Raw genomic sequence first — 120,000 nt, 5'->3', positions numbered from 1 at the left:
TTTCAAATTCAGCAAAAAAACATGTGACATATATATATATATATATATATATGTCTCACATGTTTAAGCTGAATTTGATATGTGTGTGTGTGTGTGTGTGTGTTTTCGTAGATTTTCACGGGTACAGGTATGACGGTCTTGGTATATTCGGGTTTCTTCCCGTGTAGGATTTTGGAAATTTCTGGCGACGTTTCGATGAGGTCTCACTCATCATCTTCAGGCTGGTGTTTCTGTCCTTGTTCTCAGGCGAACACAACGCCTGAGAACAAGGACAGAAACACCAGCCTGAAGATGATGAGTGAGACCTCATCGAAACGTCGCCAGAAATTTCCAAATCCTACACGGGAAGAAACCCGAATATACCAAGACCGTCATACATATACATATACATATACATATACATATACATATACATATACATATACATATACATATACATATACATATACATATACATATACATATACATATACATATACAGTATACATATACATATACATATACATATACATATACAGTATACATATACATATACATATACATATACATATACATATACATATACATATACATATACATATACATACATACATACAGTGATCCCTCGTTTTTCGCGGAGGATGCATTCCAAGACCACCCGTGAAAAACAAATTTCCGTGAAGTAGAGGAAATATACTTTTTATGTATTTAACAAGTATTTGGACTTTTAAAACCCACCCCTTTGCATTAAACAGTCATTCTATAATGTTTCTCAGCTGGAACTACACGTGATATCCTACCAGTTTCCTTAATAGAGTACAGTAGTACTGTAGAAGAATTTTATCCATTTTTAATGGATTTAAACCCGCTTTGAAAAGCAAATCCATGAAAGATGAACCATGAAGTAGCGAGGGATTACTGTATATCTATCTATCTCTTTCTCCCTCTCTTTCTTTCTCTTTCTCCATCCATCCATCCATCTATGCTGCCCCTTATGAACATAGGAAGAACGGCTGCAGGAACTGGGCCTGGCTAGTTGAATGAAAAGAAGGACCAGGGGAGACATGATAGCAGCCTTCCAATATCTCAGGGGTTGCCACAAAGAAGAGGGAGTCAACCCATTCTCCAAAGCACCTGAGAACAAGAAGTAATGGGTGGGAAATTAAACAAGGAGAGAAGCAACTTACAACTAAGGAGAAATTTCCTGACAGTTTGCACACTTAATCCATGGAACTGCTTGCCTCCAGACGTTGTGAATGCCCCAACACTGGAAGTTTTTAAGCAGATGTTGGATAACCATCTGTCTGAAGTAGTGTAAGGTTTCCTGCCTAAGCAGGGTGGGTTGGACTAGAGGACCTCCAAGGTCCCTTCCATCTCTGTTGTTGTTGTTGTTGTTATTGTTGTTGTTATATCATCATCATCATCATCACCATCATCATCATTATTATTAAATACAACGTTTCTGGTGCAAATTTCACTCATGTTGACCCATTGATTTATTCCAGGGGAGGGGGGTCTTGGTGCCCTCATTGTTTCTTTGGCCGAGAAAAACCATCTGACCTCTTTTCCCGGCCCAGCTGAGAAATCAGCAAACAGTTCAGAGGGTTGTTGTCTGCGACATAGCAGTGAGTTAACACCCGTCCCCGATGATGCCGGGCACCTGATTAGCCTTAATCAGACAGATCCGGCCGACAGCCGGGTAAACAAGCATGGAGGAGGCCTATTGTCCAATTAGCAGGGGCTTCCCATGGACTGAAGCAACAGCACCCGTTACCGAGCTGAAAATAGCACTTTAGAGTTATTGCAGATTTATATACCATTTCAAAGGGCTTTTACGGCCCTCTCTAAGCGGTTTACAGAGAATCCGCCTCTTGCCCCCAACAATTTCGGTCCCCATTTGACCCACCAACGAAGGAAGGGGGGGAGGAGGGGGGAGGGAGGAAGGAAGGAAGGAGGGAGGGAGGAAAGAAAGAATAGCAATAGCATTTAGATTTATATACCTCTTCATAGTGCTTTGACAGCCCCCTCTAAGTGGTTTACAGAATCAGCCTCTTGCCCCCCACAATCTGGGTCCCCATTTTATGAAGGAAGGAAGGGAGGGAGGGAGGGAAGAATAGCAATAGCATTTAGACTTATATACCGCTTCCTAGTGCTTTTGCAGCCCTCCCTAAGCGGTTTACAGAATCAACGCCTTGCCCCCAACAATCTGGGTCCACATTTTACCCCACCAAGGAGCCTGAAATACTAAGGTAGGTAGGTAGGTAGATAGATAGATAGATAGATAGATAGATAGATAGATAGATAGATAGATAGTAGATAGATAGATAGATAGGATAGATAGATAGATAGATAGATAGATAGATAGATAGATAGAATAGATAGATAGATAGATAGATAGATAGATAGATATGGAGGGAAGGAGGAGAGAAATGATGGATGGATGGATGGATAAATAGAGAGACAGAGGGAAGGAGGGAGGGAAGGAGAGAGATGGAGGGAGGGGGAGAGAGTGGTGAAGTAGAGCCATAGCCATAGCACTGAGCCTTAGATTCTCCTTCACAGGTCTTTACTCTCTAAGCCGTTGAGATAGCCAGGCAGGTCGACAGCTGGCCAAAGAAGCCCAGAGGAGGAAGGAGGCCAAGGGTCTAATTAGTGGGGCTTCCCAAAGGCCAAACCAACGGCATCTGTTACCAGAGCTGGGGAGTGCAAACAAACAAACAAAAAAGCAGCAATTTGACAGCCATTAACACGGATGGATCGAAAGGTGGAAGGGGGTACCACATTTTTGGCTTGCAAGGATGGCAGCGAAGGCTGGTCCCTGTAATTGAAACACGCCTGGTATACACATAGATCCATCCTAAGATAAAATACAGGAAACAGTATCAGGGCAGGCTAGATGGACCAGGAGGTCTTTTTCTGCCGTCAATCTTCTATGTTTCTAGGTTTCTAATTGGGGGTGGGTGGGGAGGAGGATGACAGAACATAGAATCACAGGGTGGGAAAGGACTTCGGAGGTCTTCTATCTATCTATCTATCTATCTATCTATCTATCTATCTATCTATCTATCTATCTATCTATTTGTCCAATACACAATACAAATGGAAGAGAATAGACATGAAGTAATATAAAGATAATATGTAAAAATAGAGGAGAAAAGATATATGAAAGGAAGAAAATATATATGATATATAAGATAAAGGAAAGACAATTGGACAGGGGACGAAAGGCACCCTAGTGCACTTATGCACGCCCCTTACTGACCTCTAAGGAACCTGGAGAGGTCAATTGTGGAGAGTCTAAGGGAGAAATGTTGGGGGTTGGGAGTTGAAACTATTGAGTCCGGTAATGAGTTCCACGCTTTGACAACTCGATTGCTAAAGTCATATTTTTTACAGTCAAGTTTGGAGCGGTTAATATTAAGTTTGAATCTGTTGCGTGCTCTTGTGTTGTTGCGGTTGAAGCTGAAGTAGTCATTGACCGGTAGGACGTTGCAGCATATGATCTTGTGGGCAATACTTAGATCATGTTTAAGGCGTCGTAGTTCTAAGCTTTCTAGACCCAGGATTGTCAGTCTATTTTCGTATTCTACTCCAAGTCCAATTTCAAAAAAGCTAATTATGAACTCACAGACACCAACCTCTCAACTCTTGACTGGCAAACTCTATTCTCTGGCTGTAACACTGCCAATGACCTCGGCAGTGGTCCCTCTTTGCTCAAAGTCAAAAGAACTATCAGACTGCACGCCCCCCCCCCCGACATCGCTCCCCCCTCGCCCCCCCAAGGGGGGCTCAGCCCACTATTTGAGAAACACTGATTTAGCGACAGTTCAAAGTTATGATGTTGAAAAAAGGGACTTATGACCGTGACTCAAACTCACATTGGCTACCGATCAGTTTCCAGTCACAATTCAAAGTGTTGGTCATTACCTTTAAAGCCCTACATGGCTTTGGACCAGACTACCTCCGGAACCGCCTGCTAATGCACGAATCCCAGCGACTGATAAGGTCCCACAGAGTTGGCCTTCTCAGAGTCCCGTCGACTAAACAATGTTGTTTGGCGGGCCCCAGGGAAGAGCCTTCTCTGTGGCGGCCCCGGCCCTCTGGAACCAACTCCCCCTGGAGATTAGAATTGCCCCCATCCTCCCTGTCTTTCGTAAACTACTCAAGACTCATTTATACCGCCAGACATGGGGGAGTTGAGAAATTCCTTCCCCCTAGGCCATTACAAGTTATGCATCGTATGTCTGTGTGTATGTTTGGTTTTATAATAAGGGTTTTTAGTTGTTTTATTATTGGGTTGTCACATGCTGTTTTTATCATTGTTGTTAGCCGTCCCGAGTCTACAGAGAGGGGCGGCATACAAATCCAATAAATAATAATAATAATAATAATAATAATAATAATAATAATAATAATAATAATAATTATTATTATTATTATTATTATTATTATTATTATTATTATTATTATTACCATTGTGACATCCCTGTGTTCACACCATTTACACTCGTATGCTGGGCAACCGACTCATATTTATGATGCTTGCAACGATTCCTTTTCGCGACCTTCTGACAAGCAAAGGGGCCGGATTTGTTTAACGACCGTGTCCATCAGTGATTCACTTAACAACGTAGTAAACCAGGGCCGTAAAATGGGAGGGAAATCCACTTAACCGTCTCGATTAGGGACAGAAATGTTAGGTCGTAATTTGAGGACTATCCGTGCTTAGTACTATTTCCTAAGTCTGCACTACTATTGCTGCTAGTTTTTTTCTCATCATCCCTATCATTCATCCCCTCCCACTTATAACGGTATGACTGTAACTTGTTGCTTGTATCCTTAAGATTTTTTATTAATATTGTTTCTTCATTGCTTATTAGGCCCCTATGACAATCGTTAAGTGTTGTGCCACATGATTCTTGACAAATGTCTCTTTCTTCTTTTATGTATACTGAGAGCATACGCACCAAGACAAATTCCCTGTGTGTCCAATCACACTTGGCCAATAAAGAATTCTGTTCTGTTCTATTCCATTCCATTCCAATGTATATTTTCTTTTATGTACACTGAGAGCATCTGCACCAAAGACAAATTCCTTGTGTGTCCAATCACACTTGGCCAATATCCTTAAGATTTTTTATTAATATTGATTGTTTCTTCGCTGCTTATTTGACCCCTATGACAATCATTAAGTGTTGTGCCACATGATTCTTGACAAATGTATCTTTCTTCTTTTATGTACGCTGAGAGCATCTGCACCAAGACAAATTCCTTGTGTGTCCAATCACACTGGCCAATAAAATTCTATTCTATTCTATTCTATTCCATTCCATTCCATTCCAATGTATATTTTCTTTTATGTACACTGAGAGCATCTGCACCAAAGACAAATTCAATTCAATTCAATTCAATTTATTAGATTTGTATGCCGAAGACACGGGGCGGCTCACAACAACAATAAAAACAGTATAACAATGGAACAAATCTAATAATAAAATTACATTAAAAAACCCCAACAATTTAAAAACCATACAACAATTCCTTGTGTGTCCAATCACACTTGGCCAAGAAAGAATTCAATTCGATTCTATGTTTTGCTCTCTGCAAGGGTGCTAAGTTTACGTCTGGTCCCTTGTGCATGGGTACCAGCCTCAATGGAGCCTCCAGCCCGAAGCCCGCTCTACCTTAAGCTGAGCTCTTGCCGAAGAGACCTTGCATCACTCTCCACGGTCTTGCAACAATTTTTTTATTTTTTTTGCAAGCCAGGCAATTCGATCCGGCCCGAAAACCCCGCAGCCTGTCCCTGGGAACGGTTGGCACGGAGTCAAGCATGCCGTTTCCCCTGGCGACATTGCCGTCACCAGCGGAGCAGGACACCCTTGTAACCTTTCTGCTCTTTCCAGGGGAGGTGGAGGTGGTGGGGGGGCATTGAGAAAGCCTCTCCTTGTCCCCCCCCTTCCTGGGGGGGGGAAACCCGATCTCCGGGCTTAAATTGAGGGCCAGGTTTGATGCCAGGCCGGCTGGGTGAGAATTGCAAAACAGGATTCTCCCTTACCTGCAATCCACGGTGCCAATGCTGCCCCCGAGACGCACATCTCACCTTGCCTGGAGACAGAAGGGGCAGGGGCTTCTGTCCAACGGCCATCGGTGGGCCAGGAATGGGGGGAATCTCCCCCCCCCCCCAAAGCCGGATTTGAAGATCCGAGGAGGTGTAAGCAACAAGTCAGCAACTCCGCCGCAGACCGGCCATGCCAGCCAGGCTAAATAAAGCTACCACCTCCTTCTGCCAGCACATTGCTCAGCTAGAGGCATCTGGGGTCCGGCTTGGTTGTGCCCTCAATGAACACAACACCCGGGATATTTGGCACCCGGTGTTGGTCATATGGAGCCCGGGCGATGCCAAAGGGCAGGGGGGAAAAACACAGCCTGTATCAAGAGGCTGGCCTGCAAAAGGCCTTGTCAACAGTAGCGCTTGGAAGCTGGGTTCAGGACTGGGGAAGTGGGGTTCAAGCCTTCGAAACCCCAGTAATGAGGGTCTTTCCAGCCATTAAAGACACGCATGGGCTTTTAAAAACTGTTTTAATTGCTAGTTTCACATCGTTCTATACTGTTTTTTTTAAAGGGGGTTTTATATGGTATTTTGATTTGCATTGGGCTGTGAGCCGCTCCGAGTTTGTCTCTTGCTGGCTTTCTATCCGTTTTAGATAGAATTCTTTATTGGCCAGGGGTGATTGGGCACACAAGGAATTTGTCTTTGGTGCAGATGCTCCCAGTGGACATAAAAAAAAGAGACATTAGAATAGAATAGAGTAGGAGTAGAGTAGAGTAGAATAGAATTCTTTATTGGTCAAATGTGATTGGACACACAAGGAATTTGTCTTTGGTGCAGATGCTCTCAGTGTACATAAAAAAGAGACATTAGAATAGAGTAGAGTAGAGTAGGAGTAGATTAGGAGTAGAATAGAGTAGAATGGAATAGAATTCTTTACTGGTCAAATGTGATTGGAACACAAGGAATTTGTCTTTGGTGCAGATGCTCCCAGTGTACATAAAAGAAAATATAGATTTGTCAGAATAGAATAGAGTAGAGTAGGAGTAGAGTAGAATTCTTTACTGGCCAAGTGTGATTGGACACATAAGGAATTTGCCTTTGGTGAAGATGCTCTCAGTGGACATAAAAAAAAGAGACATTAGAATAGAATACAGTAGGAGTAGAGTAGAGTAGAGTAGAATAGAATTCTTTATTGGCCTACTGTGATTGGACACACAAGGAATTTGTCTTTGGTGCAGATGCTCTCAGTGTACATAAAAAAAGAAACATTAGAATAGAATAGAATAGAGTAGGAGTAGAGTAGGAGTAGAGTAGAATAGAATTCTTTATTGGCCTACTGTAATTGGACACACAAGGAATTTGTCTTTGGTGCAGATGCTCTCAGTGTACATAAAAAAAGAGACATTAGAATAGAATAGAGTAGGAGTAGAGTAGGAGTAGAATAGAGTAGAGTAGAATAGAATTCTTTACTGGGCAAGTGTGATTGGACACACAAGGAATTTGTCTTTGGTGCAGATGCTCTCAGTGTACATAAAAAAGAGTCATTAGAATAGAATAGAGTAGGAGTAGAGTAGGAGTAGAATAGAGTAGAGTAGAATAGAATTCTTTACTGGGCAAGTGTGATTGGACACACAAGGAATTTGTCTTTGGTGCAGATGCTCTCAGTGGACGTAAAAGAAAATATACATTAGAAGAGAATACAATAATGAATTGAATGGAATGGAGCAGAGTAGAGTAGAATTATTTATTGGCCAAGCGTGATTGCACACACATGGAATTTGTTTTTGGTGCCTATGCTGTCAGTGTCCATAAAAGAGACATTTGTCAAAAATCATTAGGTAAAAAACACTTAATGATTGTCATAGAGGTCAAATAAGCAATGAAGAAACAATTAATATTAATAAAAATCTTAATAATACAAGCAACGTTAGTCATAAGTGGGAGGAAATGGGTGATAGGAATGAGAAAAAACTAGTAGTAATAGAAGTGTAGACTTAGTAAATAGTTTGACAGTGTTGAGGGGATTATCTGTTTAGCAGAGTGATGGCGTTCGGGGGAAAACTGTTCTTGTGTCTAGTTGTCTTGGTGTGCAATGCTCTGTAGCAACGTTTTGAGAGTAGGAGTTGAAATCCCGCAGACATGGAAGCTTTCAGAAATTGTTACTATTCCGAAGATGGGTCGAGATTTAAGAGAGCCTGGGTCTTACCGTCCGATCAGTTTGGCAAATCAGGATTATAAAATATTTATGAAAATACTGGCAAATAGATTAGAAAATATTTTACCAAAAATAATTGAAGAGGATCAATATGGATTCGTGAAGGGAAGGAAAATAAGTGAACCAATTAGAAATGTAATGAATGTGATGCACCATGCTACCGCTACTAAAAGGAAATTGGGAATTTTGAAATTAGATGTTTATAAAGCGTTCGATAAAGTTAACCATAGTTATTTATATAAATTATGTAACGAATTAAATATGGGGGGAAAATTTTGTGAAACTATAAAAGAGATTTAAATATACAATGGACAATCACTAAGGAAATGGCAGTACTAGTAAAAAGCAATGCGATTGGGAGAATTTAGAGAAATAAAAAAAGCAGCAATAGAAAGCACTCAGGCAGTAATAGTTTTGGGTTGGAAGGATGCGACAAAATGGACAATGCAAAATTGGTATAGGTACATGGTGGACCATATTCAATTTGAAATTATGGAAAAAAGGATAAATTTGGATAAGGGAACTGAGTTGGGACAGCTGATGGGACGGTGGGACAAGGTAAGACGATATATGACGAGCAGAATCAGAGACCAAGCTACAAGAAATAAATTGGAATCACTCTATAATATGTAAACAGATATATTGCTCTTGGGTTAAGTGGATTATACAAGAAATACCCCCAAATTTGGTGGTGGGGAATGTGTGTATGTCAGGGTGGTGGGCACAATTCACTACGCACTGTTTTATGTTGTGTGATTTTAAATTGTTAAAAATCAATAAAAAATATATATATATTTTTTTTAAAGAGAGAGTAGGAGTTGAAACAGTTTATGTCCAGGGTGCGAGGGGTCAGTCAATATTTTCCCCACCCTCTTTTTGACTCGTGCAGTCTACAGATCCTCAACGGAAGACAGATTGGCAGCTATTGTTTTTTCTGCAGTTCTGATTCTCCTCTGAAGTCTGGGTCGGTCTTGTTGGGTTGCAGAACCGAACCAGAGGTGCAGGTGACAGACTCAATGATTCCTCTGTAAAACTGGATCAGCAGCTCCTTGGTTTCAGCGGCATATCAGTCCAAATAATCAATAATCAATAAAGCTAGGGTTGTGGAGGAAAAGAAATGGGTGGAGGGAAGGGAGCTCGACCGGAATGGAAGGGAGAAGTTCGGTGACACACACACACACACACACACACACACACACACAGACACACACATATATAAAAAGAAACAGGAGGGTAAAAGGTATTTATAGGCGGGCAGGTGTCAGTTTCTCGATCTTGCACAACTCTTAAATTAATTGGTGGACTTCAACTCCCAGAATTCCCCAGCCAGCCAGAGGACTGGGCTTAGTAGACAATTGATAGAGGCAGTCCTCAAGTTATGATCATCGTAGCCACCAAATTTCTATTCACTCAGTGAGACGGTTAAAGTGAGTTTTGTGCCCCAGGTTGCAATCTTTCTAGCCGTAGACGTTAAGTAAATCGCTGATATGGTTTAAGTTAGGAACACGGTCGTTAAGTGAATTGGGATTCCTATGACACTGTGACCGTTGTAAATACAGGATGGTTGCCAAGCGTGCAAATTTGGATCCCGTGACCACAGGATGCTGCAATGGTCACTAAATGCGAAAATGGCACTTAAGGCTTATATAGCCGGGGTGGCGCAGCAGGTGGAATGCTGTAGTGCAGGCCACTGAAGCTGACTGTAGATCTGCAGGTCAGCGGTTCAAATCTCATCACTCAAGGCTCCAGGTTGACTCAGCCTTCCAACCTTCCGAGGTGGGTCAAATGAGGACCCGGATTGTGGGGACAATAGGCTGGCTCTGTTTAAAAAGTGCTAACATGTTGTAAGCCGCCCTGAGTCTAAGGAGAAGGGCGGCATAAAAATCGAATAAATTATTAATTTGTTTATTTATTTGATTTTTATGCCACCCTTCTCCTTAGACTCAGGGCGGCTTACAACATGTTAGCAACAGCACTTTTTTAACAGAGCCAGGCTATTGCCCCCACAATCTGGGTCCTCATTTGACCCACCTGGGAAGGATGGAAGGCTGAGTCAACCTTGAACCTTGAGCTTTAGGGAGTGTCCCCTCGTCCTAGTATTGTGGGATAGAGAAGAGAATTTTTCTCTATCCACCTTTTCTATCCCATGCAGGATTTTATACACTTCGATCAAGTCCGGTCTTCAATGCTGTCTTTCAAGGCTGAAGAGACCAAGGCGTTGCAACCTGGTTTCATAAGGGAGGGGCTCCATTTCCTGGATCATTCTTGTTGCCCCTTTTTTGCATCTTTCCCAGTTCCATTCTCTCCTTCTTGAGGTGCGGTGACCAGAACTGTATACAGGACTCCAAGTGTGGTCTCACCATCGATTTGCACAGGGGCAATACAACACTTAACGACTTATTTTCGATTCCCTTCCTAATCATGCCAAGCATGGAATTTGCTTTTTTTTTACTGCTGCTGCGCACTGGGTTGACATCTTCATTGAGCTGCCCACCAAAACCCCAAGATCCCTTTCTTGGGTTGTCTCGGAAAGTTTGGTCCTCATCAGTTGGCAGATATAATTGGGGTTCTTTGCCCCGATATGCATAACTTTGCAGTTGTTTAGGTTAAAATGCATTTGCCACTTTGTTGCCCACTCCCTCAATTTCAAGAGATCTTTCTGGAGCTCCCGACAATCAGTTTTCACTACCTGGAACAATTCAGGGATCAACACCTGGAATGCACTAACTGACTCTATGGTTTCTTCTCCCAAATCCCAAAATCTTTAACCTTAGACCAGGGGTCCTCAAACTTGGCAACTTTAAGACTTGTGGATTTCAACTCCCAGGATCCTCCAGCCAGCATAGCATAGCTGGCTGGAGAATTCTGGGAGTTGAAGTCCACAAGTCTTAAAAGTTTTCAAAGTTTGAAGACCCCTGAAATTTTAAAAACATGGCTCCTAATCAGCAATGTGGGCGCAAACTTCGAGCGCTGTCAAAGCAATTTGGTAATCCACAGCCAAGCGAAGCTGTTTACAAATAGGTTGGGGAGGGCAGCAGTGGCATGGGGTATGTCCCCCAGGAGGATAGAAGAATATAACAGCTGCCGCCCCCCAATGGTCAAAAAAAATCTTTCCAATATGCAATTTAATCTTTATTTTTTATTTAATGCAGATAAATACAAAGGTTCGTCCAAAGGTAGGATTAAAAAGATAAAACTAGGGTGCCTTTTTTGGAAGGGAGGACTTCGGGGGGGGGGGACGGACAACAAATCTCGAGGCCCTGAGCCACAGAGTTTAAAAAATGTGGTTTCTGTTACGTGAACTAAAACGTCGAAGCTGAGGAGGCCCCCCCCCCCCCTCGCTTCTCTGTGGCTTTTGCGATCGGACTGGCATCGAGGCATCGGGACTCAACGCTGAAACCTGTCGGAGAAATTAGGAGACCGTGGCACGGTCAACGGGTGGTCGCTGGCCTTGATTTCCACGTTGGAGTATTGGCGGATGGGGTTGGCCTTGTGCACCTGGAAGGGGAAAGAGAGGAAAGTGGGGTGAGTGTGAGGTTGCAAGTGCAGCTTTGCCTCCTCCGGAAACAGAGGCTTGCTCAAGACAAAGACAAGACAAATGGAACAGGTCCAAAGACGGTCTACAAGAATGGTGGAAGGTCTTAAGCATAAAACGTATCAGGAAAGACTTAATGAACTCAATCTGTAGAGTCTGGAGGACAGAAGGAAAAGGGGGGACATGATCGAAACATTTAAATATATTAAAGGGTTAAATAAGGTCCAGGAGGGAAGTGTTTTTAATAGGAAAGTGAACACAAGGACAAGGGGACACAATCTGAAGTTAGTTGGGGGAAAGATCAAAAGCAACATGAGAAAATATTATTTTACTGAAATAGTAGTAGATGTTTGGAACAAACTTCCAGCAGACATGGTTGGTAAATCCACAGGAACTGGATTCAAACATGCCTGGGATAAATATAGATATACAGTGGTACCTCGAGATACGAGTTTAATTCGTTCCTGACCTGGGCTCTTAAGTCGAGCAGCTCTTATCTCGAACGACTTTTCCCCATAGGAATTAATGTAAATAATTTTAATTGGTTCCAGCCCTCAAAAAACTCACAAAGTTAGTCTAAATTATGCAGAAAGACAAGTTTTTAATGAAGAAATGTACATGTACATATAAATGAATAATGAAGTTTCTTTCACTTAACTTGTAAACTTTCTTAAACTTTTAAATTTACATATGTTCAACTTCTCTGCCACCCAATCCTGTAGGACAGAGGTCCCCAACCCTTTTTGCACCAGGGACCGGCTTTAAGCGATCAAGAGAGGAATGGGATAAATGAATGGACGGAGGGTGGGAAGGAAGGAAGGAAAGAAAGAGGGAAGGGACAGGAACAGAGGAAGGAAGCAAGGAAACTTATGAAAGGGGAGAGTAAGAGAGGAATGAGTGAAGGGAGGGAGGGAGGGAAGAAGGTGGGAAGGAGAAAGAAAAGAAGAAATAGAGGAAGGGAAGGGAAAAGAGAGAAAGAAAAAGAGCTAACTTCCGCGTTCAGCTTCAGGAGACAGCTGCGAAGCCGCGCGCGTGTTTTAAAAAGTTGCAGCCGGCCTGGGGGGCTCGGGGGGTGCTGGCAAGCCCCCCAGGCTGGCTGCAAGCACCCCCCGAGCCCCCCAGGCCGGCTGCAACCTTTTAAAACACGCGCGCCGCTTCGCAGCTGTCTCCTGAAGCCGAACGCGGAAGTTAGCGTTCGGCTTCAGGAGACAGCTCCTTGGCGCTTGTATCTCGAATTTGGGCTTGTAAGTAGAACAAAAATATCTCTCCCCTCCCAGCTCTTATCTCGAGTTGCTCTTAAGTAGAGCAGCTCTTATGTCGGGGTTCCACTGTATTGTATTGGCAGTTCTGTGTTAGCAAATATTTCAAAAGAAAAGGATTTAGGGGTAGTGATTTCTGACAGTCTCAAAATGGGTGAACAGTGCAGTCAGGAGGCAGGGAAAGCAAGTAGGATGCTTGGCTGCATAGCTAGAGGTATAACAAGCAGGAAGAGGGAGATTATGATCCCGCTATATAGAATGCTGGTGAGACCACATTTGGAATACTGTGTTCAGTTCTGGAGACCTCACCTACAAAAAGATATTGACAAAATTGAACGGGTCCAAAGACGGGCTACAAGAATGGTGGAAGGCCTTAAGCATAAAACGTATCAGGAAAGACTCAATGAACTCAATCTGTCTAGTCTGGAGGACAGAAGGAAAAGAGGGAACATGATCGAAACATTTAAATATGTCAAAGGGTTAAATAAGGTCCAGGAGGGAAGTGTTTTTAATAGGAAAGTGAACTCAAGAACAAGGGGACACAATCTGAGGTTAGTTGGGGGAAAGATCAAAAGCAACGTGAGAAAATATTATTTCACTGAAAGAGTAGTAGATCCTTGGAACAAACTTCCAGCAGACGTGGTAGATAAATCCACAGTCACTGAATTTAAACATGCCTGGGATAAACATATATCCATCCTAAGATAAAATACTGGAAATAGTATAAGGGCAGACTAGATGGACCAGGAGGTCTTTTTCTGCCGTCAATCTTCTTATGTTTCTATTTAGTGACCGCTTCAAGTTATGACAGTGCTGAAAAAAATGATGGATGACCATTTTTTTCATGGTTATGACCGTTGCAGCATCTCCATAATCAGGTGATCAAAATTCAGACCCATGGAAATTGGTGTCTACTTATGACCACTGCAGGTCCCGTGATCTCTTCTGCAAACCTCCTGATGAGCGAAGTCAACGGGGAGGGAAGATTCGCTTTAACAACCGGGAGACCAACACTTCTGTGGCTAAGCGAGACAATTGTTCAAGGAGCTTTTCCTCATTTTACTACCTTGTCCTTGTGGCAGTGGTTAATAAGTCGGTCGTTAAGTGAATCCAGCTCTCCCCCACTGACTTTCGCTTGTCAGAAAGTCGCCCGTGACCTTCTTTCGATCACGTGACCGATGAGGGGATGCTGCACCGTTCATCAGTCCCTGCTGTTTTTTTTTAGTGCCTTCATTACTTTGGTCACTAAACAAACCGTTGTAAGATGAGGACTCTCCGTAATTGGGGAAATTGTGGAAAATTCCACTTTCTGTTTTGGAGTTGGGTCAGCTGAGAACAGGTTTGTGAGTGCTGCTCCCAAGGGGGAAAAAAATTGGGAGCGAGGAAGGCTGGAAGGGTCCGGTTGTCCATCCCTTACAAAGCAGGGAAGGGCCCCTACCATTTCTTCGCGAAGCTTGGCCATCTCCTCCTTCGCCCGCTCCTCCTCCAGCCGCCGGGTGGCCTCCTGCAGCCGGGCGTTCTCGGCCTCCCGCTCGGCCTGCCTCTTCTCGAATTCCTGACGCTCCCGGGCCCGTCGCTCGGTGGCCAGTTCGAATTGATCGGGCGCTGCCAGAACCAGAAAAAAACATATATGTTAAGACATATAAAAGTACATCAAATGAATGTTGGAAGTGTAAAAGTAAAGAGAGGGGACTTCGTTTTAATCAGCTTTGGTGGACATGTGATAAAGCAAAAAAAATAAAATAATTCGGAGTACGATTCATATTTTAATGCAGGCGATTTTGAAATCACCTCAAGGCTCGGTTACTGCGATGTGCTCTACATGGGGCTACCTGTAAAGAACATTCGGACACTGCAGTTAATCCAAAATGCAGCTGCACGAGCCGTCATGGGTCTACCAAGATATAGCGATGTATCACCATCACTCTATGAGCTGCATTGGGAGTGATGTGCCGGTGCCTGGAGGCTGTTGGGGCCTCGATGGGTGTCAACAAACTCAAACTTAACCCAGACAAGGCGGAGTGGCTGTGGGTCTTGCTTCCCAAGGACAATCCCATCTGTCCATCCATCACCCTGGGGGGGGGGAACTACTGACCCCCTCAGAGAGGGTGCGCAACTTGGGCGTCCTCCTCGACCCACAGCTCACATTAGAGAACCATCTTTCAGCTGTGGCGAGGGGGGCGTTTGCCCAGGTTCGCCTGGTGCACCAGTTGCGGCCCTATTTGGACCGGGACTCACTGCTCACAGTCACTCATGCCCTCATCACCTCGAGGCTCGACTACTGTAACGCTCTCTACATGGGGCTACCTTTGAAAAGTGTTCGGAAACTTCAGATCGTGCAGAATGCAGCTAAGAGAGCAATCATGGGGTTTTCTAAATACGCCCATGTTACACCAACACTCCGCAGTCTACATTGGTTGCCGATCAGTTTCCAGTCACAATTCACAGTGTTGGTTATGACCTATAAAGCCCTTCATGGCACCGGACCAGATTATCTCAGGGACCGCCTTCTGCCGCACGAATCCCAGCAACCAGTTAGGTCCCAAAGAGTGGGTCTTCTCCGGGTCCCATCAACTAAACAATGCCGCTTGGCGGGACCCAGGGGAAGAGCCTTCTCTGTGGCGGCCCCGGCCCTCTGGAACCAACTCCCCCCAGAGATTAGAATTGCCCCCATCCTCTTTGCCTTTTGTAAGCTCCTTAAAACCCACCTTTGCCATCAGGCATGGGGGAAGTGAGATGCTCTTTCCCCCTAGGCCTTTACAATTTTATGCATGTTATGTCTGTATGTATGTTTGGTTTTTATATTAATGGGTTTTTAATCGTTTTTAGTATTGGATTATTATTGTACACTGTCTTATTATTGCTGTTAGCCGCCCCGAGTCTCCGGAGAGGGGCGGCATACAAATCCAATAAATAAATAAATAAATTGGCTACCGATAGGTCTCCAGACACAATTTAAAGTGTTGCTTATGACCTATAAAGCCCTACATGGACCAGATTACTTATGGGACCGTCTCCTGCTGAATGTATCCCAGCAGCCGGTCAGATCCCAGAGTCGGCCTTCTCCAGGTCCGATCAGCAAAGGAATGCCAACTGCCGGGGCTGAGGGGAAGGGCCTTCTCTGTGGCGGCTCCGGTCCTGTAGAATCAACTCCCCCCCAGAGATTTACACTGTCCCAACCCTCCTGGCCTTCCAAAAGGTTTTAAAAATACACCTTTGCCGGCAGGCCTGGAGCCGTTGAGCATGAACATTCTGCTCTGGCTGATAGTGTGGTTGTGGTATCGGATATATTTTGGTTGAACATGGGTTTTTTTTAATGTTTGGGGTTTTTTAAATGTTGTAATTTTTCTGATCTTGTACACCGCCCTAAGCCAACTGGAGAAGGGCGGCCTATAAATGTATAAATAAATGAGAGATGCAAATGAAACCATAACTTTTCCCTTGGGAAAAATAATTCGGAAAATTTGCTTTGCTTTATATGTTGACAACAGTAACCCTCTGCTAAACAACTAATTCCCACAATGCTATCCTACAAACTATTTAATAAGGCTGCATTAACATTTTTCTTCTCATCCTTCCTATCACCTCACTCCTCACACTTACATGACTATAACTTTGTTGCCTATGCGACTTATATTGTTTTATTTCATTTCCTAATATGATTTGATTGCTTATTTAGTATCCTACGGCTACTACAAAGTGTTGCATCTTATGATTCTTGATGATTTTTTTTTTAATGTACACGGAGAGCTTATGCACCGAAGACAAATTCCTTGTCTGACCAATCATACTTGGACCATAAAGAATTCTATTCCTATTCCATTTAATCTATTCTATTCTCTACTCTATTATTATTCTATTCTCTATTCTGCTGTGTTCCATTCGATTGTGTTCCATTCTATTCTATTCTATTATTATTATATTATATTCTCTGTTCTATTCTATTCTCCAATTCTGTTCCACTCCATTTATTCTGTCCCTTATTCTATTCTTATTATTATTCTATTCCATCCCATATTTTCTATTCTATTCTATAGCATTCCATTCCAAATGTTAAACTTGAAAAACCTTCAGGCCACACCTGAAGACCCCTCACCTAAGAGCAGCTTGCTGTCCTTCCTGGGAACGAAAGGCTCCTGGTGCAAGACTTGGCTGGGCTGCGCTTTGAAGACGGCGGCTTCTTTCTGGCGCCTCATCTCCTCTTTCAGCTGGGGAGAGTTAGGGGAGAAGAAAGGTTCAAAGGAGACATCCAACGGAAAGAAAAACCGAGGCAGTCCTCGGATGACAACCGCGATGCTGCTGTTAAAGATAGCAACACAGTTGGTAAGTGAATCATGGCTAATAATAAGCCCAACTGACTGACTTGGCCTGACGGAAGGACACAAAAGGGACACGGATGTCATATTTTGGGGAAAACAGGGTATGTATGTATGTATGAATGTATGTATGTATGTATGCGGTTGTCTGTATGTATCTGTCTGTCTCCATCCATCTGTCTGTCTGTCTGTCTGTATGTATGTATGTATGTTATCTCCGGAAAGGGGCGGCATACAAATCCAATAAATAATAATAATAATAATAATAATAATAATAATAATAATAATAATAATCTATCATCTCTCTATCTCTCTCATCTCTCTCTATATATATCTATCTCATCTATCATATCTCTCTCTCTATATATATAAATCTATCTATAAATCTACCCATCCATCCATCCATCCTCTCTCTCTCTCCACCATCCAAACCCATGATGGCCAGGAAAGCTGGGGGTTCAGCCCCCTGAAAAAACGTCCTTCAAGCCCAACCGGACCAGGCCGTCCCAACCCGGCTGCTCTCCCTTACCTGCTGCTGCCACATCTCCTGCCGGGCAGCTCCGCGGGCGTCGATGGCTAGTTGGAAGGGCTCTGGCTTCGTGGCGCTCTTAATCTTCTTCTCGGGCAGATTGATGTGGTCAAAGTGAAGCAGCGGGTGGGCTTTGAACTTGGGCACCTGCAGGCAGGAATCGAGAAGGAGGCTCAGCAGAAGCACCTCACCGAGGACTAGGAGCATAGGCTTTCCAAGCAGAGGGAAGACCTGCCGGAGTGCAAGGCCAGGGAGCGTCGCCTGGAGGCTCAGCGGGCTGAGATGGCCAGCCAGTTCCAGGCCGTGAGGCGGTCCCACTGGAACAAGGCCCTCTGGCTCTTCGCCACCAGCGGTGCTTCCCTCCATCCCTCGCCCAAAGCCCCCCCACCATGAGAATGAAGCAGACCCCGGGTCGGAATTTCTGTCCCCCTCCGACCCCCAGAAAAAGGCCCCAAAGGGGGAGATTCTCTGCAGCAACACAAGCGTTCATTGCACTTATCCTGCCCAGTACAGTGGTGCCTCTACTTACAAACTCAATTCGTTCCGTGACCAGGTTCTTAAGTAGAAAAGTTTGTAAGAAGAAGCAATTTTTCCCATAGGAATCAATGTAAAAGTAAATCATGCGTGCGATTGGGGAAACCACAGGGAGGGTGGAGGCCCTGTTTCCTCCCAGAAGATTCCAAGAGAGGCCCCACGGAGGCTTCCCCCCGCCTTTTCCGGCCCTGTTTCCTCCCAGGAGATTCCTAGAGAGGCCCCACAAAGGCTTCCCCCTGCCTTTTCCGGCCCTGTTTCCTCCCAGGAGATTCCTAGAGAGGCCCCACGGAGGCTTCTCCCTGCCTTTTCCAGCCCTGTGTCCTCCCAGGAGATTCCTAGAGAGGCCCCACGGAGGCTTCCCCCCGCCTTTTCTGGCCCTGTTTCCTCCCAGGAGATTCCTAGAGAGGCCCCATGGAGGCTTCTCCCTGCCTTTCCCGGTTACAGTTTCAGAGACTCGGGTTTGTAAGTGGAAAATGGTTCTTGAGAAGAGCTAAAAAAAATCTTGGAACACCCGGTTCTTATCTAGAAAAGTTCGTAAGTAGAGGTTTTCTTAGGTAGAAAAAACATTGTAGTTTGTAGTTTATGGCACATTTTGTGCAATGCAAAGAAACACAAATACATCTTCTGCGGGCCACCAAAATTTTCTCGCAGACTACCAGTGGACCACAGACCCCCAGTTGGTGACTGCTATTCTAGTCCAACCCCATTCCACCCCTTGCCCTGAAGTGGGACCAAAAAGGTTTGTAGTGCAATTTATTATCTGACAGCCAGAAACCACTAGGAAAAACAGGCGCCGCCTTGGCTGATAAGGGCGTCCGGATTGGTGCTCGCTTATCGCCTGACATTTTGGGAAACCGGCAGCAACGTCCAGGGAGCCAAGACCTCTCTGCAGTGCAAGTGTTGAAAGAGCCAGAGGAAGCGGAGGGGTCAAGGCTGGGAGAGAATGAGCCTCTTTCGAGAATGCCAGCCGGAGAGACGGTCTTCCTCTGACTTGTCAAATGTCACTTGCAGACCTTTGGCGTCGGGTGCAAATAGCCCGAGTGCTTTTGTGGCCCAAGAGAAAAGAGGCATCCCTTACTGTAAATGTGAGAGAATCCAGCGTGACGTTAGGGCCGCCGTTGGGGGCAGAGGGAGCCCGGGAGAAGCGCTCGTAAGAGTCAGGCTGCAATGCCACAGTTGTCCCCAAAAGTGCTTTTTTCAAGAGGCAACTGGGCTTTCTTGGTTTTTCCTTGAAGACGTTTTGCTTCTCACCCCAGAAGCTTCTTCACCTCTGACTGGAGGGTGGGGAATGGAAGGATTTATACTCCCTGCAGAGAGCTGGTTATTTGCATCCTTTTAGAGCAGTGGTTCTCAACTTGGGAGTCGAACAACCATTTCGCAGGAGTCACCTAAGACCCGGGGAAAAGACAAATTTCCCACGGAGTTAGGAACTAAAGCTTCTATTCTGACAATCCAACCAGTCAGGTGTTTACAGGGCGGGTGTCCCTCTGACCTTCCTGCCAATCAGCTTAAAGCTCTGTTGGGAGAATTGGCGCTAGACTTATGGTTGGGGGTCACCACAACATGAGGAACTGTATTAAGGGGCCGCGGCATTAGAAAGGTTGAGAACTGCTGTTTTAGAGCAATGATAGCAAACCTTTTTTGGCTCAGGTGTTAAGAGTGAGCCCAGGTCCATGCGATAGCAAGCATATGGTTGCCCACCCTCATAATGCTGCAATGCTCTCTACATGAGGCTACCTTTGAAGAGTTTTCGGAAACTTCAAATTGTCCAAAATGTAGCCACACAAGCGGTTATGGGCCTTCCAAGGTATACCCATAATTCTCCAGCACTCTGCGGTCTGCATTGGCTGTCAATTGGTTTCCAGATGCAATTTAAAGTGTTGGTTATGACCTATAAAGCCCTACATGGCATCAGATCAAGGTTGACTCAGCCTTCCGTCCTTCTGAGGTGGGTAAGATGAGGCCCCAGATTGTTGGGGGCAAGAGGCTGATTCTGTAAACCCCTTAGAGAGGGTTGTAAAAGAACTGTGAAGCAGTATATAAGTCTAAATCAGTGTTTCCCAACCGTGGCAACTTGAAGATATCTGGACTTCAACTCCCAGAATTCCCCAGGCAGTGTTCGCTGGCTGGGGAATTCTGGGAGTTGAAGTCCAAATATCTTCAAGTTGCCACGGTTGGGAAACACTGGTCTAAATGCTATTGCTATTACTTCCTTCCTTCCCTCCCTCCCTCACTTCCTTCCATGGTGGGTCAAATGAGGACCCAGATTGTTGGGGGCAAGAGGTTGAGTCTGTGCACCGCTTAGAGAAGCTGGAAATGCATTATGAAGCGGAATATAAGTCTAAGTGCTGTTGCTATTGCTATCACAAAGGAAGAAGCCCTTTCAATGGCCCCTACCTCCTCCTTCTGCAGCTCTTCGATTTTCTTCTCTTTCTGAAGCAGCCGCTCCTTGTCGCGGGCGTCAAAAGAGAACGGGCAGCTTTCCACCAGCCTCAGCTCTGCGGACTTGGGTTTGAAGGGCACGCCTGGGTGGGGCATCGGCTTCGCTTTAATCACATGGGACGCTTCCTCCACCTGCGAGAGATATCGGCCTCAGCAGCTCGCAAAGGGGGAAAAAGGGAGAGAATCCCAGCCCCCCGTTGAGGGAGGGCCAGGGACACCAGTCTTGGCATGGGCAGGTTCATTGCTGGCATCAGTGTCAGGCCCAATACAGCTAGTCCTCAATTTATGGCCGAATTTACTTGAAGGTTGTTTTCAATTAACACCACCCACCCCTCCCAAATTTTACGATCTTTTTAGCTGGGATCTTGTGGTTACTTGACATCTTCATTGAGCTGTCCACCAAAATCCCAAGATCCCTTTTTTGGGTTGTCTCAGAAACCTTGCTCCCCATCAGTTGGTAGGTATAATTATAACTATATAACATCATCAGTGTAAAAGAGTGTAGTGGTGTTTGGTGTTTGTGGAGAGGAAGAAAGGAAGAAAAGAGGGAAGGAAGGAAGGGAAGGGAGGAAGAAAGGAAGGAAGAAGGAGGAGAAAGAGGAGGGTTCTGTGATCCTTGGTGCTCTCTGAGCTTGGTTGCTTTCTCGCAGACCTTTCATAACCCAACTAAGGATCATGATCAGTTCTAGAAGGGAGGGGGATTTGTTAAGAGAGGGAGTGAAAACCACTGTTTTCAGTGCCAATAGCAGCCCGGGGAAGCTGCACAAAACCTCCTCAGCCCAGGAAGATCAACCAGGGCCTCCAGAACCAGCCTGGAGGGAGGAGGCCAGCAGGTCAACCATGAGTGGAGATCCCCTGGCGTGCCCACCATCCCTCCCGATGCCCAACCGATACCTTTTCTTTCTCTTCCTCTCTAATCAGGACGCTCACTTTGTTTTTCAAGGCAAAAGCTGGAGACTTGGGAATCGTGATGGGAAGCGGCTTCTTCTCTGGAACACCCTGCAAGAGAGGAAGTCGGTCAGAGCTGCACTCTCGGACGCTAGCCAGCCCAACCAGCTAACCAGCCTAACCAACCCAGCCAGCCAGCCACAGACTAATAGATACGGAGTTGAAGTCTTCCATGAAACACAGCAGCAGCAGGAAGTCTTGCAAAATATATATTTACTTCTTATTTACACTATTCTCTGTATTCTACCTTACTATAAATACACACTAGTATTATTATTATTGTTTATTATTATTATTTATTGGATTTGTATGCCGCCCCTCTCCGTAGACTTCGTAGACTCGGGGCGGCTAACAACAGTAACAAAAAAACCAGCATGTAAATCCAATACTAAAACAACTAAAAAACCCTTATAGTAAAACCAAACATCCATACGTATCTCACCAGTATCTCACTAAAACTATCTCAATTACAGTAACTCACAGGAACCAACAGATCAATACAGCAATACAGCAACAGGAACATCAGAGAGCAGAGCACAGAGAACAGTATAAAAGCTCTTGCATATTTATACATTTATCGCCCAATCAGATTGCTGCCTGAGAATGACTCAGCATTCTCTTTGTAGTCCTTCCTTCTGCATTGTGATATTACCACAGTATATTGCTTAATTCTGACATTGTGGGAAGTCCACAGGATAGAGAAGACAACTACTAGGGATAGGGCCCCACTAAGCGCATCCGATTCCTCGACGGAAACCAGTCTCTCAGCACAAAAGGAGACGGGACAGGCAGAGCTTTCTACAATCAAGCACTGACCGCTCCAATTTAAGCCTCTATCAGACGAATACCAGACTTTTTCGACGCTTATGATGCACCTTCCTCCCCCTGCCCCCCAAAAGAGGCTGAAAATTTGGGTGCATCTACTCCAAGTGTAGCTTTTTCAAAACTTTTATTTCCGGCCCTAACAAGGCGCTAATGATCTTCCCTGCTTGCAGGCTTGCTTTCATTGCTATTTCCTCCGAAAAAGTTTTTGTTTTTAAGCCCTAACCAGGTGATAAAATGATGTGCTGAAGCTAACCAGACTAAGGACACAGCCAGATGAATACTTGGTGGGTGGATTTTTTCTTAAGAACATATATAAGAACCTAAGAAGAGCCAAGCTGAATCGGGCCAAAGCCCATCCAGTCCAGCATTCTGTGTGGGCCCCCAATTGTCCATGGGGATCTTGAGCAGAAAGAGAAGGCAAGGCCCTCCCTTTCCCTCGACCCCCAACAAATGGGACCCAAGGGAACCCTGCCTGCCTCAACCCACATAGAGGCGGCACATGGACATCCATTTCAATAACCACCAATACACTTGGCATCCATGAATCTGTCTAATCCTGCCTTGAAGCTCTCCAGACTGACAGCTGTCACGACATCTTCTGGAAGGGAATTCCATAAACTAATTATCCATTATCACCCTATTTTCCTCCCCCAAAACTAAGGTGTGTCTTACTCCAAAAAATACATTATTCTGTTCTTCTTGGAACCAAATCACTTGGCCGTCTGGGTGGAGGTGGGGAGGGTGTTTTTACACACACACACACACACGGCTCTAGGGAAGCTTTTGGAGTCTGGGGAGGGTGGAACACGAGCCTAGTGGGCCCACCAGAAGTTAGGGAACAAGCCTTTTCCAGCCTGCAGGGGGGCGGGGAAAGCTGTTTTCACCCTCCCCAGGCATTGAATTATGGGTGTGAGCACCAGTGCATGAGCGCATGCTATTTCGGCACCCGAGGAAAAAAAGGTTCGCCATCACTGGTCTAAGGGCATCCCATGGTCAGAGGACACTGCAACAGCCATGAGATCGTTGCTGATTGTCCGAATTTTGAACACCTGACCGTCAGCCTTGTCACGCTGAATATTGCCAGCCTCAGAGACATTTAGTAATTAAATAGTTAACTTGTGTATTAAGATCCTCCTATTTTGATGTAATATCCTGCCACTTCATTTCCTTCTATATGCCTGTCTCCATATTTCCTTTGTTCTCTCTGTTTTAGCTTCCATGATGTGAAGACGTATATTTTGATTTGTCCATTGAGACATGTTGTTTTTTTACTTTTGTAATAAAAGAACTCTTGTTTTGAACAAATGACTGGGGATCTAGTCCATTGCCTCCGCGGGGTTAATATCTTAACGGACTTTAATCACTTACAAACCGCAACAAGCCTCACACAGTCACAGGTGTGAAAAACAGACAGAAGTCATTTTTTTCAGGGTCATTGTGAGCTTCGGTCACTAAACAAATGAGTTATTAAATTGAGGTCTACCTGTTTCTAACAATATTTTTTTTGCGAGAAAGGTGGGAAGCAAAACCACGCAATTACCACCACGTCCTCCAAGATCCGGGTCGGGCAGGGCCTGGAATGGAACTCAAAGTGCTCCTCCTCTTCATGGACCTTCTTGGTCTCTCGCTCCTGGATCCGCTTCTCGATTTCCAGGTTGAAGCCGATGGGCTTGGTCACCTCTTTCACCTGGGGCTTCTTGGGCAGGAGGGGGCCGCCCTCCAAGATGCGGTAGTTGAGCTCCTGAGCTTTGAACCGGTACCTGTTGGGACAGACAGACGGGAGGAGCGGGCAGTGAGGCTCTCCAGGGTAAAGTCATCTGCTCTAAGGTTCAGGGTGTTAAGTGTTGAGGAGTGTGCAGAGTAACCTCTTAGTAATCAAAGATACACGTGGACAGGGGAAACCTGGGTTTTTTTCAGATATCCAATTGATAGACCAGCGGTTCAAGAAATAATTCAGTAATACAGTCCAGATACTGATAATTCAGTAATATAATCCAGTTTATAAAATATTATTCACTTTGGTATATATCCTAGTCAAGAACAATCCTAGTCATACACAATTACATCAGTCAATAACGCTCTATACATATACAAACCTACAAGCCTTACTTGTTTAGCTTACAAGTACATTAAACCATCATTTGAAACATAGAAACATAGAAGTCTGACGGCAGAAAAAGACCTCCTGGTCCATCTAGTCTGCCCTTATACTATTTTCTGTATTTTATCTTACAATGGATCTATGTTTATCCCAGGCATGTTTAAATTCAGTTCCTGTGGATTTACCAACCATCTACTACTCTTTCAGTAAAATAATATTTTCTCAGGTTGCTTTTGATCTTTCCCCCAACTAACTTCAGATTGTGTCCCCTTGTTCTTGGGTTCACTTTCCTATTAAAAACACTTCCCTCCTGGACCCTATTTAACCCTTTAACATATTTAAATGTTTCGATCATGTCCCCCCTTTTCCTTCTGTCCTCCAGACTATACAGATGGAGTTCATGAAGTCTTTCCTGATACATTTTATGCTTGAGACCTTCCACCATTCTTGTAGACCATCTTTGGACCCCTTCAATTTTATCAATATCTTTTTGTTGGTGATAATTCAGTAATACAATCCAGTATATAAAATATTATTCACTTTGGTAGATATCCTAGTCAAGAACAATCCTAGTCATGCACAATTACATCAGTCAATAACGCTCTATACACATACAAACCTACAAGCCTTACTTGTTCAGCTTACAAGTACATTAAACCATCATGTGAACACACTGTTCTACAGCTTAGTCACAAAGACAAACTAGCTGAGAATAGCTGAGAGAGGGAGTGAGAGAGAGATACACCAGTTTAAACTGTTGTTTCCTGCAGCCTTTTAGCTGCCTCTCCTGTTCTTAAGTAGAGTACGGAGAGTTGCCAATTGGCTCCCAGTCTCCGAGGAGAGTAAGTTCGGGTGATCCTCTAGGCAAGGATCGACAGGATTCAGCGAACCCCCAAATACCCCCCCCGGCTGCCCGCCTCCCAACCTCTCCCAGGAGTCTCCATGGGGCCCGTTCATCATTCCAGGTAAGTGCAGGGGCTGTGCGGAGAGTCTGGCAGGGCAAATAACGGGCCTAATGGAGGTTCCGGAAGTCCAGAAACAGTCTTGTGTCCAGTCTCTGGAGCCCAGGGGAAGCAGTTTTCACCCTCCTGGAAGCTCAAGGAAAACCTCCAGAGCCTGGCAAGGGCGAAAACTAGGGTGGACTACAAGACCTCCAAGGTGGACTAGAAAACCTCCAAGGCGGACTACAAGACCTCCAAGACCTCCAGGGTGGACTACAAGACCTCCAAGACCTCCAAGGTGGACTACAAGACCTCCAGGGTGGACTAAAAGACCTACAAGACCTCCAGGGTGGACTAAAAGACCTACAAGGACTGCCAGCCATATTCTGATTAAATACACTGCTCAAAAAAATAAAGGGAACCCTCCAAGAACCCATCCTAGATCTGAATGAATGAAATATTCTCATTGAATACTTTGTTCTGTACAAAGTTGAATGTGCACCACAGCAGGTGAAGCTGATTGTCAGTGTTGCTTCCTAAGTGGACAGTTGGATTCCACAGAAGTTTGATTGACTTGGAGTTACATTGTATTGTTTAATTTACTCAATTAAATAATTTATTTTTTTTAAAAAAAGAAACTCACTGCTGGAGCTTTGCAATTTCCTCGTTTTCCAGCTCAGCTGTGCTCTTGCAGGTGACCGGTCTCAAGCGGCTCTTGGTTTCCAGGCGGGGAGTTCTGGGGTTGGTCAGCCGGGGTTTCAAAGGCCTGCTTGGACCTGTTGCCAAATGGAGGCGAGAGAGACCATAGCAAGGTTGCCCAGCAGCATTTAAAAGGCGGAAGGGGGAGACTAAACGTTGCGAGTATTACACATACATAGTACAGTGATCCCTCGATTTTCGTGATCTTCGCGAAACGCTACACCACGGTTTTTCAAAAAATATTAATTAAAAAATACTCCACGGTTTTTCCCATCCGATGACGTCATACGTCATCACCAAGAGTCACTTCTCTCTCCCTTTCTCTTCCTTTTTCTTTATCCTTTCTACCTCTTACTCTTTCTTTCTCTCCCTTCTTCATTCAATTTTCTCTCCCTCCCTTTCTCTTTCCTTTCTCTCCCTCCCTCCCTGTGCCTGCCCTGCACCACCCAACAGGGACGGACAGCCCCCGATCGTCGGTTCGTGCCCCCCCCCCCCCCACAGAGGGAGATCGGGCTGCGAGGGTAGTGGATCCGCGTCCCCAGCCACCGGCTTGGATTCCCCTACCGGCGGCATTGGGCTGCCCTGCATCGCTCACGCGCTCGACTGCGGTGGCTGCTTTGGCGGGGAAGGAGGAGTTTGGGGAGAAGATGAAGGCAGCGGGCAGCAGCTGAGGCGAAGCGAGGCGAGGAGCGGCGAATCCACCTCCCCAGATCGGGCTGGTGGGGGCGGCAGCCACCGGAGGGAGATCGGGCTGGTGGGGGCGGCGAATGCACCTCCCCAGCCGGGCAGCGGCCGGCCGAGTGAACGGGAGAGCGGCGAGTGAGTGAGCGGCCGGCCGGGCAGGCGAGCGGGTGCTGGGGGGGCGGGGGCAACCGACATTCAAAGCAATCTGTCGGCTTCCGAACTTTCGTCGCTCCCCGGCTCCACCATCTGCGCATGCGCGTCCATGGAAAAAGGGCGCGCATGCGCAGATGGTTTTTTTACTTCCGCACCACTATACCGCGGAAAATCGATTATCGCGAGAGGTCTTGGAACGTAACCCTCGCGATAATCGAGGGATCACTGTATGGGGGAAGGAAATTGATTCAAAGTTTATTGATTTATGAATTCAATTTATTCCCCAAAACAGGACTGTGCCCCAAATGCGAGGATGAATTGAAAGACAGTGTTGTCAACCTTTTCTAATGCCGCGACCCCTTAATACAATTCCTCATGTTGTGGTGACCCCCAACCATAGGTCTGCTGCCAATTCTCCCAACAGAGCTTTAAGCTAATTGGCAGGAACATCAGAGGCACACCCCCATTCAAATGCCTGATTGGTCAGATTGTAAAAGTATGTTCCAAGGCGCCAGAATAGAAGCTTTAGTTCCTAACACCATGGAAAATTTGTCTTTTCCCGGGGTCTTAGGCGACCCCTGTGAAACCGTCGTTCGACCCCCAAAGGGGTCCCAACTCCCAGGTTGAGAACCCCTGGATTAAACTAAGTTCATTCAAACGGTGTTTTTTGATACGTTCGTAACCAGGGACAAAACAGAGTTGAAGTCCACAAGTTGCCAAGCTTGGGGACTTCTGCAATAGATCAAGAATAACACAAGGGTGGCTGGCTGAGGAATTATGGGAGTTGAAGTACACAGGTTTCCAGCTTTGGAGACCCCCTGCGTTAATTCAATTCAATTCAATTCATTAGATTTGTATGCCGCCCCTCTCCGAAGACTCGGGGCGGCTCACAATAATAAAAACAATATTCCAGCGAAAACAAATCTAATATTAAAAAGCACATAAAACCCTATCATATTTTAAAAAGCAAACAACATATACATACATAAACATAATTTTTTTTTTTTTTTAAACCCTCCAGTTCCCCATCAGACATTTCAAGATGCCCTGCCAACCATCCCAGCCATTTCGCCCCCGTCCAAAAGGGAAGGAAGCTGAACCAGGCACGGGTTCAAAGCTCAAACGCTTCCCAAACCATTCAGAAGCTTTGGCCCTGATTGACGGAGCAAGCCACCCTCACCTGGACTTGCGTCACGGCCCACGACGGAGGCCGCAGAAACGAGACCCCCCTTGCCCTTACCTTCTCCCTCCTCCTTCCGTTTCCGCAGATGGTACCTCTCAGGGGTTCGTTTCTGAAAGTTTTCCACCTGTTGGGCCAGCGGGACGTATTGGGCGGGGGCCTCGTCCAGTTTCCGTTTGTTCCCGCTGGAGAGCTTGAAGGGCTTCGGGATGGTGGGTCCCTTGGACGCCCGGGACTGCAAAAAAGGAGCGTTGCATTGTAATTGCTCGATCAAATGGATTTTCCGATTGGAATCAAAGCAGGCGCTGGCCCGCTTCGATTAGATCAGCCTGTCAATCATCCCCCTTCCTCCTGCTCGAGGCAAGTGAAATTTAAGCCAGCTGTAATTCCGGAGAAGGCTGAAGAATTATCAGGGGACGAGAGGCCGGAGGGGGTTGGGATGAAACATAGAAACATAGAAGACTGACGGCAGAAAAAGACCTCATTGTCCATCTACTCTGCCCTGATACTATTTCCTGTATTTTATCTTACATTTGGAATACTGTGTTCAGTTCTGGAGACCTCACCTACAAAAAGAGATTGATCAAATTGAAGGGGTCCAAAGACAGGCTACAAAAATGGTGGAAGGTCTTAAGCATAAAACTTATCAGGAAATACTCATGAACTCCATCTGTATAGTCTGGAGGACAGAAAGGAAAGGGGGGACATGATCGAAACATTTAAATATGTTAAAGGGTTAAATAAGGTCCAGGAGGGAAGTGTTTTTAATAGGAAAGTGAACACAAGAACAAGGGGGCACAATCTGAGGTGAGTTGGGGGAAAGATTAGAAGTAACGTGATAAAGATAAAATACAGGAAATAGTATAAGGACTAGACTAGATGGACAATGAGGTCTTTTTCTGCTATCAATCTGCTATGTTTCTATGTTTCACCATCACTGTGGTAGGGAGTTGGGCGGCATACAAATGAAACTAATAAACAAACAAACTGCAGTGATTCACTGGCAAGAAGCTTCACAAAAAGAGCCAAAAAATGGAGAATGATTGGTGGTAGACCCAGCTGACTCTGTAAAGAAATGAAGAGTGTAAAGAAATGAAGAACAACAGAAAAGAAAAAAAGAATCAAATTAATGTCTAAGAAAAAGAAAGAATAGTTGAAAACAGAATTGTAATATATTAAGCTGATTGACTTTCTGCTCATTATCTGTTTTGTTTTGTTTTTCATTATTAAAATAAAATAAAAAAAATAAAAAAAATACAAGATGGGTGCAAAACAGAATATTGATTTAAGAACAATTAATAAAAATGTATAATTGTGTATATTGCTGATATATTCTAAGGCAGTGTTTCCCAACCTTGGCAACTTGAAGATACCTGGACTTCGCTGGCTGGGGAATTCTGGGAGTTGAAGTCCAAATATCTTCAAGTTGCCAAGGTTGGGAAACACTGTTCTAAGGTATAGGCATTAGTATATATATAAAAATTGGGGAGGATGTTTTTTCAAAAAATTAACCAATGTCTCACTCAGTAACGTAAATTTTGGGCTCAGTTGCGGTCGCTAAGCGCCCAAGTAATTCAGTTAACAACTTTGTTGCCTCTGCAATGTGTGCAGCTCTGACCAAGTGGACTCCCAACCCATCCTCCCTAGCCGCAGGCACTCACCGGAGATGGCGGGTGTTTCCTGAGGGCGCCAATGAAATCCACCTCCTTATATTCCGTGGCCGGCTGGCTTTCGCCGTGTTGCTTGAGCCGCTCATCGGTATGGAAGTGGAGATTCATGGGTTTGGTGATGTGGCTGCTTGTCTTCGTGGGTTGCCCTGACCAGGAAAAAAAGAGAGATCGGAGAAGTCAGCCAGGCCGCAAATTCAAAGGCAAAGGAAGTCCTTGGTGGCCTGTGGAGCCTGGCTCTTTTCTTCCAGATATTTTGTGATCCAGGTAGGGTGCATCATCAGTGCTGGAATGGAGGGAGGTTTGAGGAGGAAGGACTGTCGGGTCCTTGGGGAGTCTAACAGAACAACAAAGTTGGAAGGGACCTTGTAGGTCACCTAGTCCAGTGGTCCCCAACGTTTTTTCCACCAGGGACCAGTTTCAGCAAGACAATTTTTCTATGGCCCGGTGAGGGGGGAAAGGGGTGTGGTTGGGGGCGGGATTAAGCATGGGGGGTGCTGGTCCTCCCCACCGCTCTTTCCCGCCATTGCCCTGTGGCCGGCAGAACCTGCCTCCCAAGCCCTCTTGCCCAGCGGGAGCTAAGCGCTGGAGAGAGGGGGTCAGGCTGGCCCTCCTGCCTCCCCCCAGCCAAAAACGCAAAAGCGCCCCGCCGCAGAAGCCAAAAGAGGCTTGAGCCTCTCGGTCCTTCCCGCCCCTCTGTCCCGTCCATCGTCCTGTGGCCGGCAGAACCTGCCTCCCGAGGCCTCTTGCCCGGCGGGAGGCGAAGCGCTGGAGGGAGGGGGTGGCAGCATGAGGGCCGGTAGCTGCTGACTCCACGGACCGGTGCAACATGCCCCGCGGCCCGGTACTGGTCCGCGGCCCGGTGGTTGGGGACCCCTGACCTAGTCCAACCCCCTGCTCAAGCAGGAGACCTGGCTCTGCCGGCAGGCCTGGGGGCCACAATAATTTTTTAAAAAAAATTTTTTAATAAAAGTTTTTATTTACAAAGATACAATAAATACATTTAATTACAATTAACAATATAGACATGTCAAAATACAGGGGGGAAAGGAATACGAGAAATGGGTAGTTGGAGATTAAAACAATAATCATGTCGAATAACAGCTTAATCCTGGCTGAAACATATTTTGATTGGTATATATAATGGTATTATTGATTAGATTAAGGTTTTTTTTATTAGAAACATAGAGGATTGACGGCAGAAAAAGACCTCCTGGCCCATCTATTCTTCCCTTATACTATTTCCTGTATTTTATCTTAGGATGGATATATGTTTATCCCAGGGATGTTTACATTCAGTTCCTGTGGATTGACCAACCACGTCTGCTGGAAGTTTGTTCCAAGCACCTACTATTCTTTCAGTCAAATAATATTTTCTCACCTTGCTTCGGATCTTTCCCCCAACTAACCTCAGATTGTGCCCCCCTGTTCTTGAGTTCACTCTCCTATTAAAAACACTTCCCTCCTGGACCTTATTTACCCCTTTAACATATTTAAATGTTTTGATCAAGTCCCCCTTTCCCTTCTGTCCTCCAGACTATACAGATTGAGTTCATGAAGTCTTTCCTGATACGTTTTATGCTTAAGACCTTCCACCATTCTTGTAGCCCGTCTTTGGGCCCGTTCAATTTTGTCAATATCTTTTTTTACGTGAGGTCTCCAGAACTGAGCACAGCATTCGAAATGTAGTCTCACCAGCACTTTATACAGTGGGATCACAATCTCCCTCTTCCTGCTTGTTATACCTCTAGCTATGCAGCCAAGCATTCTACTTGCTTTACCTACAGCCTGACTGCACGGTTCACCCATTTGGAGACTGTCAGAAATCACTACCCCTGAATCCTTCTCTTCTGAAGTTTTTGCTAACACAGAACTGCCAATACAATACTGCCTTCAGAGATCCTCATTATCTCCACCCTACCGGTCTTCCAGAAAGCTGTTAAGACCTGGCTTTTCTGGAAGGTCTGAAATTAGGCTGATTGCAAGTATGTATGTTTTTTATATACTGCTCAAACAAAAATAAAGAGCACATCCTAGATCTGAATGAATGAAATATTCTCATTTAATACTTTGTTCTGTACAAAGTTGAATGTGCACAACAGCAGGTGAAATGGATTGTCAATCAGTGTTACTTCCTAAGTGGACAGTTTGATTGCACAGAAGTTGGATTTACTTGGAGTTCTATTATTATTATTATTATTATTATTACATGCATTGTGCTTGTTTATTCCCAAATTTAGTTCATTGATGAAATCAAGTAAGATACGAACAAGTAGCTCCTTTTAGGACCAAGGTGAGATACAGTATTTAGATTGAGTTTTCCATGTAAATTAACAGGTACCTAGTAGTTAAGAATTTATTTTACAATACACTCTATAACTCTCCTTTTCTCAGTTTTATAGAAAAATAATAGATGTTCCAGCTACGATTTGCTGATCTAAAGACCAAGATCTTCCCCTGAAAAATATGTTTCGATCATACTAAATTTCTTAGCTTCTTTAAAATAAGTAACTTTTTTCTCTCTTGGTAGCAGCAAAATAGATATCTAGCAGCTTAATATAACCCATTGCTTTGAATAAACCAGTGATTTCATCACAAAATGCTGTCCTCAAAAGAAAGGAGCGGCAAGCAAGCATTAATCTGGGACACAATCTGAAGTTAGTTGGGGGAAAGATCAAAGGCAACATGAGAAAATATTATTTTACTGAAAGAGTAGTAGATCCTTGGAACAAACTTCCAGCAGACGTGGTTGGTAAATCCACAGTAACTGAATGTAAACATGCCTGGGATAAACATATATCCATTCTAAGATAAAATACAGAAAATAGTATAAGGGCAGACTAGATGGACCATGAGGTCTTTTTCTGCCGTCAGTCTTCTATGTTTCTATTAATGCAAAACATGGAATGATTGGATTGAATTTATGGCACTTAATAAAAGATTGCCTTGTTTCTGCAAATTTGAGCAGTTCAAATTTGAGCTGCTCAAATTTATTATTATTATTATTATTATTATTATTATTATTATTATTATTATTATTATATTTATTAGAAATATAATTAAAAGAAACAAACAAACAGTCTTGTCTTAACGCAGAAGCTTCTTAACATTCTCTCCGAAGCGTCTCTCAGAGGAAACGTTCTCACGGCCCCCACCAAGAAGTCACCTGGTCCAGCAATGGCCACTTTGAGAGACTCCTCATTCTTCCTCCGCAGTTCCACCACCTCCTGTTGCAACTGCTGCATCTTCTCCAGTTCCAGCTGCTCAGTGGATTTCCCTTTGATGGAGGGACCTCGCATCCTGCAGACGAAAACACGGCGGTGCCTTTAAATGAATGAGCTGCCGAGAGCTAGACTGTATTCCAAAGCCCTCCCCCCCTACCCCCCATAACAGAAGATCATCACGAAGGATGCCCTCTTCCTCTTACCCGTAGCTGACGGGGGAATTCTGGGAGTTGTATTCTTTCCAGATGTATGTTGCTGAGGTTGAGAGACATTGGGATAGACCCAGGGGAGGAGCCTTGTCTGTGGCGGCCCCGACCCTTTGGAACCAACTCCCCCCAGATATCAGAGTTGCCCCCACCCTCCTAGCCTTTCGCAAGCTCCTTAAAACCCACCTCTGTCGTCAGGCATGGGGGAATTGACACTCTCCCTCCCCCTAGGCTTATAAAATTTATGCATGGTATGCTAGTATGTATGATTGGTTTCTAAATTGGGGTTTTAAATTAACTTAAATATTAGATTTGTTTACATTGTATTATTATTGCTGTGAGCTGCCCCGAGTCTGCGGAGAGGAGCGGCATACAAATCTGATAAATAAATAAATAAATAAAATAGAGACCAGGGGTCTGCAAACTTCATCTCCAATTTTGAGACTTGACAACTTTAAGACGTCAACTCCCAGAATTCAATTTTACGAATTCCAGGCTTCGACTCCCAAAATTCCCCTGCCAGCCAACCATGAATTACGGTCACGCAGGCTGGCAATTCCAGGAGCTGTACAAGTAGCCCTTGATGTACGACCAAGATTAAGCTCTCAACGTTCCCGTTGCTAAGCAAGACAGTTGTTAAATGAGTTTTGTCCCATTTTACCACCTTTTCTTGCTGCGAGAAAGTGAATCGCTGCAGATCCTAAGCTAGTAACATGGCTAGGTTCCCCATCGATTGTGCTGGGCAGAATATTGCAAAAGAGGATCACATGACCACAGGATACTGTGTAGGTCATAAATTTGAGTCAGTTGCCTAGGTATCTGAATTGACACTGTGGATGTACTGCGTAGGTCGTAAGTGTGAAAATCTGCACTTTTTTCCAGTGGTCCAAATGGTCACTAAACAAATTGTAAATCAAGGACTATCCATTGTCCAACACACAGTGCTAAAGCCCACTGCAACAATATCGCCAAAAAGCCTCTAGAGTTGTTAACCTGATCCTATGCAGCTTCTGCTCAGGCAATCTCACTCTACTCACAAGAGCCTACAAAACTTTTGCCAGACCCATCCTAGACTACTGCTCATCTGTCTGGAACCCATACCACATCTCAGACATCAACACCCTTGAAAATGTCCAAAGATATTCCACCAGAAGAGCCCTTCACTCCTCCACTCGAAACAGAATATCCTACGAATATAGACTAACAATCCTGGGCCTTGAAAGCCTAGAACTACAGCGCCTAAAACACAATTTGAGTATTACCCACAAGATCATATGCTGCAATGTCCTACCAGTCAATGACTACTTCAGCTTCAACCGCAATAACACAAGAACACGCAACAGATTCAAACTTAATACGAACCGCTCCAAACTTGACTGTAAAAAATATGATTTCAACAATCGAGTTATCGAAGCGTGGAACTCATTGCCGGACTCAATTGTGTCAACCCCAAACCCCCAACACTTCTCCCTTAGACTCCCCACGATTGACCTCTCCAGGTTCCTAAGAGGCCAGTAAGGGACGTACATAAGTGCACTGGTGTGTCTTTCGTCCCCTGTCCAATTGTCTTTCCTTTCTTTCACTTATCATATATATTCTCTTCCTTTCATATATCTTCTCCTCTAAGTCCACTTTCACCCTCTTTTATATTATCACATGTCTATTTTTCTTCCTATGTATTTGTGTATTGGACAAATGAATAAATAAACCCTTAGAAGACACCAAATTGGGGAAATCTTCTTTTGGAGGTCCTGAACCACACCAGAAATAAATAAAGGTAGTCCTCCACTTACGACTACAATTGAGGCTAAAACTTAGTTGCCAGCGGAAACAATTGTTTAACGGAGTTTTGCCCCCTTTTACGACGTTTCTTGCCGTTGTTAAGTGAATCACAGCAGTTGCTGAACAGGTCAAACTGTCGTCCAATGAATCTGGCTTCCCCATCTAAACTGGCTTGGCAGAACATCACAAAGGGGGATCACAAGACCTCCCTCGGGATGCTACAATTGTCATAAATACTATTTCTATTCCTACTAGATTTTTCTCATCAATTCCTATCACCCATTTCCTCCCACTTAGGACTGTATGGATTTACGTTAATATTGATAGTTTCCTATTGTGACTCCTTATTTGACCCCTATGACAATCATTAAGTGTTGGACCACATGATTCTTGACAAATGTATCTTTTTTTTTATGTACATTGAGAGCATCTGCACCAATGACAAATTCCTTGTGTGTCCAATCACACTTGGCCAATAAAGAATTCTATTCTACTCTATTCTAAACACGAGTCAATTGCCCAGTGGCCAAATTTGGATCATATGACCGTATAGAGATGCCACAACAGTCGTTAAGCATGGAAAAAACCCTGGTTCCTAAGCGGCTTTTTTTTCAGCAGTGTGGTCAACCCTGAATGGCCGCTCAAGTGAAGCATCATGAGCCAAGTGTGAGATAGAGACACTGGCCGGCCATGTGCTAGAATGGAGAATGTATTGGCACTGTGGGAATTTAGGAGGGGGGGTTGCATGAGGGGGAGGAATACTAGCCACAACAAATTGCTTCTAGATATTCAAAGTCATCCTTTGTTCAACACCTGCCCGGAAGTCGATGGGAGGATCGCGGACGTTGGCAGAACCAGAGTGGTCCATGTGATGAACTTGTGGGTGTGGGAACAAGGGAATGAACTTTAAATTGGGTGGAGAAACCCACGGGACTTTAGATTCGGGTTTCTCCAGTTTGTGCCAACGTGGCTCTGTTAATGAATTGGAAATTTGAGGAAAGCCAAGCCTCGGACCTGGATTCATTTCTCGGATGCTATTTGGAACGCTGACACCGAGGCCTCCCTGTACAGCTTTTCAAATGGATTTCACAAACTTCTTGGCAGATGATAAGCCCTTTTAATTACAACCAGCCTCCCGTGTTATGTGCCTCAACATGCATGCACACAAACACCAAGATCCTGGGGAGCAAAAGAGGAGAAAGAAGAAAGGAAGAGGGGGGGAGAGAGGGAAGGAGGAAGGAAAGATGGAGAAGGAGGAAGGAAGGAAGGAAGAGGAGGGAGGGAGGAGAAGGAAGAGGGAGGAAGGAAGGAGAGAGGGAGGGAGGGAGGAGAGAGGGATGGAGAAAGGAAAGGAGAAAGGAAGGAGAAGGAGAAGAGAAAGGAAGGAAGGAGAAACATAGAGAAGAATAAGGAGGGAGGGAGGAGGGAGGAGGAGGAGAAGAAGAAAAGGGAAGGAAGGAGAAGGAGGAAGGAAGGAGAAGAAAGAAGAAGGAAGGAAGGAAGGAGGGAGGAGGACAAGAAAGAGAAAGGAAGGAAGGAAGGAGAAGAATGAGGAGGGAGGAAGGAAGGAGGAGGAGAAGAAGGAGAAAAGGGAAGGAAGGAGAAGAAGGAGAAGGCCTCTAAACCCAGTCACCTACTTGTGTGCATCAGTTGTGACAGGGTCTTGTGCGTTCTCTTGCAGGACATTTCCATTCGGATCAATTTCCCCCAGATTTTCCCGATGATTAGACCTGGGTTTGGATGAGTGGGATGGAAGAGAGAGAGAAAAGGATGGAGGTTGCACGGAGAGAGAAAAAGCAAAGAAAAGAGTAATGGGTCAAGGACAGGCCTTCGACTCCCCACCGTGTGCCTCCTTAACGAAAAAGTGCTTCCTTGAACCCCAAACACCGGCACCTGGAGGTGGATCCTGAAGATCGGCCTTACCTCAAACCTTGGGCCACTTCGCGGGGCCTAAACGCCGTGGCACGCCTGGCAGAGCTAGAGAGGGAACAAGGCGCTCACTCACCTTTTTCACAGACATTGGTCTGCCCGAGAACGAAGCTGTGGCACATTCTTTAGATCAGGGCTCTCCTAACCTTGGTCGCTTTAAGAGTTGTGGACTTCAACTCCCAGAATTCCTCAGACAGCTTTTCCGACTGTGTAATTCTGAGAGTTGAAGTCCACCAGTCTTAAAGTTGTAAGGAAGATGGGGGTTCCCTAGTTGGAGACTGAAAAGTCTGCGAGAAAAAGCTCACAGCCTGCCCCCAGTCCCCAAGGACCCCAGAATCCTCCCCCACTCCAAACCTTCCTCCTTTCTAGCAGTGATGATGCTATCAGTAACTGAATGTAAACCTGCCTGGGATAAACATAGATCCATCTAAGATAAAATACAGGAAATAGTATAAGGGCAGACCAGATGGACTAGGAGGTCTTTTTCTGCTGTCAGACTTCTATGTTTCTATGTTTCTCTAGATGGGTCATGAAAGGTCTAAAAACATCCAAGCTCAGTTAGTACCAAGAACCCCACAGACCACCTTCTCCTCCACCTCCTTTTCCCTTTTCCCCACTCTGCACGCCCTCCTCCCTTCTAGCACTGATCATGCTACCTAGATGGGTCATGAAACGTTTGCAAGCTCGGAAACCACATTTCAACGTTGAGCTACCAACATTCTCCTTGATCGGAAGCTTCACTTTATCGGACAGAGCAATCCAGTGCATAAGGTATTGTCACCTATTCCAGTTTCCCAACCTTGGCCACTTGAAGATATTTGGACTTCAACTCTCAGAATTCCCCAGCCAGTGAATGCTGGCTGGGGAATTCTGGGAGTTGAAGTCCAAATATCTTCAAGTTGCCACGGTTGGGAAACACTGACCTATTCTATATCTGGTGAAGCAATGGCTAGAATGCAAGATAACTCTGCCTTCAGCCAGCAGTTTAAGTCTCACCAGGCTCAAAGTTGGCTCAACCTTCCATCCTTCCAAGGTCAGTAAAATGAGGGTCCAGAGTGTTGGGGGCAAGAGGCTGACTCTCTGTAAACCGCTTAGAGAGGGCTGCAAAAGCACTGTGAAGCGGTATATAAGTTTAAATGCTATTGCTATTCCTTCCTCCCTTCGAATGCATTATTGCAAGCTAACTTTGCCCATCGCCAGCAGTTTGATCCTGGTTAAAACAGCCTTCCATCCTCCGGACGTTGGTAAAATGAAGACCCAAAGTGCTGGGGGCCAAATGTCCATTCTGTAAATCGCTTAGAGAGGACTCTAAAGCACTGTGAAGCGAGGTGTATGTCTAAGAGCTAATGCTCTACCACGCTGCCTATTTATATTTACATGACTCTTGACAAATGTCTCTTTTTCTTTTATGTACGCTGAGAGCATTTGCACCAAGACAAATTCCTTGTGTGTCCAATCACACTTGGTCAGTAAAATTCTATTCTATTCTTTCCTCTCTCTATATTATTATTTGCATTATCAGCAAATATATGTTACACACATTTATGTATGTATGTATGTATGCATGCATGTATGCATATAAATTTATTTATATATAAAGAGCCATGGTGGTGCCGTGGTTAGAGTTCTGCGGATCACCAGCTGCCAGCAGTTTGGCAAATCGAATCTCACCAGGCTCAAGGTGGACTCAGCCTTCCATCCTAACGAGGTGGATAAAAAGAGGACCCAGATTGTTGGGGGCAATATATGCCGACTCTGTAAACTGCTTAGAGAGGGCTGCAAAGCAGTATATAAGTCTAAATGGTATTGCTATATATGTATGGTATGTATGTATGTAACATGTTTTTGCTGATAATGCAAAGGAAAGGGAAAGGAAGGGAGCTATTTTGCGAGGTCCCACTCGTCATCTTCAGGCTGCTTCTTTCGGCTTTGTGCTGAGGCAAACAAGCGGTCAAATGTCGAATAGATATATACAATGGTCCCTCTACTTACAAACTTAATTTGTTCCGTGACCAGGTTCTTAAGTAGAAAGGTTTGTAAGAAGAAGCAATTTTTCCCAAAGGAATCAATGTAAAAGTAAATCATGCGTGCGATTGGGGAAACCACAGGGAGGGTGGAGGCCCTGTTTCCTCCCAGGAGATTCCTAGAGAGGCCCCACGGAGGCTTCTCCCCGCCTTTTCCGGCCCTGTTTCCTCCCAGGAGATTCCTAGAGAGGCCCCACGAAGGCTTCTCCCCGCATTTTCCAGCCCTGTTTCCTCCCAAGAGATTCCTAGAGAGGCCCCACGGAGGCTTTTCCCTGCCTTTTCCAGCCGTTTCCTCCCAGGAGATTCCTAGAGAGGCCCCACGGAGGCTTCTCCCCGCCTTTTCCGACCCTGTTTCCTCCCAGGAGATTCCTAGAGAGGCCCCACGGAGGCTTCTCCCTGCCTTTTCCGGCTCTGTTTTCTCCCAGGAGATTCCTAGAGAGGTCCCACGGAGGCTTCTCCCTGCCTTTTCCGGCTCTATTTCCTCCCAGGAGATTCCTAGAGAGGCCCCACGGAGGCTTCTCCCTGCCTTTTCCGGCCCTGTTTCCTCCCAGGAGATTCCTAGAGAGGCCCCACGGAGGCTTCTCCCTGCCTTTTCCGGCTCTGTTTTCTCCCAGGAGATTCCTAGAGAGGCCCCACGGAGGCTTCTCCCTGCCTTTTCCGGCCCTGTTTCCTCCCAGGAGATTCCTAGAGAGGCCCCACGGAGGCTTCTCCCTGCCTTTTCCGGCCCTGTTTCCTCCCAGGAGATTCCTAGAGAGGCCCCACGGAGGCTTCTCCCTGCCTTTTCCGGCCCTGTTTCCTCCCAGGAGATTCCTAGAGAGGCCCCACGGAGGCTTCTCCCTGCCTTTTCCGGTTATAGTTTCGGAGGCTCAGGTTTGTAAGTGGAAAATGGTTCTTGAGAAGAGGCAAAAAAATCTTGAACACCCGGTTCTTATCTAAAAAAGTTTTTAAGTAGAGGTGTTCGTAAGTAGAGGTGCCACTGTATGTATGTATGTATGTATGTATGTATGTATGTATGTATGTATGTATGTATGTATGTATCTATGGGCCTAGAGGCAAAAAGAAGCAGTGACGTTCCTTCAATATACCAGGGTGATCCGACATAAAAAACATATAGCCTCTCCCTGGTACAGTGCTGAAGGTATCAAGTCTGGTAGCTCAGCTGTTAATTCTCTGCCTTACAAGGCAGAAGCTGCCGGATCAAATCCCAGTAAGGGTGTGGCTAGCTGATGAGGCCAGAACAAGGCCGAAATAGTGCTATCCTAGTCTCCCTTAATTTTAAAAATTCAGCAAAAACATGTGAGATATATACATACACATACATACATATACACACACACAGACACACATATATACATAAAATATATGTCTATCATCTTTCTCTCTGTCTCTATCGTTTAATCCATCTGTCACCACCTATGCTATATGTGTTGAGGCAACGGTTAGAATGCAGTATTGCAGGCAAGCTCTGCCACCTGTCCAGTGTTCAGTTCTGACAGGCTCAAGGTCGACTCAGCCTTCCCTCCTTCCGAGGTGGGTCATATGAGGACCCGGAGTATTGGGGCCAAGATGCTGCAAAGCCCTGGTGGGGCGGGATCTACGCCTAAGTGCCGGTGTGATCCCAGAGACCTACGTTTTCTGCTTCTTTACAGGAGGGGGTCCTTGGTTGCTGGTCAAGGCGGTGGCAACCTTCTCTGCATGGCTTCTGGTCATAAGCCGACGCTGGGCACTCCTTCGCCGGGCCAAAACGTTCTTGGCCACCCTAAAGGGGGGAAGAAAAAGAGTCTTTGAGCAAAAGAGGGAGGGAGGGAAGAGGGGAGAGAGAGAGAGTCCGGACATTGCGTTTCGGCTATGCTAGGAGGCGGAGTCCCGGCCATTCCCACCGGTCATTCTTCTAAGGCAAGAGAGACGGCTCAACCTTTCCAGGTACAGAAGCTGCACAATCTCAAGCCCTGCAGAGGACAATTTGCTGGACAAACAGGATTGGTCATTCTTTCCATACTGACAGGACCACTAGTTGACCAGAACCAACCCCCAAAATTGCTCACAGTCACTCATGCCCTCATCACCTCGAGGCTCGACTACTGTAACACTCTCTACATGGGGCTACCTTTGAAGAGTGTTCGGAAACTTCAGATCGTGCAGAATGCAGCTGCGAGAGCAATCATGGGCTTTCCCAAATATGCCCATGTCACACCAACACTCCGCAGTCTGCACTGGTTGCCGATCAGTTTCCAGTCACAATTCAAAGTGTTGGTTATGACCTATAAAGCCCTTCATGGCACCAGACCAGATTATCTCAGGGACTGCCTTCTGCCGCACGAATCCCAGCGTCCAGTTAGGTCCCACAGAGTTGGCCTTCTCCGGGTCCCGTCAACTAAACAATGTCGTTTGGCGGGGCCCAGAGGAGGAGCCTTCTCTGTGGCGGCCCCGGCCCTCTGGAACCAACTCCCCCCCGGAGATTAGAATTGCTCCCACCCTCCTTGCCTTTCGTAAGCTCCTTAAAACCCACCTCTGCCGTCAGCCATGGGGGAGCTGAGATATTCTTTCCCCCTAGGCCTTTACAATTTATGCATGGTATGTTTGTTTGTATGTATGATTGGTTTTACAATAAGGGTTTTTTAGTTGTTTTAGTATTGGATTTACATGCTGTTTTTTATTACTGTTGTTAGCCGCCCTGAGTCTACAGAGAGGGGCGGCATACAAATCCAATAAATAAATAAATAAATGAATGAATGAATGAATGAATAAATAAAATATAATATAATAATACTGTAATAAAATTCCATCACTCAGCAAAATAGTTGCTAAGGGAGTTTTGCTCCATTTTAAGATCTTCATTGCCAAAATTATTAAATTGTGGATGCTTCATCATTAAAGTTTTTTAAAAGAAGAGATTGGACACAGAGACTTGGCTGAAATGCTGTAGTGTCTCCTGCTTGGGCAGGGGGTTGGACTAGATGACCTCCAAGGTCCCTTCCAACTCTGTCATTCTGTCTAATAAAGAGAGAGGCTTAGGGGGACATATTATCTGAGGGGCTAACACAAAGAAGGGGGGGGGGATTCAATCTCTCCTCCAAAGCACCCGAAGGCAGGACATGGAGATGGGAAATTACCAAGGGGGAGAAATTTACCAACTAATCAACCTAAAAATAAGGAGAAACTTCCCAACAGTGAGAACAATTAACCAGTGGAACAGCTTACCACAAGATGTTGGTGCTTCATCACTGGATTTTTCTAAGAAGAGTATAGACAACTATTTGTCCAGTAGGATGTAGGGTCTCCTGCTTGAGCAAGGGATTGGACTAGAAGACCTCCAAGGTCCCTTCTTGACTGTTATTATTCTATTAGAGGCAGTTCTGGAGCCCAAAAGCTGAATGAATATCCCCATTCCAGCCAGGATTGCATTCAAGAAGCAGAGTCTTTGTAGACTGATTATCAATAACTTGGAGATATCTGGACTTCAACTCCCAGAATTCCCCAGCCAGCATTCTCTGGCTGGGGAATTCTGGGAGTTGAAGTCCAAATATCTTCAAGTGGCCAAGGTTGGGAAACACTGGACTAAGCAACCTAATTCGTTTAAGGAAATGATTATTTACTCAGCTTTTGTTTATCTAAGTCGGTGATGGTGAACCTATGGCTCTGGTGCCACCGGTGGCACATGGAACGATATCTGCTGGCACACGAGCCATTAGCCTAGCTCAGCTCCAATGTGCATGTGTGCAACAGCCAGCTGATTTTTGGCTCACACAGAGGCTCTGGGAGGATTGATTGATTTATTTTATTTATTTATTTATTGGATTTGTATGCCGCCCCTCTCCGCAGATGTTTTTGGCTTCCAGAGAGCATTTGGGGGGGAGTGTTGTTTTTACCCTCCCCTGGCTCCAGGGAAACACGAGCCTACTGGGCCCACTAGAATTTGGGAAGCAGGCTGTTTCTGACCTCCAGAGGGTCTCTGGCGGGTGGGGGAAGCTGTTTTCGTCCTCCCCAGGCACTGAATTATGGGTGTTGGCACTCGTGCATGTGCCATAGTGCGCGCGCATGCTCTTTCAGCACCCGAGGGGAAAAAGGTTCGCCATCACTGATCTAAGTTAATTAAAAGCCTTCTGTTTGTCTAAGGTAAAATGTTAATTAGACACTCTTCTGTTTACTTAGCAATCCCACCTTGATATGATTTGTCTGTATACCACGTGTCCTATATCAACCATTTATCATTGTTACTAAAATAGTAAAGTTAATCTTTTACACTTGTATACACACGAAAATTGTTATAAATAATAAACCGCAAGTCCAAGAAAGGCAGAGACCTTCTGAATACAGGGGTTGCTCACCTCAAATTGGACAGGCTCTGCTCAAGAAATCATGTCTGTGTGTTGTAATCATAGGTTCTTAGGCACTGAACATTGGGATAGAATATTGCTGAAGGGTGATGTTTTAGCCTAATGGGTGCTGTATAAACCTTATTCTTTCTCAGGCAGCAAAGTCCAGGCTGAGTAAGCAAGCTGCAGAATCCATGACCACATGGAAAATAATTAACTTGATATACAACATGAAGAAAACCTATAGCTAACTTCCATATAAGGAAATATATGCCTTACTCTCATTCCTTTGCTAATCACCAGTAAACACACAATCCAGGAAAAGGCAAAGAATGGAGCTTCCGTTAATTATCTATAGGGAAGTCACGAGGAGGTTGCCTTATACAGCGCGTGAGTGAATGGTAGTTGGGGGATGGCTTAATGTATGTGGCGTTCGCGAATTGGTTATTCTGTACCACATGTCAGGAAAAGTGAAATACAATAAAAGGAGAGATCTCAATACAATCGAGGTCGTCTCATTGAGAAAATTCTCTGCGTTGCTTCATTTTGATGTGGCAATTATGGCATCCTGTGCCTCCCTAGAGGGGAGGGCTGTTTGCCTTCATCTGTGTGTCTGATTCCTTCAGTCTTACCTTCCTGGAGGTGGTAGGTTCTCTAGCCTGGTTGGGTGCCACTCTTCCATGGAACGAACAACATTGGCCGGGACTTCGTTTGCCGGCTCCACCTCTTGATTCCCATTCTCCTTATCTACAGGGGAGGAGACATAGAGGATATTTCTCAGGCAAGAGATCTGAAGCAAAGAGATGGAACCAAGCATGGTCCTCACAAGGGCTCCTAGAGAAGAACGGGATTATATTTTGGAAGAGACCGACATGGACCCTTGGGGGGACTCGTAGCCCTTTCGCAGTCTGCTCTCCGTGCACCAAAGAGGAGCTATCGGCATCCAGAGAGCCTCTGGTGGCCTCAAGAGATAGAAGCTCATTGGAACTCTCCAGCCTTAAAGCCCGAGAGAGACATCCACAGTGGCTGAATTACCCACAATTTGCCACTACCCAAGTTAAAACGGCTTGTGGGGGACGCCAGGATGTGGCCTAAAAGACGGCGCCTCAGCTCTCAAGGAAGGTCTTGAGACTCCACAAGGATGTGGATGGGGAATTAAGAGAATTAAGGTCAGGGCTGGAGGGGAGACCTCTTTCAGCCCTGAAACTGGACTGGTTGGGTCTCAAGGGAGCATCTCACCTGATTTCATCATGGGTGAGACCACAGCCCAGGGAACGTTAGGCCTCGATGATAATGCTTTGGGTAGGATGCCCGACGTTGCTCTTGGGGTCATCAAGGCGGCAGATCGGACATCTGCAAAAATAGTTACGGTCCTAGCAGGGTCCTCCACCCTGTGTGGCAAGCAAGCCACGATATACCAACCAATAAGCAATAGCAATAACATTTAGACTTATATCCCACTTCCTAGTGCTTTTACAGCCCTCTCTAAGCGGTTGACAGAATCAGCCTCTTGCCCCCAACAATCTGGGTCCTCATTTTATCCACCTTGGAAGGATGGAAGGCTGAGTCAACCTTGGGCCGGTGGTGAGATTTGAACTGCTGAACTACAGCTAGCAGTTAGCTGAAGTGCTAACCACTGTGCCACCCTGACTCTCCCTGTGCCCAGTCTAAAGAGCTGGTTTGGTTTAGTGGTTGAGGCATCAAACTATAGACTGGGAGATAAGGTGTTCTAGTCCCACCAGGAGCATCATCAGGAGATTGTATGTATGATTGGTTTCTTAAATTGGGGTTTTTAAACTACTTTTAATATTAGATTTGTTTATATTGTTTTTTACTGTTGTTAGCCGCCCCAAGTCTACGGAGAGGGGCAGCATACAAATCTAAGTAATAAAATAAATAAATAAAATAAAATAAAACTTCCAATCCTGCCTTAAGCATGAAAGCCAGCTAGGGAACTTTAAACCAATCACCAGGAGTCGGTGAGTTCTAGTTCCACTTAGGCATAAAACCTAGCTGGCCACTCCCTTAGGGAGTTCTAATCCCACTGCTAAGCATGAAAACTGGCTCAATTACCAGGACACGGTAAGTTCTAGTCCTGCCTTAAGCATCAAAGCCAGCTAAAGGACTTTAGGCCAATCATTAGGAAGGGAATTCTAGTTCTACTTAGGAATGAAACCCAGCAGGCCACTCACTGGGAGACAGTGAGTTCTAGTCCCAATGTAAGCACAAAAACTGGCCAGGTGACTTTCGGCCCACCACCAGGAGATGGCGAGTTCTAGTCCTGCATTAGGCATGAAAGCCAGCTAGAGGACTTTAGGCCAATCATTAGGAGTCAGTGAATTCTAGGGAGTTCTAGTCCCACCGCAAGCAGGAAAAATGGCTGGGTCACTTTGGGCCAATCACCAGGGGACAGCGAGTTCTAGTTCCACTTACACATAAAACCCAGCTGGCCACTCACTGGGAGACAGGGAGTTCTAGTCCTTCGTTAAGCACGAAAGCCAGCTAGGAAACTTTAGGCCAATCACCAGGAGACAAGGAGTTGTAGCTCCGCTTAGGCATGAAACCCAGCTGGCCACTCACACTCTCTCTAAGACGAACCCACCTCGCAAGACTACGGTTGCATAGATGATAACAGGTGGGCGTGTTGGATCTGCTCGCTGCCTTGAGTGGTAAAAGTAAGACAGGTGGGATATAGAGGAAGAAACAACAATGGAGCATCACTCATAAAGCCCTCTGCCCTTCCCCCTTATAAGGCTCAGAAACGGGACCAGTGGTGAGTTTGGCCTCTTGGCAGATGGCACATTCCCCTCCCAGGCCGTGGAGTGGCCACTCACCAAACCAGGCATCAATGTTAATGCTTTGGTCGTGGTTCATATCTTTGAAGTCAACGCACATCTCAGGAACATCGAAAGAATACGTTTCCATTTTAATCTCCCCTTCAAGGTGGCACAGCCTGTGCCTAATTCTTCTGAAATCAGCACCTGGCAAAGGAAAATAAAAGCCACATTTAGAATAGAACCTGAAGGCGTCTGGGAGGTCTTCTAGTCCAGCCCCCTGCTGAAGCCGGAGGCTGTAGGCCATTTCGGACAAGTGACTGTTCAATCTTTTTGTAAAACTGATGGAGCACCCACAACTTCTGGAGGTAAGCAGTTCCACTGGTTAATTGTCCTCACTGTTAGGAAGTTTCTCCTTAACTCCAGGTTGCTTTTCTCCTTGATTTGTTTCCATATATTACTTATCTTGTTTTCTGGCGCTTTGGAAACTAAGTTGACCCCCTTCTCTTCATGGCAGCCCCGCAAATATACTAGAAGCCTGCTATCAAGTGCCCCCCCCCCCCCCCCTCCGGTCCTTCTTTTCTTTTCTCCAGACTGGCCAAACCCAAACCCTGCAACCGTTCTCCCTATGTTTTAGTCTCCAAATCTACAAATCTGCAGTCAGCTTCAGTGGCCTGCAGTACAGCACTCTACCTGCTGCGTCACCCCGGCTCTTTCTTTCTTTCTTTCTTTCCTTCCTTCCTTCCTTCCACCCACCTACCCACCCATCTATCTATCTATTAATTATTTGATTGGATTTCTATGCTACCTTCTCTGGAGATTCAGGGCAGCTTATAACAATAAACAAAATACAATACAATATAAAAAGTGAAATCCAACCTAACACAAGAACAAGGGGACACGATCTGAAGTTAGTTGGGGGAAAGATCAAAAGCAACATGAGAAAATATTATTTTACTGAAAGAGGAGTAGATCCTTGGAACAAACTTCCAGCAGACGTGGTTGGTCAATCCACAGTAACTGAATTTAAACATGCCTGGGATAAACATACTGTATATCCATTGTAAGATAAAATACAGGAAATAGTATAAGGGCAGACTAGATGGACCACGAGGCCTTTTTCTGTTGTCAGACTTCTATGTTTCTATGCAAGGTCTCCACAGACAGCTGGGGCCCCGGGTGGCATTACCCTGGATTTATCTCCTTTTACAGGACTAGCATCTTTGACATGTGGGCAGGCTGCCCAGGTGTGTATTACAAGGCCATTAGCAAGTGCCAGTCTCCTCCTTGAAACCTCAGCCTCCCCTGGGCCAATTGCCAACTTCAGGTGGGAGCCCCCCCCCCCGGACTGCAAAGGGGCAGAAGCCATGGCCCACACAAGATGCCAACCTTCCTCCCCCACCCTCAAAAAAATCGGGGCAATCCAAGGGCCCCCAAGGAAGGGAAACGGAGCAGAGCCGAAGAAGAGGAACTGAGGGTGACAGCCGAGGCGGAATGAGATCTGTTTTTCGCCCCCTGGGTGGAGATCGCATTTCTGTCAACACTCCTACCTTTTTAAAAAAAAAATTAAAATAAAATTGTAATAATAACTGCGTCATTGGCGTTCTTCTCGCCCACTCAGCTCAACAAGCCAAGCTGACAAATATGATGAGCGGACATCGTATTTCAGAGATGTCCCCCCTGCCCCAAAGCAACGTCTCCGGGGTGCCATCCCCTGCTTGGCGACGGAGCGACAATGGCGGCTTCATGATGGAGAGATGGAGAAGCAACTGGAGATGGGCCACTGGGAAAATCAGGGAAGGAATCCCCCTCCGTGACCAGGTCATTTCCAGAGTGGACGTACATTGACACGTTTCTGCCCAGCTTGGACTTCCGGTAGCTGGAGCATCACTTGACACTAGAATTCCCAAACCACTGCAAAAGCCAAGGTGCGATACAAATCATTTCTTGAATACAGGCGTGACCCCCACCATATAATAACAACAACAACAAGTCTTGGTGGACAATCAACTAAATATGAGCCAACAATGTGCAGCAGCAGCTAAAAAAGCCAACACAATCCTAAGCTGCATGAACAGGGGAATACACTCCAAGAGCAGGGAAGTCTTAATACCACTCTACTACGCCCTGGTCCGACCACACCTGGAGTACTGTATTCAGTTCTGGTCACCACACTTCAAAAGAGACATTGAAACTCTGGAGAAGGTGCAGAAAAGAGCAACCAAGATGATTAAGGGACTGGAAACCAAGACTTACGAAGAGAGACTGAGGGAACTGGGCATGGACAGCCTAGAGAAAAGGAGGGCCAGAGCGGACATGATAGCAGTCTACAAGTATACGAGGGGATGTCACAGAGAGGAGGGGATCACTTTATTCTTCAGAGGGCCGGACGAGGAACAACGCTGACCAAGGAGAGATTCAACATGGAGATAAGGAGGAACTTCCTGACGGTCAGAGCGATCAACCAATGGAACAACCTACTAGCGGACATTGTGAACTCCAACACTCTGGACATTTTAAAGAGAAGATTAAACTGCCACTTGACTGGTGTACTATAGGGTTCCTGCTTGGGCAGGGGGTTGAACTCGATGGCCTTCATGGTCCCTTTCAACTCTAACAATAAATAAATACAATAAATAAATAAACAACAACAACAGAGTTGGAACGGACCTTGGAGGTCTTCTAGTCCAACTCCCACTTGGGCAGGAAACCCTGCACCAGAGGTCTTCAAACTTGGCAACTTTAAGACTTGTGGACTTCAACTCCCACAATTCTCCAGCCAGCATAGCCCACAAGTCCACAAGTCTTAAAGCCAACATAACTGGTTGGAGAATTCTGGGAGTTGAAGTCCACAAGTCTTAAAGTTGCCAAATTTGAAGACCTCTGCCCTACACTATGGAGCTCATCATTTCTGCTGCTAAGCGAGGCAACAGTTAAGAGAGTTTTGCCCCATATTTGACGTCTTTTCTTGCCGCCATTGTTGAGTGAAACACTGCGGTTGTTCAGTTAGACACACAGCTGTCAAGGGAACCTGGTTCCCCCATCGACTTTTCTGGTCAGAAGTTCACAAAAGGGGTCATGTGACCCCAAGACACTACAACTGTCATAAATATGAGTCAGTTTGGCAAAATTCTTTGGGATTGGGTGGCATAGAAGTCGAATAAAATAAATAAATAAATAAAACGCCTGGATTTTGATCCGGTGAGCGCACAAAGATTCGTCTGCGCATGGGTGGGATCTGGGTTGTGTGCACAAAATCTTCCGCCCACCACCGCTACGGCTGTCGCCCACTACCACCGATCCATGGTGCCAGAAAATTGGGGACCACTGGTCTAAATCCCTTTCCTAGTAGGCGACAATATCAATTTTCTAAAAGAGATCAATAAATAAGAATAGTCCCTGACTTACGACTTTCCAATGAGTGTCCCTTCAAAGTTACAACAGCGCTGGACAAAGTGGCCTATAACCATTTTACACACTTATCATCCCTTCAGCATCCCCATGTCGTGTCATCAAAATTCAGGCAATTTTGGGTTGGCTTATGCTAAAAAAAATCGGGGCTAATTCTGCTTCTGCCCAAAGGGGCATCGGAGCCATTTCTGGCATCGGGCCTCAGTCCAAAAGGGAAGATCAAAGTGATGCCAGGATTTCCCAGGCTCCTCCGCTGCCCTCCCCAGGCTGTCCTGGCTACGGGTCCGTGTCTCCCTTTCCCAGCAACCCAAAAATAAATGCCCCTGACACTGCATGCCCTGTAATTCGCCACCATCCAAGCTTTGAGCAACATCAGGTTAAAAATAGGCCTTAAAGGCAAAGCAGAAGCTGTGAGACTCCTGAAAGCCCCTGGCCAACGAGTCCCTAAGAGTCCCCATTGCAGGGCCAGGAACCGAAGGGTGACTTTTCCTCCCATTGACAAGAGAGAGGATACTCGCGACCGTGCAGCCAGGCAAAAGACTGGGAGGCTTTTTCTGAGGCAGGGAAGTCTGGGGCTGCCGGCCTAGGGCAAGAAACAATGGGCCAGTTTAATAACAAGCCCCTGCAAGAAGACAGAATAACGAGCCCCTGCAAGAAGACAGAATTATTGCAATGCGCTCCACAATGGGGCTACCCTTGAAAAGTGTTCGGAGACTGCAAATAGCCCAGAATGCAGCCACAAGAGCTGTCATGGGGATGCCTCAGTATATTTATGCCTATTTATTACACCTCCATGAGCTGCACTGGCTTCCTATTAGTCTCCGGGCACAATTCAAGGTGTTGGTTAATACCTACAAAGCCCTATAGGGCTCAGGGCCAGACTATCTACAGGACCACCTCTTGCCACTCACCTCCCAGGGACTAATAAGAACACACAGAGTTGGCCTCCTCCAAGTCTTGTCGACTAAGCAATGCAGGTTGGCGGGACTGTGGGGGAGGGCCTTCTCTGTGACTGCCCCGTCTCTATGGAACCATCTACCCCCCCCAACGTCCATACTACTCCCACCCTACTGACCTTCTGTACGGCCATGAAGACCTGGCTCTGCCGGTAGGCCTGGCGGCCATGAATTGTACATCTTTCATGACAAAACTGTATAAATGGTGTGTATGTATGTGATTATTCCTGGAGGTGTCTGTGTTTGGAATACTGTGGAATACACATTGGGAAAACTGTGTTCAGTTCTGGAGACCTCACCTACAAAAAGATATTGACAAAATTGAAGGGGTCCAAAGACGGGCTACAAGAATGGTGGAAGGTCTTAAGCATAAAACGTATCAGGAAAGACTTAATGAACTCAATCTGTCTAGTCTGGAGGACAGAAGGAAAAGGGGGGACATGATCAAAACATTTAAATATGTCAAAGGGTTAAATAAGGTTCAGGAGGGAAATGTTTTTAATCGGAAAGTGAACACAAGAACAAGGGGGCACAATCTGAAGTTAGTTGGGGGAAAGATCAGAAGCAACATGAGAAAATATTATTTTACTGAAAGAGTAGTAGATCCTTGGAACAAACTTCCAGCAGACATGGTTGGTCAATCCACAGTAACTGAATTTAAACCTGCCTGGGATAAACATACTGTATATCCATTGTAAGATAAAATACAGAAAATAGTATAAAGACAAGCTAGATGGACCATGAGGTCTTTTTCTGCCGTCAGTCTTCTATGTTTCTATTATGTCTTTTTATAATAAATGGGTTTTATCATGGGGTTAGTTTCAGATATTATATTCAACTTCTTATTGCTTTGTGTCTTTTGTATTATATTATTATTTTGTAAGCTTGTTTAACAGAACCTTGATTGGGTATTGTTTACTTCTTGATTGTTGGTCTGATATTAATATTGGAATTAATGTATGCAGAAGAGTTTGGGTCTTTTTGCTCCCTTTTCTGGCTTTTTTGAATATATATTCTATATGTCTGCCTATTGCTTAGTTTGGACTAGGATAGTCAGAGCTTCCCAGCTGAAACTAAAATTAAAGCGGGTTTTTTCCATCAAATGTTCTGACAGCTGAGCAAATCCCACTCCCTTCTACCAGTGATGATGTTATCTAGTTGGGTAATGAAAAGTCTGCAAGACAACGTCCAAGTTCAGAGATTACCAAGGGTCCCATTGTCCTACTACTACTACTACCTTATTGATTGATTGATTGATTGATTGATTGATTGATTGGATTTGTATGCTGCCCCTCGGGGCGGCTAACAACAGTAATAAAACAATGTACAATAATGATCCAATAAATACTAAAAATGATTAAAAAACCCATTAGTATAAAAAACCAAACATACATACAGACATACCACACATGAAATTGTAAAGGCCCAGGGGGAGAGAGCATCTCAATTCCCCCATGCCTGGCGGCAGAGGTGGGTTTTAAGGAGCTTACGAAAGGCGAGGAGGGTGGGGGCAATTCTAATCTCTGGGGGGAGTTGGTTCCAGAGGGCCGGGGCCACCACAGAGAAGGCTCTTGCCCTGGGTCCCGCCAAGTGGCATTGTTTAGTTGACGGGACCCAGAGAAGACCCACTCTGAGGAACATAACCGGTCGCTGGGATTTGTGCAGCAGAATGCGGTCCCTGAGATATTCTGATCCGGTGCCATGAAGGGCTTTATAGGTCATAACCAACACTTTGAATTGTGACCGGAAACTGATCGGCAACCAATGCAGACTGCGGAGTGTTGGTGTAACATGGGCATATTTCGGAAAGCCCATGATAGCTCTCGCAGCTGCATTCTGCACGATCTGAAGTTTCCGAACACTTTTCAAAGGTAGCCCCATGAAAAGAGTGTTACAGTAGTCGAACCTCGAGGTGATGAGGGCATGAGTGACTGTGAGCAGTGACTCCCGGTCCAAATAGGGTCGCATCTCTGCCGTCAGGCATGGGGGAACTGACACATCTCCCCCGGGCCTATACAGTTTATACATGGTATGTTTGAGTGTATGTTTGCTTTTAATAATGGGGCTTTTAGTGTTTTTTAAATTATTAGATTTGTTCTTACATTGTTATTGTTATTAGCCGCCCAGAGTCTACGGAGAGGGGCGGCATACAAATCTAATAAATAAATAAAATAAAAATAAATACACGCTTGTGTAAGCTGGTGAGGCAAAACAGCTCCATCAGAAGTGGCACGAACTGGCTAGGAAATGGAGCCCAGTGGTCATTTCATATGCCAAGACTTTGGCCTCTGCGTGCTTGGCCCTTTTCCAAACCTAGGGTCTCTTCTTAAACCTCTCTTATTTTGTACCAGGTTGCCCATGATTTCTCACCCGTGCCGGTCTTGACCTCTGCAATGAAACATCAGTGGAGGGCACTGCAATTCTGAGGAAGGCTGTATTAGCTCCGCTCCCTCCTCCTTCTCACCGCGTTGCAGCAAAGATAAATCATTCAGTTATGAGGACTCTGCCTTTGGCTGCTTTGTGCAGAACACGGTAGTGTTAAATGAGCAGTCACAAACACTTGCCACTTTCTAGAGAGATCTTCCCACATTTCACAACCAACGAAGCCCAAAAATTAAAATAAGTCTTGCAGTCCTTAAAAATACATTATAGTTCTTATTATTGCTACTGGGGGAAATCAGGGCAGAGAATCCAATGTGTTCTTTTGTACACATGTACATTGTGGAGTTAGTTCAAATGAAGCATCCAGCTTTATCTAAATGGACTATAAAGGAAGAGTTAAGATGTGCACCACCCGAGATATTGCGGCCAAGACTTGGAATAAAAGTCCTCGTCTAACAATACAGTGGTACCTCCTGATACGAACCCTTCGTCATACGAACTTTTCAAGATACGAACCCGGGGTTCGGAATTTTTTTGCCTCTTCTTACAAACGTTTTTTCACCACACGAACCTGCCGCCGCCGCTGGGATGCCCCGCCTCCAGACTTTCGTTGCAAGCCAAGCACCAGTTTTTGCGATCCTGGGATCCCCCGAGGCTCCCCTCCGTGGGAAACCCCACCTCCTGACTTCCGCAAAAACTGCCCAATGCTGTAGGGAAATCCCAGGAGGAGAATCCCAGGATCGCAAAAACGGGCAGAGTAGGGGGGGCAAAAACAGGAAGAAAAGACTCATGGAGCTCAAGAGAGGGGAAAGGTGTGGGGGAGATGAGCAGAGTGGGGGGGAACAAAAGGCAGGGACTCATGGAGGTCAAGAGAGGCTCTTTTCACCTTGCTTCGTTGGGACTCCCTCCCCCCACTCCGTTCCCCTCAGCTTTGTCTGGCCACCGCTTTTTTTTTTTTAAGCCTTAATATTTTGGATTCTCCTAATGGGCTTGCACGCATTACAGTGATCCCCCGGGTATCACGATCCCGATCATTGCGAATGGCTATATCGCGATTTTTCCACCCGGAAGTAACACCATCTGCACGCATGCGTAGATGGTGGAGTTTGCGTTCCCCGCCTTGGCGCTTGGCTTCAGGACTCAGCTGGGAAGCGGCACGGGTGTTTTAAAAGGTCTCCGCCGGCATGGGGGGCTTCCTAGCACCCCCCCAAACCCGAGCTGCAAATGGCGGGTAGGCGGGTGAACGGGGCGAGCGGCAAACGGCGGGTGAATGGGGCGAGCGGCAAACGGCGAGTCTTCCCCGCGGCGGGCAAGCGAGCGGCGGGCGGGCAGCGGCGGGTCTTCCCCGCGGCGGGCAAGCGAGGGGCGGGCGGGCAGCCAGCGGAAAAGCGGCGGGTCTTCCCAGGTACGGAAGTAAAAGCACCATGAAAAAAGGGGCGCGCATGCGCAGATGGTGCTTTTACTTCCGCAGCGCTACTTCGCAAAAAACCGATCATCGCGAGGGGTCCTGGAACGGAACCCTCGCGATAATCGGGGGACTACTGTATTGGCTTTTCCATTGATTCCTATGGGGAACATTGTTTCATCTTACGAACTCTTCACCTTACGAACCTCCTCCCGGAACCAATTAAGTTCGTAAGACGAGGTATTACTGTAGTTCATTTAGTGGCCATTCAGTTACAAGGGCATCGGGGGAAAAGGGACTTGACCATTTCCCCTACTTGCAGCAACCCCGTGGTCATGCAATTTGCCCCTTTTGAGACTTTCTGAGAAGCCAAATCAACGAGGAAAGCACACTCACCTAATAAATGTGTTACCAATTTATCAACTGCAGTGATTCACTTAACAATTGTCATAAAATGGGGCAAAACTCACCTAACAACTGTCTGTAACAGAATTTTTGCTTATAATTATGCAAATAAACCAGCCATATTAAGGCTGACTGTCCTTTCCAGCACTGATGACATTCTCTAGTTGGGTCATGAAACAAAAGAAAAGCTAATAGATTCCCCCCCACACACACACACACAATGGATCCTACTGTCTTCCTCCTCCCAATTCTCATTCTCTTCCACCCTGCAAAGCCCACTCCCACTGATGGTGTTACCTAACTGGGTCATGAAATGTCTGCAACAAAGAAAACAACCAAGTTCACAGAGAGCCAAGGACCCCACAGCCATCCTCCTCTCCCTCCCAACCCCTACACTCTTCAAGTCCCTGCCAAAAAAGAGCAACAAACGCAAGCTTAGAGAGCTCCAAGGACTCCACAGTCCTTCTCTCAGCAAACCCCACGGCCTTCTAGCACTGATGCTGTTACCTAACTGGGTCATGGAACATCTGCAAGAAAACAGTTCAGAGAGCACAAAGGTCCAGAGTCCTCCTCCTTCTCCTCCTGAGAAGTTGAGCTACAAATATACTTATTTAGAACTATCAAGAACTTGCACTTTTACTCCTGTTAGGAAGGGAGGCGGGGAATTCAAAGGCCTCACCCACACTCCTTTATCTAAAGCTGGCAGGCCGAGGGTCCCTCCAGGGCAGCAGCTCTGTTCAAACGAAAGCTTCCCAGATGCCTTGGCGAAGCCCTAAAGCAGGCGAATTCAAACTCCAGGATCCAAAGTCAATACTGCTAGTCCTCGACTTACGGTCACTCATTTTGCAACTGTTCACAATTGCAACCGACTTATAGGGGGGAGCTTGTACTTTTTACCCGGATTCAACGGTGTGAATTTTATGGTGGCTTCACCCCCATTTACTTCCGGTTCAGCAATACCCTTTACTTCTGGAGAAGATAGCAAGGAACAAAAACAATACAGGTGTGAAGAGCCTTCTCTGTGGTGGCTCCGACCCTCTGGAACCAGCTCCCCCCTGAGATTAGGATTGCCCCCACCCTCCTTGCCTTTCGTAAACTCCTCAAAACCCACCTCTGCCGTCAGGCATGGGGGAATTGAAACATCTCCCCCTTGCCCATGTTGTTTTGGAGTATGATTGATGGTGTGCTTGTTTATATATACTGGGGTTGCTTTTATGAATTTTTTACTCTAAAACTGTCATTAGATTGGTAAATATTAGATTTGTCACTATGTACTGTTTTTGCCATTGTTGTGAGCCGCCCCGAGACTGCGGAGAGGGGCGGCATATAAATCCAATAAATCTAAACTAATCTAATCTAATCTGGCCGCGTATGTGTGAGCATTAAATTATTATTATTATTTATTAGATTTGTATGCCGCCCTTCTCCGAAGACTCCGGGCGGCTCATAGGATGCAACCTATATATCCAAATCTAAAGTTCTAAATCTAAATTTACTTCCAGCTCTTCAACTGCCCATTTATTTTTTAACAAAGCAATGAGAAGAAATAAATCCAAAGAAAAGGGCAATTCGGAGTTGCCAAATGCCCCAGGAGAGGCATCCCGGGCTGGTACCTTGAGGACAGATGTATCGGTTGCCATGGAAACATACCGATAAGATATCAGGCTGTAGATTGAAGGCTAAATGTCCTAGATCTTTATATTTCAACTTGATTTAGGTTAAATTGATTCAGTTTATCTGAAAACTGATTTTCTCCACAGGGGCAAACAGCAGGCGCTGGAAGAAATAAAGATGCAATATTTATTTTAAAAAATTCTGAATCCACTTTATAGTGGAACTCCCTTAAGTAGCAGAATTCTGGAAGGTAGACCAAAAATAAAACATGGGCTAAAAGAAAAGTCAAATCGAAGCCGTTAAAAAAAATCTCACGTCCAGTATCCCTGGTCTATAACATTTAACCCAATGTCTGCGGTTAGTATTTATAATATCATACCATATATGCCATAACATTTATTCAGTTGTTTAGTTTCTATAGCCAGCCAATCTCAATCAATGACTGGGCAGTTTACTATTCAAAATATGTAATTAGAAATAAAAAAATCATTAGACACAAAAATAATTCCTCCCCTCCATGCCATCACTCTGCTGAACACCTAATTCCCACAGCACTCTAAGCCTAAGGATATTTACACATGTCGTAGGGCTGTATTGAAACTATACTTTTCGTGTTTCTCATCTTCTCACCTTTCCTACTACCTTCTCCTTTTAGTAACTAGGAATTATCACTTGTTGCATTTTATGATTAATGATTTATTTATTTATTTATTATTTAGATTTGTATGCCGCCTCTCTCCGTGAACTCGGGGCGGCTCACATCAAGGCATAAACAAATCGTACAAATCCAAATAGATTCAAATAAATTTAAATATTTAAAAAAGTTTTAAAAAGAACCCCAATATACTAACAAGCACACACACAAACATACCATACATAAATTGTACGAGCCCGGGGGAGATGTTTCAGTTCCCCCATGCCTGACGACAAAGGTGGGTTTTAAGAACTTTACGGAAGGCAGGGAGAGTAGGGGCAGTTCTAATCTCCGGGGGGAGTTGGTTCCAGAGTCGGGGCCGCCACAGAGAAGGCTCTTGTCCTGGGGCCCGCCAACCGACATTGTGTAGTTGACGGGACCCGGAGAAGGCCCACTCTGTGGGACCTAATCGGTCGCTGGGATTCGTGCGGCAGTAGGCGGTCTCGGAGGTATTCTGGTCCAATGCCATGAAGGGCTTTAAAGGTCATAACCAATACTTTGAATTGTGACCGGAAATTGATCGGCAACCAATGCAGACTGCGGAGTGATGGCGAAACATGGGCATACCTAGGTAAGCCCATGACTGCTCTCGCAGCTGCATTATGCACGATCTGAAGTTTCCGAACACTGTTCAAAGGTAGCCCCATGTAGAGAGCATTACAGTAGTCGAACCTTGAGGTGATGAGGGCATGAGTGACTGTGAGCAATGAGTCCCGGTCCAGATAGGGCCGCAACTGGTGCACCAGGCGAACCTGGGCAAACGCCCCCCTCGCCACAGCTGAAAGATGGTTTTCTAATGTGAGCTGTGGATCGAGGAGGACGCCCAAGTTGCGGATTGTAACTATGATCTATAACCTATTTTGTTGCTTTTATGTACATTGAAAGCTTATGCACTGGAGACAAATTCCTTGCATGCCCAATCACACTCACACAATAAAGAATCTAATTTCTACTTTAAAAAAACAACTGTAAAACCAGTAGAGAACTTTAAAACATCTAATTCAGGATACACAAGCGCAAGAGATATGGTTTCTTTAATTTTGCTTTAGTGAGTGAGATGGGCAGCACATAAATTTAAGGAATAAAATTAAAATAAGGCAGAAAAGACAGAAACACAGAAAGAAATGCATATATGCCATAATTGTGTGAGTGTGCCTTTGTACACCCAACCATATACTCCAGGGAGAGCAAAAGCTTTCCTTTAAATATCTTTTATCTTTATTGTTTAGGACAATAAAGGATAAAATGGTGGTCAATAAGATTTTAGAATGTACTGAAATGGTTCAAAATGTGATTTGTCATAATTGTGATGATTATGGGGTACAGCTCATGACAACTCCAAATCTATCATCTCAAAAAATTAGAATACTACATGGATCACTAAAACAAGTTGTCATAATTATGACAAATCATGGCTTGAACTATATTACTTTGCATGCAATGAGTCTCTCTCATACATTACGTTTCACCTTTTAAGTTGCATTACTGAAATAAATGAACTTTTGAACGATATTCACATTTTTTCGAGTTTCACCTGTATATATGAAATTATAGGTTAAATTACCTATAAGTTACCTATAGGTGAAGTAGGCAAGTTATATTTTGACGCGAAATACTGTAAAACATTGTAAAGTGTTCTCAATGTTGATATTTGCATATACTGCATTCTATATATGTTCAATTTGATTTTTGTTTTATTATTATTTTTAATAAATCCTGTTTTGCATTTGTATTTTGTATTTGTGGTTTTTTGACACTGGAAAATTAATGAAGACTATTTTAAAAAAAGTAAAGGCCGTGTAAGTTGTTCTGACACTATTTTAAATTTCTGTTGGAGCATCGCTCAGAGTGGTCGAATCAGGCAGCAGGGAAGTATTTATGTTTGTTTGTTTTTTAATTTCTTTTCTTTTATATACACTGAGAGGATATGGACCAAAGACAAATTTCTTGTGTGTGCAATCACAGTTGGCCAATAAAGAGTTCTATTTTATTTTATTTTATTTATGTAGAGCAGTGTTTCCCAACCTTGGCAATTTGAAAATATTTGGACTTCAATTCCCAGAATTCGCTGGCTGGGGAATTCTGGGAGTTGAAGTCCAAATACTGTATCTTCAAGTTGCCAAGGTTGGGAAACACTGATGTAGAGAATTGATAATATTCACATGCAAATTTACACATATGATTTATATGCTTTACATACAGTTTATACTTATATGTTTTACATTTTTATGCTTCACACACACATTTTTATGTTTTATATATTTATACAGCCGCCCTACTGCTTTTAGTGACTCACAAAAAAATTAAAACCTCATAAAAAGACTTTAAAAAACCCCAATAACACCCCCCCATCCCTTCTTGGTGGCAATGTTAGCTAACATATAGTATAATAAAAGCATAACCAACATTATTCTAATGAGGACCAATGATGGTTTGATGGAAAACAAATCTTACCCCACATTAAAAATGACTTTATTTGGTAACGTCGTGCAACAGGTTTGCCTCCTTTTTCCCCAATATCGAAGGGAGCCCCCCCCCCTCCCCTCAACGACCCCCCCCCCCCGCATAACTCTCTGAATGATGGGACTTGTAGTCCAACCCCACCCGAGTTGAGCAGAGACCCTGTTTCTCTCACACCTATTGCCAAGGTTGGGAAATACTGATGTAGAGAATTGATAATATTCACATGCAAATTTACACATATGATTTATATGCTTTTCATACAGATTTATACTTACATGTTTTACATTTTTATGCTTTTTATACAGGCCGCCTACTGCTTTCAGTGACTCTCTATAGGGGGCTTCACAAAAAAATTAAAACCTCATAAAAAGACTTTAAAAAACCCAATAACCCCCCCCCCCATTCCTTCTTGGTGACAATGTTAGCTAACATATAGTATAATAAAAGCATAACCAACATTATTCTAATGAGGACCAATGATGGTTAGATGGAAAACAAATCTTACCCCACATTAAAAATGACTTTATTTGGTAACGTCGTGCAACAGGTTCGCCTCCTTCTTTCCACAATATGGAAGGGAGCCTCCCCTCCCCTCAACGACCCCCCCCGCATAACTCTCTGAATGATGGGACTTGTAGTCCAACCCCACCCGGGTTGAGCAGAGAGCCCGTTTTTCTCACACATATTCACACACACACCTCCTCTCCCCACAACCGGTTGACCCGCGGAACTACCTGCCATTTTCTGGTGGGGGGGTTGAGGTGAGGGAAGAAAGCAAAAAAAAAAAAGGAGTGCGGACCGCGAGGAAAACTGCGCCCGTTTTCTTACCACCCCCCCAATACCGGCGTCATCCCTAAGGGGCCCCTTTTGCCCCCCCCCCCCAACACGAAAATGCCCCCTTCCCATACACACATACACACAAACCGGACTTACCTCACAAACGGGCATCCGAACAGGCCCTCGTAGAAGTTCCCTCACGGCTCCGCCGCCGTTAAATAATTTTTTTTTTCAAACGGCGCCCTCGTTTCCGAAGCGGCCAATCGCAGCTCGCCAGACGGGCCCTCGCGGCCGCCGATTGGACGCGGCGGCTCGAAACGAGGCTGGGGGAGAAGAGGGCGGAGAGGCGCCCCCCCCCTCCTCCCATCCTGCCTCGCGCCCGTACCCGCCCTGAAGGTTGCTGGGAGGGGGGAGTGGGAGGAGGAGGAGGGGAGCCGGCTGGGTGGGCGGGGCTTGGTCAGTTTCAAAGGAAGACAAGCAGGAAGGGAAGGACGGGCACTGCTGAAAAAATATAAATAAATAAAGGGAACCCTTAAATAACACAATATAACTCCAAGTAAATCAAACTTCTGAGAAATCAAACTGTCCACTTAGGAAGCAACACCGATTGACAATTTCACCTGCTGTTGTGCAAATGGAATAGTTGTGCAAATGAAATATTCAATGAGAATATTTCATTCATTCAGATATAGAAACATAGAAATATAGAAACCTAGTCTGACGGCAGAAAAAGACGTCATGGTCCATCTGTTCTGCCCTTATACTATTTCCTGTATTTTATCTTAGGATGCATCTATGTTTATCCCAGGCATGTTTCAATTCAGTTACTGCGGATTTACCAACCACGTCTGCTGGAAGTTTGTTCCAAGCATCTACTACTCTTTCTGTAAAATAAAATTTTCTCATGTTGCTTCTGATCTTTCCCCCAACTAACCTCAGATTGTGCCCCCTTATTCTTGGGTTCACTTTCCTATTAAAAACACTTCCCTCCTAAACCATATTGAACCCTTGAACATGGATGTGTTCTTTGCGTGTTCCCTTTATTTTTTTGAGCAGTATAGAATAGAAAATAATTTTATTGGCCAAGTGTGATTGGCCACACAAGGAATTTGTCTTTGGTGCAGATGCTCTCAGTGTCCATATAAGAAAAAGATACATTTGTCAAGAATAATGAGGTACAACACTTAATGACTGTCATAGGGGTCAAATAAGTAATGAAGAAACAATCAATATTAATAAAAATACAAGCAACAAGTTACAGTCATACAGTCCTAAGCTGAGTATGTGATCGATTGTTTCATCTGTTTCTTTAAAGAGTCTGAACTTTAGATCGTCTGTTGATTAGTACTATTATTATTATTATTATTATTATTTATTATTATTATTACTCCCACATTGGAGAAGCCATCAAACTTGATTGTGTGGAGAAAGGGATGCAAGGGGGAACTGCAGAAATCCATATTCCATTCCCCCCAACCCCCTGCTCCCCATTGCTGTCTTTGAAAATCTGGTGTTGCTCGCTTGGCTCTTACTTTCTTAAATTGCAAACAAGCAGACCTGCTTTTAAACAAAAATAATATGCAGCAACTAATTTTGTCAACACCGTTATGTGCAGCTTGCGGTTTCACAATGTGGCAGGCTCCAAATATATTTTCGTTATTTAATTGCTGAGAATCACACCTTTCTGCTTCAGCTGTTCGTCTTCTATCAGCCCGGCACCATCCAAGCAGGGCAGAATAGAAAAGGAATACAGTACACTTTATTTGGCCGAGTGGAGTTAGACACACAAGGGATTTGTCCCTGGTATAGATAGCACTTGAGTGTACTTGCAAAACAAGAGTCTTCGGAGAGGGGCAGCATACAAATCTAATAAATAAATGAATGAATGAATGAATGAATGAATGAATAATAATAATAATATAACTGGGTTGACCAAAAGAAATATTTAAAACTTTAAACAATTACATTACAGTCAAATATGTTATTTTCTAGCAATCTTGTTACCCTTTGTTATTCTTTTATTATAAAATATTGGACATCAGAGTGAAATTTACATGTCCAAGATTCTTGTAAATATATGAATATAGTAAGCAATAGTGAAAGCTGTAGCAACAATGCCAATTTGCAGGTTGGCAAATATATGTTTCGTTTTATTTTTGTTTTTGCCTTTTTTTAAATTTAGTTTTCTATTGTGTGTGTATTGTTGTATTGTTTTCTTTTCTTTGCATTGTATTTGTCCTGTCTTTGTTTTAATGTAAATAATGAATAAAACTGTAATAATAATAATAATAATAATAATAATAATAATAATAATAATAATTTAACACTTAAAAAGGAGACAGAAGGACTAATACTGGCGGCACAAGAACAGGCCATTAGAACAAATGCTGTCAAAGCCAGAATTGAAAAATCAACAGACGATCCAAAGTGCAGATTCTGTAAAGAAACAGATGAAACAATCGATCCTATACTCAGCTGCTGCAAAAAGATAACACAGACTGACTACAAGCATAGACACGATGATGTGGCACAGATGATCCACTGGAACTTGTTCCGGAACTACCATTTATTATTTATTTTATTTATTATTTGGATTTGTATGCCGCCCCTCTCCGAAGACTTTGCCAGTGGCAAAGAACTGGTGGGATCATAAGCCCGAAAAAGTGGTTGAAAATGAGCAAGCAAAACTACTGTGGGACTTCCGACTTCAGACTGACCGAATTCTGAAGCATAACACACCAGACATCCTGATTGTGGAGAAAAAGAAAGTATGGATCATCGACATCGCAATCCCAGGAGACAGCAGAATTGAGGAGAAGCAGCTAGAGAAATTAGTGAAATACGAAGATCTAAAAATCGAGCTGCAACGACTCTGGCATAAGCCAGTGAAAGTGGTCCCAGTGGTACTTGGCATGCTGGGTGCAGGTCCAAAGGATCTCAGCAGACGTTTGAAAACCATCAGAATTGACAAAATCTCCATCTGTCAATTGCAAAAGGCCGCTTTACTGGGATCGGCAAACATAATTCGCCGCTACATCACGCAGTCCTAGGTGCTTGGGAAGCGCCCGACTGGTGATGAAATACGAAATCCAGCATAGTGATATCGTTTGCTGTGTTGTATTGACATAATAATAGTAATAAAAGCTTTGCATGGACAGTTCCTCGACATGATTGAAGGAAAAGTTGATAAGGAGAAGACCTGGTTATGGCTCCCTAATGGAACACTGAAGAAGGAGACGGAAGGTTTGAATCTTGCAGTCCAGGAGCAAGCAACCAGAACAAATACAATCAAGGCCCAAAGTCAAAAAATCAGCTGATCACCCAAAATGCAGACTTTGCAAGGAAGCTGATGAAACAATTGATCACAAGTCCTCAGCGGCTGCAAGAAAATCACACAGACATAACTAGAAACATAGAAACATAGAAGACTGACGGCAGAAAAAGACCTCCTGGTCCATCTAGTCTGCCCTTATACTATTTCATGTATTTTATCTTACAATGGATATATGTTTATCCCAGGCATGTTTAAATTCAGTTCCTATGGATTTACCAACCACGTCTGCTGGAAGTTTGTTCTAAGCATCTACTCCTCTTTCAGTCAAATCATATTTTCTCACGTTGCTTCTGATCTTTCCCCCAACTAACTTCAGATTGTGCCCTCTTGTTCTTGTGTTCAATTTCCTATTAAAAACACTTCCCTCCTGGACCTTATTTAACCCTTTAATATATTTAAATGTTTTGATCATGTCTCCCCTTTCCCTTCTGTCCTCCAGACTATACAGATTGAGTTCATGAAGTCTTTCCTGACACGTTTTATGCTTAAGACCTTCCACCATTCTTGTAGCCCGTCTTTGGACCCATGCAATTTTGTCAATATCTTTTTGTAGGTGAGGTCTCCAGAACTGAACACAGTCTTCCAAATGTGGTCTCACCAGCATTCTATATAGCGGGATTATAATCTCCCTCTTCCTGCTTGTTATACCTCTAGCTATGCAGCCAAGCATCCTACTTGCTTTCCCTGCCTCCTGACTGCACTGTTCACCCATTTTGAGACTGTCAGAAATCACTACCCCTAAATCCTTTTCTTCTGAAGTTTTTGCTAACACAGAACTGCCAATACAATACTCAGATTGAGGATTCCTTTTCCCCAAGTGCATTATTTGTAGCCTACGTGGCCCAGATGCTCCGTTGGAACCTGTGCCACAGCTACCACTTGTTAAAGAACCGATGGGATCATAAACCTGAGAAAGTAGTTGAAAACAAGCAGGCCAAAATACTTTGGGACCTTCGAATTCAAGCTGACAAGGTTTTGGAACACAATACACCAGACCTCACGAGTGGACCATTGATGTCGCCATACTAGGTGTCAGTCCAATTGATGAAAATCAACAAGAAAACCTTAGCCGATGTCAGGATTTTAAAATCGAACTTCAACGACTCTGACATAAACCAGTACAGGTGGTCCCAGTGATAATCGACACACTGGGTGCTGTGTCAAAAGACCTCAGCCGGCCCTTTTAAAACAATAAACATTGACAAAAATCACGGTCTGTCAGTTGCAAAAGGCCACCGTACTTGGATCTGCGCGCATCGTACGAAAATACATCGCACAGTCCTAGATGCTTGGGAAGAGTTCGACTTGGGATATTGTGATACGAAATCCAGCATATCAATCTCTGTATTAATGGGGGGGGGGGGGTGGTTTGTGAATAAAATAACAACAACATTAAAATGAACTTTGGACTTGAAAAATGTGCTATATTATCTATGCAGTGAGGAAATATGAAAAAAGTAGAAGGAATAGAACTGGGAAATGGAGGAATAATGGAAGCATTAGCAAAGGACGCCAGTTACAAATACCTACAAATGCCTATTAGAAGCAGATAACATACTGAATGGAAAAGTGAAAGAGCCAGCACAAAAAGAATACAACAGGGGGGTCCACAAAATACACTCCGCAGTCTGCATTGGTTGCCGATCAGTTTCTGATCACAATTCAAGGTGTTGGTTATGACCTATAACCCTTCATGGCATTGGACCAGATTATCTCCGAGACCGCCTTCTGCCACACGAATCCCAGCGACCGGTTAGGTCCCCACAGAGTTGGCCTTCTCTGGGTCCCATCAACTAAACAATGCCATCTGGCGGGACTCAGGGGAAGAGCCTTCTCTGTGGTGGCTCCGACCTTGTGGAATCAACTGCCCCCCGAGATCCACACTATTTCCTTCCTACCGGTCTTCCAGAAAGCAGTTAAGACCTGGCTTTTTTGGCTCCTGTGTGTGTATGGTTCTTTTTATTTTATTGTTTTATTATATTACTGATTTTATTATGTATCTTGATTGTATTTTTGTACTACTGTATTGTATTTATCCCACTATTTAGCCGCTCTGAGTCTGCTTTGGAATGAGCGGCATATAAATACAATACATTCAAACACAATACAACTTCTGTTCTTTCGGTTGATTGTTCTCACTGTTAGAAAATTCCTCTTTATTTCCAGGTTGAATCTCCCCTTGTTCGGTTTCCATCCATCATTCCTGGTCTGGCCTTCGGGTGCTTTGGAAAACAGCCTGACCCCCTTCTTCCTCTCTGTGGCAGCCTCCAGATATTTGAAGAGTGCTCTCATGTCACTCCTCCTTCTCATTGCTAGAAAAGGCATTCCCAGCTTCAGACAGCTTTTGTCTTTTAATTGAATTTATTCTATCAAAATTTATTGGAGAAGTGTCCCCTAAATTCCTTGTGATTTGGGGGGGAGGGAGATATCATTTATGGAGGGGGGGAAACCCAGACAAAATTTATAGGTTGAAATTATAGAAAAAAATTATTCTACCCAAACCAGATAAAATGAAATAAAATTTAAAAAATTAAACGCTAGTATTGAAGGCCTTGAGCCGACAGAGGGCGCCCCAACCTTTCTCTGGGCAGCCGGCTCGACTGGGCAAGCGCGTTGATATCCATTAGCGCAACAACTCCGCCCCCATCCGCTTTACGTTATTCGCCTGTGCATTGCCTCCGAACCGCGCATGCGCCCGGCCGGCTCGAAAGGCGCGGTTGTGGAGCATGCGCATTCTTCCTTCGCCCGGCCGGTCAGAACGAGTCAGCACCCGCCGGGGGGAAACTGCCGCTTCAGTGCGCGGGGGAAGAAAAGCCAAGCCGTCAACCACCGACCCCGCCTTCGGTGGCTCGTTCTAGCGATTCGAACCGACCGGTTCCCCTCACGAGGGTAGCCGGCAAACGAGGCCGATAAAGAGAAGCGGGGGCCGGGGGGGCGTGGCGTCTTTCGGCATTATTCAAGGTAAGGGCGGAGATTGGAATTGATTGACGCGAACGCCGGCCAATGAAAGCAACCGCGCGGTCCGCCCTCCCCTTTTCGCCTCCTCCTCGCTGTGATTGGCTATGCGGTGGAGAAAGCGGGGCGTGGTTTCGCTCTATTTGAATATTGAAAATGAATGGAGAAAGGGGAGGGGGAGGTAGTGTAGTTGGAAGGGCGGCGCTGGGGGGGGGAGCAGCTTTTCCAGAATGGGGCGCCTTTTGGGAGTGGGGATTTTGGGCACCCTGACCCATGCTTCCCAGTAGGCTGTGGCTTATGGGAGTTGTAGTCCAAGGTGTCTTAGAGATTGTGGACAAAAAGGATGGGGGGGGGGCTTGGGGGCTTGGGAAACAAAGGTCCCTCCAAGCCAGCCCCTTTTTTGGGTGGGGGGAATTATCAAGCCCCCCCCCCCATAAGAATGTGCCTTATTGGAATCCGCTTTGGCAACCCATGATTGCTGCGATCAGGTTTAGGAACCAAGATCACAGCCTGCTGGAAAGCATGGGACAGGGTGCCCAAGACCCTGGATGGCCCATCCTGGAAAAGCTGCCACCGCCCTTCCTGGGGTTTTTTTTCCTTCTCTGGAAGACCCTCCCTCAAATGCCCTGTTAAGGAAATGCTGTCCTGGCCTCTTTTGGGGGGTGGGGGGTGTTCTTGATGGGTGTCAAACAGAGATCTGCGTGGGTGGGTGCCTGAAAAGGTAAGAGGGGAGTGGGCTGGCTGAAATTGGGAAGAAGGAAAATACCAGTGTTTCTCTGCTTAGCGACTGTCCGTTTAATGACCATTCCAAGTGACAATGCCACTCAAAAATATAGCATTTATAGCAATAGCACTTACACTCATATACCGCTGCACAGTGCTTCCCCAGCCCTCTCTAAGTGGTTTGCAAAAACAGCATATATTGCCCCCAACAATCTGAGTCCTCATTTCACCCACCTCGGAAGGATGGAAGGCTGAGTCAACTTTGAGATTTACAGCTAGCAGGTAGCTGAAGGAGCCTGCAGTGCTGCACTCTAACCATTGGGCCAACCCCGGCTCTAGAATAGAGCTGGAAGGGACCTTAGAAGTCTTCTAGTCTAACCCCCTATTCAATCAATCAATGCGAATAGCATTAGCGTTTAGACTTATATACCCCTTCCTAGTGCTTTTACAGCCCTCTCTAAGCAGTTTAGAGAATTAGCATTTTTGCCCCCAATAATCCGCCCCGAGTCTTCGGAGAGGGGCGGCATACAAATCTAAATAATAAATAAATAAATAAATAAATCTGGGTCCTCATTTGACCCCCCAAGGGAGGGAGGGAGGGAGGAAGGAAGGGCAATAGCCCTTAGACTTATATACTGCTTCATGGTGCCTTTACAGCCCTCTCTAAGCAGCTTACAGAATGAGTTTCTGGGCCCCAACAATCTGGGTCCTCATTTGACCCACCAAGGAAGGAAGGAAGGAATAGCAGTAGCCCTTAGACCAGAGGTCTCCAAACTTGGTCACTTTAAGAGTTGTGGACTTCAATTCCCAGAATTCTCCAGCCAGCTTTGAATTCTGGGAGTTGAAGTCCACAACTCTTAAAGTGGCCATGTTTTGGGACCCTTGCCTTAGACATATACTGCTTCAAAATGCTTTCACAGCCCTCTCTAACCACTTTACAGACTCAGCATATTGCCCCCCACCAATAATTTGGGTCCTCATTTGACCCACCTCGGAAGGACGGAAGGCTGAATCACCCTTGAGCCGGTGGTGAGATTTGAACCGCTGAACTACAGCTAGCAGTTAGCTGAAGTCGTCTGCATTGCTGCACTTTTAACCATTGCACCACCCCATATGCCTTATGACCCGTTTTTCACACCCGCAAAGTTGTGGTCAAAGTTCAGGTGATTGTCCACTGATTCACATAATGTGGGCAGTGTTCCCAAGGTCATGTGATCCTCCTTTTGCAAAGTCACTTCAATGACCAGGTATCTTCAAAGGAAGCCCAAAAAGTTCAGTTGCCTCTTGAAAAATGCTCCTTTCGACACTGGGGCTGGACTGCTCCAGGGAGTTACATTCGGTCTCCAGTGTTTATTTTTTATTATACATATATCTTTATAATTTCCACATTATAGAGGACTTTGTGATATGCCAACACTCCAAAGGACACTTTTGTTATGCTGTTGTTAATATACTCAAAGCAACAAAACAGCATTAGTTGTTATGGTGGAAGGTCTTAAGCACAAAACCTATCAGGAAAGACTTCATAAACTCAATCTGTATAAGTCTGGAGGACAGAAGGAAAAGGGGGGATACGATCGAAACATTTAAGTATGTTAAAGGGTTAAATAGGGTTCAGGAGGGAAGTGTTTTTAATAGGAAAGTGAACACAAGAACAAGGGGACACAATCTGAGGTTAGTTGGGGGAAAGATCAGAAGCAACCTGAGAAAATATTATTTCACTGAAAGAGTAGTAGATCCTTGGAACAAACTTCCAGCAGACGTGGTTGGTAAATCCACAGTAACCGAATTTAAACATGCCCGGGATAAACATATATCCATTGTAAGATGAAATACAGGAAATAGTATAAGGGCAGACTAGATGGACCAGGAGGTCTTTTTCTGCCGTCAGTCTTCTATGTTTCTAAGTTGTTGGTTTTTTTAAATTGAACCCTATGTGCATGCACGCACACACCCTCTCATGAATGAATAAGGTTGTGGTTAATGAATAAATCACACACACGGATATTGCATAGTTTGTTGCAAGGTTGTGCCACTATGGCAACTTTACGAGTGTTTTACAATTCCGGGAGAACGTTTTGTGAAGATCCTCAGGTCATAGTTGTATCAAAAGTGTGTGTGTGGGGGGGGATTTTGCTTTTTTGTTTTTGAACAAGCAACTAATGATTTTTTAATATATAAATTAATTTTTATTGATTATTAGAAAAAAGAAAAAACGAACAATGATTTTTTAAAAGAAAAAAATAGAGGAATAGAATATAGAATAAAATAGAATAGAATGTAGACTAGAATGTAGGAATAGAGAATTAGAATAGAATAGAATAGAATACGGCACGGATTAGAATACAATGCATTACAATAGAATGTAGAATAGAATAGAGTACAGAGTAGAATAGAATAGAATAGAATATAGAATTGCATTGTCATTCTTCAGTCTGGAAAGACTATAGTATCATGCTCTGGATTCCTCAGAGCATGAAGCCTGGGTTTTAGTATATAGAATATGTAGAATATAGCATACGACATAGCACAGAACAAAGGAGAGAATACGGAATATTGAAGAGAACAGAATGGAGAGAATTGAATTGAATAGAATATAAAATATAGAATAGAAGATAAAAGAGAAGATAACAGAAGAGAATAGAGAGTAGAATGGAATAGAATGTAAAATAGAATATTGAATAGAGAATAGAATATCATATATAATAGAGTATAGAGTAGAATAGAATATCAAATAGAATATGGAATAGAGTATAGAATAGAATACACTAGAATAGAATATAGCATAGAATATAAAATAATATAAAAGAAGAGAATAGAGAGTAGAATAGAATAGAAAATAAACTATAGAATTGAGTATAGAGTAGAATAGAATAGAGTAGAGAATAGAATACAATAGAATAGAGTCCAATAGAATGCAGAACGCAAGGGAGAAACGTCATCTAATCCAGCCCCCTACTCAAGCAGGAGACCCTATTCCATTCCATGGTAGGGGGTCTCCAATGTCTTCTGAAAAACTTCCAGTGTTGGAGCACCCACAACTTCTAGTGGCAAGCAGTTCCGCTGGTTGAATGCTCTCCCTGTCCGGAAATTCCTCCTTGGCTCCAGGTTGCTTCTCTCCTGGATGGGTTTTCACCCTTCTTGTCCTGACTTCAGGGGCTTTGGGGAACAGGTGGACAGCCCCCTCCTCCCTTTACACCAGCCTCTCAAAGGAATCCCACTATCATGCCCCCCCCCCCAATCTTTTTTTCCTCCTGCAACCGTTTCAGTCTCCGGTCCTTTAATCCAGTGTTTCCCAGCCTTGGCCACTTGAAGATATTTGGACTCCAACTCCCAGAATTCCACAGCCAGCAAAAGCTAACTGGGGAATTCTGGGAGTTGAAGTCCAGATATCTTCAAATGGCCAAGGTTGGGAAACACTGCTTTAATCATCCCAGCTGCTCTTCTCTGCAATTCTTGTTTCCAAAGTCTCTCCACATCTTGTTCTTGTTGTTGCTGTTGCAAATGAGCCCCCCCCCAAACTTTTGCGAAAGAGGAGTGAGCTCCGCGGAGGAGGGGGGGGCGCTCACCCCAGCCTTGACATTTGCAAAGACCCGGGTGGGGATTGGGGTGGTTTGTTGCGCCGGGAGGGGCGGGACTCCCTGGGTGGGCGGGGAAATGGATGACAAGGAGGGTCAGCCAGTGCCTGGAACGCTTGGCCTGCCTCCTCCACATTCTCACATTCGCTCCGGGCTGCGCTGAGATCTCCCCCCCGCCCCTCTGTCTGAAGCCAAGTGCTCCCTTTCCAGGGTGGTGAGTACCCAGCGAGCCCCCTTGAAGCATGCCGGGCCAAACCATTGGGAAGTCCTGGAGGGGGGGTGTCAAAAACCAGGAAGCCGGGACTTAAGGGTAGCTGGGGGCACAGCTGGTGCGGGGGGTTTTCCCCCCTCCCTAGCCATTCCCGGCTGGAGGTTGGTGCCTGGGCTGGGAGCTCCATGCGTTGCCTCTTCTTGCTTGGGCGCTTTTTGGAATGTGTCTCTCACCAGGTGACTCATTGCCATGGTGGTGAAGGCAAGGATCAGGGCTCCGAGGGTGGCCGCCCTCCACCCCAACATTCTCTCTGTGTGTGTGTCTCTCCTCTCTCTTTCTGTCTTTCTGTTTCTGTCTTTCTGTGTGTCTTTCTATCTTTCTCTTTCTCTCGCTCTCCTCTCTCTTTCTCTGCCTTTCTCTCTCTCTCTGTCTTTCTCTCTGTGTCTCTCCTCTCTATCTCTCTGTCTCTCTCTTCTCTCTGTGTGTGTGTCTCTCTCTGTCTTTCTGTGTGTCTTTCTCTTTCTCTCCCTCTCCTCTCCCTTTCTCCCTCTGTGTCTCTCTCCTCTCTCTCTTTCTCTCTCTTTCTCTCTGTGTGTCTCTCCTCTCTTTCTGTCTGTGTGTCTTTCTTTCCCTCTCCTCTGTCTTTCTCTCTTCTCACTCTGTCTTTCTTTTTCTCTTTTTCTCCCTCTGTCTTTCTTTTGCTCTTTCTCTCTGTCTCTCTTCTCTCTCCTTCTGTCTCTGTGTCTTTCTCTGTGTGTCTCTTGTCTTTCTTTCTCTCCCTCTCCTCTCTCTCTCTGCCTTTCTTTCTGTCTCTCTGTCTCTTGTCTTTCTCTCCCTCTCTTCTCTCTCTCTCTCTGTCTTTCTCTCTCTGTCTCTCTTCTCTCTTCTATCACTCTCTGTCTCTCTTCTCTCTTTCTCTCTCTGTCTTGCTCTTTCTCTCTGTCTCTCTTCTCTCTCCTGTCTCTGTGTCTTTCTCTGTGTGTCTCTTGTCTTTCTTTCTCTCCCTCTCCTCTCTCTCTGCCTTTCGTTCTGTCTCTTGTCTTTCTCTTTCTCTCTGTCTTTCTGTGTCTCTCTTCTCTCTCTGTCTTGCTCTTTCTCTGCCTTTCTGTCTCTCTCTGTCTTTCTCTCTTCTCTTCCCTCTCTGTCTGTCCCTGTTTCTCTCTCTCTCTCCCTCTCCCCGTATTTAACTCCCCACCAAAGTTTTGCTTTGGGGGTTGCCATGCAGCACCCCGTGGGAACGGGCGAGGAGGCTGGGAAGTGGGGAATCCAAGCTCGAAGCCGCCTCGGGAATCTTGCAGCCTTGCAACCGAGCAGATTTAGGCCCGGGAGGCATCCCCAGCAATTGGTGGGTGTTTTGACTCATTTCCCAAAGCCCCAGAAGAAGGCGAGATAAGAAAGGATGGACGGAAACTAATCCAGGAGAGAAACAACCTGGAATCAAGGTTGAGAATTTTTTTTCCCTGACCGTGAGGACAATTAATCAGTGGGACTACTTGCCTCTAGAAGTTGTGGGTGTTGGATCCCTGGAGGTTTTTTTTAAAGAAGACAATAGGACAACCTGTCCTATTGTTCTCCTACATCTCCTATACCATTCTTCTTTCCTATATTTATTCTATTCTTTCACTGATATATTTTATTCCTATTTCTTCTATTATTTCTTAGATATACTTTACTATGAGCATATCCTCTATAACAGTGTTTCCCAACCTTGGCAACTTGAAGATATCTGGACTTCAACTCCCAGAATTCCCCAGCCAGCATTCGCTGGCTGGGGAATTCTGGGAGTTGAAGTCCAAATACCTTCAAGTTGCCAAGGTTGGGAAACACTGCTCTGTAATCTTCATTATATATTTACTATATGTATACTCAATATAACTCTCGTTGTGCAATGGACAAAATCAATCAATAAAATTTGTCTGAAATGGTAGAGGGTCTCCTGCCTGTGCGGGGGGCTGGACTACAAGACCCCGAAAGGGCCCTTCCAGCTTTATTCCGATCGATTTGGCTTCCCCAGCCCTGGAAACCCGCCGTTGATCCGCCTTCCCGACTTTTGGAAATCTCTCCTGGCGCGGCCAGGCTGCCCCTCCACCTCTGGGTCACAGTCCAGCCCTGCTTGGTGGCCGGAATCCCTCGTCCGGGGCTCTTGTCTCTTTAATAAAAAGCCAGCTAGCCCAGCTCCTCTCAAAAGAACCAGGAAGTGCTTTGATCCCAGGGAGGGAGGAGGGAGGCTGAGAGAGGGGAGGGTGGGGGGGGGAGGCGGAGAGGCAGGGGGCGTGAAAGGGGGAGGGGTCTCCATGCTTTACTGCTGCAGCAGACCCGCAGCACTCCATCAAAGTGGCAAAAGGGAACCCTCCTGGGCTTCTCCCCCTGCACCATCGCAAGCCGGTCGCAGCTGGTTGGGCTGCAGGAGGTGGGTCGGAGATTTGGGGGTGCGGGGGCTTCTAGAGGATCTGGTTCCCATTAGGGACCCTCCGGGATGGAATCGGTAGCCGGGGATGGGTTGGTTTTGGGGGTGGGGGGCTGCATAGGACCGACAAGAAGCGGGAGCAAGGATTGCCGCTTGCAAATGCATGAGCTATGGGGGGTGGGGGGTGGCAGCTAAGTCTCCCCCATCCTTCCCCGTTGCTGCTGTGCTTCCCCCAGAGGGCACCGAGCTCTGCAGCTGGTCCTTTTTAAAGTAATTTATTTATTTATTGGACTTTTATGCCGTCCCTTTCCGAGGCAGCTTACAACATATGGAGGCTAAAACATGTGAGGAACAGTTGCAGGAACTGGGCCTGGCTAGTTTAATTAAAAGAAGGACCAGGGGAGACAGGATAGCAGCCTTCCAGCATCTCAGGGGCTGCCCCAAAGAAGAGGGAGTCAACATTTTCTCCAAAGCACCTGAGGGTAGAACAAGAAGCAATGGGTGGAAACTAAACAAGGAGAGAAGCAACTTAGAACTAAGGAGTACGGCTTGGTACTATTGCATCCTGTTAATACAATGTATGAACCTAAGAGCATAAGATGCTGGAACGAGTGCAGAGAAGAGCAACTAAGATAACAGAGGGAGAGAATCAAGATCACACGAAGGATTAATACCACTTTATAAGGCCTTGGTAAGGCCACACGTGGAATACGGCATTCAGTTTTGGTCATCACGATGCAAAAAGGATGTTGAGACTGTAGAAAAAGTGCAGAGCGGAGCCACAAAGAGGATGAGGGGGCTGGGGGCTAAAACATATGAAGAACGGTTGCAGGAACTGGACATGGCTAAAGTTTAATGAAAAGAAGGACCAGGGGAGACATGACAGCAGCCTTCAGGGGTTGCCCCAAAGAAGGTGGAGTCAAGCTATTCTCCAAAGCACCTGAGGGTAGAACAAGAAGAAATGGGTGGAAACTAAACAAGGCGAGAAGCAACTTAGAACTAAGAAGAAATTTACTTAGATCAAGTAACCAGTGGAACAGCTTGCCTCCAGATGTTGTGAATGTTCCAACACTGGAAGTTTTTAAGATGATGTTGGATAACCATATGTCTGAAGCAGTGTAGGGTTTCCTGCCTAAACAGCAGGTTAGTGATTAATAATAATAATAATAATAATAATAATAATAATAATAATAATAATAATAATATTTATAATTATAATTATAATAATTATAATAATAATAATAATAATAATAAATTAGATGTATGCCGCCCCTCTCCAAAGACTCAGAGCGGCTCACAACAAGCGGCTGTATAAATCCAATACTTAAAACCCACCTCTGCCGTCAGGTATGGGGGAATTGAGACATCTCCCCCAGGCCTATATAGTTTATGTATGGTATGCTTGTGTGTATATCTTTCTTAAATAATGGGGTTTTAGATATTTTTAAATATTAGATTTGTTATTGTACACTGTTTTTATTATTGCTGTGAGCCACCCCGAGTCTACGGAGAGGGACGGCATACAAATCTAATAAATAATAATAATAATAATTAAAAACCCTTGTCATTAAAATAGTCAGAGCTAGGTTGGACTAGAAGACCTCCAATGTCCCTTCCAACTCTGTTGCTGTTCTTGTTGTTGTTCTTATTCTTATTATTATATAATGGAACAATATATAATGTCCTAAATCCAGTTAATTTAAATTTATACTGTAATCTAAAAAAAACCCCAAACCATAAAAAACCAGTCATTCCCATTGAATCAACTTAATACACTTGTCGGCCAGGGGGTTAGAGTCTAGTGCAGTGTTTCCCAACCTTGGCAACTTGAAGATATTTGGACTTCAACTCCCAGAATTCCCCAGCCAGCGAATTCTGGGAGTTGAAGTCCAAATACCTTCAAGTTGTCAAGTTTGGGAAACACTGGTCTAGTGGACCCAAGCCTGGCAGCATAGATGAGTCTTGAGACTCTTGCGGAAGGCGAGGAGAGTGGGGGCAGTGCAAATCTCTGGCTGGTTCCAGAGGGTTGGGGCCCCCACCGAGAAGGCTCTTCCCCTAGGCCCTGCCAAACATTGTCTAGTTGACGGGATGTGGAGAAGGCCGACTCTGTGGGACCCAACCGGACACTGGGATTCATGCAGCAGGGGGTGGCCCTCCAAGTAGTCTGGCCTTTTGATTTTGTTATATTTATTTATTTATTGGACTTCTATGCTGCCTTTCTCCAAGGACTTGGGGCAGCTTACATTACAGCGTTCTCTCATTTTTGGCTAGGGATGCGTTCCAAGACCACTGTGGAAAAACAAATTTCCATGAAGTAGAGGAAATAGTTTTTTTATGTATTTAACGAGTGTATTAGGACTTTTAAAACCCACCCTTTGCATTAAATAGTCATTCTATAATGTTTCTCAGCTGGAACTACATGGGATATCCTACCAGTTTCTTTAATAGAGAACAGTAGCACCGTAAAAGAATTTTATGAATTTTTAATAGATTTAAATTTTTAAAATGGATTTAAGCCCCCTTTGAAAACCCGTGAAGTAGCGAATCCGCGAAAGATGAACCATGAAATAGCGAGGGATTGCTGTATATGGATTCTGCCTCCCAAGGACAATTCCATCTGCCCGTCCATTACTCTGGGGAGGGAACTTTTGACCCCTCAGAGAGGGTCCGCCACTCTGGGCGTCCTCCTCGATCCACAGCTGACCTTGGAACACCATCTTTCGGCTGTGGCGAGGGGGGCGTTTGCCCAGGTTCACCTGGTGCACCAGTTGCGGCCCTATTTGGACAGGGAGTCTTTACTCACAGTCACTCATGCCCTCATCACCTCGAGGTTTGACTACTGCAATGCTCTCTACATGGGGCTACCTCTGAAGAGTGTTTGGAAATTACAAATCGTGCAAAATGCAGCTGCACAAGCAGTTTTGGGCCTCCGCAGTCTGCATTGGTTGCCGGTTGGTTGCCAGATGCAATTCAAAGTGTTGGTTATGACCTATAAAGCCCTACATGGCATCGGGCCAGATTACTTGTGGGACCACCTCCTGCTGCATTAATCCCAGCGACCGGTCAGGTCCCACAGAGTCGGCCTTCTTTGGGTCCCGTCAACTAGACCAGTGTTTCCCAACCTTGGCAACTTGAAGATATTTGGACTTCAACTCCCAGAATTCCCCAGCCAGCGAATGCTGGCTGGGGAATTCTGGGAGTTGAAATCCAAATATCTTCAAGTTGCCAAGGTTGGGAAACACTGAACTAGACAATGTCACTTGGCGGGGCCTTCTCTGTGGAGGCCCCGGCCCTCTGGAAACAACCCCCCCCCCCGAGATTTGCCTTGCCCCCACCCTACTTGCCTTTCATAAGAGTCTTAAGATTCATTTATGTTGCCAGGCATGGGGCGATTAGATATAGCAGCTAGTTAGGACTGGGGGCAAAACGGCTACATTCAGAGTATAAGACACAGCCAAACTATCGGCCTCTTTTAGGGAGGAAAAAGGTGGGTCTTATACTCCGGAAAACATGGTAGTTTTAATTAATTGGATTTAGCCGTTGCATTTCATTGTTTCCTTTTATACGTTGTAAGCCGCCCTGAGTCCTCGGAGAGGAGCATCCGATCATTGCGAGGGTTCCGTTCCAGGACCCCTCGCAATGATCGGTTTTTCGCGAAGTAGCGCTGCGGAAGTAAAAACACCATCTGCGCATGCGTAGATGGTGTTTTTACTTCCGCAGCGCTAGCGAGGAGCCGAAGATTGGGGTTCCTGGGAAGGGGACTCAGCTGGGAAGCGGCGCTGGGGTTTCCCCGCGCGCGCGCCGCCCGCCCTTCGCCCGCCCACGCCGTTCGCTGGGGTTTCCCCGCTCGCCCTTCGCCCGCCCACGCCGTTGCGGGGTCTTACCGGGGCAAGAGGGGGAAGACCCAGGGAAGCCGCCCAGCAGCTGATCTGCCCGGCGGGGAAACTCCACCATCTACGCATGCGTGGCCATAGAAAAAAAGGGCATGCATGCGCAGATGGTGTTGTTTACTTCCGGGTGGAAAAATCGCGATATAGCCGTTCGCAATGATCGGGATTGCGATACCCGGGGGATCACTGTAAATCCAATCAATCAATCAATAAAACCAATGAAAAAAGGCCAATAGTTTAAAAAGTCCAACAATATGCAAGAATGTACCAATGCAGAACTACTGTACTTTGTTATGATTTTGCTTTTGGTTTTTTGAAAAATGAATAAACTTTATTTTTTTTAAAAAAAGTCTAAAACTTCAAATTTTAAAATCATGCACCCCTACTCACTTTCCTCCTCCTTCCCCCCTCCCTGCTTTTTTGCTTCTCTTCACTCCCTCCCCCCCCCCCCCCAGCAAAGTTTCCGTGCCTGGCGCTGGGATGGCTGTGCCCGAAAGGGAAGGACGGGGCCTGGTCCTCCGACGGTAAGCAGGACTCACTGAGGCTGGCCGAGGCGTGAAGATGTCGAGCGGCAACCGGTCCCTGGTGGTGGACTTTATCTCTTACAAGCTGGCGCAGAGGGGCCACAGCTGGCGCGAGGTGGAGGAGGCCGACGACGGCGAGAACCGGACGGAGCTGTCGGGCGAGATGGCCGGGGGCGTCCTGAACGGCGGGAGCCCCACTTGGCACCCCAGCCCCGGCCCCGTGGTCAACGGAGCGGCGGGCCACCCGAGTCTCCTGGAAGAGCTGGACAGCCGCCCGCAGTCGGAGGTGAGGCAGACGCTGCGGGAAGCCGGGGACGAGTTCGAACTGCGCTACCGGCGGGCTTTTAGCGACCTGACTTCTCAGCTCCACATCACGCCCGGCACGGCTTACCAGAGCTTCGAGCAGGTGGTGAACGAACTTTTCCGGGACGGGGTGAACTGGGGCAGGATTGTGGCCTTTTTCTCCTTCGGAGGGGCGTTGTGCGTGGAGAGCGTCGACAAGGAAATGCGCGGATTGGTGGAGAGGATCGCTACCTGGATGGCCACCTACCTGACCGAACGCCTCGACCCCTGGATCCAAGACAATGGAGGCTGGGTAAGCTCCGGCAAAGGGCCAGGAGGGGGGCTTGGGGGGTGGGGGGGAAGATTTGATTTGATTTGATTGATTGGATTTGTATGCCGCCCCTCTCCGGAGACTCGGGGTGGCTAACAACAATAATAAAACAGTATACAAAATAATCCAATACTAAAAACGATTAAAACCCCATTAATATAAAAAACCAAACAGACATACATGCATAAAATTGTAAAGGCCTAGGGGGAAAGAGTATCTCAGTTCCCCCATGCCTGGTGGCAGAGGTGGGTTTTAAGTAGCTTACAAAAGGCAAGGAGGGTGGGGGCAGTTCTAATCTCTGGGGGGAGTTGGTTCCAGAGGGCTGGGGCCGCCACAGAGAAGGCTCTTCCCCTGGGTCCCGCCAAGTGGCATTGTTTAGTTGATGGGACCCGGAGATGACCCACTCTGTGGGACCTAACTGGTCGCTGGGATTCGTGCAGCAGAAGGCAGGCAAGAGGGGGCAAAATGGGCCGTGCTATACAGATAGCCCTGGACTTTGAACCTAAACAAGTGCAAAGTTGTGTATATCAGAGCAAAGAACCCCAATTATCAAATTGGCACGAATCCCAGCGGCCAATAAGGTCCCACAGAGTCGGCCTTCTCCGGGTCCCGTCGACGAAGCAATGCCGTCTGGCGGGAGCCAGGGGAAGAGCCTTCTCTGTGGTGGCCCCGGCCCCCTGGAACCAACTCCCCCCCGGAGATCAGGGCTGCCCCTACCCTCCTTGCCTTTCGTAAGCTCCTGAAAACCCACCTCTGTCGCCAGGCATGGGGGAATTAATATACCCCTCAGCTATTATGATTTATGTATGGTTTATGTGGGTTGTATGATTGGGTTTTTTTATTATAAGAGTTTTAAATACTGTTTTTAATATTGGATTTGTACTTTGTATATTGCATGTTGTGAGCCACTCCGAGTCTTTGGAGAAGGGCAGCATACAAATTTATTTATTATTATTATTATTATTATTAATAATAATAATAATAATAATAATAATAATAATAATACCGACTAACTGATGGGGACCAGGTTTTCTGAGACAACCCAAGAAAGGGATCTTTGGGTTTTGGTGGACAGCTCAATGAAGATGTCAACCCAGTGTTCTCTGAGCTTGGTGGATTTCTCGCAGACCTTTTGTTACCTAACTAGGGAACATCATCAGTGCGAGGAGGGAGTGGAGAGTGCAGAGAGGAGGAGGAGGAAGAAGACAACTGTAGGGTCTTCGGTGCTCACTAAGCTTGATTGCTTCATGACCCAACCAAGTAGCATTATCAAGGCCCAGGGGAAGAGCCTTCTCTGTGGGGGCTCCGGCCCTCTGGAATCAGCTCTCCCTGGAGATTCGCACTGCCCCCGCCCTCCTTGTCTTCCATAAGAGTCTCGAGACTCACCTATGTCGCCAGGCTTGGGGCAATTAGGTCTCAGCCCCCTGGGCAACGAAATGAGATGCACGTTGTATGATTGAATCGGTACGATCGTTTTTTAAATATTGGATTTTTAGAGTGTACTGTAATTTTAAATTTAATTAGATTCGCCTTCTGCGTTGTATTGCTATATTATATGCTTTGAGCCGGCCTGAGTCCTCAGAGAGGGGCTGCATACAAATCTAATAAATAATAATAAATAATAATAATAGTGCTGGAAGAGACTGGAAGGAGGAGGAGGAGACTTCAAGGTCCTTGGTGCTTTCTGAGCTTGGTGGTTTTGTTGCAGACGTCTTATTACCGAACTAGGGAACATCATCAGTGCCTGGAGGGAGTGGGGTTCCCAGAGAAGAGGAGGAGACGAATTGAAAGTCTTTGGCGTTTTCTGAGCTTGGTCGTTTTCTTGTAGACATCTTATTACCCAAGTAGGGGACATCATCAGTGTTAGGAGGGAGTGGGGTTTGTTGAGAACAGGAGGAGGGGGAGGAAGACAGTGGGGTCCTTGATTCATATTTAAATATGTCAAAGGGTTTAATAAGGTTCAGGAGGGAAGTGTTTTTAATAGGAAAATGAACACAAGAGCAAGGGGGCTCAATCTGAGATTAGTTGGGGGAAAGATCAGAAGCAAGGTGAGAAAATATGATTTGACTGAAAGAGTAGTAGATGCTTGGAACAAACTTCCAGAAGACATCGTTGGTAAATCCACAAGAACTGAATTTAAACATGCTTGGGATAAACATCTATCCACCCTAAGGTAGAAGGCAGGAAATCGTATAAGGGCAGGCTAGATGGACCAGGACGTCTTTTTCTGACGTCAATCTTCTACGTTTCTATGAATAAGGGAGGGAGGAAGGAAAGAAGGAAAGAGAAGAAAGGAAGGAATGAGGAAGGAAGGTTGGAAGGAAAGAAGGAAAGAGATACGGAAGGAAGGAATGAGCAAGGAAAGAGAGACAGAAGGAAGGAATGAGCAAGGAAGGGAAGAAGGAAAGAAAGACGGAACGAAGGAATGAGGAAGGAAGGAGGGAGGGAAGAAGTAAAGAAAGAGAAGGAAGGAATGAGGACGGAAGAAGGGAGGGAAAAAGGAAAGAAAGAGACGGAAGGAAGGGAAGGGAGGAAGAGGGAGGAAGGAAGAATCCACAGTCACTGAATGTAAACCTGTCTGGGATAAATATAAATCCATCCTAAGACAAAATACAGGAAATAGTATAAGGGCAGACTAGATGGACCAGGAGGTCTTTTCCTGCCGTCAATCTTCTATGTTTCTATTCTCTCCGAGCTTGGTGGTTTTCTTCCAGACCTTCCATGACCCAACTAGGCAACGCCACCAGTGTTAGAAGGGAGAGGTGGATATGAAGAGGAGGGCTGCAAAGGTGAATGGTGCGCTCTGAGCTTAATTGCTTCCTCCCAGACATTTTATGACCCAGCTAGGCTACATCATCAGGGCCCTTTTCTGGCAAACTGACCCCTTGATGGAAACCGCTGCAGCACCAGGGCTGTGAAGTTTGCACGTTTGTCTTGCAGATCCGTGTGGTCGGGGACCCGAGGTTCCTTCCTCGGAGGTGGAGGGGGGGTGGGGAAGACGCCACTTCCTCCTTCCTTAAAAGGGGGTCTGCCGTGTGTTGCAGCCCCAGTCAGTAAGTCTGGTTAGTGCGCTTGCAAATATCTCCAGAGGTCCAGAGGGGGTGAATCACATCCTGGGAGCCTCGTGCATCGCTCAGCTATGTGTTGGCTGCTTGTCCTGGCTCAGTGTCGGTCCCTTGAATTGGGCTGGGCAGGGTTGAGGACGGTCTTAGGGATTCCCTGGGGGGGGGGGAGGCTGGGCAAAGAGAAGGAGGGGAGAGGTAGAAAGGGGGGGGCAGGAATGCCTGGTATGCAGCCGTCCCAGGAACACCGCCTGGGGTGTGTCTAGACAAACAAATCAGACTGGTTCTTTCCTTCTCCTGGTGAACCGACTTCTTGATGGCTTTCTTGTTTCTTTCCTTGTTTTCTTCCTTCCTTCCCTTCCTTCATTCTTCTTTTTTCCTTCTTTCTTTCCTTCCTTCTTTCCCTTCCTTCATTCTTTCTTTGCTTCTTTCTATTGCTTCTTCCTTCCTTCCTTCCTTCTTTCTTTGTTTCTTTCTATTGCTTCCTCTTTCTTTCTTTCTTTCCTTCCCTTCCTTCATTCTTTCTTTGCTTCTTTCTTTCCTTTCTTCCTTTTTCCTTCTTTCCTTCCTTCCTTCCCTTCATTCTTTCTTTGCTTCTCCCTTTCCTTCTTTTTTCCTTCCTTCCTTTCCTTTCTTCCTTTTTTCCTTCTTTCTTTCCTTTCTTTCTTTCCATCCTTCCTTTCCTCCCTTTCTTCTTTCTTTCCTCCCTCCCTTCCTTTTCTTCTTCCTTCCTTGCTTGCTTACTTAACTTCTTCCTTGCTTGCTTGCTTGTTTGCTTTCTTTCTTTCCTTTCTTTCTTTCCATCCTTCCTTTCCTCCCTTTCTTCTTTCTTTCCTCCCTCCCTTCCTTTCCTTCTTTCTTCCTTGCTTGCTTACTTAACTTCTTCCTTGCTTGCTTGCTTGCTTGTTTGCTTTCTTTCTTTCTCCTTCTTTCTTTCCTTCCTTATTTACTCCCTCCCTGCTTCCTTCCTTCCTCCTTGCTCTCTTTCTCTTGCTTTACCTTCCTTCCTCCCTTCTTTCTTTGTCTTATTTCTTCCTTCCTTGCTTACTTACTTAACTTCTTCCTTCCTTGGTTGCTTTCTCTTGCTTTCTTTCCTTCCTCCCTCCCTCTCTCCCTCTCTTCCCTCTGGTTCTTCACCTTCCACCCCCAATTCACACTAACCTCCAGCTTCCGAGATTAATCCTAGACCCAGTGGAGATTTCCACTGTCGCTCCGGCCGGTCTCCTGGAGACCAAGGCGATAATGTAATCTGATTTTGTCAACGAACTCCCTGGGGGGATTTAGATTAAATTGCGGATGGAAAGTCACCAGTCCTTGCTTGTCAAAGGGGAGTGGAGAGGAAAGAAAAAAACAGAAATGTAGAGTTGGAAGGGACCTTGGAGGTCTTCTAGTCCAACCCCCTGCTTGGGCAGGAGACCCTCCACTACTTCAGACAGATGGTTGTTCAACATCTTCTTAAAAACCTCCAGTGTTGGAGCATTCACAACCTCCGGTGGCAAGCTGTCCCATGGATTAATTGTTCTAACTGTCAGGATTTTTCTCCTTAGTTCCAGGTTGCTTCTCTTCTTGGTTAGTTTCCACCCATTGCTTCTTGTTCTACCCTCAGGTGCTTTGGAGAATAGGTTGATTCCTTCTTCCTTGACGCAAACCCTGAGAGATTGGGAGACTGTTATCAGGTCTCCCCTGGTCCTTCTCTTCATTCGCTGGCTGGGGAATTCTGGGAGTTGAAGTCCAAATATCTTCAAGTTGTGATGGTTGGGAAACACTGCATTAGAGTAAACCTAGCAATAGCCCTTATCTACCGCTTCCTAGTGCTTTTCCAGCCCTCTCTAAGCGGTTTACAGAATCAGCCTCTTGCCCCCAACAATCTGGGTCCTGATTTTACCCACCTTGGAAGGACGGAAGGCTGAGTCGACCTGGAGCTGGTCAGGATCAAACTGCTGGCAGGTAGTTAGTGAATTAAGAGAGGAAAGGAAATGAGAGGGGATGATGGACGGAGGGAGGAAGGAAGAAAGAAAAAAGGAAAGGGAAAGAAAGAAAGGAAGGAAGAAAGAAAGAAAGCAGGAAGGGAGAGATGGAGAGATGGAGGGTGGGAAAGGATGGGGAAGGAAAAAGGAAGGAAATGGCAAAAGAGAAAGGAAAGAAAGAAAGAAAGGAGGCAGGAAGGGAGGGAGGGAGGGAATGAGGGATGGAGGAAAAGTAGGAAAGAAGGAAAAGGCAAAAGAGAAAGGAAAGAAAGAAAGGAAGGCAGGAAGGGAGGGAGGGAAGGAGGGAAAGTAGGAGGGAAGAAGGAAAAAGGAAGGAAATGGCAAAAGAGAAAGGAAAGAAAGAAAGAAAGAAAGGAGGCAGGGAGGGAGGGAGGGATGGAGGGAAAGTAGGAGGGAAGAAGGAAAAAGAGAAAGGAAAGAAAGAAAGAAAGAAAGGAGGCAGGAAGGGAGGGAGGGAAGGAGGGAAAGTAGGAGGGAAGAAGGAAAAAGGAAGGAAATGGCAAAAGAGAAAGAAAAGAAAGAAGGGAAGGAAGGAAGGCCAGGGAATTCTGGGAGTTGAAGTGCACCCCTCTTAATCCTGAGGTTGAGAAGATTGACTTCTCAACCTCAAACCTCTTGGGAATTCTGCTCCTTGTCCTGTATCTCCAGACCATGGAGTTGGAGAAGGAAAACAGGGCCGGAGCCTTGCTGAGGAATTGCACAGCTCCAGAGACTGACTGACGTCAGGAAACTTGGCTTCATTTCACAACTTTGTGCAATTTTAATTTATTTTTACTCAACTCTTTAAAAAAAAATAGTAACAACACCTAACAAGTAAACACTGAACTTCAAAAGAACATGAGGACTAGGAACCCTCCTAAATCTGGAGGAGCCTCCCACCCCAAACTACGCAAGTGACACACCTCACAGCCGAGTCACACACCCCAGGGGCCAACCCCAATAGGTCTTCCCTTATTTTTATTTTCCTCTGCAAAAGAGAAGATGATGTTATGGCCCCTGTGGTCGAATGAGTAAGGAATAAGCTCAGAAGGAAATGTTCAAAATGCTTCACGCGGTTTGGGCAATAAATTGTCTGCTTTGAGTACAGCCAGCACATCACCAGATTTGCACTTTTATAGAGTCACAAGTTGAGGCTGTTTTTATTTTTATTTTTTTTAAAAAACGGTCTTCAGGTGAGCTCAGTTTTCAGGTATTTTGTTTCCTTGGGGTTTTTTTCCTTCCTTCCTTCTTTCCTCTCTCTTCTATCTATATCTGCCCTCTGTCTCTTTCTTTCTTTCTTTTTTCCTTCCTTTCTCTCTCTCTTTTCTATCTGTATCTGCCCTCTGTCTCTTTCTTTCTTTTTTCCTTCCTTTCTCTCTCTCTCTCTCTCTTATCTATATCTGTCCTCTGTCTCTTTCCTTCCTTCCTTCTTTCTTTCTTTCTTTTCTTCTTTCTTTCTTTTGTATTGCTTTTTCTGTTGAATTTCACTTTTCTTTTCCTTTCTCTCTCTTTCTCTCTTTTTCTTTCTCATTGTTCTCAATAGCACATGGAAGGACCAGAAACAATGGAATGGAACTGCCAGGGAGTAGATTTAATGAGAGATCAGAAAAAAACTTTCTAACATTAAGGGTGATAAACCAGTGGAATAGTTTGCCACAGGAGGTGGTGGGCTCGCCTTCACTGGAGGTCTTCAAACAGAGACTGGACGGTCATCTTTCTGGGATGGTTTGATGAATCCTGCATTGAACAGGGGGTTGGACCCGATGACCCTCGAGGTCCCTTCCAACTCTATGATTTTATCTATGATTCTTTCTTTCTTTCTCTTCTATCTATATCTGTCCTCTGTCTATTTCTTTCTTTTCCTTTCTTTCTTTCTTTCTTTCTTTCTTTCTTTCTTTCTTTCTTTCTTTTCTTGCTTTTTCTGTCAAATTTCACTTTTCTTTCTCTTTCTTTTTCTATCTTTTTCTTTTTTTTTTCTTTTCTCTTACACTTTTAATATTTTTATAAGTAACACCGGACAGCAAACATAGCTAATATTCCTTCCCATCTCCTAGTTTTCCTAAACCAGCTCAAAATCACCCAGCTGCCTTTCATGCCTAAGGCGGGACTAGAACTCCCATCTCCTGGTGATTGGCCCAAAGCCACCCAGCTGCCTTTCATGCCTAAGGCGGGACAAGAACTCACCCTCTCCTGGTGATTGGTCCAAAGCCTCCTAGCCAGCTTTTATGCCTAAGGTGGGACTAGAACTCCTGTCTCCTGGTGATTGGCCCAAACTCACGCAGTTGGTTTTCATGCCTACCGCAGTACAGTACAAGAGTTCACCCACTCCTGGTTTCAAGCCTTAACTACTGGACCACACAGTCTCTCTCGGCAGTGGGGATCAAAGTCTGCCATCGCCTCATTGCTGCATAGAAATATCCCCTCCAAGGTCTCCAAGGCATTCGCTGGCTGGGGAATTCTGGGAGTTGAAGTCCAAATATCTTCAAGTGGCCAAGGTTGGGAAACACTAATGTAGATGGCCATCCAGCTCTTAAGCCGTAACCTTGCTGACCACAATGAAAACAAAGCGGTGTTTCTAAGAAAATGAAACAAAGCAAGCTTCAGGATTTCTCTCTGCTCCGGTTAATTATTATTTTTTTAAAGAACCCCGATTAATCTTCCACTCCTAGTACGCAGGGCGTGCTCTGCAAATTGTGTTTACACGGACACACCTAGTTATTTGGAAAAATCTGCCCGGCTCACCTGCCTGGGGCTCAAAACCTGCTCATTTAAGCCGGGCCCAGCTGGGACCTTCTGCTCAAAATAAGCCTCATCACGGCGTGGAGGTTTCTCTCCCCACCTGCCCAGCGAGTCTCTGGAGCTTTCGTGCCACCTGAACTACACCTGACTAATCAAAAGCGGCTGAAAACGCTCCTTCTCCCTCCTTCGGCCTTTGTAAATGCCAGGTTTTAAGCCTTTCATTCTCGGTGAGCAGGCTAGAGAGAGGCTGGGCGAGGTTGAGCTGCCTGCAGTCCATCCACTGGCCGACAACCCAGAACTAAATTAATTTCTCCCGTCCTTCTCTCCTATCCCTGGTTTTAAAAAAAGCAATACACCAAATAACGAAGGGACATTTCAGGGAATTCAATTTGGAATGGAGCTGGAACCTAAGAATCTAAGAAGAGCCCTGCTGAATCGGGCCAAAGCCCATCGAGTTCAGCATTCTGTGTCCCACAGTGGCCCCCCAATTGTCCATGGGGATCTTGAGCAGAAAGAAATGGTACCCAAGGGAACCCTGCCTGCCTCAACCAACATAGAGGCGGCAAATGGACATCTGTTTCAATCATCACCTATGATACACTTGGCATCCATGAATCTGTCTCATCCTGCCTTGAAGTTATCAAGGCTGACAGCTGTCACAACCTCTTCTGGAAGGGAATCGCATCAACTATGGACCCTCTGGTTAAAGAAATATTTTCCTTTATTTGTCCTTGCTTTCTCACCTATGAGATTTAGGGAGGGGCCCCTCGTCCTAGTATTGTGTCTTCGGAGAGGGGTGGCATACAAATCTAATAAATCTTAAATCTTATACCCTTCAATCAAGTCACCCCTTAAACGCCGTCTTTCAAGGCTGGAGAGACCAAGGCGTTGCAACCTGGTTTCACAAGGGAGATGATCCACTTCCTTGATCGTTCTTGTTGCCCTTTTTTGCACCTTTTCCAGTTCCATTATGTCCTTCTTGAGGTGCGGTGACCAGAACTTTACACAGGACTCCAAGTGTGGTCTCCCCATCGATTTGTACAGAGGCAATACAACACTTACCGACTTATTTTCGATTCCCTTCCAAGGAAACATAGAAACAGAAGATTGACGGCAGAAAAAGACCTCCTGGTCCATCTAGTCTGCCCTTATACTATTACTTGTATTTTATCTTAGGATGGATATATGTTTATCCCAGGCATGCTTAAATTCAGTTACTGTGGATTTACCAACCACATCTGCTGGAAGTTTGTTCCAAGCATCTACTACTCTTTTGATCTTTCCCCCAACTCACCTCAGATTGTGTCCCCTTGTTCTTGGGTTCCCTTTCCTATTAAAAACACTTCCCTCCTGGATCTTATTTAACCCTTTAACATATTTCAATGTTTGAATCATGTCCCCCCTTTCCCTTCTGTCCTCCAGACTCTACAGATTGAGTTCATGAAGTCTTTCCTGATAGTGAAGATAGGCACAACACTGGCACACAACAAGGAAGGGACGTTGGAAGAGTTCTAGGCCTCACCCCTGCTCAAACAGGACACCCAATACCCTGGGGTGGGCTCCAGCCGGAAGGCTAAATCGGGACCTCCACTGCAGCTTGCGAGTGCTTGTGGGGCCAATGTGATTTTGCTCCTGCACCTGTGGAGGTAGCAAAATCGCACATGGAGCCGCAGGTGAGCCTGTGTTTCGGTGAGGGTTGGGGTTTTTTTGCTTCTGCGCATGTTGAAACACGGACTCACTTGCAGCTCCATGTGCGATTTTGCTACCTCCACAGGTGCAGGAGCAAAATCACACTGGCCCCGCAAGCACTCGCGAGCTGCAGTGGAGGGCCCGATTTAGCGTTCCGGCTGGAGCCCACCCCTGCCTATACCCGTGGTTTTATTTTTTTTATTTATCGTTTGTGTTGGAAGGGACTCTGGGTTTTGTAGTCCAACATCCTGCTGGTGCAGGAGCCCTTACACCAATGTTTCCCAACCTTGGTAACTTGAAGACATCTGGACTTCAACTCCCAGAATTCCCCAGCCAGCATTGCCTCAGGTGGCACATGGAGCCATTTAATAATAATAATAATAATAATAAAAATAAAAATAAAAATAAAAATAAAAATAAAAATAAAAATAAATAAATAATAATCGCAATCCCAGGAGACAGCAGAATTGAGGAGAAGCAGCTAGAGAAATTAGTGAAATACGAAGATCTAAAAATCGAGCTGCAACGACTCTGGCAGAAGCCCGTGAAAGTGGTCCCAGTGGTACTTGGCACGCTGGGTGCAGGTCCAAAGGATCTCAGCGGACATTTGAAAACCATCGGCATTGACAAAATCTCCATCTGTCAATTGCAAAAGGCCGCTTGACTGGGATCGGCAAACAAAATTTGCCGCTACATCACGCAGTCCTAGGTGCTTGGGAAGCGCCCGACTGGGGATGAAATACGAAATCCAGCATAGTGATCTCGTTTGCTGTGTTGTATTGACATAATAATAATAATAATAATAATAATAATAATAATAATAATAATAATAATAATAATAATTTATTAGATTTTTATGCCTCCCCTCTCCGAAGACTCGGGACGGCTCACAACAATTTATTTATTATTAGAGTTGAAAGGGACCTTGCAGGTCAACAAGTCCAACCCCCTGCTCAAGCAGGAAACCCTACACCTCCCCAGCTAGGTGGCAATCCACAACTTCTGCTGGCAGGTCGTTCCACTGATTGATGGTTCTCACCGTCAGAAAGTTCCTCCTTATTTCCAGGTTGAATCTCTCCTTGGTCAGTTTCCATCCATTGCTCCTGGTCTGGCCCTCTGTTGCCCTGGAAAATAGTGTGGCCGTCTCCTGTCTGTGGCAAATATCTGTATAGGGTCATTCTTTGTCAAGTGGACCACTGCTTTTTGCAGCCTTATTTGAAAAGAAACCATCACAAAAACAAGATATGTGATAGAAAAAAACCGTGCTCTTGCTAATGAAATAAAAATGAAGATGATTGAAGATGAGAAAACAAGGAGCTGTTTTCTCACCTTCAATCATCTTCATTAGAAAGAGGAAGGATTTTTTCTATCGCTCCCTGTTTTCTCACTTCGTTTTCTCACCCGCTTAAAAGCACTGTGAAGCGGTATATAAGTCTAAATGCTATTGCTTTTCTTTCTTTCCTTCTGTCTGTCTGTCTTTCTTTCTTTTTCTTCCTTCCTCCCTTTCTCTTTCCCCTCTCTCTCTTTTTCTTTCTTTCCTTCTTTCTTTCCTTTCTCTCTTTCTTTCTCTCCCTCTCTTTCTTTCTTTCTTTCTCTGGGGCAGTTAGAGTGCAGCACTGCAGGCTCCTTCAGCTAACTGCCAGCTGTAGTTCAGCAGTTCAAATCTCACCTCCGGCTCCAGGTTGACTCAGCCTTCCATCCTTCTCAAGTGGGTCAAATGAGGACTCTTGATTGTTGGGGCCAATGGCCTGGAGACCCTCTGGGATGCAGGAGAGTGGGCTCTCTCCCCCCACCTGCTCCGGCCCTGGGTGCCAAGCCTGCCCTCCAGCGCCCCCCCCCTCGCCCCGGGCCTTGTTAGCTTGGCACCCCCCATCCCTGGAGACCCAGGGAAGAACCTCCTCGGCGAGGCCTCTGTGGGCAGGGCGGAGTTGCCAAGAAAGAGAGCTGCCCGGAGGCCTACATGTTCCGGCAGGCCTGGATGCAGCCTTGCCTACATTCCCCTGAGCCGCCCAGCTTTTGACGCTCACTCACTCGCTCGCTCAGGGAGGACCTTGGCAGCTATTGTGCCCCCGGGGTGCAGGGGGGTGCAGGGAGGACACGTTGGCTTGAGAGGGGGTTCCTTCCAGCCCTTTTCTCTTGGAGAGCGGCGGAAGAACCAGAGAGGTTGCAAGGGGGGCAGCAGAGAGCTGGGGGGGGGCTCAAGGGGTAGTTTCGTTGGCCTTGTTGGGAAGGCAATGCCTGTCCCCTCTTCCTCCTCCTCTTCCTCCTCCTATCCTTACTTCCTTCTCCTTCACCTCCTCCTTCTCCTCCTTCCATCCTTCCTTCTCCTCTCCTTCTCCTTTCCCTTTCTTCCTTCTCCTCCTCCTCCCTTCCTTCTCTCCTCCTCCTTTCCCTCCCTTCCTTCCTTCCTTACCCCCCTCCTCCTCCCTTCCTCCCTTCCTTCCTTACTGACTGACTGACTGACTTACTTACTTACTTACCCTCCTCCTTCTCCTTTTCACCACCTCCATTTCATTCCATTCCTTTCTCTTTCCTTGGCTCTTCTCCTTCTCTTTCTTTCTCCTTCTCTTTCTTTCTTTCATCCCATTCCATCCCATTATTCCCTTTCTTCTCGTCTCTTTCTTCTCTCTTCTTCTCCTGTTTGTATTCCATTCCATTTTTTCTCTCTCCTTTTCTCCTTCTCCTTTTTGTCTCCGGCTTCTCCTTGTACTTCTTCTCTTCTTCTTCTCTCCTTCCACTACTCTCCTCCTCCTTCCATTCCATCTTTTCTTCTCTTCTTTTCTTCTTCTCTCCTCCTCCTCCTCCTATTTTTATTCCATTCCATTTTTCTTCTCTCCTTCTACTACTCTTCCTCCCTCATTTGCCTTCTTCCATTCCATCTTTTCTTCTCCTTCTTTTCTTTCTACTCTTCCTCTCCTCCTCTTCGCATTCCATTCCATTTTCCTTCTCTTCTTCTACTATACAAATCTAATAAATAATAATAATAATAATAATAATAATAATAATAATAATAATAATAAATACACCCTTTTCTCTTCTGCTTCTCTTTGTTCTCCTCCCTTCTCCTTTCTCTCCTCCCCCTCCTCCCCCTCTTGAAGACGTTGATTGATTGATTGATTGATTGATTGATTGGGTTTGAAGGACTCAGGGCAGCTCACAGACAGGTACCTGGGATCCTCCCTACATACAAACCAGAGTCTGGAGCTATGCCAGAGCATCGTGTCCAGTTCTGGAGACCTCACCTACAAAAAGATATGGATCAAATTGAAGGGGTCCAAAGACGGGCTACAAGAATGGTGGAAGGTCTTGAGCATAAAAATTATCAGGAAAGACTTCATGGACTCCATCTGTATAGTCTGGAGGACAGAAGGAAAAGGGGGGACATGATTGAACATTTAAATATGTTAAAGGGTTAAATAAGGTTCAGGAGGGAAGTGTTTTTAATAGGATAGTGAACCAAAGAACAAGGGGGCCCAATCTGAGGTTAGTTGGGGGAAAGATCAGAAGCAAAAGTGAGAAAATATGATTTGACTGAAAGAGTAGTAGATCCTTGGAACAAACTTCCAGCAGATGTGGTTGGTCAATCCACAGGAACTGAATTTAAACATGCCTGGGATAAACATAGATCCATCCTAAGATAAAATGCAGAAAATAGTATAAGGGCAGACTAGATGGACCATGAGGTCTTTTTCTGCCGTCAGACTTCTATGTTTCTATCGTGCGCCACAGCAGCACCAGGCCGAGCAGTGAGAGGGTCGATGTGTCCCAGGCAGCCATAGAGATGGTGGGAGTGTGTGCCATGCTTAACACCAGGCTCACCCTTGTGTTGAATCGGTGCCACCGGGATTAAAACTCAGCAGCCCTTTGTAAGGTGGGTGGGAATGTCTTTTTGGGGCAACCAGGCCCAGCCTCGTGTCTCACGGGCCAGGAATGTCAGAAGGTATGATAGGTGGGGCCTGTGAAGTCGACAGGTGTGGTGGTGAACTCGGTTGCACAAACCGTGGTGACGGAGGCGCATCGCAACCACCTCAACTTTCCTGGCTGCCTTTTGAGGAATGAATAGAATAGAATAGAATATGGAATAGAATAACATAGTATGCCCATGTTTCACCAACACTCCACAGTCTGCATTGGTTGCCGATCAGTTTCCGGTCACAATTCAAAGTGTTGGTTATGACCTATAAAGCCCTTCATGGCATCGAACCAGAATATCTCCGAGACCGCCTTCTGCCGCATGAATCCCAGCGACCGGTTAGGTCCCACAGAGTGGGCCTTCTCCGGGTCCCGTCAACTAAACAATGTCGTCTGGCGGGACCCAGGGGAAGAGCCTTCTCTGTGCTGGCTCCGGCCTTCTGGAACCAACTCCCGCCAGAGATTAGAATTGCCCCCACCCTCCTTGCCTTTCGTAAACTTCTCAAAACCCACCTCTGCCGTCAGGCATGGGGGAAGTGAGATACTCTTTCCCCCTAGGCCTTTACAATTTTATGCATGTTATGTCTGTATGTATGTTTGGTTTTTATATTAATGGGTTTTTAACTTCGTATTATTAGATTTGTATTGTACATTGTTTCTATCACTGCTGTGAGCCGCCCTGAGTCTACGGAGAGGGGCGGCATACAAATTTAATAAATAAATAAAATAAACATAGAATAGATTTTTTTTTTAATTGGATTTTTTGAAACATAAAGCATAAAGAAGCACATACAAAAAGTAGACACATCATACGTACAAACAATTTACGAAAGCTTGTGCATTTTGAAATAAAGTTGTTTTTACATTGGTTTTTCTATACTGCTCAAAAAAATTAAGGGAACACACATTACATTACACATCCTGGATCCGAATGAATGAAATATTCTCATCGAATATTTCACTTGCACAACTATTCCATTTGCACAATAGCATGTGGAATTGACTGTCAATCAGTACTGCTTCCTAAGTGGACAGTTTGATTTCACAGAAGTTTGATTGACTTGGAGTTGTATTGTGTTGTTTAAGTGTTCCCTTTATTTTTTTTGAGTAGTGTACATTGTCCTCTTTTATTTTGTCTGGGTTTTTTATTTCGGTTTTCCCCCCCCCCCTCTATTTGTATAATTTTCCCTATACTGTATAATATTCATTTCCCTGTTTATTCTGCAATTCCATCATCATTTTATTCATTTTTGCGCATTCTGGTATCTTTCTGATTATCATCTGTTCTGTTGGTTTATTTTCTTTTTTCCCAATTTTGTGCAAAACTCAATTTCGCCGCTGTAAGTACGTTATAAGATCTAAATTTGCCTTTTTATGATCTAGTACGTATATTTCCGGTTTTAGTTCTAGTTCATAATTAAGAATAGAATTCTTTATTGGCCAAGTGTGATTGGACATGTAAGGAATTCGTCTTTGGTGCAGATGCTCTCAGTATACATAAAACGGTCCTGGAGGTATTCTGGTCCGATGCCATGAAGGGCTTTATAGGTCATGACCAACACTTTGAATGGTGACTGGAAACTGATCGGCAACTAATGCAGACTGCGGAGTGTTGATGAAACATGGGCATATTTGGGGAAGCCCCTGATTGCTCTCGCAGCCGCATTCTGCACGATCTGAAGTTTCTGAACACTTTTCAGTGGTAGCCCCATGTAGAGAGCGTTGCAGTAGTCGAGCCTCGATGTGATGAGGGCATGAGTGACTGTGAGCAGTGACTCCCTGTCCAGATAGGGCTGCAACTGGTGCACCAGGCGAACCTGGGCAAACGCCCCCCCTCGCCACAGCTGAAATATGGTGCTCTAATGTAAGCTATGGACCGAGGAGGACACCCAAGTTGCGGACCCTCTCCAAGGGGGTCAATAATCCCCCCCACCCCAGGGTAATGGACGGACAGATGGAATTGTCCTTGGGAGGCAAAACCCACAGCCACTCCGTCTTGTCAGGGTTGAGTTTGAGTCTGTTGACCCCCATCCAGACCCCAACAGCCTCCAGACACCGGCACATCACTTCCACTGCTTTGCTGACTGGACCTGGGGTGGAGATGTAAAGCTGGGTATCATCAGCATATTGATGATACCTCACCCCATGCCCCTGGATGATCTCGCCCAGAATAGAATAGAATAGATCAGACACACTAGAATGGAATGGGATGTAGTAGAGTACAAACCTCTTAGAAAAGGGGAGAGGTTGAAGATTTTGGGGTTGGGGGAAGAAACCACAGAGTAGTCCATTCCAGGCGTTGGTCACTCGGTTGCTGAAGTCATATTCTGCTGCACGAATCCCAGCGACCAGTTAGGTCCCACAGAGTGGATCTTCTCCGGGTCCTGTCAACTAAGCAATGTCGCCTGGCGGGACCCAGGGGAAGAGCCTTCTCTGTGGCGGCCCCGGCCCTCTGGAACTAAGTCCCCCCAGAGATTAGAACTGCCCCCACCCTCCTTGCCTTTCGTAAACAACTTAAAACCCACCTCTGCCGCCAGGCATGGGGGAATTGAGATCCTCTTTCCCCCTAGGCCTCTACAATTCTATGCATGGTATGTATGTATGTATGTATGTTTGGTTTTTATATTAATTGATTTTTAATCATCAATACCAAATTACTATTGTACACTGTTTTATTGTCGCTGTTAGCCGCCCCGAGTCTCTGCAGAGGGGCGGCATACAAATCCAATAAATAAAATAAATAAATAAATAAATATTTCCTGCAATCTCCTTTGGAGCAGTTTGCATTGAGTTTGAATCGACTACGTGCCCCATGGTCCCTTCCCACCCTGTTGTTCGGTGCCAAGGGCGGTGGGCCAGGCACCCCAGGAAAGACCCCGGTGGCTTTCTTTCCCAGCGCCCGGACGAGGCGGAGAGCCGAGCCCTGCAGTCGGAGGGGCGGGAGGCGGTCGAGCTCTCTTCTCCGGCTGGCGGCCTCCCAAGCCGATTCGGAAGTGGGAGGGGACCCCGCGGAACTTTTTCAGGAAATGCCAATGGGATGAGTTCCCTCCCGACCGTTTCCTCTCCCAGGTCGCATTCCTGGCGCAGAGAATTGCAGTGGGGGAATGGGGAAAGGAGGGGGGGAGCCAGCAGAGGCTTCATAATTATTCTGCCCCCCCCCCCCTTTTTGGCTTCTCTTCTGGCATTTGTGGGGGGGGGGAGGTGGCCAGGGGGCTGGCACGCACGAATAAACTTTTCAGAATTTAGAGCAGTGTTTCCCAACCTTGGAACTTGAAGGTATCTGGACTTCAACTCCCAGAATTCCCCAGCCAGCGAATGCTGGCTGGGGAATTCTGGGAGTTGAAGTCCAGATATCTTCCAATTGCCAAGGTTGGGAAACATTGGCTTAGAGGACATTTCAGAGCCGCTGCTGCTGCGGCCGAACGTTGTGAAGTTTTGGTGGCCTTTGTCGTCATTCACGTGATGTACGTAAAGAGAATAACAGAGTTGGAAGGGACCTTGGAGGTCTCCTAGTCCAGCCCTCTGCTCAGGCAGGAGACCTTACGCCATTTCTGACCGGTGACTGTCCAGTGTCTCTTCTTGAAAGCCTCCAGGGATGAAGCTCCCACGACCTCCGATTGCAACTTCTGTTCCATCAGTTGATAGATTGCCCTCCTTGCTTGTTTCCAGGTTGAAGCTCTCCTTGTTTAGTTTCCATCCATTGTTCGTTATCTGGCTTTCGAGTGATTCTGTAGAATAATAGCCTGACCCCCCTCTTCTCTCTGGCAGCCCCTCAAATATTGGAAGACTGCTATCAGGTCTCCCCTGGTCCTAATCTTCACTAGACTTCCAGTGATGGAGCACCCCACAACCTCTGGTGGCAAGCAGTTCCACTGGTTAATGATCTTTATTGTCAGGAGGTTTCTCCTTAGTTCTAAGTCACTTCTCTCCTTGATTAGTTTCCACCCATTGCTTCTTGTCCTACCCTCAGGTGCTTTGGAGAATAGCTTGACTCCTTCTTCTTTCTGGCAACCCCTGAGATATTGGGAGACTGCTATAATGTCTCCCCGGGTCCTTCTTTTCATTCAACTAGACAGGCCCAGTTCCTAATGATGATGATGATGATGATGATAACAACAACAACAACAACAACAACAACAATAATAATAATAATAATAATAATAATAATAATACAATTGAAGAGATGGCTCCCAAAACATTGTATTTGACTATGATTTGATAAAGGCAAACCAGCAATGGGAAGGGACCAAGGGGAGGAAAGTTAATATTATTAATAATAATATTAATAATGATGATAATGATAATAATGATGATGATAATAATGATGATGATAATAATAACAACAACAACAATAATTGTTCCAACTCTCAGGAAATTTCTCCTTAGTTCTAAGTTGCTTCTCTCCTTGTTTAGTTTCCACCCATTGCTTCTTGTTCTACCTTCAGGTGCTTTGGAGAACAGCTTGACTCCCTCTTCTTTGTAGCAACCCCTGAGATACTGGAAGGCTGCTATCATGTCTCCCCTGGTCCTTCTCTTCATTAAACTGGTCATGCCTAAGTCCTCCAACTGTTCTTCAGATGTATTAGCCTCCAGTCCCCTAAAATGTTGGCTTATTGACTTGGTTGCCAGAGATCTTTATATCATGCAGCGATTTAGTTTGCGTTCCAGAAAAGCTCAGGTGGTTGAATTTTTTTTGCCTCCAAGGAAAAGAAATTCCTTCTTGTTGTTCATAATAACAACAACAATAATAATAACAGAGTTGGATGGGACCTTGGAGGTCTTCTAGTCCAACCCTTTCCTTAGGCAGGAAACCCTACACCACATATCATCAGGGCTTGAAGGGAGTGTGGGGTGCAGAGAGGGAGAAGAGCAGGAGGAGGAGGAGGAGAGGACTCCATGGTCCTTGGTGCTCTCTGAGCTTCTTGTTTCGTAGCAGACGTTTCATTACCCAACCAGGTAACATAATCCAGTGTTTCCCAACCTTGGCAACTTGAAGATATTTGGACTTCAACTCCCAGAATTCCCCAGCCAGCAAATGCTGGCTGGGGAATTCTGGGAGTTGAAGTCCAAATATCTTCAAGTTGCCAAGGTTGAGAATCACTGACATAATCAATGCTAGAAGGAAGTGGTTTGCTTTCTGTTTTTAAATATAGTGGTTTGCCCTGTCAGTGGGAATGATGAGTAAACCCCAACCAGCAGTCAGAAGACATGATGAAAACATGACGGGTGGATGGTGACATTGTCAGCTGGAAAGCACGTTGGACATAGTTGAGCAACAGCCCAGTTCGGACAGTACCAAGGATACCAGTGGCAAAACCTGCCTTCAGCCTTCACCTGATAAAAGTTCAGTCCTCCTCTAACAGAATAGTAGAATAGAACAACCGAAGAACAGTTGGAAGGGACCTTGGAGGTCTTCTAGTCCAACCCCCTGCTTAGGCAGGAGATCCTACACTATTTCAGACAGATGGTGTTCAGTTCTGGAGGCCTCACCTACAAAAAGATATTGACAAAATTGAACGGGCCCAAAGACGGGCTACAAGAATGGTGGAAGGTCTTAAGCATAAAACGTATCAGGAAAGACTTCATGAACTCAATCTGTATAGTCTGGAGGACAGAAGGAAAAGGGGGGACATGATCGAAACATTTAAATATGTTAAAGGGTTAAATAAGGTCCAGGAGGGAAGTGTTTTTAGTAGGAAAGTGAACTCAAGAACAAGGGGACACAATCTGAAGTTAGTTGGGGGGAAGATCAGAAGCGACATGAGAAAATATTATTTTACTGAAAGAGTAGTAGATGCTTGGAAGAAACTTCCAGCAGATGTGGTAGATAAATCCACAGTCACTGAATTGAAACATGCCTGGGATAAACATAGATCCATCCTAAGGTAAAATACTGGAAATAGTATAAGGGCAGACTAGATGGACCAGGAGGTCTTTTTCTGCCGTCAGACTTCTATGTCTCTATGTTTCTATGGTTGTCCAACATCTTCTTAAAAACATTCAGTGTTGGAGCATTCATAACCTCTGGAGGCAAGTAGTTCCAGGGGTTAATTGTTCTAACCGTCAGGACATTTTTCCTTAGTTCTAAGTTGCTTCTCTCCTTGTTTAGTTTCCGCCCATTGCTTCTTCTCCTGCCTTCTGGGGCTTGTGCAGAACAGGCCGCCCCAAAGAAGAGGAAAGATTGACAACTGCCGCCCTGTGTCCCCTGCCCCTTCTTCTCATTAGACCCCAATCCCTGTGGGGCTTGTTTTCCTGTTGCCCCATTGGCACCGTTGGGGGTGAAGGGTTGATGCAAAGCTCCAGCGAGTTGCACAAGCAAAACAGCTGGGGGCAAGAAGTGGGGGGGGGGCAGGGAGCCTCGCCGTGGGGCCGGACCGTTAGCTGGCAGATGGTTGCAGCTGGGGGTAACCAGGAGCAGGTGTTGGTGTGTGTGTTTGTGTGTGCGTTGGTGTGTTTGGCTGAGCAGCCCGCCAGCCCCCAAGCCAGGCTTTGTGCAGTTGTCTGGCCTGACCCTGCTTATTGTATGCCGCCCCGAGTCTTCGGAGAGGGGCGGCATACAAATCTAATAAATTATTATTATTATTATTATTATTGTGCAAAAATAATAATAATAATAATAATAATAATAATAATAATAATAATAATAATAATAATGTCAGGCTTTCTTTCCCTTCCTGTATTTTTACCCCTTTGGCTTATTTTATCTCTGGCTTTATTGGGAGCAGGCTGTGTGAAGGAGGGAGGGAGGAAAAGAAGGAAAATAAAGAAGGAAGGGGAGGAGATCAAGGGAGGAGGGAGGGGTGGAAGGAAGGAAGATCAGGGAGGGAGGGAGAGAGATTGGGGGGAGGGAGGGAAAAAGGAAAGGAAGGAAGGAAAGGAGGGAGGGAGGAAGATTGGAGGTAGGGAAAAAGGAAGGAAGAAAGGAAAATCAGGGAGGGAAGGGAGGAAGGAAAGAAGGAAGATTGGAGGGAGGGAAGGAAGATGAGAGAAGGAAAGGGAGGGAGGGAGACCTAACGTGGAGCCACCCAGGCAGGGGAGGCCCCATGTGCGGCTCCTGTGCTGCAGCCTCGGCCTCTTGTGCCGCTCCACGTGCTGCTCCAGGGAGGAAAGGGCTCACGTGGCCCTCCCTGCGCCATCCCCGAGGATTCCCTGCGTGGGGAATCGGAGCCTCCCCCTCTCCCCCCTCCCCTCTCTGGGGGGAAGGGGGAGGGCGGGGGAAGGGAGGAGGAGCAGCAGCGATGGGGAGGGAACCAGGCTGCAACTCTCCCCCCCCCAACTCCCCCTGGGAGGTTTCGCTGCCCTGTTTTTCCTTCTGAGCCACTAGGCCGGGGGTGGAGGGGGGGTTTGCATGGGATGTGTGTGTGAAGGTTGCTGGCATTGCCTTCTGCACAACTGGGGCCTTGGAGCTCTGAGACAACACTCTTCTTTCTCCTTATTTATTTATTTATTTATTTACTCTTCCTCCTCTCCTTCCTCCTCTCCTTCCTCCTTCTCTCCTTCCTCCTTCTCTTCTTCCTTCTCTTCCTCTTCCTTCTCTTCCTTCTCCTCTTCCTTCTCCTCTTCCTTCTCCTCCTCTCCTTCTCTTCTTCTTCCTCCTTCTCTTCCTCCTTCTCCTGTTCCTCCTCCTTCTCCTTTTCCTCTTCTCCTTCACCTCCTTCTTTCCTCCTTCTCTTCCTCTCTCTCTCTCTCTCTCTCGTCTTCTCTCTGCACATTCGAACAGCGGCACCAAAGATGGTGGTGCCAGGTGGTCTCTGTCCCTGCCCAAATCCACCATTCGAATCCCGGCTAGTTGCCAGCGGTGAACTCGGAACTCGGGTGGCAGAAAACCCCTAGATTTCCAACTTCCCTCGAGATCTTGAACTTCGCCCCGTCCTAGTTACCGTATCTTAAACTCTGCCAAGGAGCGGCCGGAAGCTCCACTCCTCCTCAACCGCCGTTCAAACGAAAGATGGGAAAATCTTTATTTATCTGTTGCTATAAAGCTTATTTTACAGAACTAAATCTTACCATAAGAGGAACTCTGGGCAGAGTTTAGACTGGAACTCACTGGAAAGTTTGCCTACACCAGGGATAGGCCAAGTCGGTTCTGCTATGACATGTGGACTTCAACTCCCAGAGTTCCTGGGTTAGCATGATTGGCTCAGGAATTCTGGGAGTTGAAGTCCACAAGTCACAGAAGAGCCCACTTTGCCTACACGGTTAAATTCTTGACTTACAGCCACAACGGAGCCCAGGATTTATGTCGCTAAGCGAGACGTTTGTTAAGCGAGCTCCTTGCCCCGTTTTAAGACTTTCCTTGCCGCGGCTTTTAAGTGAGTCCATGCACTTGTAAAGTTAGGAGGATGGTTGTTGTGAACCTAGTTTCCCCAGAAGGTCGCCAAAGGGGAATCAGTTAATGAATCGGTTTCCGTCTGAAGTTTGATCACTTGACCACAGAGATGCATCAGCCGTCGTAACTCTGAGGATTGATCTGAGTCGCAGTTGTAACTTTGTTTGCAAGCCTGAAGCATCGAAAAAGACCTCATGGTCCATCTACTCTGCCCTTATACTATTTCCTGTATTTTATCTTAGGATGGATATATGTTTCTCCCAGGCATTTTTAAATTCAGTTCCTGTGGATTTATTTACCCACCACGTCTGCTGGAAGTTTGTTCCAAGCATCTACTACTCTTTCAATCAAATCATATTTTCTCACGTTGCTTATGATCTTTCCCCCAACTAACCTCAGATTGTGTCCCCTTGTTCTAATGTTCACTTTCCTATTAAAAACACTTCCCTCCTGGACCTTATTTAACCCTTTAACATATTTAAATGTTTCGATCATGTCCCCCCTTTTCCTTCTGTCCTCCAGACTCTACAGATTGAGTTCATGAAGTCTTTCCTGATACGTTTGATGCTTAAGACCTTCTACCATTCTTGTAGCCGGTCTTTGGACCCGTTCAATTTTGTCAGTATCTTTTTGTAGGTGAGGTCTCCAGAACTGAACACAGTATCCCAAATGGGGTCTCACCAGCACTCTATATAAGGGGATCACAATCTCCCTCTTCCTGCTTGTTATACCTCTAGCTATGCAGCCAAGCATTCTACTTGCTTTCCCTACCACCTGACTGCACGGTTCACCCATTTGGAGACTGTCAGAAATCACGACCCCTCAATCCTTCTCTTCTGAAGTTTTTGCTAACACAGAACTGTCAATACAATACTCAGATTGAGGATTCCTTTTCCCCAAGAGCATTATTTTACATTTGGAAATATTAAACTGCAGTTTCCATTGCTTTGACCACTTATCTAGTAAAGCTAAATCATTTGCAAATACTACAGTCGCCTACAGGAATATCAAGCCTATTGCACACTACTTCAAGCTCTTCACTGGCAGCTCGGCGACCTCTTAAACCCTGAGATGGGAGTGGCCCTGGCCTGCTTCGCAGGGTGGTTTTGCAAGCGAACAAGAGGGGGGGGATCAGGATTGTTCCCGATCCGCTAATGCGATCAACCCAAAGAGGCTTAAGCGAGGAGGCCCCGTCCTCGACCTGCTTAATGCCTGCCTTATCGGGCGCAAGGCAGCCCCTCACCGGTCGTCCCAAGCCCCCCTCTGTCTCCGGAAGGAAGGAGGCCGAGACACCAGATGTCCATTGCAGAGGACGGGGTTGGGGGGTGGGGGGGCGAGGCAGCCAGAGTCAAAGGGCATTAACCGAGATCGGCTGGTGGGGAGGCCAGCCCCACCCCAGCAGGTGCTAATCTCTTAAGAGCAGCCTTTGGGTCAAAAGATGTCTTAATCCTGCTTTGCAGGGATTACAGAATAAAGAGAGCGGGAAGGGACTTTAGAGGTCTTCTAATCCAACCCCCTCCTCAATCCATCCATCCATCCATCACAAATAGAGCTGGAAAGGGACTTTGGAGGTCTTCTAGTCCAACCCCCCGCTCAATCAATCCATCCATCCATCAGAATAGAGCTTGAAGGGGCCTTCGAAGTTCTCTTGTCTAGTGTAACTCTTTGCTCAATCAATCAATCAATCAGAATAGAACTGACTGAATCATTTGCAGGATTACAGAATAACAGAGCAGGAAGGGGCATTAGAGGTCCTCTAGTCTAACCCCCTTTTCAATCAATCAATCAATCCATCAGAATAGAGCTGGAAGGAAGCTTGGAGGTCCTCTAGTCTACCCCATTGCTCAATCAATAGAAACATAGAAGACTGACGGCAGAAAAAGACCTCATGGTCCATCTAGTCTAGTCTGCCCTTATACTATTTCCTGTATTTTATCTTAGGATGGATCTATGTTTATCCCAGGCATGTTTAAATTCATTTACTGTGGATTGACCAACCACGTCTGCTGGAAGTTTGTTCCAAGCATCTACTACTCTTTCGGTAAAATATTTTCTCACATTGCTTTTGATCTTTCCCCCAACTAACCTCAGATTGTGTCCCCTTGTTCTTGTGTTCACTTTCCTATTAAAAACATTTCCCTCCTGAACCTTATTGAACCCTTTAACATATTTAAATGTTTTCGATCATGTCCCCCCTTTTCCTTCTGTCCTCCCAGACTATACAGATGGAGTTCATGAAGTCTTTCCTGATATGTTTTATGCTTAAGACCTTCCACCATTCTTGTAGCCCGTCTTTGGACCCCTTCAATTAGATATAATGATATTCATATGCATGGTACTAGTAGAAAAAAATAAAATAAACACAAGGGCAGGGGTGGGAAGGGCTCGCTGGTGGACTTATGCAGTCCCTTACTGACCTCTTAGGAATCAGGAGAGGTCAACAGTGGATAGTTTAAGGATAAAGCTTTGGGGGTTAGGAGATGAAACTACAGTCTGGTAGTGAGTTCCATGGCACCAACTACATGGTTACTAAAGTCGTATTTCCTGCAGTCAAGTTTGGAGCGGTTTACCTTAAGTTTGTATCTATTGTGTGCTCGTGTGTTGTTGTGGTTGAAGCTGAAGTAGTCGTTGATGGGAAGGACGTTGTAGCTGATCTTTTTATGGGCTACGCTTAGGTCGTGTTTAAGGCGACGTAATTCTAACCTTTCTACACCTAGGGATTGTAAGTCTAGTATGTTTATCCCAGGCATGTTTAAATTCAGTGACTGTGGATTTACCAACCACGTCTGCAGGAAGTTTGTTCCAAGCATCTACTACTCTTCTCAGTCAAATAATATTTTCCCATGTTGCTTGAGAAAATTATTTGACTGAAAGAGTAGTAGATGCTTAGAATAATGCTAGGGGTGGAGCCTGGCGTCTTGCTGCTGGGTTCCCAAGCCTGGGGCTGGGGGGAAAGAGGGAGGAAGACTCCCCTCCCCTCCCCAGTGATGCCTTAACCCTTTCAGCTCTGCATTGAGAGACCCATTGCCGCCAATCAGGGCTGGTTTGCTCTGCTGGGAGACCAGGGCTCCCTCCCTCCTCGTCACCGAAAACGAGACCAGCTGGTGCCACCGAGGCATTTGCATAACAGTTGATAAAGCTCTGGTGCACCTGGCAGGCTCAATGGGGCCAATCCAGCCCCCTCGGTGAAGACCTGGTGGGTAAGCACCAGAAAGTTGAAGCTTAAGAGCAGTCTTTCCCAACTTTGGCAACTTGAAGGTATTTGGACTTCAACTCCCAGGATTCGCTGGGCTGGGGAATTCTGGGGAGTTGAAGTCCAGATATCTTCAAGTTGCCAAGTTTGGGAAACACTGGCTTAGAGGACAACCTCCTTTTGTCTTCTTCCCATCCAGCCTGGTCTCCTCCAGGGGGAAATATCAAAGTAATTCCTTAGAGCAGAGGTCTCCAGCCTTGGCAATAGCAATAGCATTTACACTTATATGCTGCTTCCTAGTGCTTTTGCAGCCCTCTCTAAGCAGTTTATAGAATCAGCCTCTTGACCCCAACAATCTGGCTCCTCATTTGACCCACCAAGGAAGAAAGGAAGGAAGGAGAAGAAAGGGAAGGAAGGAAGGAAGAAAAGAGGGAGGAAGGCAGGGAAAGAAGGAAGGAAGGATAGCAATAGCATTTAGATTTATATACCGCTTCATAGTGCTTTTGCAGCCCTCTCTAAGCAATTTACAGAATCAGCATATTGCCCCCAACAATCTGGGTCCTCATTTTATCAACCTCGGAAGGATGGGTGGATGTAAGTAAGTAAAGAAGGAAGGAAGGAAGGAAGGAAGGAATAGCAATAGGACTTATATGCTGCTTCCTAGTGCTTTTGCAGCCCTCTCTAAGCAGTTTATAGAATCAGCCTCTTGACCCCAACAATCGGGTCCTCATTTGACCCACCAAGGAAGGAAGGAAGGGAGGGAGAAGAAAGGGAAGGCAGCAGGAAAAGAGGGAGGGAGGAAAGAAGGAAGGAAGGATAGCAATAGCATTTAAAACTTATATACTGCTTCCTAGTGCTTTTGCAGCCCTCTCTAAGCAGTTTACAGAATCAGCATATTGCCCCCAACAATCTGGGTCCTCATTTTATCAACCTCGGAAGGATGGGTGGATGGAAGTAAGTAAATAATTAAGTAAAAGGAAGGAAGGAAGGAAGGAAGGAAGAGCAATAGGAACTTATATACCGCTTCATGTTACTTTTCCCAGCCCTCTCTAAGTGGTTTACAGAATCAGCCTCTTGCCCCCAACAATCTGGGTCCTCATTGGACCCACCTGAGAAGGATGGAAGGCTGAGTCAACCTGGAGCCAGTGGTGAGATTTGAACTGATGAACTACAGCTAGCAGTTAGCTAAAGGAGCCTCCAGTGCTGCACTCTAACCACTGCACCACCCCTGCTCTTCCCTGGGTCTCAGAGATGGATGATGCCAAGCTAACAAGGCCCAGGCCAGGGTTGGGTCAGAGGCCGGAGCGGGCAGGGCAAGCAGTCCACTCTCCTCCATCCCAGAGATTTTCCAGGCCATGGGCCCAGGAAGACAGCAAGGCCACTTTGGTCTAGGGCAGAGGTCTCCACTTATGAATTCTGGAATTGAAGTCCACGGTCTTAGAAGTTGCGAGGTTTGGCTGAGGAACTCTGGGAGTTGAAGTCCACGAGTCTTAAAGCTGCCAAGTTTGGCCAAGGAATTCTGGGAGTTGAAGTCCATGAATCTTAAAGCTGCCATGGTTGGCTGAGGAACTCTGGGAGTTGATGTCCACCAGTCTTAAAGCTGCCATGGTTGGCTGAGGAACTCTGGGAGTTAAAGTCCACGAGTCTTAAAGCTGCCAAGTTTGGCCAAGGAATTCTGGGAGTTGAAGTCCATGAATCTTAAAGCTGCCATGGTTGGCTGAGGAACTCTGGGAGTTGAAGTCCACGAGTCTTAAAGCTGCCAAGTTTGGCCAAGGAATTCTGGGAGTTGAAGTCCATGAATCTTAAAGCTGCCATGGTTGGCTGAGGAACTCTGGGAGTTAAAGTCCACGAGTCTTAAAGCTGCCAAGTTTGGCCAAGGAATTCTGGAGTTGAAGTCCACAAGTCTTAAAGCTGCCATGGTTGGCTGAGGAACTCTGGGAGTTAAAGTCCACGAGTCTTAAAGCTGCCAAGTTTGGCCAAGGAATTCTGGGAGTTGAAGTCCACAAGTCTTAAAGCTGCCATGGTTGGCTGAGGAACTCTGGGAGTTAAAGTCCACGAGTCTTAAAGCTGCCAAGTTTGGCCAAGGAATTCTGGGAGTTGAAGTCCATGAATCTTAAAGCTGCCATGGTTGGCTGAGGAACTCTGGGAGTTGAAGTCCACGAGTCTTAAAGCTGCCATGGTTGGCTGAGGAATTCTGGGAGTTGAAGTCCATGAATCTTAAAGCTGCCATGGTTGGCTGAGGAACTCTGGGAGTTGAAAGTCCACAAGTCTTAAAGCTGCCATGGTTGGCTGAGGAACTCTGGGGAGTTGAAGTCCACGAGTCTTAAAGCTGCCATGGTTGGCTGAGGAATTCTGGGAGTTGAAGTCCATGAATCTTAAAGCTGCCATGGTTGGCTGAGGAACTCTGGGAGTTGAAGTCCACGAGTCTTAAAGCTGCCAAGTTTGGCCGAGGAATTCTGGAGTTGGTGTCCACGAGTCTTAAAAGTTGCCAAGGCTGGACAGCCAGGTCCACTTTACCACCTCTGGACTTCAACTCCCAGGATTCCTGAGCCTATCCTAGCCATGCCTGCTTTCTTAGTCAAGGTTGGCCGATCTCAGAAAGCTTTGCAAGGATGGGGCTTGCTGCCTACTCAGCCTGGACACCCCAGGAAGATCGCAGGGCTGTAGGCAGTTAAAAAAATAATCCACAGGGCCACGGTCCTTGGTGCTGTCTCGACTTGTTTGTTTTCTTTTAGTCGTTTCATGACCCACCTAAGTAACATCATCAGTGACAGAAGAAGTGGAGGAAGGACTATGGCATCCTTGATCCTCTCTCAGATTGGTTGTTTCCTTGCAGAAGGAAGTGGGGTGTGTGGTGAGGAAGAGGAGGACCTGTGGGGTCCTTGGCATTCAGCTTGATACTTTCTTGTAGAGGTTTTATGACCAAACTAGGTGATAACATCAGGGCTTGAAGGGAGTGAGGATTGCAGAGAGGGAGAAGAACAGGAGGAGGAGGAGGAAAGGACTCCGTGGTCCTTGGTGCTCTCTAAGCTTGTTGTTTCATAGCAGACGTTTCATTACCCCAACCAGGTAACAACATCAGTGCTAGAAGGCAGTGGTTTGCTTTTTGTTTTTAATGTAGTGCTTGTCCTGTCAGTGGGAACGATGAGTAAAACCCAACCAGCAGTCAGAAAGACACGATGAAAACATGAATGGTGACAGACTTCATCGTAGTGTCAGCTGGAAAATACGGTCGAGCATGGTTGAGCAACTATGGGGAGTATCCTACACCAAGCCAAGTTCCAAAACACCAGAGAATTCCTGCAGAGAGCTTTGCATTCAGACAAATCCGCCATCAACAGGCCCATAGAGATAAACAATGTCTGCCTACCATTCAAAAGAGTCATTCAAAAAGCTAACAAGGAAACGAAAAGAACCCAACATCTCCCATCTTGCTATCCACAGGCACACAGAGATAAAGAACGACTGCCTACCACTCCAAAAGAGTTTGCGGCTCCGTTTTATTTTAAGCGGCGGGGCCTTGGCGTGCTCATCGCGAAACTCCCTTGGGCGTGAGCTGAGCTTGACGGCCACACGCATATCTGCTCCCACCCCCCCCAGTCTGCAAAGCCAAGAAAGGTTGGGGGACCCCCATCTTAGAGGCTTCCTTTAAGATGGCAACTTTTTAAAACATGTGGACTTCAACTCCCCCAGAATTCCCGGGCGGTTTTGGGAAAGCCACAAGTCTGGAAAGTCGCCCTGTTTGGAAATCCCTGCTTCTAGCTGGTCAGGATAGAACCAGGAATATTTTTTACTTGGAATAAAGGAAGAAACAATACTCCAGAAAAAAAGAATAGAATTTCCGACAGTCTCAAATGGGTGAGCAGTGTGGCCGGGCAGTAGGAAAAGCAAGTAGGATGCTTGGCTGCATAGCTAGAGGTATAACAAGCAGGAAGAGGGAGATTGTGATCCCCTTATATAGAGCGCTGGTGAGACCACATTTGGAGTACTCTGTTCAGCTTCTGGAGACCTCACCTACAAAAAGATATTGACAAAATTGAAGGGGTCCATAGACGGGCTACAAGAATGGTGGAAGGTCTTAAGCATAAAACCGTATCAGGAAAGACTTAATGAACTCAATCTGTAGAGTCTGGAGGACAGAAGGAAAAGGGGGGACATGATCGAAACATTTAAATATGTTAAAGGGTTAAATAAGGTTCAGGAGGAAGTGTTTTTAATAGGAAAGTGAACCCAAGAACAAGGGGACACAATCTGAAGTTAGTTGGGGGAAAGATCAAAAGCAACGTGAGAAAATATTATTTCACTGAAAGAGTAGTAGATCCTTGGAACAAACTTCCAGCAGACGTGGTTGGTCAATCCACAGAAACTGAATTTAAACATGCCTGGGATAAACATATATCCATTGTAAGATAAAATACAGATAACAGTATAAGGGCAGACTAGATGGACCATAAGGGCTTTTTCTGCCGTCAGTCTTCTATGTTTCTATGTTTCTAATATTTAATGACTCGTATAATAACGGCAGCAAGGATAGAAAAATAAAGCAATTCCACCAGAAAACATAACCGTAGATAAAATTTGTAGATGCGCAGAAATGGGACAGGATGACTGTGGAGATTAAGGATTGAAATAATTCAGAATATCACGAGATTTGGATTAAATGGTACAATTGGATTGAAAATAAAACTAAAAGATAGTGAAACAGTGTGAAAGAACGTTTCAAAAACAAGAAATCTGTAAATATATATTCACTAGACCCCTAGCCTCTGGCCAAGGAGTGTGTGGTATGTTTGTGGTTTGAATCTGAATGAATGATTCTTTTTAATGTTTTAGCCTTTTTAGAATGTTTTTAGATTAGTTATTTATATTAATTGGATTTCAGATGTGTTATTGTACACTGCTCAAAAAAATAATAAAGGGAACACTTAAGCAACACATAACTCCAAGTAAATCAAACTTCTATGAAATCAAATTGTCCACTTTGGAAGCAAAACTGATTGATAATCAATTTCACATGCTGTTGTGCAAATGGGATAGTTGTGCAAATGAAATATTCAATGAGAATATTTCATTCATTCGGAGCTAGGATGTGTTATTTGGGTGTTCCTTTATTTTTTTGAGCAATATATATTACTTTTTTTTTATATGCCGTGAGCCGCTCCGAGTCCACGGAGAGGAGTGGCATACAATTCCAATTGATAACAATAATAATAATAATAATAATAATAATAGTAATAGTAATAGTAATAATAATAATAATAATATACTACAGTATTTATATTATCGAATAGGTACAGTGTAAGAAACTGGATATGGATCTGCGTTAAATTATTGGGTTGTTTTAAATGATGTTTTAACATGAATCTTGACAAATTAATCTTTTTTCTTTTATGTACACTGAGAGCATATGCACCAAGACAAATTCCTTGTGTGTCCAATCACACTTGGCCAATAAAATTCTATTCTATTCTAAAAAGGGGGGAAATTAATGCATAAAACATTTCTTTTTTAAAAAAGAGGATGCTGAGCCTTTGAACTGCTCCAGCCACCGCACATTATTGTCCTCAAGCGATGACCACACGGTCATGGGGACCACACACACACACACACCTAATTTGCAGCTGATTTCAGAACATCCTGTCCTTCCTCCATGAGCGTGCAAAAGGAGCCCTGTGGCTTCGTCACCCTGGGTTCCAGGCCTGGCTGTTGCTACTACCTCCAAGGGCTGGTTGAGTCACCCAGGAATGCCAAATATTTCCCTTGCCAGAGAGGAGGTCAGAACATGTCCAGGCAAGTCCTGGGTTCAAGCCCTTGGCCAGCCACGCTTCACTTAGCGCACCCAGGATGGTGTTAGAAACCTAGAAACCTAGAAGATGGACGGCAGAAAAAGACCTCCTGGTCCATCTAGTCTGCCCTTATACCATTTCCTGTATTTTATTTTAGGATGGATCTATGTTTATCCCAGGCATGTTTAAATTCAGTGACTGTGGATTTACCAACCACGTCTGCTGGGAGTTTGTTCCAAGCATCTACTCCTCTTTCTGTCAAATCATATTTTCTCACGTTGCATCCAGTCTTTCCCCCAACTAACCTCAGATTATGTCTCCTTGTTCTTGGGTTCACTTTCCTATTGAAAACACTTCCCTCCTGAACCTTATTTAACCCTTTAACATATTTCAATGTTTCGATCATGTCCCTTCTTTTCCTTCTGCCCTCCAGACTAGACAGATTGAGTTCATGAAGTCTTTCCTGATACGTTTGATGCTTAAGACCTTCCACCGTTTTTGTAGCCCATTGGACCCGTTCAATTTTATCCATCTCTTTTTATAGGTGAGGTCTCCAGAACTGAACACAGTCTAGATCAGTGTTTTTCAACCAGTGTGCCGTGGCACACTAGTGTGCCGCGAGACATGGTCAGGTGTCGCGCGAAGCTCAGAGAGAAAGAAAGCAAGAGAGAGAGAAAGAAAGAGAAAAAGAAAGCAAGAGAGAGAGAAAGAAAGAGAGAAAGAAAGAGAGAAAGAAAGCAAGAGAGAGAGAGAAAGAAAGCAAGAGAGAGAAAGAGCGAGAGAGAGAAAGAGAACAAGAGAGAAAGAGAAAAAACAAGAGAAAGAAAGAGAAAGAGAGAGAGAAAGAAAGCAAGAGGGAGAGAAAGAAAGAGAAAAAGAAATCAAGAGAGAGAGAAAGAAAGAGAGAGAAAAAGCAAGAAAGAGAGAGAAAGAAAGCAATAGAGAGAAAGAGCGAGCGAGAGAGAAAGAGAACAAGAGAGGGAGAGAAAAAACAAGAGAAAGAAAGAGAGAAAGAGAGAGAAAGCAAGCAAGAGAGAGAGAGAGAGGGAGGGAAGGTGAGAGAGAGAAAGACATAGAGGGAGGGAGGGAGAAAGAGAGCAAAAAAGAGAGGAAGGAAGGAAGAGAAAGAAAGAGGGATGGAGAGAGAGAGAAAGAAAGAGGAAGGAAGGGAGAGAAAGAGGGAGGGAGAAAGAAATAGAGTGAAGGGGAGGAAGAGAGAGAGAGAGAATTTTTTTGTCCAAACTTTTTTTAGCCTCCCCCCCCCCCCCCCGCTCAATGTGCCGCGACTCAAAAAAGGTTGAAAATCACTGGTCTAGATGACCAGCGCTCTACACAATCTCCCTCTTCCTGCTTGTTATACCTCTAGCTAGGCAGCCAAGCATTCTACTTGCTGTTTGCTGTGTATTTCTTTGCATGGGTGCCTGACCCATAGAAATAGCAAAGAATTGGGGAAAGTTACATTATGGCAGTATATTAATGCCAGAAAGTTTTCTTACATGTAGTCACACTAACTCCTCCCAATTATTTACCTTGATCTACTGCAAACATGACTAAGTCAGGGTTAAGGTTAATTTTATGCTTAAGACCTTCCACCGTTTTTGTGGCCCGTCTTTGGACCCGTTCAATTCGATCAATTTTATCAGTGTTCAGGAAGTTGCTTCGGTTCCTTGCTCGGGGCGTGGGGTGCGTGTGTGTGAGAAACGCATTTGAATGCTTGCTGGCGGCTGCAACTGCTTTTCAGATCTCGTCAAAGTTGTCCTCGTCTTACAACAGTGACCATCCGAAGTTACAGAAGTCTCTTAGGACCGTTTTTCACACCGAACGACTGTTGCAGTGTCAGATTCACTACAACCGGGTTACTCACTGAACTGCAGTGATTCACTTAACAAACGGTGACGGCAGGATGCGTCGTAAAACGGGGCGGAATTAAACCGATTTTCTCACTTAGCCACATAAATTTTGGGCGGTTCAATTTGTGGTCGTTAAGTCGAGGATTCGGGGCCTTTTGGGGCTCTCCTGCTTTTGTTGTACTCAGCCTTTCTCCGCAGATGTTAGCAGCAAAGGCCTCCAAGGGCACAGGGTGAGTTACCATCATAGAAACATAGAAACCTAGAAGACTGACGGCAGAAAAAGACCTCATGGTCCATTTAGTCTGCCCTTATACTATTTCCTGTATTTTATCTTACAATGGATATATGTTTATCCCAGGCATGTTTACATTCAGTTCCTGTGGATTTACCAAGCATGTCTGCTGGAAGTTTGTTCCAAGCATCTACTACTATTTCAGTCAAATCATATTTTCTCATGTTGCTTTTGATCTTTAGAAACATAGAAACATAGAAGACTGACGGCAGAAAAAGACCTCATGGTCCATCTAGTCTGCTCTTATACTATTTCCTGTATTTTATCTTACAATGGATATATGTTTATCCCAGGCATGTTTAAATTCGGTTACTGTGGATTTACCAACCACGTCTGCTGGAAGTTTGTTCCAAGGATCTACTACTCTTTCAGTAAAATAATATTTTCTCATGTTGCCTTTTATCTTTCCCCCAACTAACTTCAGATTGTGCCCCCTTGTTCTTGTGTTCACTTTCCTATTAAAAACACTTCCCTCCTGAACCTTATTTAACCCTTTAACATATTTAAATGTTTCGATGATGTCCCCCCTTTTCCTTCTGTCCTCCAGACTCTACAGATTGAGTTCATTAAGTCTTTCCTGATACGTTTTATGCTTCAGACCTTCCACCATTCCTGTAGCCCGTCTTTGGACCCGTTCAATTTTTTCAATCTCTTTTTGTAGGTGAGGTCTCCAGAACTGAACACAGGATTCCAAATGTGGTCTCACCAGCGCTCTATATAAGGGGATCACAATCTCCCTCTTCCTGCTTGTTATACTTCTAGCTATGCAGCCAAGCATCCTACTTGCTTTTCCTACCGCCCGACCACACTGCTCACCCATTTTGAGACTGTCAGAAATCACTACCCCTCAATCCTTCTCTTCTGAAGTATTTGCTAACACAGAACTGCCAATGCAATACTCAGATTGAGGATTCCTTTTCCCCAAGTGCATTATTTTACATTTGGAAATATTAAACCGCAGTTTCCATTGCTTTGACCATTTATCTAGTAAGGCTAAATCATTTACCATATTACAGACGCCTCCAGGAATATCAACCCTATTGCACACTTTAGAGTCATCGGCAAATAGGCAAACCTTCCCTACCAAACCTTCGCCTATCAATATGCTGATGATACTCAGGTATACATTTCCACCCAGTGTCAACTCAACGAAGCAGTGAAAGTGCCGGTGTCTGGAGGCTGTTGGGGTCTGGAGGGGTGTTAACAGGCTCAGGGTCAACCCGGACAAGACGGAGTGGCTGTGGATTCAGCCTCCCAAGGACACGTCCATCTGTCTGTCCATTACTCGGGGGGGGGGGGGAATTCTGAGGGTTTGCAAGAGGGTTCGCATCTTGGGCGTCCTCCTTGATCCAATTCTGACTTTGGGCCATCCTCTTTCGGCTGTGGCAAGGGGGGGCGTTTGCCCAGGTTCGCCTGGTGCACCAGCCGAAAGTCCCTCCCAACAGCTTGCAGCTCTTGATAGCTCTGGGCTCTTGACGGGGATGCGGTTATCTGCAGCTGACGAGGAGGAGGAGGAGGAGGCCCTTCTCAGAATTTGATTTCCAGGAGGTCACGCGGAGCGAAGAAGAATCGGAAAGTTATCCAGCCTAGCCTGGAGCTTGTGCACGCCACACACACAAACACACACAAACACACACAGAGTGAAGCGGAAGTAAGTTTCTGATGATGATGATGATGATGATAATAATAATAATAATAATAGTAATGGTAATAATAATAGTAATAATAAAAATTAGACTTGTGTGCTGCCCCTCTCCGAAGACTCGGGGCGGCTCACAGCAACAACAACTATTATTATTATTATTATTATTATTATTATTATTATTATTATTATAACCTAGCATAAAATGTATCAGGAAAGACTTAATGAACTCAATCTGTATAGTCTGGAGGACAGAAGGAAAAGGGGGGGACATGATCGAAACATTTAAATATGTGAAAGGGTTCAATAAGGTTCAGGAGGGAAGTGTTTTTAACAGGAAAGTGAACACAAGAACAAGGGGACACAATCTGAAGTTAGTTGGGGGAAAGATCAAAAGCAACGTGAGGAAATATTATTTTACTGAAAGAGTAGTAGATCCTTGGAACAAACTTCCAGCAGACGTAGTAGATAAATCCACAGTAACTGAATTTAAACATGCCTGGGATAAACATATATCCATCCTAAGATAAAATACAGATAACAGTATAAGGGCACACTAGATGGACCATGAGGTCTTTTTCTGCCGTCAGTCTTCTATGTTTCTATTATATTATAACATTATAATAACAACAACAGAGTTGGAAGGGACCTTGAAGGTCTTCTAGTCCCAACCCCCTGCTTAGGCAGGAAACCCTACACCAGTTCTGATAGATGGTTATCCAACATCTTCTGAAAAACTTCCAGTGTTGGAGCATTCACAACTTCTGGTGGCAAGGTGTTCCACTGGTTAATTGTTCTCACTGTCAAGAAATAGTTCTAAGTTGCTTCTCTCCTTGTTTAGTTTCCACCCATTGCTTCTTTTTCTGTCCTCAGGCGCTTTGGAGAATAGCTTGACTCCCTCTTCTTTGTGGCAACCCCTGAGATGTTGGAACAACTACTATCCTGTCTCCCCTGGTCCTTCTGTTCACTAATCTTTAGCCATGCCCGGTTCCTGCAACTGTTCTTCATATGTTTTAGCCTCCAGTCCCCTAATCCTCTTTGTCACTCTTCTCTGCACTTTTTCTAGAGTCTCAACATCCTTTTTGCATTGTGATAGAAACATAGAAACATAGAAGTCTGACGGCAGAAAAAGACCTCCTGGTCCATCTAATCTGCCCTTATACTATTTTCTGTATTTTATCTTAGGATGGATATATGTTTATCCCAGGCATGTTTAAATTCAGTTACTGTGGATTTACCAACCACGTCTGCTGGGAGTTTGTTCCAAGCATCTACTACTCTTTCAGTAAAATAATATTTTCTCACGTTGCTTTTGATCTTTCCCCCAACTAACTTCAGTTGTGATGACCGAAACTGAATGCCGTATTCCACGTGTGGCCTTACCAAGGCCTTATAAAGTGATATTAACCCTTCACGTGATCTTGATTCTCTCCCTCTGTTGTCTTAGTTGCTCTTCTCTACACTCGTTCCAGCATCTTATGCTCTTATGTTCACACATTGTATTAACAGGATGCAATAGTCCAGGCGGTACTAACACTTCCCGTGGTCTTGCTTCCATCCTGTTCCCAAAGCCGTGATGAGTCTCTGGTGGCAGGCGCTGTGCACAAGAGGGTCTTGATAGCTCCCTGGGGTCCGGAGCTCCTCCCTCCCTCCCTGTCTCTCCCCCTCCCTTCGGCTATTGTCTCTCTCTTGCCAAGGACAAAGGATGGGAGGTCCCTCCAGGAAGCAGGGAGGCGAGTCCGAAAAGGAAGACAGCCTTGTCCTTAAAGCCCTCTGTTTGGGACAACCGTCGGGATCGCTCCTTGAAGAAGAGCCCTGGGCAGGAGAAGGACTCCCGCTCCGGCAAGATATATTTAGATGGCCAAATAATGGGACCTTTCTCCTGATTTTTCCAGGCTTGGGAAATGGACGTGATCTCGAGCCTCAGAAGCTGCTGACCTCAGTTCCCTGTCTCCAGAGTGGGAGAAATTGTGCTTTTTGTGTACTTGGAGACGATTGTGTGGGTCGTGTGCTGAGAAGTGGGGAGGCACAGGGGATAGCAATAGCATTTAGCCTTGTAGACTGCTTCACAGTCCTTTACAACCCTCTCTAAAGGGCTTACAGTGAGTAAGTGGCTCCTCATTTTACCAACCAAGGGAAAGCAAGGAGGGAGGGAGGGAGGAAGGAGAGAGAGAGAAAGGAAAGAAAGAAAGAGACAGAGGACAGATATAGATATAGATAGAAGAGAGAGAGAAAGGAAGGAAGAAGGAAATAGCAATAGCATTTAGATTTGTATACTGCTTCACAGTGCTTTACAGCCCTCTCTAAGCGGTTTACAGTCAGCATATATTGCCTTCAACAATCTGGGTCCTCATTTTACTAACCAAGGGAAAGCAAGCAAGCAAGAAGGAAGGAAGGAGAGAAAGAAAGAAGAAAAGAAAGAAAGAACAAGGAAGGATGAAAGGGAGAAAGAAGGAAGGAAAGAAGGAAATAGCAATAGCATTTAGACTTGTATACCGCTTCAAAGTGCGTTCCAGCCCTCTCTTAAGTGTAGAACAGAATAGAATAGGGAATAAAGAATGGAATAGAATAGAATAGGGAATAAAGAATAGAATTAAAGTAGAGTAGAATAGGGAATAAAGAATGGAATGGAATGGAATAGAAAATATGGAAGGGAAGCGGAGAGAAGGGAATTCAATGTATTGAAGTGAATAGAAATAGAATAGAGAAGAATAGAGTAGAGTAGTATAGAATAGGGAATAAAGAATGGAGTTGAATAGAATAAAATAGAGACTAAAGAATGGAATGGAATAGAAAAGAAAATAGGGAAGAGAAGAGAAGGAGAATTATCGATGAATTGAATTGAATTAGAATAAAATTAGAATAGAATAGAGTAGTATAGAATAGGGAATAAAGAATGGAATAGAATAGAATAGAATAAATATAGTAGAAATAGATAATAATAATAATAATAATAATAATAATAATAATAATAATAGTTTATTAGATTTGTATGCCGCCCCTCTCCGTAGAGTCGGAGCGGGAATAAAGAATGGAATAGAATAGAATAGAAAAGGGAGTAAGGAATAGAATAGAACAGAAAATGTGGAATGGAAAAGAAAAGAGAAGTTCGTCAAGAATCATAAGCTACAACACTTAATGACAGCTCTGGTACACATGAGCAATGCATTCCTTATACTGTATTTAAAAAAGAAAATAAACACGGATTGCTTTGGTTATTCTAGTTCCTGCCCTACAAAGCAGCTTTCAAATTAAAGAAAAACAAGGCCCAGACATCTGGGGAGCGCCAGCTTGGGGGGCGGTGGCTGCGTTGTCTCCCCACTGTCTTCCTCCAAGCTCTCAGCTGTTGCATCACTAAGAAAAACCGCTGCCTTCACAAAGGTCCTGCTGTCCGAAATGGCCCTCCGGACCAAGATAATCCAGTTTAGGAAGGCGTCGGTTGCTTCGTTCCCACTTTATTCCCCTCCCAAGTCTGGAAAAGCATCCTCAGGATTTCACCCCCAGCTTCTTCTCCAAAATTTGTCCCACCAGCCTCTCTGGAACCCAACCCTAACCCAACGGAAGGACCTTCAAAGCTCTGGGATGATTCTTCACTCAAATTGAATCGGAGGATTTAATAGGAAAGTGAACACAAGAACAAGGGGACACAATCTGAAGTTAGTTGGGGGAAAGATCAAAAACAACATGAGAAAATATTATTTTACTGAAAGAGTAGGAGATGCTTGGAACAAACTTCCAGCAGACGTGGTGGGTAAATAAATCCACAGTAACTGAATTTAAACATGCCTGGGATAAACATATATCCATCCTAAGATAAAATACAGGAAATAGTATAAGGGCAGACTAGATGGACCATGAGGTCTTTTTCTGCCGTCAGTCTTCTATGTTTCTATGAGGACAGCGGTGGGGGTCCGTGGTGCTTCCTGAGCTCGGTGGTTCTCTTGCAGACGTTTCATGACCCAGCTAGGGAACCTCATCAGTGCTATGGTAGAAGGGAGGAGAGTTTGTGGAAAGGAAGAGGAGAACAGTGGGGTCCTTGGTTCCTCTCCGAGATTGATGGTTCTCTTGCAGTCGTTTCATGACCCAGCTAGGGAACACCATCAGTGCTACTCAGTCTGTCTAGTCTGGAGGACAGAAGGAAAAGGGGGGACATGATCGAAACATTTAAATGGGTTAAAGGGTTAAATAAGGTCCAGGAGGGAAGTGTTTTTAATAGGAAAGTGAACCCAAGAACAAGGGGACACAATCTGAGGGCAGTTGGGAGAAAGATCAGAAGCAACGTGAGAAAATATTATTTTACTGAAAGAGTAGTAGATGCTTGGAACAAACTACCAGCAGACGTGGTTGGTAAATCCACAGCAACTGAATTTAAACATGCCTGGGATAAACATATGTCCATTGTAAGATAAAATACAGGAAATAGTATAAGGGCAGACTAGATGGACATGAGGTCTTTTTCTGCCGTCAGTCTTCTATGTTTCTATGTTTCTAGAAGGGCGTTTGCCCCGGTTCGCCTGGTGCACCAGTTGCGGCCCTATTTGGACAGGGAGTCACTGCTCACAGTCACTCATGTCCTCATTACCTCGAGGTTCGATTACTGCAATGCTCTCTACATGGGGTTACCTTTGAAGAGTGTTCGGAAACTTCAGATTGTGCAGAACGCGGCCGCAAGAGCCATCGTGGGGCTTCCAAGATCTGCCCACGTTTCGCCAACACTCCACGGCCTGCACTGGCTGCCAATCAGGTTCCGGTCACAATTCAAAGTGTTGGTCATGACCTATAAAGCCCTTCATGGCACTGGACCAGAATATCTCCGGGACCGCCTTCTGCCGCACGAATCCCAGTGACCGGTTAGGTCCCACAGAATTGACCTTCTCCGGGTCCCGTCGACTAAACAATGTCATCTGGCGGGAGCCAGGGGAAGAGCCTTCTCTGTGGTGGCTCCGACCCTCTGGAACCAGCTCCCCCCTGAGATTAGGATTGCCCCCACCCTCCTTGCCTTTCGCAAACTCCTTAAAACCCACCTCTGCCGTCAGACATGGGGGAACTGAAACATCTCCCCCTTGCCCATGTTGTTTTGGAGTATGATTGATTGTGTGCTTGTTTTTTTAATATTCAGGGGAATATTAGGGGAATATTCAGGGGAGCCAGGGGAAGAGCCTTCTCTGTGGTGGCTCCGACCCTCTGGAACCAGCTCCCCCCTGAGATTAGGATTGCCCCCACCCTCCTTGCCTTTCGCAAACTCCTTAAAACCCACCTCTGCCGTCAGACATGGGGGAACTGAAACATCTCCCCCTTGCCCATGTTGTTTTGGAGTATGATTGATTGTGTGCTTGTTTTTTTAATATTCTGGGGTTGTTTTTTATGAATTTTTTAGCTTAACATTGTAATTGGATTGGTGGGTATTGGATTTGTTATTATGTATTGTTTTTACCTTGTTGGGAGGCCCCCCCCTCCCGAGTTTGCGGAGAGGGGCGGCATATAAATCCAATAAATCTAATCTAATCTAAACGAAACTAGAAGGAAGTGAGGATTGAAAAGAAGAGGAGGAGGAGGAACAGTAGGAAGAGGAGGAAGAGAAGAAGAAGGAAGAGAGGAGGAGGAGGAGAATTTGGGGTGTCCTTGGTGCTCCCTGAGTTTATTTTCTTGCAGACGTTTCATGACCCAACTAGATAACTTCATCAGTGCTCCCGGGCAGTAGGTGGGGAGATTCCTGCTATTGCAAGGAATAGACCCCCCCTCCAGATCTGCCCCTCCCTCCCAAATAACGGCTCCAAATGACAATGCAGAGGGCATTTCCCACTTTTTGGAAAGCCATTTCTTGCTTTATCCCCACTTCATCCCCCCCCCAACCACCCCATCTGCAAGGATCCTCAACAGGCCCCCCACCCCCAACTCCAAGTGCCAATTTCTCCAGATTCCTCCTCCCCACCACGTCTTTTTTCCTTAGCCGGAGATCTGCAGAACGTCCCCCTAATCGAAGGGAAAGATCTGGCCGCCCTCCTCCTTCAGTTCTCCTCCTCCAAACCGAACCGTCCCTTCCGGCCTTATTCGCTTGGCCCCTTTTGACGCATGTGTCTCCCCCAGTCGAGGGGCTGCAGGCTTTGCCGCAGTTTTATGCTTTTCCCTCTTTTGCCGGCTGCAAGATCCTCCTCCCACCGTTATATAGGTCACGTTAATCAAGTTTCTGAGCTGCTTTATTCCCATAACGAGCCCCCTGGTTGCAACGCATCGGCGGAACCACGTTTGCTTGCAGTGTGATGCGCCGTTGCGGGATTGCGGCGGGAGATCAGCGGCTTTCGGATTTCCACAAACGGGGGGGGGGGGGGGAGGCATTCTTCTTTAATTGGGAAATCTCCCCCTTCCTTGGAAATGCCTAGCTAAGATATCTGCGTTATCGCCTGCCTTCTGCCCATCACAGAATAGCAGAGGTTGGAAGGGGCCTTGGAGGTCCTGGAGCCCAGCCCCTGCTTAGGCAGGAACATCTACTACTACTACTACTACTACTACTACTACTAATAATAATAATAATAATAATAATAATAATAATAATAATAATAATATTAATAATACAGAGTTGGAAGGGACATTGGAGGTCTTGTAGCCCAATCTCCTGCTTAGGCAGGAACATCTATTACTACTGCTACTACTACTACTACTATAGTACAGAGTTGGAAGGGACATTGGAGGTCTTGTAGCCCAATCTCCTGCTTAGGCAGGAACATCTACTACTACTGCTGCTACTACTACTACTACTACTACTAATAATAATAATAATAATAATAATAATATTAATAATACAGAGTTGGAAGGGACATTGGAGGTCTTGTAGCCCAATCTCCTGCTTAGGCAGGAACATCTATTACTACTGCTACTACTACTA

The 120,000-nt window shown here is 45.4% G+C and overlaps 2 protein-coding genes across 7 annotated transcripts; one reads left to right on the top strand and one right to left on the bottom strand.

The window, feature by feature from the left end:
• Nucleotides 1-11,365: 11,365 nt before the first annotated feature.
• Nucleotides 11,366-60,778, bottom strand: LOC139155704 (targeting protein for Xklp2-like). Of its 3 annotated transcripts, none has more exons than XM_070730953.1 (17): nucleotides 60,578-60,778; nucleotides 46,375-46,521; nucleotides 44,780-44,893; nucleotides 44,173-44,287; nucleotides 40,855-40,983; nucleotides 37,195-37,248; nucleotides 33,226-33,359; nucleotides 30,054-30,208; nucleotides 28,453-28,627; nucleotides 26,320-26,452; nucleotides 24,175-24,394; nucleotides 21,756-21,860; nucleotides 20,817-20,993; nucleotides 17,886-18,032; nucleotides 17,137-17,248; nucleotides 14,479-14,645; nucleotides 11,366-11,744 (listed from the first exon to the last, which is right to left on the bottom strand). In XM_070730953.1, exons 2-17 carry the CDS (start codon nucleotides 46,463-46,465, stop codon nucleotides 11,634-11,636), a joined length of 2,139 nt encoding a protein of 712 aa, XP_070587054.1. In that variant the 5' UTR covers nucleotides 46,466-46,521; nucleotides 60,578-60,778; the 3' UTR covers nucleotides 11,366-11,633. The 3 variants fall into 3 exon arrangements, with proteins under 3 accessions (XP_070587054.1, XP_070587053.1, XP_070587055.1); XM_070730952.1 differs by lacking the exon at nucleotides 37,195-37,248 and adding an exon at nucleotides 36,909-37,001 and having other exon boundaries at nucleotides 60,578-60,663; XM_070730954.1 differs by lacking the exon at nucleotides 37,195-37,248 and having other exon boundaries at nucleotides 60,578-60,663.
• Nucleotides 60,779-66,437: 5,659 nt separating this feature from the next.
• On the top strand, nucleotides 66,438-112,219 carry LOC139155706 (bcl-2-like protein 1). Of its 4 annotated transcripts, none has more exons than XM_070730961.1 (3): nucleotides 66,438-66,716; nucleotides 77,975-78,638; nucleotides 112,137-112,219. In XM_070730961.1, the coding sequence occupies exons 2-3, from the start codon at nucleotides 78,081-78,083 to the stop codon at nucleotides 112,194-112,196; spliced, it is 618 nt and encodes a 205-aa protein (XP_070587062.1). In that variant the 5' UTR covers nucleotides 66,438-66,716; nucleotides 77,975-78,080; the 3' UTR covers nucleotides 112,197-112,219. The 4 variants fall into 4 exon arrangements, with proteins under 4 accessions (XP_070587062.1, XP_070587059.1, XP_070587060.1 ...); XM_070730958.1 differs by lacking the exon at nucleotides 112,137-112,219 and adding an exon at nucleotides 79,804-80,127; XM_070730959.1 differs by lacking the exons at nucleotides 66,438-66,716; nucleotides 112,137-112,219 and adding exons at nucleotides 71,145-71,225; nucleotides 79,804-80,127.
• The last annotated feature ends 7,781 nt before the right edge of the window (nucleotides 112,220-120,000 follow it).

The sequence above is a fragment of the Erythrolamprus reginae genome, unplaced genomic scaffold, assembly GCF_031021105.1.
Source record: "Erythrolamprus reginae isolate rEryReg1 unplaced genomic scaffold, rEryReg1.hap1 H_48, whole genome shotgun sequence".
Taxonomy (NCBI): domain Eukaryota; kingdom Metazoa; phylum Chordata; class Lepidosauria; order Squamata; family Dipsadidae; genus Erythrolamprus; species Erythrolamprus reginae.
Note: the sequence above shows the minus strand (reverse complement) of the source record. Positions and strands in the feature narration are given on the sequence as shown.

What these genes read in the sequence shown, in the direction of transcription:
- LOC139155704 (XM_070730952.1), bottom strand. Translation starts at nt 46,465, where the DNA reads ATGGAAACGTATTCTTTCGATGTTCCTGAGATGTGCGTTGACTTCAAA. An exon ending in CTCACCCATGATGAAATCAG is followed by an intron (nt 44,288 to 44,779) that starts GTGAGATGCTCC and finishes CCTCCCCTGTAG; the next exon opens with ATAAGGAGAATGGGAATCAA. An exon ending in GTCACAACTGATGCACACAA is followed by an intron (nt 33,360 to 36,908) that starts GTAGGTGACTGG and finishes TTTCGTCTGCAG; the next exon opens with GATGCGAGGTCCCTCCATCA.
- LOC139155706 (XM_070730958.1), top strand. Translation starts at nt 78,081, where the DNA reads ATGTCGAGCGGCAACCGGTCCCTGGTGGTGGACTTTATCTCTTACAAG. An exon ending in TCCAAGACAATGGAGGCTGG is followed by an intron (nt 78,639 to 79,803) that starts GTAAGCTCCGGC and finishes TTACCTAACTAG; the next exon opens with GGAACATCATCAGTGCGAGG.